The sequence below is a fragment of the Rhopalosiphum maidis genome, chromosome 1, assembly GCF_003676215.2.
Source record: "Rhopalosiphum maidis isolate BTI-1 chromosome 1, ASM367621v3, whole genome shotgun sequence".
NCBI lineage: Eukaryota > Metazoa > Arthropoda > Insecta > Hemiptera > Aphididae > Rhopalosiphum > Rhopalosiphum maidis.
The window spans coordinates 13,581,034-13,725,212 of NC_040877.1; the positions used below are offsets into that span (position 1 = coordinate 13,581,034).

A 144,179-nucleotide genomic window follows, 5' to 3' on the forward strand; every position below is an offset into this window, starting at 1 on the left:
ACTCTACATCATGGACGTGTACGCTAAAAAATACTTAAATGTGCCACTTTTTCGAATTTTTTGAAAGTTAATTGTATGAATTATGTATATGTATATTTTTTAATTATTTAATTCATTTGTATGCAGTATCATACTGAATATTTTACTAACATCTATCACTACAATATATTATATACACGTGGGCAGATGAAAAATGTTCAAGGTTATATTATATACTAGCAAACATATTGTATTAGTATTTAATTAGTCAAAATAATTTAATACACAAATAATTAAGTTTATTAATAAATAAAAGTACCTACAACCACTTATTTTTTGTTTAATATTGATAAATAATTTATACTAAGAATATTATTTTTCAAAAGTATTTATCTTCCTGACAAATTGTTTACAAATCATATAACTCAACATCAGTTGACCCATGTTAATATATTATAATTTATAACCTAACATGTTTTTAATTTATTTTATTTTATATAGTAATATTGGTAATATTTGTCTTGTTTCGTACAGGTTATACAATAGTACATTATATATTATAATAACATGTAATTATAATGTCATAAGAAGGACTACAAAAACAATAATCTACGGTTGTGTCCAAAGCTAGGTTTAAGTATTTATCGTGGAAATATTGAAAAAAATCGACACAAACATCAGTGAAAATATTACCCGCAGCGATAAACTATGTAATTGAAATTGGAAAATTCGCAAACAATCTGCGTCAGTTTTATAATTTATTAGATATTTATCATACAAAATGTACATTGTTAAATCAGATTGGGATTTATATTTTCTCTCAGAAATTTTGGTAATGTATATTATACGTTGTATGTGCCACATATATATGTTTATATAGTAGGAAAGACGCAACATAGGTACGCTAATAGATTACTGGCATATATTTATTTTTCACTATTTTATTGAACGCTGTGAAGGTTGGTACTTGGAATAGGGTAATGTGTACAGCGTTTGTGTAAACTCCATAAAACTTTATGCGATGGTAAATAATATGAAAAATAGAAGATCGCCATTGGGTCTTTTTCTTCATAATAATATTCTTCAAATATTACCGTGTACGCGTAAACATCACTAACGTCTAACACATTAACATAGCACGGGATTTGAATGATTTTCCGCACGAAAAGCGTACACTCTTTTAATAATATAATGTTGATATTATTTTTATGTTATGCGTTTTCTCTAAAGTTTAGTGGCTTTCGCAATGTTATTCCGGACCGGAGAAGAAAAAACACCACTCGTTTCCGGGTGGTCCGCGTAATTTTTGTCGCTGTTATTTTCAAATCAAATATTCAAACGGTACAACACGGTCAGGGAAATAAAATCGCCGCCTGTGAAAATAATAATATAAATCAAATTGAATTATTCACTAACGTATTTCGCGTGGTGCTGCTGTATAGCGACACGCGCACTATCCGCAGCCACGAGCCACCGCCACGTGCGTTGTTAATTTTTTTTTTTGAAAACTAGAGAGTAGAGTGAAAATAACATTAACGATATAATAATAAATAAATAAATACCATTCGTGAAATGCAACCAAGTATTCGTCTAAGTACATACGCTAGCAGCTGCGATATTTATATTTCATAATATAGTATGTACAATAATATAATACTGTGTATTATAACGATTATACCTAGATAGACATTCTCGATGTTCTATTCCACCCCGAAATAACGCTAATGCCCAATACTATGTTATACATTTTATAATATTATTTTTCGTTAATATATCTGGAAAGCGGTAGTCTATGTCATGCAGTATACACAGATAATTTATTTTATGCGATTGTGTGTGTGGAAGAGGGATAACCCTAGATATTTTTAACGATAAATGATTTCTACCAAAGCTTCAGTAAATTCAACGTTTAATTTAAAAAATATTTTTCCTCACCGATACTTTTCACAACATCTCAACTTACTTTATAATAATAATTAAAAAAAAAAAAAGTTTTAGTTGTAAAAGCCAAGTATTATACATAACATATAAAATATAGATATCATACCTCAGATACTCAAATTATATTTTTCTTATTATTAAATTAAAAGAAAATAATATACAGATAATAGTATGTGTAAAATAGTAAATCGAAAGGATACAAAGAAGATTTTTACGATTTATTTGTTTTAAAAAATTATTAAATAATGAAGACGACCATAATATAATTTATATTCAAAATATCCTTAATCTCAGTCAATTATTTATTCGTCGTAAAAAAACCAACATATTATCTTTCTTCTTTGATAAGATTACATGTTCCTCTCTTAGAATGTATTTTTTTCAATGTTCCTCAGTATTACTCACGAAGATGTTCTACTTTCTTTATCAAAACTCACCGCACTAATTATGGGTATAATAATCCTTTAGAAAGAATTTTGAGGATGGGAAATCAACCCAGACTTGATTTCTTTCATTTGTAAGTATCTACCGTATTTTTATGAGTTCACTGTTTTCGAAATTGTTATATATTAAAACATTTTAATTGTATTTTAACAAATCTTATTATTATCATTCAATACTATAAATATTATGTTATATGTTATTGTATTATGTTATGTTATTATATATGTATATAGTTCTGTACCGTATCTTTGGCGTTTATCTATCTAAATAAAAAATTAAAAAATAGTACAACAGACTAATATACTATAATATTTGACTATTGTTTTAATTAATAATTAAGTAAAAAAAAAAAATTACACAAAGTTGTAGGTAATTAGTTTATACATAGAAAAAAAATATTTACCTAGTTTTACGTAAATTATACCATTAAAGATATACAGTTAAAACTCTTTATAACGAAACTCTTTACAACGAAAAACTCTATATAACGTAAATATGACATACTATTGGTTAGTTTGCTTTATAATCCATTAGTCAATTCATTCTCTATAACGAAACAATATTTTATGTTTCATAACACCATTTACCTGTTAAGTATTATAAATTATAAAAATAATCGGTAAAAATTCCGAAATTTCCAAAAACGATTGCATTCTTTCCTTATCTACTTTTAATATCGTAATAATACCATTATTATCGATATCGATTATATTCATTTTATTATTAACGTAATTTCAAACAGCAACTTTGTTTTTTTTTAAACCTTCTTTATTACGAAAACTCTCTTGGTCCCTTCAGATTCGTTATAAAGAGTTTTCACTGTACATATTTTATTTTAGAATATGGGCTAAAGACTGGGGGATCAAAGTAAATAAATTTAAATCTATTTATTGCGCATTCACGCATAGACCAAAAATATGTACATACATTTTCTCAGCTCGATATCTATTTAAAATTTTAAAACTAATACATTTGTACAACCGTTTTTAAAATTTTGTATTTCATCGGTTTATCTAGAGAATGTCTAATTTACTATGACTAGGGTGGAAAAAATGTTTTTCCAACTCCATCTACGCATTAAAAACTTATTCAAATTCATGCGAATTGCGTGCGACGTGCTAAATATTTGCATTGAAAAATTTGTAAAAATATTTATTTTTTGCACGGATAAGTTGTTCTACCATCCTACTCGTATAAAAAATTGAATTTTACGGGTGAACTGATGCCGTAAAAGTTTTAGAAACTGTCATATAAATTCATGTGGATTGTGTACTAAATATTTGCATTTAACTTGAGAGTGACGTTAAATATACGTAAAACTTCTGCTATACCATCACAATGAATAATCTATTTCTCTCATGTGTACAACCCAAAACATGTATTACATCTTAGGCCTACATCTATGTATAAATCTACAATGTATATTAACGTGGCGACTCACATACATAGAAAATGACTTTCTAGGAATAACCGCTCTTGAAAATTACGACTTCGTCTTAATTACATCCAAACTATTAATTTTAAAAAAGAGCCTTCAGCGACCATACAAGTTTTCTTCCTTCCATTTTCCTCAAAAAACACATTTTAAAATTTTCTTTTTCTCAATAGGTAGGCACCATATCTTTTTGATACTATAAATACTATTTTATTATTTCTCCAAAAAAGATTACGTTCCATCACCCGTGGGTGGAAAACCTCGGTTCAAAATGTCGAACAATTAATTATTATAAATAAGAGAAACAAAGAAAACCTATTTTTTTTAACCAAATTACATTTTTTAATCCCGTATTAATTATGAACCAGTCAAATTATTATCATCATATTTCCATATTTATCCGTATTTATGTGTTATGCCATTTATATCATTGTTATACCTTAAATTATCTTATCATCAGTTATATTTTATTAAACAAAAATTATTATTATTATGTCTTTGCAAATGTAAAGTTTTCCTTATTGATCTTTTCAAAAATTAATCTAACATTTAATTTAACTATCTTATTTAATTATTATCAACTCATATTTCTTATAATGTTTTTGACTATTTTTTTTATAATATGTATCAAATCCGTGAGTACTGCAACGCAGGAAGTCTCACAGGTCACTGATTAAGTGTAATTCTTGCTTAAGTAGACACGTAATAAGCCCCTACCTAAAAAGACCCAAACGTCACCAACTTACTATTTAATTAAATTTTTTTTTACTTTTCGTTCAAACAAAAACCTATTTAAATATTTAATTATTAATTTTGTAAAGTATACACCATCATCCTGACATTTTTAGATTTTGAGCGAAGCGATGAATGCTACGGTGTTACAATAATTTGTATTTTATATTTAAAAATTTTTTTTTTCGTGTGTCAGATACCTTTTATATTAAAATATTCAACTTTAAGTGATTCATGTTGGACAATTTGGTTTAGTTGATATATTGAATTTTTAATCGACATTCATAAAAAAAAAAAAAATGGAAATTCATCATTACTATAAAAAGCTCAAAAATAGTCAAAATATTTTGAAAATTTTATCGTAAATAGAAAATAAATATTTAAACATTAAGTGAAAATTTAAAGTATTGACAGTTATTCGTTTTTGAGATACAAAAAAAAAAAAAAAATTATTGCAATTTTCAAAAATGTGTGTAGAAATTCCAGTTTTTACTTAATTTTTTTTCGTTTTTTCCTGATTTAAAAATAGTATCGGAAAATTTTTACCTTTGATAAACCACCTACATTCTTGAAAATTGAAGAATTTTATGATCTACTTTTCTTGTTCACTAATAATACAACTCATATTACTGTAAAATCAATACATACATCGCTCAGCTCAGAATTTAAAATAATTATAAAACCAGTTGATTGCGTTAGTAAAAATCACTGTATTTATTATATAACTTTATACAAAATTTATATTAAGTGCAATAATAATATGTCTATAAATATTCGTGTAAGACAATAAAAATGAGAGGCACCGAGACGTGGGTACGCCAGCTGTTAGAACATCCGCTACATAATTTGTTTCCACGCTGCAATACAAATACACCCAATGAAATTATACATTTTTAAAAACAAAAATTTTCCTCTTACTTTATATTCCCTACAGTCAAAATAAATATATTTCAAATATTATTTTATTTAAATTATTGAAGTATTTTGAAGAATAAATATTATTTTACTCTACTACACTACTACACGTGTACGTTTATAATACTTTATACATATAACATATAAGCAATTAAATACTATTAATTAATATGTTATTGTTCTTACCGGTGGTGAGGGAGCTATCAATAAATCAGGAAATTATTTAACAGATACAAATATTCATTCGTTACAATATAATTTATTAGTAAAAATTTGTATTACGGTTTGTTATTAACAAGTGACTCATATTATATAGAGAGATCTTCCAAATTCACAGGTAACTTTGATTATAGATGATCAAACACGCTGAATATTTTTTCTTCTCTACTTTTTTTCTTATTTTTTTCTGTTAAATTGTATATTTTTAAAGTGTCTACATCTTGTGAAAAGAAGTTATGAATACATTTACTCGGCTTCTTATTAATATCAGCTTTACGTTTCACTTGATTACTTATTATATAGTTTGTCTGTTTAATGTTTCATTACTATCTTTTTTGTGGTTATGATTTATAACTTTTTTAATAATTACATTATTTGTATTTAATTGAATATATGCTTTACAATTACAAGTCTTTTTAGTACAGCAATATCAATCAACATTATTTTTCAAATATTTATGGGAATGACATTAATATTCATTGATTATAAATAAATTATGATTTTTCTAAATACATATATAGTTTTCATTTCATTTGTCACAATAAAAAAAAAGTAAAACATCATATTTTTTGGGACTGATAATAGATAGGGATCTCATTTTATCAAAAAATATAGTCTTCAATATTCATCCTGTAAAATAAGATTCTTTTTTAATATTGGTCTCGATTTTTACAGTAACATTGAGTAATATTATTCTAAATAATATTAACCTAACTGATAGTATACCGGAACTGATTTATATCATACTAATTTTACGATTCTAGTAAATATCATTCCAAGAAAATACTATTCCTATAATCCTATATAGTACGATTTCTAAATTATTACATTCTTTAAAAATATTATTCCTCTTTAAGATATCCTTCTAGACAAATATTTTCTCGAAAAATATTAATCCTTTTATTTTATCTAACTCTTTCTTATTTTCAAAAAAAAAATAATTTGTTAACATATTTTTTGTTTGTATACCTAAATTAAAATGATATAAAAATGAAATTGTAATAATAGTACTTTGGGTTTGAAATAACTTGGTGTATAAATATCTTTAAGAATCGTGGTTTAGTCAGGGACACATTCGTCAGCACCACGTACCTGGAGTGTAGACATTGTGATATAGTGAATTTGACTAAGACCAAGATTCACTAATATAACTCCAAAATGTATGATTGTTAATTTTTTTCGCGAAAGAAATCAGATTGCGTATATATAGCTAGCTTAATTATAGAAACAAGAGATTTATATTAAATATAAATTATAAATTAAATATATATATATATATATATATATATATATATATATATATATATTAAATTAATTTAAACTCACCAATAATATCTTTATTACCATGTCTCAACGTCATAATCTTACGTATATTAAGATCAATAAGATCTCTAATATTGGTATTACAACGCGTAGGTATATTATTGTGGTCGGTATCACAAAAAGTGGCAGATGACTGCATCGCTTAGTGTCTAAAATGTTTACACAAGTCCTTATTTAACATAATTAAAAATATTTCTTGAGTTTTTTGAATAGGCATTAGGCAAATTATGGTTAATTATGCTATAATATTAGTTATATAATTTAAATAAAATAAATTGTAATAACACCGGGTGTGCTAGAATATTTTATCATCTTAAAATAAATAAATAAAATATATATATATATATATAAATTGCATGTATACATTGTTTTATTTTTAAATATTTTTAAAATAAAAAGCATGTTTAATAACAGAATAAACTTAGTTTAAACATATTAATTTAACAGAAGACAAAATTATAAAACTAAAATAATAATTTATTCTAACGAGTAAAAATCGTTTTATTCATCAATATAGTATCACTATCATCTGAGTTGATTATAATTATGATGGGTTCCAGCATAGCATCTCAGAGAATCTCTCCTTGTCTTGTATCGCTTCTGCATGTCGAATGCACTTCTCCTAATAGACTTGGTGATTGAATCCAGTGCTTCATTGGTAAAATGTTCAATATCCATCATTTTAAATGTGATATCTTTCTCGACAATCTGTCCTTTCGCCTAAGTCCATAATGACTTAAAATAATCATAGTATTGATAGTGATATGGAGGTAAGCAAATAACTTCATGTCACATTTACATACAACCCTTGCAGTTCATCAAGGCTATATATTTTATCAAACGACACCACTACTTTATCTCTGTTTGAGTTATACTAACGTTTTAACCGTAGAAAAGTTAATATTTTTCTTAGTTAACCAATCTTGTACATATTTTTTCCTGGCATTACTTTTGGGGAAGTACGTGATCGACAATAAGAGTTGAATGATACAACGCATTCCATTACTATTACTGACGATTCTTTACTTCTTTGAGTTTTTTAATATATCAGAAACCAAAATTTAAACATTCATCTGGCTCTGGTAATCTATTGAACTATTAGAGTTATTTTTAAACACAAGTTTGACTTCCTGAATGAATCAGTATTTTATACAATCAGCATGAGTAACAGCATAGGTAAAGGTGATCCGCCTTAAGGCCTTCACTTAGTACTTAAGCTATTCTACCAAATTTGCGATCGCGTGGATTTTGGTTAACCCAAGTCTTATCCTAGTATACCTCAGAGCGTGTATCTTTATTTTCACATAAATTACATATTTTTCATAAGAATATATACCGTGAAGTAATAATGTTACACTGTATAAGAAATTTTTTTTCGTTATTACATTTTTTTATATGAAAATTTAAAATGTTTTAATACGTGGTTAGGTTACTCACGATAATTAATATTTCGTTTCAATGAATTATGAACTAATTGTATAGTAGGATACTCACCTTTTTCGTAGAATTCGTGGATGTTCTCCTCACCACGTCTCTGCCAAAGTCGTCCAGCTCTATTGAATGCTTTTTACGTTTATACGTTCTGCGTAATAATTTAAAATTAATTCTTCTGAAGTTTAGACATAATTTTGTTTAACTTTTATACAAATGTGCTAAACATTACATAGATATATTTCATAGTCTTTAGTTGTTATGTCTTGACTACGAATAAAAAAAATCGGGTTTCAGTCTACCTGTTTTTGATAATTGTTAAAAAAAAATATTATCAACGTTGAAAATAATTTTTTTATCTTAATATGAATATCAGTATTTGTATAAATTATTTTTAAAATTTAATATACTAAACAATACAAAATAAATATAAAATACTCGCTCGTTAGAATTAGATGAAGAGTCAGAGACAAGTCAATACGTTTCCGTTATTTCATTTTACAATTTAGTTTACTACTCATACCTCTCCAAGAAGGAAAAGACTTGTCGTATCCACATTGGACGCAAGTTGCCTTAAAGGTTCTTTTCAAAAAATATACTTAATTGCAGATAACTGAACTTTTTACTATAATTTTGAATTCTAGTTTTAACTTTAACATATATGTATATTATATTTAATAATATTTATTACAAAATAATGAAAACTACTAGAAATAAATCAACCTTTAGAAACGCTGCTATCATCCGTCACTTTTCGTGAAACCGACTATAATAATTATCGGACACTGCTCTGTAATATATTTATTAAATTATTAATACCACTTGTTTAATCTGCGTGTTTTTAGGTGGCATGGAAGGGGGTAGATTATGTTCAGGGCATCTCGCGAGCATTTACTACTATTTAAATAGTGGCTGGAGTAATGAAAGTCCCATTACCGTACCACTTTAAATCAGCCATCTCTCGTGGGACACCCCGCGTTATCGCATACATATTATAGGATATAACGTGCGGTGCTCCTGTTTTCCCGTCTTTTTGCTCATTATCACCACTGGGAATCGTAAAATTATAATACATCATATATCATAACCGTGTTGCAGGGAAATTCGTGGCCAAGCGGATAGCAAGCTTACGGGAACCGGGAGGGCTTAATGATAATAATTACTACCCTCGTGGAGGAAAACCCGTTATAGTGGCGAGTAGAAGTTAACACAAAAAAACCTTGCATTGTCTTAGTACTAATTGCACAGATATTATAACAAATAAATATACATTATAATAATCTTCGACTTAAAAATATATTATAATTTATAACAAACAATTTTCAATATTTTAAACCAAGTTGAAAGTTTAGTAAATTAAAAATTAAAATTCTTTTAAATTTAAAAGCAGTAAAAATAGGCAAAACAATTTTTTATAAATATCTAATTAAATATTATTAAATTTATATTAAAAATATAACTTTTTGGTTTTATAAAGTTTTCTGTAGTTAATACTATTGAAATTTAGTTAGGTACTAATACTTTAATTTAAAATTACATGAAACTAGTTAAACTATAATGCTGTATTAATACTATATTATAATAGTTATACAATGTATCTAAACTAATTATTACCTTGAGTTATTACTTCATAAAAAGGGAACAAAACATTTGACTATAATTGATAAGAAAAAAAACGCGTGCATTTTTTTTTTTTAAATAATATTAGCATATACAACGAAAATTATCACGAAACATGTGAAAGAAGTCAATTGTAATATAATTTTTTGCTTCAGTCTCTAGTTTTTATACATATAGTTGGAAAACAAAATACAAAATAACTTGTCTGTTACCTATCTATATTAAGCATATATAGTAATAACTTGTGGTCTTTGAAGTATTGTACCAAACTTACAAACTTCGGTTCTTTGTCATTCATTATGCGATTGTTATAGTTACATAAAACGAGTCAATTAGGTATACAAGTAAACAAGTAAAGAATAAACAAATATACATAAATATTAATTTTTATAATATAATATTGCACTATAGGTACGTAAGCTATAACTTATAACCTTAAAAGTTTATGCGTTTCTAGTCTAGTTGAAGTTCCTTTTACATCGAGGAAATTATTAATATTTTTTGGGGTCATGTACAGAAGACAGAACTCTGTATTCGTACAGAGTATATGAACTAATTAAAGAATTTACCTCGACCCATTCGATTACAATGAATTTCGATATCTCTATAGTAGTGTAGTTTGTGGAAATTGGCCACTGGTAATAATAATATTATCAAAAAGTAAAAATAATTATTAAGATTAATTATTATTATATAGCAAAATGATTTTCAATGTCGTTGGTGTGGAATAGAACACGAACCGGCTGGTAATGAGCGATATCCTGCATTTAATAGTATGATTGGAAATTATGATACACTGTTTTATGCCTATTGCCCCTTTTAAAATATTGTGGCGAAAAGACTTGTTACTTATTGTATAGGTTAAACATGTATTATGTATATTCGGTATAGTTGATAGCTGGCACTAACGTAAATCAGGCACTGTTTCTGAAATGAAATGTTTTAAAAAATTTCACACAAATATGTTTGCAGATTATATTTTCACTCTGTTAATTGAGTAAGGGATTAAGTATTATCCTGTTGACTGATTTATCCTTTAGTACCCATAACAATACAATTTATGGGAACATTCTCCGTGTTTGAAAGTTTTGATTTTAAAATGATGTGTTTTTTGTATCTATATATACGATAGTACCTGATAGTACCTAGTTGAAAAAATGCTTTGATTCTCAATTTTGAGGATGGTTTCGAGTAGCAAATTCGATCTAGTTTGTACTTGAAAATTATCAGTATTCTATAAAATAAAACAAACAAGAAATTAAGAAAAAACGAGATTTTTTACAAAAATAATATATAATTTTAAATTTTAGAACAAAATCAGTTTTTTTTTTTTATTTATTTAACTCAACAACGAATTAAAAATTTGAAATATTCACAAAATTCAATATGATTATTTATTATACATATTAATATTTATTTATTCCAGACATTTTTGATTATTATTTTTTTTTTATAAATGTCAATGAAATTGATAACATTTATTATAAATAAGTAGTCACTCATAAAGTATTTGCTAAAAAAAAAATGGTAAATATATGAGCTAAATATTTTTTATAAATGATTAATTTTAAAATTTTAACGAAATTTGTAAGGTTTTGAAAATGTTTAAATAATTGTGTAGTAATTCAACTAAGCTACCAAATGTACTTATCGTATTATAGTAATATTACATATATTGTAAATAATATACTTTGTTTAAATAATAATAATAATAATAATAATAATAATAATAAATAATTGTTTGAAGCATTAATCTTTACGGCATTACATACTTAACCGTAAAATAATTATTTCTATATAAGTTGTTCTTGCAGATATATAAAAATATATAAGAAACATAAGAACAATTTAATTTTATAAGCATTTAAAGCACAAATTTTAACAACATTTCTCGAAGTCATGAAAAATTGCATAAAAATCTTTTCACAGGTGAAAATTTATAAAATGTGCAATTTTTATAGTTAAGGTTTGAAAATGTAGTAATATGTTCCTCGTAAGTAGTTCATAACTATACAATTTAAAAAATAAATAAGCATATAGACATTTTAATTTCAAATTTGGGTTAAAATTACATTATATTCATTGTTCTATTATAGTTCAAACACATTATTTGTGGCAACATTAAACTTTTACGTATATTCTTATACTATTAAATACACACAATGATATTTTCAAATGCAATGTTTTCAAAAAAAATTAATTCAGCCTGCTGCTGTATTAGTATAATAGTAAAATAAATTACTTTTTATATTACTTAATTTAAATGGTACACATCCATTACAGTTGTCCCAGTCAACACTTACCATACAGCAGCAAAACGATACCCGCACCTACCCATCTTTTTATTTTTCTGAACTCCGCTATTACAAAACAGCCACTGTAAGTCTAGAACGACCACAGATCACAATTCACAAACCCGTTCAATTACACATGTAATAATATTAAACGTATACCTACCGTATACAAACACTTGAATGCTTTTACTGGGTTTTGCGCGCGCATATTTTAAGTCCTTATCAAGCGACGATAAATAGCAAACACGACGCGACGCCGACATTCCGCACGATCGGTTTTTATCGTCTGAACAGCACAAATAGATATAGAAGTATAGAAAAGAACATGTACAGACGTACAGTGTACATGTATGCACGCACGACACGCATTTTTCGATTAAAATATTGAACGTTTTAACGTAATATATAATAAATTGTTAATATAATATAATACAAGTATACAACTACTGCTACAGTATCATATTATTATTGTGTGTATAACTCGATTAGCGGCGACGGCGCGGCGGTACGAGTTTCTAAAATAATAAAAAAAAAATCAAATAAAATCGTGTGTGCAGACGAAAAAAAAACAGTCAGTTGGCGGACGGAATTTTTCTTGTTACAATAATAGGTATATTGTTATTGTCATAATTGTTTGGTTTGAAAAAAAATTGACACGACATTCGTCTCCAGTTGATGTTGATGTATATGTCATACGTGTACATGAATATAATGATAATATCGCTATACTACACTGCCGCCGCAGCCACCGATGATTATTTTTATTATTATTGAATGTGAATAGGTTGTAACTTCGATATGGCGACCGATAGACGATGTTTTTATGTATTGGCCATTGTGTATGTAATGATATGATATCGCGTACAAATAAATAGGTAGCCGGTCGTCTGGTATATTACATATAAAATGGTTAACACGAAAAGTGTGGAGGGACATCTCGAAATTCAGATCGCTGTAATAATATAATAATAATGTAAGCATGCAAAACTTACATTTTTTTTTCGTAGAATAGTATAGTATTCATGTTTCTTCTAATATTCCACCTACATTGCAGCAGTAACTATATAATATATATGTATGTACACTCACACTATGACGTTAAAACAGCAACAACTTTTTACATTCAAATGGAATTATCCACACGCAGTGCAGTTTTCGAGATTTTTTTTATTCAAAACTTTAGTCCTGAATAAAACAACATCTATTCGTTTGAAAAAATAACGCAACTAAAAAACGAGATCTGGTATTTGCAGGTTGCAGACGTGTTCTTCGTATACACCCTCTCCCCCTCATCTGGAGTCTGTCACTGGTCGAATATGATAATATTTTCAGAATAAAGAGATTTTTTTTATTTTCTACAGTTCTGTAAAATTTTTTAGTGGTACAGCAAATCATCATAATACACAAAGCATTATGATATAAAGAGTAATGTTAGTATTCAAGATAGTTTTTCTGTTTTCCAGTTGGGCGGATGGGGGAGGGGGGTTCTGATTATAGTTCAAGCCAAACTTATATTTCCCAAAGGAGGATCTCCTCTCCCCCCCCCAAAAAAAAACAGAAAAATATTCAATCACTTTTATCATATAAACAAAATTATAGTTTAATGCATGTATAATATAAATAAACTATAAAGATATCACAATAAAAAAAATATGTATACAATTAAATTTATTTTCTCTGTAAATATTTTTATGTATTTATTTCAATAATTTAATATATCAACATATTACATTGTGGTCGTCGAACATACGTTTTTAGTGGTTTTAGTCACCAAAATAAGAATATTCCAGCCGGTCATTTTAAATTTTAATTGGATTGGTGTGAGTAGGTAGCCATTGATGATTATTCAATATTCACACAATCATCCCTTTATGGTTTTATCAAATAATTATACTTGGAGGTATACTAACCTAATAAACACTTCGAATGGCATCGAAAATGATTGTCTTATTTCACTTAAGTTCATGAATTCAAACAAAATATCAATCATTTGTCCTTTCCTTTTGAATAATCCAAAAAGTTGATGCATTTCCTACTGAGTTTATATTACCATTAAACATGTATTTTTTTTAATTCTGCATATACACTCAGAAAATAAAAAAATAATTAGCTTTCAGAATCGACAATTCGATCAATTAAGATCTCCATCACCAGGAAATTCAACTTTACTGTCAATTTAATATTTACTCAACAAATATATTATATCTCTTGACTTTCCATGAATCGTGTGTATCTTAGTTATACGTGTATTTGTTAACATAGTATCCACTTTTATGTAATATATTACATCTAAATAAATATATACGAATTTTTCACAATGGCCATTGCTCAGAGGTTCATTAAAAAATGTACCTATACATATAAAAAGATATATTATTATTATACGTTCCGATTTCGATGTTTACGGCGGCGGAAAACTTGTCGAGTCTCTACTTACTCCAACGTGTATTCGTAATTTGTATAGAAACCATTTCTTTTCTCTGTTACAAGACCGCAACGTCTGCGGCATTAATTCACTTTTTTTTTAACCATAAACCGTACCTATATTATACTGTTGTATGTTCCACGAGTAGAAGGTAGACTTTAATTTATTAGGATACTAGATTATGATTTTTTCAACTCACGCACTCAATGGTAGACGGTAGTACATTGCAAAAATGGTTAGTGTATATAAATAACTCAGCGGAATCCAACTATTATTACACATATAGTATAATATTGATCGATGAAATCAAATAAAAGTTGTTACTTTGATCTTTTTGTTGATCTTACTTGCTGTGCTTATTGTTATTATGGTGATTACTGATTAGAGTGCCGCTCTTTTAATTAATCATAATTCCGATTCTATTACATCATACCTTTCAATATATTGGGATTTCTGATTAATATTATGTTGCTCATATTTGCAGTAATATTAAAATAAAAGTTTTAGTTTTCAGATTTCAATTAATTTTATAAATGTAATTATAAGATTATATGAATTAATTTAATCATAACATTCCACAAAATATTCAAATAGGTTGTACAATAAAGGGTAAACGTTAATTTTAATAGAAGTTGCAAATGCCTTCTCTCTTCCTACAAAACGTCCATAGTATTACGCTATTACCATACTTATTGTTTGCAGTCAGCTGATATCTTTATAAATTAAATTAGTTGCTAGACATCAAGTTAATTCGATTTAAGTTATAATCAAAAAGTATACCTACTATACCTATACTTGTAAAGTTGTAACCTAGTATTGATTATTACTTATTAGGTATCCAGAACACACTATATCAATTTAATTTCAGATAAAGTATTCAATTTTTTTTTAAATTATGCAAAATATATTTTTTTTATGAATAGAAAGATAATAATAGATTTTTTTTTAAAATTAATATTAGGTTATATTTTATAATTTAAATTGTTTATATAAACATAGTAAATATCTTTTCAAGATACTTCAGTAATGACTTATTATGAATCATAACATGAATTATTAATGAACAGTTGCATAACAAATAACACTTACAGATTACACACCACAGAGTCTAGTACTTTCAGATCTTTTGCCTACCACTTGAAAGTTTTTAAATACCGTGGATAACTTGCGTGTAATATAAAAATACGAGTATTTGTATGTGAATGTTAGTAATATAAATATATATGTACATATATTTTTTTTAAACGTTTGAATCTTCTGGGAAACATAACAAGCACCTACGAATGAATTTGTTTTAAATTAATGCGTTATTATACGTTATAAAAATGTCATCGTCATTTATATATTATATTATATAATTAGATAAAATTAAAAACAATCGAAAAAATGTGTATAAATGTCTAATATTGAACTCAAAATACTTGGCATATTTTTTTTCATTTAAACGAAACAATAACCATGAATGCATCGCATTGGCCACTTTTAAGAACCATCAAAATGCATAACCAAGTGTAAATATAAAAAAGCAACAATGAGTGGGTTTCTTAAATTTGAAATCATTACATTCGTAAAATGAACTCGATTTTGCAAGGGTAACGGTCGAGATGTTAAAAAATGGCGTGCTGCAGCTTATTGTTTATTTATGCTCGTTATTTTTTTTAATTAACTATTTCAAGTACAAATTGTAATACAATTAAATTTTCAATCGAAACAGAAAACTTTTAACATCTAATAATTTTTTTTGTATTAATTCTATTAAATATATACAATTATATATTTAATGTTTATATCATAAGCGTCCGCACAGATGCAGCAGAAGGCCCGTGTGCTGCTTTGCAAATTTGTTAGGGTCAATTGATTGGCTTGTGGGTTGTGACAGTGTAAGTTAAAGCCGTTTAATCACAGTCAGCGGCAGGCCGGCCAAGGTAATTTATTTTTTAGTAGTTGTAGATAAAATGGATCCGATACAATTTTACTATTAGATAATTGATATTTTGAACAATTGTACCTAGTTTACAACAAATAGTAGGTATACCTAGTCAAAATTACAAACTGTAGTCTGTAGTAACAATAACACAGCCTCCCTATATAGTATATATCATACAATTAATAATTTTGGCTATTCGACACTTATTCGACTGATTGTAAAAAAGGGACTGCTTTATTCTGCAAGCTGCTCTGAAATTAAAGGTTGCACATTCCTATGATATACATAACGCATTTGACCTTAGACCAATACATATAATAGCTCTCTTTTTATTTCACTCAGAATCTAAAAAAAAAAATTTGTTCTATACATTGTTTAAACCTTACAGCAATTTAATGGAAAACTTTTAAAATTATGTTATAAGAATATTATAATATTATATATCATACAATTATTACTTATACTTCTGCAGTGAAAAAATAAATTAAAATTATTATTTCATGTTTGCTTTATCATTATGAGATTAGCATGTTACCCTATACATAATAAATGAAGTATATTAACTATAATTATTACACTTAAAATTAAAATAATATAAAAGAAATAACAAAATACTTTATAATATTGTAATATGCCTTGATAATAAACAATATCACTGCATGTTTTTCCGTGTATAAATGATTTAAATTGAGGTGTCGCATTACCTTAAAAATGTTGAATAAAAAATAGATGTCCTGCAAGGGATAATTAATTGTAATATTCTTCAGCGGCCATCAGGGAATATTTTAGAACGATGTAGATTATACATTTATAATAACACTAATTTAAATGAATATTGAAATAAATTTATTTCAGAACCTCTACGCATTTAGAAATATAGACAAATATAATTTTTCTAATGTATTGAGAGAATTAAAATCTATGATTGAAAATCTCAATATTTAATTATAGTTTTAGATCTGTTATTATACGTACAAGTTCCAACATCTAATAATCAACTGAAAGAGAATATCACTACATAAAAAAAAAACAATCGAAAAAAACTAAATAAATTTTTATTATACGAGTAGTATTACGCATTAAAATTTACATTTGAAAATCTGATAATCTAAAATGGATATCAATTTAAACTTTAAACTATACGTCTATACACATATAAGGTTTTTTGAAATATTAATTAATATAATCATGAAACGAAAAATGTAATTTTGCATTTCAAAGTTTTAATCTTTCAAAACAAGATAGTTGGTTTACTGTAATTATATTTAAGATGAAAATTAACTAATACTCGACTTAAACAAACTTGGTGAAAATTATGTACAAATATAGTTCAAAGTTACTGTGACTGGAAGTATAATCCAAAATTTAAATAACTTTTAATTTCTAAAGTTTCAATGTGAATATTTTCAGTTTAGATAAAAGTATTTTAATATTTAAGTGTAAGTATACAGCCTAAAGGTAAGTGTAATTTAATAATTGTAGACAAACTAAATAATAAAACATTAACATAGTAGTTCATATATATAGTTCTTACTTAGTTCCTATAAATCGAATGATTGGTTAGGTCGTTATAAAATGATCTTTTTCTTGTATGTTAATTAGATGTAAATAAAATTGTAATTCAAAGAATAGATTTCTTAATACTTCTGTTTTTATAAAATGAATATGTAATGACGTTTAATTAAATTATATGCAACGAATAATCTAATATTTTTCAATTTTTAAAATAAAAACGAAAATAAGAAAACTACCTAGAACACGCATTATTTGCGATACATAATACGATTGTTATTATAAATTAATAGCGTTTAGACAATAAAATAACAACCTAAAAACAAGACAACCTGCAAGTTTCAAAAAAATGTCATAATTTCTAAATCTTGTTTATCTTTGAATTAAATTTTATTTCCGTTATGCGTCCAATTTTAAAAAGAATCAAATCAGTCTATGAGACAGTAGATAAATATAGCTTGTATAATATTGATAATAAAGATTAATACATCAACATCGTAATGCAATTAATTCAATATTTTATTATGCATGAAATTGGCATATAATCAATAATGAGCTTTGTGTATGGTTTATAGCGTTTCTTGGTCAAAATAGGGAAATTAAAATACAGAAAGCCCAATAACCGATGTGGGACTTTATATTGTCTATCGATATGTATAATAATATAGATAGGTATTACCTATTTTAAATAATAAAAATGTGTTGTTTGGAAACATTAAAACATCCTTGTATATTATTTGTTTTTATTATGCATTTAAGATTAAATATAAATTCATTTATTGCGTATATAATATTATAAGGTAACCATTAAATAATTTTATATATTATATTGTTTAATGGTGTAATACTGACTGACTGGTATTCTAAGTCTAATATGCAATGGGTTCAAAATTTAAACTATTTTTATACATATATAAATTTGACATATCATTTATATCTCGACAAAACTATGTATTGTTTATTGTTTTTAATAATTTATGATGTTCTGCTTTTTTCACTGCTTTGTCCGTTTCCTATATTTGTGTATTGCCAATATATTAGTTATTTGGGCTTTTGATATATTGACCGGATACCACTGATCGATTAGCTGGTACTTGACATTAAAATAAATAAGCTCTATATAATTTGTTTGTTATGATTACGCCACAATAATATGCATGCTCAATCACAGAAGAAATTTAAAAATAAAATATTTTATATAACACAATAGTAGGACTGAAGGAGTTACAATATTTTCTATTATAGTAGATACTATCTATTGAGAATAGGTTATGAATATTAACATTTAAAATGAAATATATTGCACTCTTCAACTTTTGTACAATACAATTAATATTTATTAATGTTACCTACTAAGAAAAGTCGTTAAAAATGAAATCAAAATTATGTTTTTTCATTTATTAGTGTATACTACCTACCTTTATTTATAATGTTTATTATGGTACCAACTACTCGAATAAATTACCATATTCTTCTCAATTATATTTTGTACATTTTAATATATTATTTCACTATTTGCATTAATCCATTATGTCTTTAACATATAAAACGTGAAGTGAAACTTTAGTGTTCACCTTGACACCTCGAATTTCCACTTTCTGCCGTGGTAACCAATTTTAAAGTAATATAATGTAGAATCAACAAACAACAAATACTTAAAATAACTATTACAATGTGACGAATTTTAGGTGAGCAGTCAAGTATAGTGAAAATATCATATTATATACCTTCATAATATAGTATTTTTAAATTAATTAAACTATTTTTAAGTCAACTAAGACAAGAGCTCTCGTCCGCTAAATATATAGTATTATAGTAATCCTTTAACCTGATACACTCAATCTTTGAGTAAATTCATATGCATTATTTAAACCATTTTCATATATATATTATATAAATAATCACTTTAAACAGTTAGTAAATTTTTTTTTTTACATTTCTAAAATGGACAACAAAATAAATTTGTATTATAAGTGTTTACAATTTACTTAGTACCTGATAAATATTCAAGTACTTATCAACTAATAATACGTATTATTACATATTGTATAGTATTATATTCTATGTTCTTAATATTATAAGGCCTATTGAACTGTATTTTTCATTTTACGTTATTTCCATGTTAATAAACCGGATGCTTTTTCTAAAAAATTATTTATGAATCGTTTTAGAAACACAACAATGGCTTTTTCCGCACGCGTTTCTAATAGAAAAAAAAGTAATTTATATATTTCATTTTTCAGAACAAGTTGTTTATTTTATATACAAGACATTAATACTGGTGCACATAAAGATAAAATATTGTCGGTATGTAAATTATTTATTTATTTTTCCACGCGAAATAAACGCGTGATCGCATTTTTTTAAGTATTCACTTTTGGTTTAAAAATTTATAAATAATTTTCAAAAAATGATATTCGAGGAAAATTTAGTATATCACAGTGAAAAAATATTGTTGAATACAAGGATAATAAATAATAATCTATCGATTTGATTTTGTTTTATGACTACGCACGCATGTCTAGCAGTTTATAACGTTAACTCTGATAATTTTGAAGTATATTATATTATTTTATATACGTTATAGCACAATTTTGGCACCTCATGCAGTATCATCATCATCATCATCATCATCATAATCATTATTCATTACTTGTGTGTATATAACTATACCTATAAGTAGTATAAGTGTGTGTTAAGTGCATAATAATGTTATCCCAAATATTTTCTAAAAAAACATTCGGCCATAGAAAAAAAAATGATTCATTATATGATATAAGTCTTGTTCGTTTATTCTTTGAAAATAATATATAATATATTATAAGAATATTACATACGCGTATCTACAGTCGATGCAATATTATTATTTACTAGGGATTTGAGTGCTATATGGTGTCCCTTTCAACTTTTGAGTCAGTATGTAATATTATTTCATAAACTTATACGACGATAGTAATATTTCAAAATCAAAGACGCTTAAAGTCAACGTGTGTTTATCATCAGTAAAACTTTAACCACAACGACCATCCTCTTTCGTCGCGATCAAACAATAATCTGTATTAAAGAGGTAACATTATGTGCTCAAAAATTTGGTTATATAATGGTGCTTTTAAAACCGTTTGATCTCATATTACGTGGGACGGAGGTATATAGGTAATATTATAACCGATCGGAATGGCGTATATAGGCACCATAATAAATATGATACAGAATACAGGACGAGCGCAAACGAAATGGTGATGAGGCGAGAGAGGGGTGGTTGCCGCCCGGTGACTTGACCACGGCCTTTTATCGAGGGTGGGCGCGGTTTGGGGGTGTAGAAAAAAAGCGAAACCCTCAAAGGTAACAAAAAATAATAAAAATACATCATACACCACGTACGTATATCGCGAGCGGTTAGCGGAAAGGGGGGGAGGGTGGGGTGAAATGGAAAAAAGAGCGCCGCGGGTCTCGTTTGCGTGTGGTACGTCGGTCGCGTACGCACTCTCTCGGGTCAATACTTGTGATTCCGAAGGGAGCGACGGCGGCGGCTGGTCCGACACGAACACACACAGGCCCGCGCGCGCGCACACACAAACAGATATACACTACACACGACACCAGCCGCCGCCGCCGCGCTGTACGTCGGCGGCGCGGCGGTATCGGCCGCCGAGTGCCGACGATGACGACGACGACGGCTGCCGCCGCGGCAGTGTGTAATTCGCCCCGCGACGACTAGTGCGCGCGTTTCCCCCGCGTGACTGCGTATACAGTGCTCTTCGCGCGCACACCACTACCACGACTATCACTAATACTGCTACTACTACTACTACTACTACTACGACAACAATAACAACAACTGTTACTACCGCTGCTACCACTACCACATTATAACTATATAGTGCTGCCGGTAACCGGCCTGTAGCAGATCAGTCTACTACCGTAAGTCGGCCGGTGTGTGCGTACCCGCGCGCTTGCGATCCGTCGAGCGGCAAAATACAGGAAAAAAAAATAAAAAGGAAAAACGTTTTCAAAATCGAATTGACTTCGCTGATAACGGGAGACGCGCGACCCGCGTGTGGCGGCGATTGCGTCAGCGGTGCGTTTGATATCGCTCCGATCTCATCGTAAATTATATAGGTACGCGTATCGTCGTCGTCATAGTTATTACCTATACGCATTAATTATTATCGGTTTAATTATAACATCATAATCATAAACGGTCGTATAAAAATCAAAGGTGGTCGGTTTGAATTTTTTTGCCGCGTCTTATCGTTTCGCCGCCCGATTAAAACGCGTTATTAATATCATTATTATTATTATCAATATTATTGTTGTCGCCGTGGTCCGTCGATTGGTCTTTATTTCTTTTTGATCCCGATAAATCATCGGCGCAGTTGGTTATATTAACTGATCGTTTCATACAGTTCGATGATGGCCGTTCGGACGCCGGCGCCGAGCAAACCGCCGGCGTAAAGCTCAGACGGGAGTTTCACCAAAGTCGAGTAACTCTAACACTCACCCCCGCTTGACGAAGCCGGGCGAAAAGAAATCGCAACAGTCACCTGAACACGATGAACACGGCGGCAGCGGTGGCGATTTCGGTGCTGCTACTGCACTCGGCCACGATCGGTAAGTCTATTTGTCATTTTTATTGTATTACTGTAAGTAAGAGTAAGGTAAGGGTACACTGCCCTACGAATCAATGTGTTTTTTGAGTCTGAAATTCGCGGTAGCCTGTTGGCACGGGTGGGGCATGACTCGGAGTGAAAGAAATATGCTCGCGGCCGGAAAATATCGATTCCTCTCGTCGAACGGGATTTCTCGGAGATTTTCCAGTTTTTTTTCCCCCCATCCTACCAGATCCCTTCGCCGTCTAAGACCCACACACAACGTTTCAGACTAGTTGACAATAATTAATAACGTCATGTTTCACCCCTAGAAGCACGGAAAACACTATTTTTCTAAAAACTATCAACATATTACAGTCTATATTTTACTCTGGTTGTTTTTTTAGTTTTTCATTTTTGTGTTTCCGAAACCAAAGATTTACATTATTACATAATAATATACCGAACTCTATTTTTGACGTTCTTAAACCTATCCTTAATAAGTATATTATATAAATATTGGTTATAATCCTTGTTATAATAATTATAATAATATATATTATGCAAACCATAACAAAATATCATGTATAATATTATTATTGTTATAAAAACGCTTGTTATTGTAAATGGTAAAATTGTTTGAATTTTATAAATTAGTAAAATTCCGTTCTTTTCAAATTTCCGATGACGGCTAGATGTGAAAAACAGCTGTTTTATACCAACCCTTCTTGCATAGGGTGTATAATATGCGTACAATTTAAATTTGAAATCGAAACAACATCGAAAGTAATTACATCGCTAAAAGACACAACAGTGTGGGTACGTAATAAACAGGAGGTGCTATATTTTATAATAAAATATAAAAATGTAGAATAATATTGGTTGAATAAATAAAAATGTTAAAAGTATTGTAACCCACTTTTACGAAGTCTAGTGCCTCTGCATTTCGCTATTGTCTTTTTTTTTTAGAATTTATTTATTAGTGTTCACTTGTAAATTATTTAAAATTACAATATTTTGTCAATGTGGTCGATGTAATAGGAGTAAAATTAAAATTATATAAATAGTTTTTTTTTATCTTCAACCGTCCGATATCATGCATAAAACCAATTATCATATATATGTCATTATACCATACATTTCCGAGTATGGTAGGAGACTGGTTAATTCATCGATAATATTTGAGTAGGACTAACAAGGTCCAGAGGGTCGTCGTCACTGTATTTTTTTGTTAGAACCTCTTGTTGTTTGTTTAAAAAAAAAACCCCAATATTCGTCGGAATTTCGAATATCTCTCGCTGCATGCGTATGTATTTATGAGTTGTATTTCTGTTGGATTTCGCCCAATAGATCATATAGTCTACAATCTACATACCGATTGAATAGATGAGCAGAGTAGTAGTCGTCGTAATAGTAATAGTGTAAACACTCGACAGAAACGTTTTCACGGTTGTAAGCGGCGGCGTGTAATATTATTATTATTATTATTTTTATTAGAGTGGTTACCACTATATAATATAGTGTATACAATAATATATACGACTACAGTAATAATATTACTACTATATACCATGTTGACGTCCGGGACGCCACTCGTGGTCGAGGAGGCGCGGAAGCGTGTGTCAATCAACGGACCAAAGAGTATGGGCAGTATGGCCAATTATCCCGAGCACATAATGTCTCATATCTATATCTTTAACTTTTTTCCTTACTCCACAACTGACAACGATCCGTCGACCAAACCTTTGCGGCATTGTAAAACTAGATAAGCCATATTATCTATAATGTATGTACCTATATTATTATATTATAAAATATATATACTTAACGGCTAACGCCCTTTTCTAACGAACCACACCATGCGTACACACTTCGTCTTATTTCTGGACTTATTTCGAGTGTTTACCATACGGTGGCAAACTGTGCATCTGCGTGCGACATAGTTATACCATTTATGAAAACCAATTCCGAGATTACTTGGTGGCTAGGAGTAGTAGTCGTCATTGTAATATTATGGTTTAATAGTGTTTGGCTAAGGTTGCTATACGTCCCAGTTTAAACATAGTATCCATTATCCAGGTGTCCTAATAATATGTTTCAGTACGGTCAATTGTCTCGGAATAAATTAAACTCTAATAATTAATGTTAATATTCAGTCTTATTTTAGGTACACATTTCTAGTGTAAAAATAATATTATCTTGATAAATAATAAAATAATTAAGATGTCAAGATTGACAGAATATATTTTAAAATATTTTATAGCTTAGTAACGACAATCTTATTAATTATTACTGACGAATAAATTTAAATTTTTCCCGTTGGCTCACAGTTTTACGAAAATTCTCACTTATTCCTAATTGAAAATCTTTTCGGTTACTTATTCCGATTAATATTTTGTGTTGACCAATATATTGTTTACAATGTATGATGTTAAAACTAGTAGTTACCCGTTGAGGTGCGATATGAATTTTCCTATAAAAATTATGCCTAAAACGTAGATTTTAAGTAAAATAAAATAAAGCAATTCATGTTTGACGTGTTTGTCAAGCCAATGGGTGTTTGGTTTTTACCTGAAGCAGTCCTTGTTACAACATGTCTGTACAAATGCGATTAATTTAGATTTGGAGTATACCAATATTGTATGTCATCGGATTACTAATGTCAGTCATTATAATTATTAATGTGATAATAATATCATAGTGAGTACAATATATAAATTTATATACGTACTTATAGAATTATTTAACTTGATCTACCTATACCAAAACGTCTATGTAGTATTCTCGAATTTATATTATTAACAAATATTTTTAACTTTTATCTTAAGTTTTAATAGTTTTATTCCATTAACTACAGTAAAAATTATTTATCTGGTAAACTTATAACTCGATTGAAAAAATTACAAATTACATTTCAAATCAGTATTACCATGGAAACTAACATTTAAACTTTCAAGGATATCGTGTTAGTTTAATAGTATTTAACCACGGCTACTGTTTGATTGATAATAATATTATATTTAGTATGTCTTATGACGAAGCGATGAAGCCTACGCATATTGAATAAGTTTCTTCAAAAACCCACGTATTAATCTTTACGGATCTGATCTAATCAGGATATCGCGTATATCCTGCTTAAACTATTATGCTCTTTTGGTTTCGTCGGAAATAGTATTAAACTTTATATATCATTAGGTAATATCGTTTATAAAAAAAAGCCATTTTTTATATTTTCGTCATATTAATTTATATAATAAGGCGTGTATACCAGTTATTTTATAAAATAAAATCATTAATAAATGCGCAATTTTTGTTTTCAGTGTTATCCTAGTTAGTCTATTTCATATATAATAAATAACATTAAAATACATTAAACTCGAAGCCAATTATTTTTGTTGCCATTCTATGATAGGTATATTTATATTAGTAATTTATACTTAACATAATATTATTAATATTAAATTATGTAACCATAAATTAAATTTGTGTTTTAGTATAAACATGCATATTAATATAAATTATAATGATAGTATAAAATTTAGTTGATTTTTCAAATAATTATGTACATAAATGCGTAAGACTTTCTAATTAACAAAAGAGTCGTAATAATTAAAAAATAAAGAATTTTAGAATAGAACATGTAGTTCAAAAATTCAATTTCTTTTTTACTTTTATCGTTATTAATAATGTGTTTTTACTGCTATAGAATCAGTGTGTTATAACCTACTCAAGAAAAATATATACCTAGCCTTTTACCTATTGTTATTATTGTAATCTAATAGATATCAAATGCTTCAGAATTTAGTTATATTTACATCGAAAGATGGTAATGTAACTCAATGTAAGAGTGTTACGTGTGAGGTCCCAAAAGGATCTTAAAATATTTTACACGTTTTTAGTATAACCATTGAAAATATCATATTCTTCTATTTCAAATACCTTGGGTATTTGTTTTTATTGGTTATAAGTTCATTATGTGTTAATTATGTACAATGTTTATTTGTCGTTTGAATCCGATTATAACTATTGTATACTTTTACACTAGCTCAGGATTTTATATATCGATTGTTGTCTCCAAATATAATAAAAATATTTTAAAACTAATACTATTTTTTATTTAATTAATGTATACAATTACGAATATTACAATATAATGATAACGGCTATAATAGCATTACAAAATTATAATCATGGCCTATGTAGTTTAACTAAAAGTTGATAATAAAGTATAGCATTTCTAATAAATTAACCATAACCCGATAATTATTATACATTATGACTTGTGTTAAGTATAAAGTTCATAGTATATTAATGTTGACAAAAATTATAAATTAACTAAAAAAAATTATTGATCGGAGAACAAATTAGACATTATTATATCATGTATTTAACGCAACATATATATTTGAGTATTACAAAATGTATCGTACATATTATATACATAATTTTTGGTTTGTTACTCATACATGAAACTGATATAATTGGGATAGCCACGGCCCATGACTTTGAAAAATAACATCACGTGTTTTATAAGAACTCCGTACAGGCCAAAATGTCATCATCCAATTTGTTACCCGCTACGCAACACAGGGGGTAAAACACTGAATGAATTGAACGTATTCATATTATAGTACTTTCAAATGCAGGTATATATATGTATATGTGTGTGTAAATGTATCTCGTTCATATTCTATGGGAGTATAAACGAGCGAACAACCTAATAAAATGTGGCATCCTTGCGCCTAGAAGATGAAATTATTAATAGCCACTACTGCCTTACTAACACTTCGAAAACGTAATAATGTATAATATGAATGTATGTACCCCTATAATTTATATATTATAAATTTTTTTAGTATGTAGGTAGGTCATTTCGTCGTTTAAAAATATAATTTATCAGTAAATACTTAAATGCCTTATGAACCGCCCAGCTATTAAAGTTTCATACTTTACAAGTGTGATTGAAAAAAAACTCGATTTTCTTTTACAAATTAAATTACTTATAGCGTTGAAATATGATGCTTCCTTTTGTGCTTAAACTTCCTTGTATGTGTTAAAATGATGATTTTTTTATTTTTTAGTTATCCAAAATTTAGATCAAAATTTCCTAAATATTTTTTTTCTTTTTTTTTTTTGAAGTTCTAATGTCGTTACATAATTTGTTACACATTTTCAATTATATTTCCAATATTTAATAAGTTTTTTAAATCTCAAGTATCTATACGTTATTGTTATACATTTACAACATAGTGTTATATTATTAATTATAATCATAATTATTCTCTTCGTTGTTATAAATGGAACACAATTTTTTTTTAAGTTGTATTGTTCTATTAATGTTTTGTAATAAAATGCTGAATAATGCATTGTTAAAGAGAATTTTTGAATTTAGTAAGATTACAGAAACTAGTAATGAAATGACTTTTATTGTACTCTTTCTAACTTTTATACCAAAGTTTTTGTAAGACTACAAAAAAAAAATATTAACTTCATATTTGACATAGTTTTAATAATTTCATATTCTTTTTTTCAATTATACAAAGATTATATGTGATTTCACTTAATCGAGACACAAGTACTCGCAAAACACAAATAAATTATTACTAGTATTTAATTTACTAACTAGTACCTATTTGTTAATAATTATTTATTCTGTTATTGGAGTTTATTATCAAATTACGTTTTGCGAATCATTTGATAAAGTAATGGACCAACATTTCGTTAGTCATTAAGTTTCAATTGCAAAATCAACAAATATCATTCGGACATACAATGAAACAAATTACTAATGAAATCAAAGTACAAGAAAAAATTCATCACATATTATTAATTTAATGGTTTAACCGTCAACTTTATTGTGGAAATTATAAGTTTTAGAAATTACTATATACCTAATATATAGTTTGAAGTTTTTAATAGATTATTGTTTTATTATAGTTAGAATTTTTTTAACATCTATCCATGACTGCTTATATATTTTATACCGGCTAATGTCATTGTACAATGTAGAATATTATAAAATCAATGCTAATAACAATAAAATAAATAATTATACGTATGTTATAACATTTATATAGTATATACTTATCCAAGTCCGAAAATAATTAAAAATATTTAAATTATTCAAGTCATCTTACTTTTTATAGTATTTTTTTTAAAACGATATAATTACATCAGATTATGTTTATAACACTCTTATAGGCTACAAATACTGTTATTTTCAAAAATAATTTTTGTTTGAATGTATCGAATCATGTTTTTAATAATTAATAGTTGTTGTTAATCTGCTTATCTTAAAACAATAAATTAGTATTTTTATTATATTCGATTGCAATCAAGTGTTTTTATTAATACCTACTAAATTTTGAATTATGGCATCCGTTCTCAGTGGACTATACATTTTAAACTAAAAAAAAATGTTTTGTAATTAGCATTTAATTAACGATTTAATTAAACAATAATTTGCTACTTAGATGTCTTATATAAGACTTCTTTATTGCTGTTTCGTTTCTATATTTATCACCGTACATTATCGGTTAATTAGATGTAAATAAAATGCCGTTTGATAAAATATGTATAGTGTATACATATCATGCGTTCAACAGCTATAAACATCGCCGCAGAAACGGTGGTTTTTCAACCAATCCAAACATAGTCATTTTCAATTGTTGTAGACAACATTCATTGACAATACCATATAACATAATATAGCATGTGTTCCCGTGAGAAACTATTTTCCCTCTGAGTCTGAATAGTATTGAAACAGATTTTCTAATGAATTGAATTTTGGTTTTATAATATTTTGTTAGAAATAAAATAATTTTGTTTAATACTAACATTTATTAATTTCACTTGGATCATACTTATTACCTGAACTTAAACGAGTTAAACCTATGTAATATCTATTTCTAATATTGAATAGTTAAAATATTTAAACATAGTTATTTTTTTAATTTTTATTACCGTAAGTTATCTTTATTGAAAATGTCAAATTAATTATTAAAGTATATTTAGGTAATTTTTTTTATATATAATACATACACGTAATTTATGTACATATATTTTTATACATAAATTATGTACATTTAAATTAATATTAAATTGCTTTCAAGCAATCTTTAGACTAATATTTTAATTCCAACATTACTGAAAAAAAAACTAAAACTAAAAAATTTCGTGTGATTGCGTTTTGTCAATGCTGCTTGTGGGTCAGAGAGAAAACAAATGCGCAAGCATCATCCTCTTAACTATTTCTATTACTATAAAGCGAACAATTTTACAACGTTTAAATATATAATGTTTATCATTCAATTATGATTTTATATTTATTTATTATGATTGTATGTATACTTTAGACTATTCAGATAGGAGTTATCATAACATTACATTACAATGGACTGTTCTACTATTGAATGAGAAAACGATACAATCATTAGATACTCGATGGATAGTCATTGCCCATTGGTCAAGCACGTGTTTAATGTCTCTCAGTTTGACATATAAAAATAACGCATGTCTGATTCTTTTATCTTCAATTAACCTTTCACGAGTCGGATGAAATCACAATCGGTTGTTTTTAAATCGTCGCCGTCTCTAAAAAACATTAATAACTGTTAGTCCTCAATCCATTTTAATCTACAACTCTACTCGGTGCAGCTGCCGCGTCTAAAAGCAAACGCCTGTATTGCTGTAGACGAACATTTTTTGCTATAATCAATCAATGTGAAACATAGGGTCTGCTCAAAACAAAGATATCTAATTAAGTCTTAATCCGTCGAATTCTTTTAGACCCTATAGTTAAATATAATACATTATATATATGAAACGGGAATGGTCGAGGTATTATACACACTGCGTTACTATATAATATGACGTTGCATTCTCTCTAAATGTTTAGGGTGATATTTTATTACCTATGTTTAAATGTTTTCCATCTAAAGTATTCTCAACGAAACGAAACGCTTTTAATTGCGAACATTAAATTATTGTAATTGTTTATATCCATCGTCCGAATCCTGCCCAATCGGATTAATTCTTAGACGATTACAGTTTATTGATAATGTAAATTAATTTTCTCGGATTTATTTTCATTTGGACGTGGCCTTAATATGTGCGCAGAAGAATGCTACTAAAATATAATATTATATAATGTAGACCATGACTAAATAAACTATATGTCTATATATTTAGTAATGATGTAGATGCTGTTCCGAGACGAAAATATGTACGTCTTGTACGTTGCGTACTTGCGTCTATTTAAAAGTTGATATTTTGAATTATAGTGGTATTTATATCAAACGAGACTTGCCATAAGGCATAAACCAACGCACCGCATCCATTAGATTTAATGGCTGACCTTTGCCCGAGAGTTGTTATAACAGGAGTATTATAGGACATCATATTATTATGGTGTTGTTCGTTTAGAATCATATACACAGACACAGACACAGAGCCCAGAGTGTTCACAGAGGGATATTAATCATTGTGTTTTAAGTATATATCTAAATAAAACCCAGAGACTACATCTTTACACGTCCCGAATGTTCTGATTTAATTATACAGCCAATTAAATAAGTTAACGACACGAAACAGACTACTGAAATAAGCATTGAAATATGGTTAAAAATTATTACTATTATATTATTATCTTATTAACTATTGTTACAACGAGTCAACAAAATACATATCAGCTTAATAAAATCCTTATGAAAAATAAATTCTTTAAAAACAAATGTTTGATTGTTTTAAAAATATATTTGGGCACCATTTATTTTGCCATTTAATTAAATACTGTTGTGATGAAATAATGCATCTCATCAAAACCGACTGAAAATCACCGCATTTCCATTCAAATAATAATAAGACATTATACTGATATAAAAAATATAATTAGAAATTACATTGAAATTATCCGGTGTAGGAGTAGAAGTGGATTGCAGGATTAAATGAGCGTTTATGTCTCTTAACGTTCGGGTAAATAATAAGGGGTAACGTATCGTCTTAGTTTAGGTTTAGGAACTCATAATAATATAATATTAAATATTAATACAAAGTGCGGTCAAACATCCCGGAACAGAAGCGAAATCATAAATTTTCAGTCTTTATGTGTCGGTCTGCGTAAATTGTACCAGCTAGTGTCGTTTACGCGGAATTTCCGGAATTCTCGAAACCCTCGAATGGTGGTCGGAAATCCGTACTGTGTATGATTTCGACCATAATTTCGAAATAGGCGAGTGCGCTCACGTCGTCATACGACTACACCTATATTCTATCGCTACGACTCTACATATTAATTACAAAGCCTATACACACTCGCCTTATTATTATTATTTCTCTTCCTGTGCCGGGTTACTGCTGTGGTGAAAACATCTGTTTGTGTTGTTTTCGATATGAGGATTTCGATTTTCAGCAGGATACGTACATAATATAGGTGCATAATATCACTCAAGTGACAGGTGGTAACGTGCCCTAACGGTGGCCTAGCTAGTTCATAATATATAATATCGATATCCAGATTTAGTATGGAATTTATACTATATTTTTATATAAAGAATAAATAAAAATAAGAATTCATTGTTTATGCGTGCACCACTGTTGTAATGATGTCAAATAGCATTTCACTATTATATTATTTCGTCCCGCGCATAAGCCCAAACTATATTCCTATCCCCGCACCGCGTCGGTCAATTACAGAAAGTCTTCCATCGTGTGTCTGGAGAATAACCGTAATTTATCACGCCGGAGGCGGTTGCTGCGGGCCGCACATTAATATAGCCGACAAGGGCAGTTTTATAGAATGGATATTTTGTATACGGTATAGGTGTGTCTGTTTGCGTGAACCGTAGGGTTTTCGCTTATCACCCACGAGGTAGTACCGAAATAGGAAAACTTCATAATATGCTCACCCTGTACATCACGAGATGCATGCCCGTTATTCATACTATGTGATGAGAAACGCTTCTCGTGCCGCATCCCGTCAATCATAATAATAATGTATTTTATCCGGCAGCGGTCTCGTGTGTGCGATATATTATGAGGTACGATGAGTAGCATCCGAATGAAGATTACGGTCTAGCAATAATTTTGCGGGGATAGGTGGTTGGTTTAAAATTCGGTTAAAACGACAACTTTTTTTAATTATATTATTGTATTATATTTATTATTTTAAACTATTAGATATATTAATGTATAATATGGGTACAACAGAGTTGGGCGTGTAGTTGTATACATATGATATAATAATATGTATTTAGTATGGTTAGGATAGAGATATATGACGCGTTTATTGCTTACTAAAATTACGAAAATATGGACCAATATTGAGGATCATACTTGAATTCAATATCGGTGAAACACTGGTTAGTTTCGGAGTACCGTCATCCTAAACCGAATATTCTAGTACGGTATCAAATTCGTAATATATAAAATTGACATAATCTGATTATTGGTGATATGCCTTTACAAACGTCCATATTAAACGAAATAATAATATGTATATGTATACCCACTAATACTATTTAATTTTAGTGATACGTAATGCATAATCGCCATAATCAATAATCAATCGTTAATAGTGATGCATGCTTAACGCTATATCGAGGAAAGGGTTGTATTTCGCTAGTAAAGTGAGGGAGGGAATCGCACAATTGCAGTTGAATTTTAATTCGTGATAAATTACGTTCTTCGTTTCTAAGTATATATACTTAGTGGATATACCCACTTTATATATTATAAATTATAGTATATAACATCACACCCATTAATTTATACCTAATCAAATATAAAATATTCAACATACATTTTATCAATTTATTGTTTTATTTAAAAATTACTAAAATAAGAATAATATGCCCGAGTAAAATGCATATTAGCCAAATATTAGTCATGGTAGGCTATGAAAATGCTGAAAAAATTTAGATTAATTCTTGTATAAAAATAATATATATTTATGATAAAATGTTTAAATTTTAAGTAGTACACGCTACATTATTTTGTAGTTCGTACAAAGTTCAAAGTTACTAAATATATTATAATATATAATTAAAACCTTAGACGCCATAATCGAGTCTCACCGAACCACCATAGTTTCCGTCCCTATGTAGCTACTAAATACTTACATGTACGTAAAATATTCAAATTTAATCAACTTATTGATATTTTATTTTATTATTGATAAAGAACAACATATATTTACGTATATATTATACTATATAGGCGCTTTTATTTCAAACGATATTTACTGTTTACTAGTATTTTACACCATTTATAATACTGTTATCTCATAATATAATTACTTGTTACAATGTTTTAATAGTTTAATTATATGTACCTATTTCATTAGTTTAGTGTATTAAACCATGAAAAATGGACATCATTTATTGAAACTTCCTTATTTTATTGCAGATATATATTTTATTCTACATACATTACCTACTATGTACTAGATATTACTGATATAATATAGGTAGGTATAGTTATGCCTTAGATCGATAAGATCGTATATTATATACTTATATACAATTTGTTATTTATATTAGGTCGATAAGGTCTTCAAAAAATAGAATAAATACAAACAAATAACTATAATATGCTGCGTATGGTCATGTATGGACGTATCTTGTATAGTTGTATCTTTAATATACAGTTACAGTATACACCATTAATAATTTGTAGCCTCACCTCAGTTGTATATAGGTACAATAGGTACATACAACTTAATGATTCATTAAATATGATATAACAATATATTTAATTCAATAATGAATTATTATATTTTATTATTGAAGTTAGTAAATTATTTTTAATGTTTAATTTTTCTTTATAGTCTAATGATTAATAATATACTTTATTCCTATGTATTATATTATAAATACCGATGTCACTGGAACTGTTCATACTTGTAATACGTGTTTACTAAATTCCTACCAATTTTATTAACATTTAAAATAGTTTAATAATTATTCAATTGTATTTTTAGTTGATATATCTGTTTTATTGTAATTTATATTAAAATAAAAAGTAAATTATTTCTTGTTTTGGATTCCATTGAGAATAAATTTAAATTCTAGAAAATAATTAAACAATATTTTTAAATTACCTACCTATGGTGTAATTATGTTTTGATTCACCGGCATTAGTTTCAGATACTTATAGTCAGTATATACTATAATATAGGACATAGGTAATATACTATGCATATAATTTTTAATTACAAACTGCATATATTTTGTATTTCCATATTTTTAATTAAGTAGGAAATAAAAAAAGTAGTCTCGCCATTTGTACTCTTATTTCATTTTTATGAAAAAATCATAAATTCATAAAAATGTTATTATTAAGTTAAATAGATGCGTTCAAACATACGGTATACTTTTTCTATTGTGAATTATTTTTTATTATTAACTCGAAAATAAGAACACAATCGTAAAAATTAATCAACATTTCAGTTGAGAAGTACAGATTATGTTGTATCATTAAACATTATTATTTATTATTATTTTAATATAAGTTTTTAAACATTTAAGGTTTAATATTATATCTATTTCTCTTACTTATTGTATTTTTATGTTTGAAAAGAGAAGATAAAATGGTATAAGAATAAGAATTTGAAATGTAAATGAATTTGAGTGCAACTCAATACTATAAAGGTGGCCAAAATTATTAATGTTTAAAATCAATTTCGTAATGATTGTTATTTTTTTTATCTCCCTTGTAGCTTCGTTTAATCTTGACACTTTTATCGTTCCAAGAACAATTCCCACTTTATATACTATATAGTTGTCTTCATCGTGTCGATTGTTGTTGATTTATTTATTACTTGACATGTTTTATAAAAAATTTCTTCGTCTCTAGTTGATAGAGTAGTATAGGTGTAATTGTTACGAAAAATTAAATTAATATTGATTTTAAACATGACTTATAACTTATAAGTTATAATTTCTTACATGAAAATGTAACTGAAAACTAAAAATAACAACATTTTACTAGTGAGCTTCTTAGACACTTATTTGGTACCACCATGTAATTATAATATTCAAAATAAACGCTTAAATAAGCCAACTAAAGGCAAATATATGAACTTTGCGTTAATAATTGAAATGCTATTGATATATTTACATATTTAATTGTGTCACCTTAATATTTTACAATGTATTACATATTCATGGACCATATTCATCTTATAATTTAAACATTATATATTGAAAAATTAAACAGTACAAGTAAGCAATAAGTTTGTAAGTTGTATGGATAGTTTTCGTTATCTTCTAGGAAAATGTCTTATTTAGGTACTTACTATTATTATACCTTTCTGCAACATTTTTGTTACCATATATTTCAGACTCTTAAAACGACAACTTATTGAACTCCGATATTTTTATCACAACTCAAATGTCATTTTAGTATACTAGAAACACTATATTTAATAAATTATCCAAGATTCAATAAAATGAAGTACAAATAGTAACGGGTTTATAAAAATGGCACCCGGTAAATAACATAAATTTAGCACATCTGTAAATTACCAATAAATTCATAAAATGTAAGTTATAATACATATTATTTTAGAAAATTTAATATATTTATAGGTATATAATAATATTCACACCATAAATATATATAAGATTTAAATATTGGAATTATATAATATAATATATGTTAATGAAATGTTTATTTTCAATGATATATAATATTATAGTTATATATATATATTTTTTTTTTATTTTATTAAAAAGGATTTAGTTTGATTATTTATTTTTTTATTTCATATAATTTGAAATTGTGCTCATTTATGACTCGCACGTGCCCGGAATCGTGTTCTCCTAGATTTTGCGTTATGATAATACGAATATGTATATTGTATAGTGTGAGGAACTATAGTTTATTATTAAATTCATAAAATGTGTAACATTAACATAATCACACAAACAAAAGTTATGAGCCAGACATATAATATACTTATGTTATCGATAAAACTTTACTTTTGTAGTAATATTCATGCCAACGTACAGGTTTGTGATCGGATTAATTTTTATACAATACAGTTTGACATATGTGGTCTTTTTTTTCTATATGCTGTATGAACTTGAAATTTTATATTGATCAGTTATAAACGTCGAAGTAATTTTCAGTTCTATATTTGTTTATTGTGTTGTAGAATTATTTACTATTATCTATATTGTAGAATAAAATATAATCTAATATTGAATAAATTATAATAGCATATTATATCTAATATATAAACGAGTAGGTTTGATAGACCAGACTGTATATTTTATATGCTACTATTGCTACCCACGTAGTGTAGGTAACTATACTTAATTATGTCAACAGGGATTCGTTTTTTTATTATAATCGTTGTCCGTTGGTGCGATTTTATTTTTAATTTGAAAATTGTTTTGTTAATTAATAATTAATTTAGTTGCACGTTATGTTCTATAGAATTGTAGAGGATATATTTTATTATACGTGACAAAACTCGGCATACTATGTACCGTCATAATATTTTATGTGGCGCCGACTTGATATCCGATTGAATAAAACTCGTTTTTGGCATGTCATAAATCCGTTCTTACTCAACTGACTTTTCCCTGAAGTTTATGAACGTCTTTTTTTTATCAATATGATGAGAAAAAAATTACTATAAAACTTATTTTTAATTCAATGTCTAGAGATCGTTTATATTTTTTTGGACATTATGAATTGCGTTATTGAGACAAAAACTCAAGGTTAAAATGTTATATTAAATCTAATTTTTACTAGTTATTTTTTTCATATTTGTATCATCGTTATATTTGCATTGAAGTTATTTTTCGTTATTATAATTTAGTTATATATTTATTAAAGATTTGTGCAAGTTATTTATGTACAACTAATGTTGATAGAATCCATAACAATTCAAAATTATTGTAAAATACTTTAAATTCATTTATAATTAATGATATTTTTAAACCTCAGTTAGAATACAATATCAATGAGAAATTATCTGGAGGATATTAATATCTATATTAAATTATTCATCATCGTTTTCGCAGGTTTTCTATATAAATGTTTTTAAATAATAAAAAAAAATGTATTTCATAATATTGATATTTTTGTTTTTATTTTATTTTATGGAAAACGTATTTTTAGTTTATCAATTTTTCTTATAAAATAATATAGCATAAAAATGAAACTAAAAATTCAATCTATAATGGAAAAACTATCAATTGTTAGGTAGGTATTTTTTTATCATCGGTTATAGTAATTATTAATTTTGTTTGAACTCTTACCTGCAAGTATTAAGTATTCATTTAAGTACCGAAAGTTTTTAGTCGTAAAGTAGTTTGCTCGAAATCGGTTTGTTTCAAACTTGAATGAATTATTTGACTATTATAAAGAGCCTGTAATATTATGAGAAAAAATACTTCACTCGAAATGGTTCTTCTCAAAACCTTCGGTTTCAAAATACTTTACCTATAATTATCATGAGATAAAATTAAAAGTTGTTTAAATTAATTTTATCAACACTTAGGTAAAAAATGTTTACCTGAAATTTATTTCATACCTTGTTATAGTCTCCAAATTTCAATAATCGACATATTATGTCGATTTTTAGTGCTTTAAAAGCCTGCTCGAACATTCCGTTGTTGTAATTCGAATCCAATAATATTTCAAGGCCCTAATATGTTTTCTTTCATTTGTCAGCCAGTCTTTTAACGATCTTAGCAGAAAATATCTTGACTGCGACGCCTGTAGCTCAAAAAAATATAACAAGTGAATTCATTATACTGATGGTTCGGTGTTACAATACCACTTGTAAGTACATAGTAAATATCCGTATTTATTAGTTCACGAATAATTAGGCACTAGAAACGTTATTAGAACTTATAAAACTTATCGGTGTTTTATTTACTGCTGAATATATTGAATAATCTGTTGAGGCTTGTATTTATAAATATATCTCTTAACGTATTAATAAAAATATAATAAGGGTCAATGTTATATTGTTCTAAAAATTTTTAAAAATACTTAGTTCACTGTGATCCTGAATAATACTTACATTTATAATGTTTGTTTGTGTTTAAAATTTAAATATTTTTAGGAATTCTGTAATATCATATCTATAGTTAATTTTAAAATATTTTAATTTTTAATAGACATTGAATTATTAATGATATGTTTACATTTTTAAGACTTCTTTCCAGTGGTCTTACTGCATGCGATAAAAAACTTACTGTTTTTATAATTTATTACTAATATATGTGTATCTACTTTTGTGTGTCTTTTATATAAAGATAATTAAAAAAAAAACCTATAAGATTTTCTATTAGTGAGTTATTTATCATTCCTGGTCTGTATAATTATACCGACAGAACGTGACAAGAATGATGTTTCCTAAAAATCAACAATAGTTATCGTTAAATTGATTTAAAGAACAAAAGAATATTACGAAATAAAGAATAGAACAAAGGTGTAGGCTACGATATTGATGTTAGATGAAACAATTCAAATATTATAACGGTTGACGTTGATTGACCCGTTTAACAATGAATACCTTTTTTTCAAGTGCTCCGGTATATAGTAATATATTAAAAACTATGAGAAGGGCTGATTTGGTTCAATGAGTGAACTATGTAGTTATCAACAAATTACCTCAAAAACAACATTCCGTTTTCCACTTTTTATTGACAATTGGCACTCAATAATTTTTGGAGTATCTTTAAATGTAATAACCATGTCAACACGATTATTTTTCATACCGTTAATGTTTCACACGTTCTTCAATCTGTTTATGAAAAGTTATTTTTGTATAACCCTAGCCTATATTATTGATTTTTGTTCAAAAACCAATAATGTCTATGTTAATTATATCAATAAATCCGTAAGATATTATTTAGCACCGATACATTTGAATATACATATTAAACTGAAAAACCAAGAATCTAACAATTACATTTTATACGTAAATTAACAATATTATTACGTTCGTGTCACTAAACAAAAAGTGCTTAACGTTTGACGTTATCTCGCTTCATTGGACCAAACACTCGGAGAAAGTAAATTTATGAAAACTGAAGTTTTATTAAAATATACTTTTATACGGCTTGAAGCATGAAGCTATTTGCTTAAAAGTTTTTTTATCTCAGTCGGTTTCTAGAATTTCTCAATGCTTTTGAATAATTATTGCTTTGTTGTGCATAATAATATAGTGTCTATACCTAATCTAATTTTGATTGACAATTGGAATGTATGTAAATATTAGTATTGCAACCAAATACTAAACATGAGCATGCTCACCTGCGGTCTAATATCTGAAATAATTAAATTGCGTAGTCGATGCTACGAATCGGATATCCTCCTATAGCCGAAAAAAGTTAGATAGTTTAATAAACTCAATTATCTCGAATGCGGAGCAGAAACACTACACACAATATCATCTAGACTTCGAACTGGTCGAAGTACAACGAATGTGTGAACATCTTGTAGTAATTATATTCTGTGTTTCGCTTTCAGACGTGTACCGTTTCCGTGTACGCTGAAACGAGCTTTGAACACCGGAAGAATAATTAAAATAAGATTTCCGAAAATCAGAAACGTGTATGATAAACTATGCCGTCTGAATATCGAGTGCCGATGTCGTCGTCCGTATAGACGAAAAACTCGTTTGAGAATTTCAGGCTTACTGTAATCCGTCGACGAACTGTTTATTCTCGGGACGGTCGTTTCGAATTGAAAAAAAAATGCACTGCTATATATTTTTATTTTTTTTTTGGTCGTTGCACCGTTCTCGTAAGGATTAAAATTTCCATTAAACACGTGATTACGCGACTGTACGGAAATACTCGCTGTCGGGGAAACTTCGGCACTGTGAACCTATAAATATAATATGCATACGTAAACACTTCACGACAACGGCACGATTTCGCTCTGGAAACTGTTTTTGCTCTAACCTGACGCTGAAAATATAACGTGCAAAAGTCTCGTCCACGCGAACCGCTGGTCCGTGACACCTATGTGTATATTATATGCACACGAGGTTGATAAAGTGATAAAGGAAAAAGAATATAGTGTTCCGCAGACACCGTCGTCGTCGACGCCCAAGTACGGCGAGTGCGATAAACGAGCGTATAGATTTTAATCGTTGGCCCGGAACATAGTCATCAATGGGCATGCGTTTCTCTCTTCCCGTTCGCATCGATACAAGACCGTAATAGTTTTTCGATAAAGAGCTTCTCTTCTTCGTGGTGCGTGTACGCGTATGGAAGGAGAGAGAGAGAGAGAGAGAGGGAGGGATATAGAAAGAGCGAGAAAGACGCACAAAGATAACTGGCCGGGAAATAAAAAAAGAGACAAAACGCCCGTGGGCCATTAAGAGCTGCATTGTATTTTTAACGATTTCTCCGGACCGCATTATTGTGTTATACGACGTGGGACCTCACCGAAGACAGTCTCTGCGTATATGTGTACACAACAAAACGTTTAGAAGAGTATATACATGAACATATATATATATATTGTATATTACGCGCATCTTCCTATAATATTATAATATCTCCGACGATTTTCTTATCCACATAATCGTCCCGGGGAGAATTAATTACACTCGCGCGCGCGCACACACACACACCGAGGAGGGATGCTGCGCTAATTAAAATTAAATTATCAACGGGGTACTACGCGCACGCACAGGCGGATATACATCGTCTTCTAAATAGAATCCACTCCCGACGACGGTGGTGGGGGTTGTGGCGGTGGTTTGCTATAATATATATACAATATTATAATGTGCGTACAGACGTTTATTATTATAATAATTCATCAAATCGCGTTATGTGGGGTTCGAGTCACTTGACAGACATCATTATATTATGCGTGGGCATGCATTGTTAAACAGAGAGAAACTCGAACCACCGCCGTCGCAGATGATGACGATGATGATGATCACACGAACCGACCAGCCGCGCGTCGTACAAACATAAATACTCGACGAGCACACACAGTTTATGTACATCGTTTCTCTGCCAAGTCAAAAATAATAATGAAAAATCTTTACTGTCCATCGAGTTGCCGCCGCGCGTTCGCCCGTATGTTACGCGTGTGTGTTCTATTCTTGAACGTTTTATCCGATTACATGTGTACAGTTACGAACACGCGGCAGCCGTGTGCAAGAGGGGAAAATGTATAATGACTGAGAGAGATTAATTGAAAGGCGGGAGACAAGTGTCCGCGTGTCGGTCAATATACAATCGCCTTGCCCTTTTATTGCATTTTTCTCCGGTCACGTTCGGAGCCGTTCAAAATTTCGTATTTTTCGCACAGTGCTCACGGTTGTAACCTGCTCTTGCAGAGAACACCCTCGTTATCATTGTATTTGTGGTGCAATTGCGTTGCAATAACATGACAGATTTACGTTCAGGAATAATTCACGTCATTTGTTTTGGTGTGAATCAAATCTATTATCTATCCAACCTTAAGTGACCATATTGTCCATATTCCCTATGTTATGCTAGCTTTAATGTTAGCGAGTACAAAATAGCTCCAATAAAACAGACAATGTTTAGTTACTTTTTATTAAACGTTTCGCCAAGATGTATATTATTATGCATTATATTTACGAGCCACTGTATCCTCGAATTTGGTGTTGTCGTTAGTTACATATAATAGGGTAGTCACTAGTCAGAAAGTCATGATGTAACAAAAAGAGCGATCGAGCAGTATTCTTCGCAGGGTACGATTCTGGGTGAAATGCATACGCGAGTTTGCTTATATTTTGAAGTGTATACTTCGCGTTTTATCGTCTGAGTATATATAGTGTATACGTATATAAGTAATTGAAAAATGAACCATGGTAGTGGTTTATTTTGTGAATATAGATGGTAATCGTGTTTTCCAACGGTTAATGCGTGTATTGAAAACATACTGTATATGCTTGGAGTACAGCGCGCATATAACAAAATGTTCCTTTTTCGTTTCTCAGTAATCCAAACCGACTTATATAGAACCCTTAGATCACTGTATGTTTTCCAAACCTAAGTTTCTATTTCATCTTTAACTGTATAATTTTAAAACGTTTTTGATTTTTCAAATATTGGGAACAGGTATATCTAATAGTTAGAACCTACTTTGAGATATGAATCAATAAATCTGAAGTGGGGAGGGGGGCTACATTTTTTCTAGGAAGACGACAAACTTAATTTATTACATATTAGGTATTAGATAAATATTTTTCGACTTAATAATGAATTCGACAGTTCTGTTAGGTAACAATACTAGCAATTAAAATTATATTTTTAATTTATGAATATTATTAATTACCTACCTATTCCATTAAAAGTATTTAATATATTGAAAGTACAAAGGAAAGGAGCTATAATAACCCCAATGCCTCAATGCTTCTTTATTCTGAGTCTGTCTACTTAAGATTTCTCATTATTTGTTCTTATAAAATAATATGTATACCTATTAAAGTAATGCACTGCGTTGTACTACATAATATGTAGAAAATTATTTAAATTTTACCTGTGGTCTTGTATTTGTGAAATTGATCGAACCTCAACTATTTTATATATGTAGAGTAAGTAAACGTAGTATATGGTACAACAAATGAACATGTCAAAAGAATACGCTGTACGCTATTTGCAGATTATTGTCCGTATATACATATACACAAATTGATTAAAAGATTATTTATCGAGAAGTCGTCTCGTTGTAAATTGCTTTTTGATCACTGTCGCACCGAATAAATGAAACGGATAAGACATATTCGTTTATATTATGTACTATACATGGCCAACTGTAAAAAACGGGCCAAGCAATTTTTTTGTCATTTTAAAAAAATCGTTTTTCGTTCTACATAACAGGCGGCGTAAAAACGACCTGATCATTTGGTCGCATAAACGATTCATATGTCTTGTGTCGTGTTCCCGTAGAGCTTATATATATATATATATATATATATATATAGGTACGTTATTATGTGTCAGAACTACATATATACATACGTATATTATTCTACGGTCGCCCGGGGCCAAAAAGGTATAGTGTTTTTTTATATATATATTTTTTTAAGTATCGGCAATCGATTACAATTTTTTTCCTGCACAATCACAAACGTATCTACTCCTGCAGAACCATTTATTACCAATATTTCGGTATTTGACAAGGACTATTTCCTTTATATATATATATAATATAGATGCATTATAAACGAGGTCAGATATTCAGCGTTTGCGTTTGTTGTTTATCGACGACTCTTTCGCTTCAATATTGTCACATGAGTTTCTGCATTACACTTATAATATAATTAATATTATGCAATGCAGAAACACGAGCGACAAAGTTTAATAGGTAGGAATTTTACTGTTTGACCGGTTCTGTAATTATCGAGTATATATTTTGAATCATTCTTTAAACGGGCATATTTTATTTGATAACCGAGTAAATTTGGCTAAGTATACTGTAATTTAATATTCAGGGCGTATTTTTTACACTGATGTCGTGTTGCCACAAAGGTGGTCGACTCGAGGAAATGAGTTCGTTAATGATGACCAGTCACAATTGGGCATGTGTGCATAAGTATATAAAGAAAAATAAATAGGGAAGAGAGTATAAGAGTACTATAAAAGGGTGTTTGCTCAGGTTTTTTCATTAAAAATTAAAACGATACGTCGGTGAATTCCCTAGTGAAAACGTATACACAATAATGCCCAATTGACAACTGTGGTCCCATCGGGTGTCCTCCGGCGTGTATTTGGCGTTTGAAAATTATCCGATCGTTGTATTACAATATTAAATTATAGGCTGACGATAAATTTTGATTTTAAGAATTTCATTGGCGACGATAATTAGGGATATTGCTCTCGGACCGGCGCGACAGATGTGACCGGGCCACAGACGTTTTTATTCGCGGATTTAATGTACAATATGTATAATTTCATTTGGGTTGTATTTATCGAACCCTTCGAAAAGACCTTCTTATTGGTAACGAAAATTTTCGAGTTGTTTTTAATCGTTATTATAAATAATATATTATATATACCATGTAATACATACGAGTTATAATATGTAGTATGTACGGCTTATGTTATAATATAAATGTCTACATCATAAATCCGCTTATGAGATATTTGTTTAGATAGTCGAGGCAAACCGATCTACCAAATTTATGTGTGTGTGTATTTATGTATTTATATGTTTATTGTATGCGATACCGTGGGGATGACAACGAAAGGGAAAGCTTGAAAATCACATTTGATAGAAATTTAAATGAAGATTCGACGCTGCTTGTGGGGCCTGTTGTGCGGAATGCTGCAGTAGCTTAGTGCGAGCGAATATGATTATTAAACGCTGCGGGGAATTGTGTGCATATAACCAAAACGATTTTGCCGTTATTTCACTTAATTGTTTATATTTATAAAATTGTGACTGGCACAATGCCCAGAGAAATTAATTTTGTATTGTTCGTTGAAACTTTTATATATATATACCCTTGCACTACCGGTAATTAACAAAACGTATAATAATCCCACATGGCATTTTGACTTTTTCATCTTGCCATTTAAACTTTAAAATTAGAAATAGACACTGGAATTTTTTGTTTTACCATTATGATAAATGATGAGGTACCAAATGATAATGATAATATATTTATACATTTTATTATTTTTTAAGGAAATTTAATTTATTTTTACATAAAGTAATTTATTTTAAGTTTATTAGTATTTGTAATTTTTCAATGAACACTTATTACTTAATATTACCATTAGTATTTCGAACATATTTAAAGTTTCGATATTGTATAAGAAATATATATATATATAAATACGTATATTGTTATTTACTGTTAACCAAAGACTAACGATCGCCATTATACATCAAGTACCTAATGGCGTTTTACGAAAAATTATTTATAATGGGGCCAGTCCGAACGACAATTTTTCATTTTTTTATTTGTAAAAATATGATATTTATGAAAATTATTATTCCTATTTTTTTTTTATCACGCAAAACAGAAATATTAGAATTTTGTGAGTTATTACTTTTTAAACGATACCTATAATAATTTATTATTGAACATTTCAAACGCAATCCTCGAATGACATATTTATATTTTATGATATATAGTGTAATATAAAATAATATCCAATTAGTTCTGTAGAAAACAAAAAATCGTTTGAAAATTATTAAAACATAAAATATATTATCTATTCATGTCATATAATAATATTATGTATCTATACCCTTCAAAATAAATAGTAGTTTATACGTCGTGTTAAGACACTTAATTTAATAAGCCATCATTTATGTGTGATGTGCGATCCGTATACGCATATTATTTTAACAACGTTATAATATTATTAGTCATTAGATACTGTATAGGTAAATGACATAGATTATGCATTGGTTCGCTATTTTTTTTATTTCATGACTCTTAAATAATATACAACACCAATAAATATTAAATTAAGTCATTATTAAGTATTGATTAGATAACAACTTAAATCAGTTGGTTTTTTTAACAAACGAAATAGCGCTATGTATATACTATGATTAAAATAGGTTCTGTGTAAATTTATAAATATTTGGTTAGGTTAGATAATCAATATTTATTTAAATGATAAAGTGTATTTAAATGTATTTTTATAGTTGTTATATGTATACGAACAGTACAAGTAGCAACTAGGAATTGTATATTTTGAAATTCCGTTTTTTTTATCCCTTAAATTACACGTCAAGTATTAAACAATTTGCATACGCCATCATGTTTTTAGTCATTAATAATGCGTTTGTAATTTTATGCCTGGAACGGTTTATTTTCGTTATTTAAAATATTTTCGTTCATAGAGAAATATCCATCCCCTCTGTAAGTGGTATTGTAACGAAGGGGCGTGTGATCATTAGGTAACAAAATAATTAAAATATAAATTAGATTACTACAACATTGTTGTGTGATGCTTGGTACAAAATAATTATTAATTATTGTATATTCAAACAATAATATAACGACCAAAATGTATAATTCAATTTAAAATGATATATTATCAAAGAGAGAAAACCAGGAATTTAAACCCAAATTCAAATTATTCGACGCTACGTCCTCGTCAAACAGATGTATGCAATGACAGTGATTGGTCAATACTTCATGTTTCTTAATAGAATTTAGTGAATATTCTGTTTGAAAATCATTTATTCATAATTGCGACAGGTATAAATATTCTGTAGGATTAAATTAAAATTAAGTTGGAAAATTATTTGTCATAGTTTTGTGTTTTCTTGTGGATCTTAAACAATTAAAATTCTTCTATAAAAATATAATTGAATGTAGATATTTTAAACATCATGATTTTAAAAACACAAATTACTATTATTACTGCTTTGCAATATTATTATATATTGTACAGCGCTATTATTATATCGTATTCTCATAGAACCGCTTACATTTAGCTCTCAGCATTCTAGAAATAATTTTCTTGCATTGTAGACTATAACACAAAAATGTTTCAATAACAAATTATATTTATTAATAATTAAAATTAAAATCTATTAAGTTAAATCCTTGGTTAAATTTTCCTTAATTGTCTACCATGTACAATTACTAAAGTATACTATATTATACCTTTAAAAACCTTTGAACCTTTTAAAATGTTGAAGTTAACTAAAATATGACCCTTTAAGTGCTACTGTATAGTAATTATATGCTATACACAACAATGTTCTTTAGAGAATAAATAAATTGTCTTCAGACCTATATCGTCTTACTCTCCGTACCCGAGACAATCCGCTCGAGATTATTTATTTTACTTGTTTATTACAAAATGGGATCATGCTCCAACAAACGTGTTTTCTTTTCATAGAAAAAAAAATATGTACCTATATAATATATATATAAACACACAAGTGTATATAAACCCGTATAGATTTATGAGCTTAATAAAATAGCATCTTTCTGTTTTCGTACTAAAACCTAGAAAATATTTTTAAACGAATAAGCAGTACTTCTATAGTTTTAGTATAGCTCTCGAGTATTAAATATATTCCTTGGTAACCATTAACCAGCTAATGGTCTTAAATATGGTTATATATTTTTCTAGATAAAATAAAATATGATTGGGTACGATATATCTATTATAAACACAGATATAATAAAAATTAATAATATATCTAGATAAAGATCAATATTAATTGATAAAACAATATTGTTAAGATCTATTCAGGCGGGACATTGACACAAGTTAAGTCTTTGTTGGCTTTGTTTCTCACTTAATAGTAAATACCTACTTATTATTATTATTATTTTTTTCTAAACGGTATCGATAGTATGTGTGTGTACGGGGTGGGGAGACTACGGGACATTACTTCCACTTCATAGAAAATAAATAATATCTATTATTATTTGTGTGTGTAGTATTGTAATAATAATAGTATTCCGATAAATATATTACTATGCCATATAAAATTGGTTTATTTTATTATCTGTTATTTATTATCAAATAGTTCAGTATATATTCTATACAAAAATGAATTCCTTTAAAACATATCAAACCTATTTTAAAGATTTAATAATTAGTTAATACAAATATACAATAAATTAGTGCGTGATTATCATAAAATTTCCAATGTAATATAGTATTATCAGTTTCCAGACTTTCTACTGCAGCCTGTAAACCGCAATTATTATTGTAATAAAATAATTACGTTTAGAATTATTCAAGAATATTATTAAATATATAATTGTAAGTACAACGATGAAATTATTATAATAGTATTGTCTTTCGGCATTCAAATATATTGATATAGCTGGTCCATAGTATTATAAAATATATCATAATATATTACTATGTTTATCATGGATGTACAGTAATTGCTATATGTGTAGATATATATAATTATATAGTAAGTATGTAGTACACAAGAAACTTCTTTATAACATCATGTTTAATATTTTTGTTATAATTGTATTTATTTGTAACTTTGAAAATTGTATTTTTTTACAAGTACAGTATACACAATTAAGTATATGTTTCATATTACAACTAATAACGAGAAGTTATAAGATATTAAAAATTTGTTTGTACTGTAAGAACAAAGCATACATTTCATTCACCCTTTTGTGTATAAATTGATCGAGTTTGTCTTACACGAATTGGTACTCAGTGCCCGGCAGAGTTGTAAATCTATCTTGAAGCCCATTAAACTTATTAAAATTAAGTTAAACAATGGACTATAAAAAAAAAAAAAAAAATGTTAACTTCCTAATTGTATCGGTTCGAGAGTGACATTTACGACAATTCAGTATTAGCATAAAATATGTGCAGTCGGGTTTTATACCATGTTTATTATAAAAAGAAGTTCCGGTTGAATTATCTCTAAAATAAACTTGTAAGTAGCTATATATAGGTATAAATTATAAACGTAAATTAAGTTTATAATACACTACAATATTATTATTTTATCTGTTCAACGCTAACGCACTTATGTAATATTTGTAGTGAAGTCAAAATCATTAAATAGTTTTCCATTGATATAGAGTGAAACTTCCAATTAACGGTCACCGAAGGGACCATAAATAATGACCAATATTTAGAGGTGACCGTTAACGGAAAATTTTACTATATTATTAATTAAGTATAATTATTATAACGTCCGTGCGAATTGAAAAGGAAAAAAATCACGTATAGGTTATTAATTTATTATAGAGTTTTATACTTTTTATGTACATGTATTACCAATATATATTTATATATATTTTCATACCTACTTATATGCATCGGCTTAGAAGTTTAGATTATCTGGACAAATGTAAAGAAAAAAAACCATATGAACTTAAACAAATACACACACTTTATAAAAGTTTTCTCAATAATGGATATCTCCATGTTTAGATAGTTGACATTATTAAATCACTATCACTGTTCGCTATTTAAACTATAGGAGTTTCACGGCAATATAATTTTATATTTAAATAATAAAATTGCTATACTACTGCCACTATTAGAATTCGTGCCTGTTATCCAAGACTATCGAATATCGTAGCTCATCGTTTGCGCCACGTATCTATGTCAAAATATCGTAGGTACATAATTTATTGCATACATTTAATATATTACCATTAAACTATCGATTATCTCGTAACTTAAATTAAATACATAATACGTAATACACTTGCAATATTTTTTCCTTCATTTTAGTTTTGAAGTCGTGTTAAGTTTTAAAATAATCTTATTTTGATTTATAGATAATAATATGCATATAATATATATTATGTTTATGTGTATGTTTAAACACACAGATAATCTGTGACAGATTTATCTTATTTTTAAACATTATCAATTATAATTATATCATCATTTGTATGGTAAAATATTCATAACATTTTTTTATTTTATAGTTTTTACTTGATAGACCAAACATGTTAATTAAAGTCATAAAAAATATAAATCTAAACTAATTAGTTTTTTTTTATTTAAGTTAGAAAAAAACAAAACTTTTAATATGATCACAATTCATATAATATAGTTATTTTAATTATTTGGGCAATAAAGTATGGCGTACATGATTCAGTGAAAATAGTTAAACCGAATAAAACGAATTTCATTATTATACCTATATATTGCGAGTACTATGTATAATGTACAGGCTTTTAGTGTCAGCCGTTCGATTCATATTGTTGTGCTGCATTGCGACGGAATTTCGTCCACAAATCTCGATCAATAATCAACCGTTATAGCATTACCGTTTATAAGTGTGTATTTCATATTATTGTATATAGTAGTATTGCGCGGTGATGAACTGATAATCTTGATCACCTCCATCCGTGCTGTTCATTTCCCGCAGATTAGGCACCGAGTGACTTCGAGGGACACGAAGTCAACGTATTTTATTATTCACAGGCTCTTTGTAGAGACAGGCAATTTACTTAACTCTTTACGATCGTTATGTAGAAATTAAAATTCAATGTATACATTATACGTATTACACATAATATAAATATATTTAATTTATTTATAATTTTCAATATAATATAGATTTATAGATAATATATGGGTTAGTTTGGAAAAACATGTGCGTTTGGGTGTAATATAACACCATGATGTAACGGTGATTCGTAAAATGTGCTCGATATTAATTATCGGAACGTTACCCGTATTTTAACGAACATTAAACGATTTTTGTGTACATACTAACATATATACATACTGTGATAGTTTCGCACAGACTAGCGGGCCCGTGCCCCAAATAACCTCACAATACACTGCGTCAAAAATATAAACAAATATTTGTACCTACATATTACTTACTGATTACCAGATAGCCGCTACCTATATCACTTTATTATATATATCTATGGTATATAGGTACCAAATACTATTAATCATTTTAAAATTATTACAAAATATGAAATATGACTCGGAATGGTAACAACACATAACGTCTAAAATTACATACATATATTATGTACGTTATGTTATCTACAATCTACTGTTGGTGTAAATTATTATAAATTTACTGACAAGTTCGGTTATAACGAAGGAAATATCGCGTAATTTTATTTGAACTAAATGGATCCCCAAAATTAATCTTAAAAAGTTCAATATTTTCATTTTTTTGACTGGTCTGCAGGGATTCTCTTGTGGAATCTGTGTCGGTAAAAATTACCATTTATACAATGTTATATTATTTTAAAAATATGAATTTATAGCTATATATATATACATTTTTTTTTATTTATTGTCTATTGGTGTATTTTATTTCCATAATATGTAATAAAATAAATGTTATTACGTTAGAACACTCAGAACTAGTCAGAAAAAAATAATACACGATTAAATTAATCTAGTACATGATGTTTTTTTAAAAAGTAACTCCATAAACGGAGTTTGTTGTATTACGTAGAATGGTCGGTTTGATCAAAGCCTTAATATAACTGTTGTAATCCTCCATATAGTGTCTATATAGTGTAAATTACTGCAAGACAATCAAAATATTTAAAGCGTAGTAGATCTCTCTGTGTATAAAATAATATTATTGAAACATAATATATTATATATACGTTTCGACTATTCCGAGTTCTTTTAATTGTTCTCAACCGCGCGTGCATATCTAAACTAAAGTAATAATCATAGCATTTAATAAAAAACAAATAAATAATACTGATCATGTCCGAGTTAAATTCCGAGTGATATCTCTGTGTGATCTTCTATGCAGCCGCGGTACATCCGTTTGTTCGCATAATTCCGTTTACCATTGTCGGTGTCATGCGTGGCTAAAATTACGTGCATAAAAAAATTGCACGCGTACGTATTTTAATAATAAATAATAATGTATTGTTATCTGTAAACGATAGAAGACGACGCTATATTAACGATTACGAGTGTTGTAATTTGAATATTATGTGTTGTTATAATGGAGGTACTCAGCAAGTTAGAAATTGTAATCTAAAACGTAGGTACATACTTGTATATATATATATATATATATCGTGATTATGAGAAAATAATATGTGTATGTAACTGTGAAATCTGACATCTTGCGATAGTTAGGTACTTAAAACCAATTACTATACATACGTTATACAGAAACAGAAAGTAATTGTCTGACATATTATTATTTTGTTTGAAGTGAATATCATCCTGTCGTCGTAGATATATATATTAGTCGTATTTATACCTATAGTCTTTTATATTGTATAAAATACTGTTCATATAATATAATACACAGTCATACAGATAATTTGTTATGAACGGGAATATTAGTCGACGTGACTCGTGTCTATGACACATTTCGAGATATTTCACGTTACATGCATACATCTATTATAAAGGCACTAGGCAGAGAGTATTTCAGCTGACGCTTAACTGCAAAGAAACGTCAGAAACAAAAACGGCGTGCAATACAGTTTATACAGTTGTTTCCACCCTCAAAATTTTGACACGTCTCAACTACGTTGTTAAAAATGTATTATCTTGGACACTGTAGCAATTGAACGCGCATTACTTACGTCTTATATAATATTATATATATCTTCAAATCTCAAAACGCTTTAAAATTATCAGTTTCAACTAATGGTTCTATTTTATTACATGGAGACATATTATATGTACGTAAATAAATTATTTTAGCATCGATTCTCTAACGGCAAAACGTATAATAATCTCAAAATAGCTTTAAAATATTATTTAGAATTTCGTTGTTCAGAAAATATTAACTGCTTTCCTTTGCATACTTATGTGACTTATATAATACTATGTTAAAGTTTTTCCGTATAGTCTTAGAAACAACCATGTTAGTACTATATTATTATAATGATCCATGCCTTTTCTATATTGGAGAATGTAAATTATAAGTATTTCATAATATTATAATGTCGCGTTAGCATGAAATAATGTGAAGTATAAAAAGAGCTTGGAACGTGAAAACTATGCCAAAAACATTTGTTAGTAGACGATGGGACTGAATTATTTCGGGAAGGGTCTCTGCTAACAATGTTTATTTATTTCTTATAAATATATATATATATATGTATACGTCATGTAGGCATGTAAATCATGTACACACACGTACCTTATGGATCCTCTTAAAAACTCGAACCATTGCCGATTTGTACAGCCAAAATGACCTAAGTGCAATACCTTGTATGGGGGAGGGGTGCGTTACTAGGCAACGTTCATGTGACTCTAAGCCGTATTGCACGCACGCCGACCATACGAAATCGGCTAAACACTATATAAAACATTGTTTGAGCCAACTTTTCGTGCCCACTCTAACGTAAAGTTTAAAATTGTGCAACAATAATGGCCTATACCCGTAGACGGTTAATTATATCGTTAAAAACATTTTTACAGTCAGTTGAATCCACATACGTTATACACATCATGGTTTATCGCTTAGGTTAAGGTAAGTACGAATAATAAGCTTGGATTAAGATCCCGTGACTTAAATTATTCAAAAACCTACATTTTTGGAAGTATTCTCTTGAAATTATTATGATCCTAAATCTAAAGTATAATACTTAAAAATTCAACAAAAAAATCAGAATTTAATAAATTCTTATAAAAGGAAAAAATGGATGCAAGTACGCTTGGTAAATCAGCAATTATCTCATATATTATATTTATAAATATGCATCCAAGTATTTTGTTCAATATTGTGCTGTACCAAATAGATGATATCTACAATTATTATAATTTTATGTTTGTTATTTTTACCGTCAAATATTTTTTTCAAATTCGTGTTCCTATATGTATAGGATACAAATAATTTGGGACATCTGATATCTTCACAAAAATTTCATGTTGTTAAAAAAATAAAATAATAATAAAACTAGTTAAAAAAACTAGTTTATTTTCTTTATAACGAATATTCTGTTTCTTATCAGTAAAAGAAATCGTATTTTTATACAGTCGTTATATTAGAAGATAATCGTAGAACTGCCTTGAAATTATATATGTTATAAAAAAATTTAAATGCGGCACCAAAGCCGCCCTGGATTTTCTAAGTGACGAAACAAATATCAGAGATCTTACAGATAAGAACGTGTTTAAGAAAAAAAACTAACCAATAGTGGTAGATTACATGCTGGCAAATTAAATGACCGTTGAAATAAAACGAACTGTCACTTCGTCGGCTGCTGTAGCGAAAAGTAATAGTGTCAGGTAGTCTGCGGGTTATTTTTTATAGCACAACCACACCGACTACTAATATTTTGTGATGTCTTGAAAGCCGTTTTGCGAGATATGACCGAGATGCAATAAAAAAAAAAATGAATAATATTCCATACATTGTGTGAAAAAAAAATGAAAAAAACAATCGCGATGTAGTGTTGGTCCTTTATTTTAATTCTTTCGGATGAGAAACTATTACGATCATAATATAATACACAATAAGTGCGACATATTTATTTATTATTATTTTTGGCCGTTTGTCATCGAATTACATTTTTGTCACTCGCACATTATTAATAATATATTATTCTTATAATTAAAAAAAAAAAAATACACAACGCAATTGCGTATACAATCCGGGAAGTTGGAAGTCTGCCTTAAGGTTTTTGACGTATACATGTTCTACAAGAAAGATCACATATATATATATACATCTCTAAACGACTTTGTATACGTCATTTACGAATAACTTTGTTTCTCTATAGGTACTATATAATACGGATGATGCAATATTAAGCGGTCGATGGTAAACAGTTGTCTTTTTTTTTGTGTATATTATATGTACTATAGGTAAAATCGATCTATACCTATAGGTATCTATAGGGGTCTATCTATACATTAAATACTATACTCGTATGGACTGTTGGAGTTGGTGCATCCTGATCCATTTTTCATCTCTACTCACGGGGGTAGGTTTTACTTTATTGCTGAAGTAGCGGGGGAGGAGGTTCCTGGCGGTGGCAAGGTTAAAAAAAGGTAAATGTGTATACTTTTGGCCACGCACAGAACGTCTACCGTCTACGAGATTTGTGTGCCACATTGTGTGCACTGTGTATGGTGCGTGTACTTAAATATATATACGTCGGCGTATTGATTTTTCGCCGAGGGTAGACGCCAGCGGCGGCGCCGACGGTCTCCGAACCACCATCGTCGTCGTCGTCGTCGTTACACGCTCTGCACGTCGTCATCTTCATAGGCGGCGTTTTCGGGACGTAAAAAAAATATAATAAAGGTGAAATACTGAAAGCGATGTAAAATATCGCTGAACGTAAAAACGTGGTTTAATACCTACCTACCTGTAGTAAATATATATATATATATATATATTATATATGTACTTACACTACACACACTTGTACTATATTTCACTGGACACTGACTCGTATTGTCTAATTAGATTTATATATATTATATATAATATAACATAAAGTCATACTCACGTGAATATAAAGTTTAGTATACTATGCAAGTATTTAATGTAATTACAGAATTATTTATAAAATTAATCATTCGATTGCTTTGCATGTTGCACCTGGTTTCCTAGATTACCTGATCTTACGCCGTGTAATTAGGACCTTATTTTGGGAATATTTTAAAGATACTGTTTAAGGTGTGTACCACCATCATTATCAACTACAAAAGAACTAAAAAAATTGTGAAGTCAATTACAACGGACTTGCGTGCAATAAATTTGAGTTCTGATTAGATATCGTACGTGTAACTTAGTGAAGTAACATATAACATTTATAGGTATCATTCAATACATTTAAAATATTATTATCTTATTAATGCATAAGTATTTATCATATTATATTATTCCTACATGGAAACATTTTGAATATTCCTGTATTAGTACGCATCGTGTTTAAACTTCAATATTATACAACTTACGGTGGCGCGTAATAATTATTAACAACATGAAGCGTGTAAGTTTTTTGTTATTTTTTTTTCAAAACTAAGTACCTATTATATATATTTAATATTTATTTGTATTTGCTCGGTCGTGCGCATCGTCGTATCGCCGGTAAATCCGAAGTGATAAAGAGGTTAGGAGGTACTTCCTACGTACCTGTTATTATATAATATAATATAATATATTAATATACGTATGTATATTATTGTTATTATTATTATTGCATTTTCCAGTCATGTTTTTTACTTGTACTTTTTACACGTACTGTCGAATTCGTTTTGCGGATTGAGACTAATATCCAACCTAGCGACTTTCGTCTTCTTTTGCAGTGTAATATTATATATTCTATCGTTTAAAGAGCGTCCAAAAATATTTATATAATGTATACTATAGCTATATTATTATATCCCAGTCTTACGCTCACTACGCCACGTTTATTGCTGGTGTTCCCAAGTCAGTAATTATTACACGAAACAAACAGTTTAATTAATGAATATCACTCTAAATTATATTCCTTTAAAAAATTACACCTATTATAATAAAACTCATTACTAATAATGAGATCATGTTCTGCTGAACTATAAAGAAAAATAAGCTTTACGACCCCGAAATAAGGAGACTATATAATATGCGCGTATATTATAGATAAGTATTACTTATGTTTTATTTTGTTAATATTATTCCACTGTATCGTTTATCAGAGTGTATACTGTGTATTAATAGTATTTTACTTACTGAGCAATAAATGTTTAGTCACTATAATTCATTAAACCTCTCTTTATGATTTGAGTTGTACGTATAAGGTCACAATATGTCAATATATGGCATTATGAGTCTATAAATGTATTTACCTTGCTGACAATTATTATAAAACAATATGAGTTATTTTTTTTTATTAAAAATTATATAATAAAGTGAGAGCAGAGTTCATTGTAAAGAACCCGAGAGACTATTTCAAAAAATAAATATACTAGCAGACAATTTGATATTATTTTGCCGAAAATGTAGAATACACACGGCGTACCGCCGTGTGTCGCGTTATAAATTATTCCGAATAAATGTTTACGTTATCAGAGTCTTTTGGTTGAAGGTCATAGTATCTCTTAGTGAATTTTGTCTTCACAAAATACATTTTTTATTTTAAATCTGTTATAGGCACATTAAAATTATTACTTCTGATATACCAATTCTGGGAGTTTAATAATATTTTTTCAAGCTTTTTGTGTACTATAAATGAACCACCGCGGTGTATTAAATTTAACGAAAAGCAACTAACTTACAAACAGCTAATAATATATGATTTGAGTGGACGGGTGCGGCAATATTCGGGGCAGTATCGTGATATGTTACTATTTGGTATTTATAATTTATAATAAATCAAAAACCGTTCGTTTCACTCGGTGGTCTCGTTATATCTCGGCTACGGCCTCTTCGCAATGGGGGATGATTCGTCAAAATAAAATCGGGATCATAAAATGCACCCCCGTTAAACCTTAACAACCGTGGCACACTGCATCTCAACGGCGTCCTACACTTGCAGTACATACTACACTGTACGCCTCGTATAATAATAATATACACGGTCGATGTGTATGCGTACTGCGTATATATATATTATACATATATAATAAAATATTATTATATATATTCACTGTATGCGTGCCATTGTACTCTCCGCAGGGTAGTCCATAATATTCCAAAACAGAACTGCACGGTCTACGTACGTTTATGTATATAATACGCATAATATATAATATTATATATATATTCGTGTACGAGCTGCCTTCGGTGGAATGCGTGTCGTTTTTATTTCTTTTTTCGTCCTCGCCACTATTGTTGTGCGTTCTATTCATTTTTTTTTTTAGTCTATTTTTCGTCCCCTCGTAGTGTATATTATTATTGTAGTCGTCGTTATTATCGTCATGTGTGCAACGTATGTATACCATATATGGTATAATACCGCGACGTCTCTGTTTGAAAATGTTCAACTCCGAATATTATGAATTTTGGCTTCCTTCGACGAGCCTCTATATAGTGCAGGCGCCACCGGACCCCGGGTGAGGTTTTGCGTCCACGACATAATATACAAAGATCATGTCTGTATGTTACAATGTATACTGTGGTTATGCATTACGTCGTGTTAACTGATGCGATTTTAATATATTATAAGTACCTATACAATTTGGCCGTGGCTCAGTGACGTGTAGCGCCCTACGTATTACCTATATAGGTACCGAATAATATTATATCGATTTACTGTATCTTATCGTATCCGCCGCCACTGTCGCGGTTATCGATTAATTAAATCCTGAAATAGGAAACCGGTGTTTAATACGCGCTCCACAATCTTCGTCGGACAACACCTGTTTGCGCCACCGCCTCTGGCAGGTGTATAACCCTTCCGCCCTACCTGCGCGCAGACAGTGTTATATAGTGCATTTCTTTATTTTTCGACCATATATTATACTCATATAGGAGGTGTATAGATTATAGATATATTTTTTTTGTATGACCCAATGTTATATTTATTTATACGTTCGTTTTTTCCCTAATATTTTTTTAATGCAATATGCAAATGTTATTTTATTTTTGTCTTACCGCCCTCACGGCATCGAAAATTTTTAAAACGAAAAACAATCGTGAAGAGCAGACATAACGTAATAACGCTAATCGGCCCTGCGGCTGTTTGTTCTTCATCGTTCGTATTTGTACCCATCTTCTCTCGCTGTCTCTCTTGCGGTGTGTATAATATTATACGTACCAATATTCAACGAATTTTCTATACACACACAATATGTAACATCACAAAGCTGTGGCATGTACCTTTAGGTTTATATATTAATATTTTGTGCGTGTATACGTGGTATTCGATTTTATTCAGTGGAGATGGGATTTGCGGACGATAATACGTTCTGTTTCATGTTTACGTTTTCTTTCTGCCAAAACCCTTTTTTTTGCATGCATGCATGCATGCATTCATTATCATCTCATTTTCCACACATACAAGGTGGGAGGTGCAGTGGTCTCCAGTATACAATATACATATTATACGGCACGATCACGTTTTCACCGGTATATATACATGGAAATCTCGCCGGACAAGAGAGGCTTGAATTTAAATTTTCGTAAGTAGATAGTATATCTACTATTATACGTCCGACGGGACTTCGGGTGCATAAATAAATACTTTTCATATTTTGTTTTTTGTTTCGTGACAACGTTTTTCTTCTCTCCAATAGACATAAACGTGTTATTAAAAAAGTTTCAACGGTATAAATTACAACTTTTTTCTCGTAACGTTGTTTTATCAAGACAGTGTTATATTTTTTCTCTAAAATCCGTCGAAATAGAAACGACGCCACCACAAATTTTCGCCTTCGCGGACGTCGCGGGATTTACTATACAACGATGATAACTGTGTCCCGACGGCGGTATTGCGGTAGGATTGTATGCGCGTGCAGAAATTGATAAAAATCACCCGAGGTTATTTTTTTCTCGCATCGCCAGTCTCCCTAACGCGTATTGATGTACAAACGCGTTCCGAACATCTATCTCACAAATACACGAAAACTCCATCAGATCGAACAAATCGTATTCGTCGCACGTACTATTATCGTACGTTTTTGTGCCGAGTGGAGGTGTATAATATACTATATACCAGGGTAATTTCAAACAAAATCCACAGCGTATTAAACCCGTATAATTTGGTAATCTCGAAAACCGTCCTGTGTGTCGTCAGCTGCTGCATACGCGAGAATCGGAATAAAAATCTAGTTTCATAAAAATCCGTTCGTGTTCTCACTCGGCTCGCATAACACACACACACATAGAACATGATAGGTATAAATTATGTCTATCTATAATATATATTTTTTACAGATATATATGAGTAGGTGCGTACAGTGCAGCTGGTGCTAGTGCGTCTGACCAAATAGCGTATTCTCCGTATAGAGTTCGATTCGAGTGCTTAATGCATTTATTATACACACGTGAATATGTATTATATATATATATATATATATATATATATATATATATATATATATATATATATTACATGCAGTATAGCAGTGATCTCAGCAGAGATACAAATGACTGTACAGCATTATTTGTGTTTCAATGTTAATAATAATTTATACACGATAGAACGCGGCGCGTGGTTGAAACATTAGTGCGCGAAAAACATAAAACAAAATCTCAGGGCCTATATTATAGTTTAATAATATGTAATATGCATACAATTTTTTTTTCGAAACCAGTTTTCACATAGCGTAAATCATGTTTTCACGAAAACCTGATTTTTAACGTATTAACATTGATGTTAAATTAATTACATAACATTAAACTATTATGAATATAACTTGTTTGAAAATTGTATAATAATTATGTTGTACGTTTAAATGATTTAAACAACAAAACATTATATAGGACATAACGCAAATAACGCAATTAGTTCCTCGGAGTTAAGTTTAGTCGTGTTCATTTACAAATACATAATATTATTGTACTATATACAGATGACATACAGTATTAATTTAAAGACAATAAATCGATTTGTATAATATAGTACAATGAAATACGTCGTATTCGTATAATATATAATAATATTATGTAGGTACCTATTTGTTTATGTATTTTTATAATATATTTAATATTATTGCTAAGTATTATTATAATATTATGTTACGTGGTTATTGTTAATAAATAAGCCGAAACGTACAAGCACCGATGGCCGTAGGAAGTGATGTATTATGTATGAAGCAAAAACTAAACTATAAACTGTTTACCTATACGCCGTTCCCCTAAGTAAAAACAATGAGCGACAAATGTGACGCTCTAAGTGAGTGCAATCGTCAAAAAAATGTATTAATAACAAGTGTTCATGTACAGACAGATTAAACATTAAACTGTACGTTTGTATTATAATATAACAATGTTTGATTCAAAATTGTTATCTGGAACACACGTGGTGGATTTAAATTCGATATTAATTACAGCATGCATTAATTGTATAAATAACATGATGTATATGAAACATACATACTTTAGGCACTACCACATTTCGCATTATAAATTATAATAGATCCGTACTCACTAAATATATGTTTCATTTGGTTCTATTATTATAAATAGTTTTTGCGGTTGTACTGACAAACTCGAATGGGGTATATATTTATATGGTATTATATATGGCGATTGAAATTTTAATTAGTCATCGCAATAGGTCGTGTCCCGAACATAGCGTTACATACACTCGCGCGCACACGTACTACACGTGCGTTGCGTATATAAACCTATAGAAATAAATTAAACGGCACAGCAAAAGTTTTCCATAATTTCAATTTAAAATCTGTTTGTAGTTTGTACGATATCATTATTAACCGAATGTACCTACGATATCATTACATTACATCGGATTTAATCTACGCGGCGTTCTGAAATAAATTAACGGTTTGACGGTTTCGCAAATGCATACTAAAAACAAACTTAAATAATAATTATTTAACCGGCCAGCGTCTAGCGAGGGATGGCTACCTGCTCTACACCACAACTATGTAGCTAGGTTTATTGCGTTACGGTACAATATTATATAGTACATGACTAGGTATCCACGTAAAGTGTGATTAATAACAACCGACCGATATAATAAATGTACCACATTTCTCCGTGTATATTTTATGTCAGTGGTAGTGACAAGTAATTCGGACAAAAACTTTATTACATCTTCATTCGTATATAATATATCGGGTGATCCATTTAACTTATATGACACTTATAATTACAAAACTATTAACATTTTTGTAAATATTGTTTTTTCTATATTCAGTCGTGAAAACCCCATTTTTTTTTTTATATTTATTTATTTACTATTTTCTCTATCATTTTTTAATCGTTTTACTTTTTTTATTCCAATATACATTTTTAATTTAATATTTCAAAGTAGAATATTGTTTTGAGTACTTTGGTACATAAATATCAAGTTTTGAAATAATAATTCATGATATATAATTGGTATAAGTATTTAAAGTTTTGTTGAACAGAATGAAGTGGTACATATGTAATCCATAAAATGTTGGTTCACTACTCCGCTTGTCTAAACTTTAAATATTAAATTTATATCTCTATAACAATTATTACGAATATAAACTTCTTATCCAAAATTTTATATTTATGTATACCAAAGTATCTACTATAAAATATATTTTGTTTTGAAATAAGAAATTATCGAAATACTGTGAATAATATTCTGCTTCGGAATATGAAATTAAAAATGTATTGTTATCATTCAAAGAAGTAATTAAAAAAATTTATAACGATAAAAAATATATTTTTTTTCTAAACATTTTGTTTTGTAATGTGACTTAATATTATGTAAAAGAAATATTTTCAAAAACGTTAGTGTTTTCTCTATTGTTTTTTGAAATAATGAGTCTTTTACGATAAATGTTTCACCCAATGCTTGTAATAAGTAAATAAATATATAAATGTATATTTTTGAGTTCAAACGTTTTGGAGTAACACGAGATCTTCCATATTTGATGTCTTGTGGCTACAACCGTATAGGTTATTTTGCTGTGTGAGATATAGTTTTTCGAATAACAGTAATGTTCAGCTGTATAACTCAGTGGAGCGTACGAACGATTTTATTTTACGTAGAGGTTGATTTTGTTGTTTTTTTTTTTATATCAAAGCCTGTATTCGAAAATACCCAAATCAATACAGTTTTAGACAAAAAAAAATATATATAGTGTCATTGCTAGTTAGGGATGCCATAACTTAAGCACATGCACCGTTCCTTCGAGTGACACTATGTGAACTATATATCAGGTGATCCGTTTAACGCAAGTTACTCATTATTTTAAAAACTATCAACGCTTTTTAAAATATTTCTATTAATAAACCACTTTTCTAAAATTTGTTTTTTACAGATCGAAATACATTGAATAATAATACTCGTATTGAATAATAAATCTATGTAGGTATACATTTATTTTGTAATAATAATTCAAAATAGTAAAAAACTTTGAAAAAATATATTTACAAAAACGTTTAATGTTTTCTGTAATACTAAATATCTTACGAGTGATCTATCCACACCCTATATTTTACATAATATCTATATAGTACTCACAGTCCCCGCGTGAATTAAATTGCAACAATTTATGTTTTGAAACTTAATCCGCAACAAATTTTCGCTGTTTTATTAATATATCCTCTCACGTATATATGTTTAGAAGGGACGTACTCTCGTAGGTTTATAAGGTACTACTTGTATATTATATAATATATATGTTATGTATGGATACTTTTTTGTTTGTTTCGTTTCCAATATATTATATCGAATGTTTATTAACAGTACGAATATATAGTTTCGTCTGTATTATGTACATAATATACATCCGGACGTGCTTTCCGTTTTAAATATATCTTCTATCGATGTATATATTATGTAGTATATAGTTAATAAACCCAACATATATTTATATATAGTCAACTCATATATATGTACATATGTGTATAGGTTGCGTAGTATATACTGTAAAGTGGAGAGGGCGATTTGTGTCAGAACTTTTCGGGCCTCAAAACTTTATTGAATTCTGCGTAACGCACGCTTTCAACGTTGGCGGGGTAATACGGTAGATGACGGACGTGCATAGTTTTCAAATTTTAGCAACACCCTATTTTTCCAACGACGGTACTACACCAGTAGAAATTTATTATTCGTATCGTATGAAAACGTTTATTTCATTTATTTGTTGTGACGAAAGATGATAGACGTCATAGTACACGAATCGCGAAAATAAAAAAAATATTAAATAAAGCCGCAAGTTCAGACTTTTGTCGTAGTCATGAGTCTTTCGAATGTAATGTGACACACGCCGCTCACTTCAATATGTTCATTTTATTTTATAGAAGTTTTTGTAAAACTGTCCGATAGTTTGGTTTATTATAGTTTCGTTGTTAAATGTATTTTCAAATTTTTTTTAGATGGCGCTAAACGAGCTCAATTGAAGTGTTTCAATATGTTGATTGTTTACGTAATAAAATGATAATAGAACAGTCAATTCTTTTTTATTTTGAAAAGATCTGAACTTTATATTTTTATTTGTGTTTGAAAGTACATAACTTTTTCCTTTATAAAATATGCAACAGGTGTAGGTAGGTATAAACAAGAAAGAATCTTCACTGTTGAGTGTTCTTTATTTGAAGAGACTAATTGTTGATCTACAATTAATTTACCTGGCAATCAAAAACAATGAAACACATAAAAACTTGTTTTTTTAATTAATTTCGTGCGGTATTCCAACAATCAAAACTGTAACCGTTATAATGTTATGGGGCCACTTATGAATTTCATCAAAAATTCAATACATGGAATAACTTTTATATCGGTACCATTGCGCGTGCCGAGTTTAAATATTAAACGCGCATATAATAGTATTTCGCAAAATATTGATTCTTTGAGTTTTATGTTACTCATTAAATCGGATCAATACGGTGGATATAAATTTCGCAAGACTAAAGTCGTTTGACGACCACATTATGACGAGACTATAAGACAAAACGCTCATAGAATATAATAAACTTATACTCTTATATATAAATGTGTGTGCAAATTTTATGTGTATTGGGTTATGTGTATTTTACAACAATTCGAGTCTCTGCTGTGTCAAGCTATTTGGCGCCTTCGAGACATAAAACGCCTTTATTGAACGTTTAGCTAACTATTACTTTGTTTTATTTATATTTGATGGATTAAAAATAGTCATGTAATGGATTTAGTCGAAAAATTCGTATATACAAATTATTAACACCATTGGAGACGTTATGCGTATAAAATATCCCGGGGGAGTGGCTAAGGTGTTATCTCATTCTAACTTTCTAATCAAATCAAAGAACCTTACTTCACTCAAGTATTTTATGCTTTATCCGTCTCCTCAATCCGCTTAACTCTTCATAATGTACAAAACGTTTTGGGATTTTGTATAGTTTGTTTATAATTGATAAATTATTGTTGGCAGGTTTTGTGACTCCGGTCGAGGTACATTTTGACAACCCGGACGGAGGGTTCTTCGTCCGACATCCTATCGGAGGTGGTCCCGGCAATAACCGTCAACAACAACAATTGGGCGGCGGTGACAATGACGACAATGACGACGACGCCGGCGGTGGGGCCGTGCTCAGCGTGGACAGGTTCACCGTATTGCAGGACGTACCGCAGACATCGATCAGGGCCAGTTACGGACCGTTCTCCACCAAGCAAACGGTACCGTCGCGTTACCTGATACCGGATCCAAACTCGTCCGGAATGTCCGGTGGCGTTAACGGTTCCGGTTTATCGACGGGCTACTCGTCGACCGTGGACATATCATCGATGGACGTGTCCGCGCACTTGGTCCAGAGGCGCGTGTACCGCGAAAACCCGGTGGTCCGGACGTTGTTCCACGTCGGTTACAGCGTGGTCAGATCGCAGTCCGGTTCCGGTCCGCCTCCTTCGATTTCGCTGTCCGCCGCGGACGCGACCGCCGGCGGTTCCGTGCGGTCGGCTTCCAGCTCGTCTTCGTACGGAAAACTGTGCGCGGTGGCCAAGGCCACGTTCGAGGGAGCCGAGCGGCCGGTCACTGCCGCGTGCAAGCCTGACCCCAAGGACGGCGTGTGCACCGCTCGGCTGGTGTTGCCGGCCAAGTGGTGGCCGCCGCTGAACCCGCCGGACGCCAAGCCGGTTAAGACGCCACAGCGGTACGTGCAGATATCGTACGCGCTGCTCGAGTCCGACCACCGGTGCAGCCAGTCGGACGTGCAGCTGCAACCGTTCACGTACATCGGACAGGCGTCCCTAGAGCACGCACAGCGCCCGTACAAGGAGCTCAAGACGGACGCGTACCTGTTGACACTCGTCCCGTCTGTGCCACTGTATCCCAAGTCGTTTACGTACGTGCCCGTGTTCTTCGACGCCGGGCCCAAGGAGCAGAACATCAAAGGGTTTATACTCAGAGCCAAAGTGAAGAACGGGTTGCGCGTGTTGAACGCCGAAAACAGCGACCCGGAACGATGGACCATCAACTACACGTCGAACCCTAGGGGCACTCAGATCACGGTAACGGCCGTGCACAAGGGGCTGCCCGCCGCCGCCGGCACCGCGTGGCCGAACTCCCGGTACGAGGAGGTGTTGCAGTGGCTGCTGCAGGTAGACTCTGAGGCCGAGGACGTGTGGGAGGAAGGCCGAGTGGTCTGGACAGTGCAGTACGTCATGGAGGCGGCGAGCAACGTGACCAACTGGACGTCGGCCGCTGCCGTCCAGGGAAGCCAGCCCAAGGCCGACCGCCACCGCGCCGCTTACAAACATCATCGGCGGCAAGCGGCCGTGCTAGCTGGACGGCGGAGGACGGCTCGGCTGTCTAGAGCCGCCACCAAGATGCTCTACCTGGACGGCGTCAACGGCGTGTTGGACGGCGTCAAGCGCAAGATATCCGCCCGGTTCGAGATACACAAGGACGACACCGAAGCCGTGCTGCCCATATCCAAGGTTAGTCCTTCAGATACGGTTTGTCGTGTATCGAATATTGTGCATTATTGCGTATATTATGTATTCGTTGTCGCTCGTTAACATCGCGACCGGTGTAGTAGGCTATATTGGTGAGCTGCTGAAATGAAAACCCCGCGGCGTAAATCGCACATTCCCACGCGACATCCTGCAGCCATCGAGGCCGGTCCCACTATGGCAGGGTATCGCCGACTGAGAATGCGCAAAGGTTAAGTTAAATCCATAGACTTTATACTAATAGACTGGTCTTGCCTATAGAATAGCCGTGGTAGTAACCGGTCAGATATACCACATTGCAATGATGTACAGTATAATAACATCAATGTTGTCATTGTATGTTAAGTATAATGTACAATTGTACAATAATATGATACTATTATCATTTTTCCTCGTGGCATAATATTATAATGACATAATGGTACGATACTTTTACAGTCACTCAGTCACCGAAAAGCACCCTCTATATATTATGACCGTTCTTCGTGTACAAAAGGCCAGTCTATTAGTAAAAGGTCTATGGTAAAGTCCTAACCTCACTGGACAGACTATATATAGGTATTGGAGTCGCTGAAGTATAATATTAAACTTATATGATAAATGATTTGCGTTTCAAATTGATTGGACGGTTGACTAATTATTATTTGTATATAAGCGAAATGCGTCGGAATTTAATTGTTTTTGTACATTTCGGGATAATTGAGCGAGTTAATAATCTTATAGGTTCACTTGATTTTAATTTATTGTCGTAACGCGCTAATGTTTTTTACGTAAATAACTTAGTTGTGTATTCCGAATTCGCCTGATAAAAAATAAATAATTATAAAATACAGTGATATATTGATTTAATTCAGTTTTAATGTACTTACCTCTGCAGTTCACTGGAAAATCGTTATAATTCGCTTTGTGGACTATTTCGATCGAGATAGGCAACCACTCGTATTTGGATATAACACACTGTATGTTTCCGAACACGGTTCAAATTATGCCATTAACCTTCTTAATAATTCTAAGTACAATCTGATATTTTTTTTCGATTTTTTGGGTTAAAAATATTCTATCTATTGTTTTCCATTTTTTCGTTTTATAATACATGAAAATCACGACAAAATTAGTTCATCTATTTTTCTAGCCTTCCGTGGATTAATAGATTGACAATTATCCATGTATAATATCTGTGCGTGTTTCATGCAATATTGTACTGGTCGGTAGCCCGCGCCATTGATTAAATATACAGTATATTTAATCAATGCCCGCACACTAAATGCTTTGCACCATCAACACCTAGAACATAAAAATAAAGATTGAATAGCAGTGGTCGGGATTGTCGGAAAAATACTGTCGAACTATATGACGATTGTTCTGCAAAAATGTGTATTAGTGTACGAGAATGTACAAGATGGTAACAAGTTTTTCGGAAATTTTGAGTTTCTGTATAATAAAATAGTTTTGATAATAGCATATCATAACACAACAATGGAAAAAACCACAGCAACATTTAAAAAGAATTCGCAAATTATTTGATATATAGTCCTTCTGGCTTTTAATCTTTAATGTACAATATGATAAATTTACGACCCTTCTGACCTAACAGAATAAAAATAATAAAAATTAGTCTTTCTGGCTCAACAAATAGTAATAATATAAATAACTCGCAATTTTGTTGAACGCAGTCTGGCTATAGCTGGTCATATATAACTATAATAGTATAGAAAAAAAATGCATGACAAAGATACGAATAACAATTTAAGTTTATACAATGTACGCCTCTTATGGCTCACACTGGTAATGATAATATAATATTTGGTGATTAGCACTGAAAAATATAGTATAATACAATATGATATTAGTGGCTATTTGCGCCCACAGTTTAACTTTATTATAGTGACGATTAGCGCGCGCATAAACAAAGTATATAATAACTAGCCCATATATGGCTCACAATGCTAAAAAATAATAATTTTACCAATTCAGTAAAGGAAAAATAAAAATAAAACAATAGTGATTACTTATATAGTTATATGAGTGTTTGTCCAACTGTTTTTATCGCGTATTTTATTTTGATGATATTAGTTATGGTGAGGGAGTAAAAATTTACTGATGTAATCGGGGGCAACAAATATATTTTATTTTAATTTGATATATTAATTTATTATATAATTTGAATACTTTGTATTTACGATAAGTTATATAAATAAATAAGATGAAAATAAGACTGTATAAGTAATTTCAAAAGAGTCAATTTTTGAAAACTTTGCGGTGAACAACGTTTCTTGTCGTGTTGTGAGATCGTGTCGAATGTACGTACTAATTTACTCAAAAACAGGTGATTTATAACATGTTGTGAGAAAAGCAAATATTTTCCAAATAAATTCTCACCGTGGTGGCACTTTTATTTAAATCAAGTTCTCGTGAAAAAATAATATGTACAAACATAAAAATTATTTGATTTTATTAATTTTTATAACTATTCAAAAATCTTCCAACAATGTTTAAATAGGCTTGTGGGACATTGTTGAATACTGGATGGAATGTTTTGGAATCTCCCTTTTCAATTATAATTTTCAACATCTATAATTTTCATTTATCTTACAAAATGTCTCAAAATGTGTAAACCTACTTATTTCTTGGTATCTTATTTTTTACTTAATCGAACTTTAAATGTGTTCTATACCAATTCATTGTATAATTTATCTGTTATCATTATTGATTACCTAATATATTTTATTAATTTTGGAATAATAACATGATCCAAAAAATTGCATACATAATTATATATCTTTATTATTACCAAACTAATAATCATGGTTTTAAATTATTTTTGTTATAATATTTCTAGTCTACGATATAAACAACATATAAGATATAATAATTGTTTATTATATGTTGATACTTGTTTTTATAATGACTATCATATATTTTAATAACACTGATAGAGGTAAATATGTTGCAGACCCGTCCTTATGTAATATATATATATATACAAAGATAATTGTGTAATTATTTAGATAATTTGTATAATCTTTATCATTGTTTAAAATTTTAAAACAACGAAAAATGTCTACAGTTAAAAATACGATTTCTACTTACTCTAAGTTTTTCTCTATATGTAAGCACATAAAGGATAACATCGAAAAATGATTCCTTTAAAGTAGTAAATAAATTTAGTATTAAGTACTAAATGTAATTTACCTAAACAATACTTCTTACTTCACTCTTTTGCTTTGAAAAATAAGAACGCGTAATCATATAATATGTTTTGTAAGCTTAAAATCGAATTATATATGTCCTATTCCTATAACGTCTTCGCAACGTATTTTTTTTGTAATTGACAGCAGCTGCAGTTGTATGTGGTGTTGTCAGCGAGTTTCCCACGACTACACGTGCGAATGGAAACACAAAGGACGACCCGTACCGCCGAACGCGGTTATAAAAACCAAACGAAAACCTGGCGTGTTCGAGTGGGTTAATTATTTCAAAATACCTCGTAAATCCAACGATTATGACGTTTTTGCAAGAGTTCGGAACAAAGGCCGCTTGATAACAGCGGTAAAGAAATTGAATTTTCGCGTATACCATTAGGATACCTATATAACAACAGTAGTGTTATTTTTAAACACACACGAATGTTGTACATTTCGATTTTCTCCCGGTGTATGTACAACACATGCGGCGAGTCAATTAATAGGGATTTCGTGTTTTATCGCGGTCTGAGGTCCCGACCGTTTTGCAAGCGCGTGGTATGTAACTACTATACTCTTCGAATCCCCAGCGAGTATGTATACAGAAACACCGCCTGTTTACAGCATCATGAATCACCGTACAAAGGGTTAGTTGGTTGGTGTTTGGTGTATGATATACCTACTACATCTACCTATATGAAATATGTGTGCCATATATTTTGATATCGTATAATAATATACCACGTGCACACACACACACACATATATACACGCGCGTGCGCGCGTGTAGTGCATGGCAATGACAGATCGATTTGCTTCCGGGGACGTATAGAAAAGCAAAATTTGTCATCGTCGAGCCGTCTCGTTGTCGGGGCGGGGTGTAGGTGCTGTGTTGCATCCGTGAAACGTGCATCTAATATTTAAGGTGTGTCTATGTGTTTGTGTATAATGTATATATATATACGTATAAGTTGCTGCGCTATAAAATTATTTAGATCCCTTGAGTAATTCGCGGGGTAACTGATTTGCGCCGGGAATTACGTATTCGAGTGAAATAATTCACGAAACGCACCGCGCGATGTCGTTATGGAAAATTAATATTTCAATGGCCTTGAGTTTCCACCGTGGCGCCTGTTTTATTACCTCGAAACGTTTATTATAGGTAATTGATACAATAACAATATACTACAACTAGAACTAGTTTGCAGTACTTATACTACTTATACGTTTTAAGTTTTTAGAGTAGATAGAATTTATGTATTATAATTATACGTATGCATATTATATTTATACAGAACTGGGAAATAATCAACACGGCCGTATTGACTGGAAAGCAGATATCACACGCGATGAAAGTGTTTGTTGTCAGCTATGCGGGCAAAATATCCGACGTCACCCGACAGTCCGTGTGTCAGATAGAGGACGACAGCGTACTTAAGGTAGGTGTCATTACAATAAATGTATAATATATTATTATTGTCGTGGTTGTTAGCTTACCAGCCGGTCCCCTTGTGTTTAAATGTTTATGCATTTCGTTTTCGTACAGGTAACATCGTCATGCAGTTCGGTGTACGTGGACGGATCAGAAATTCGGGGCTCGTCCAATGCTACGGTGATCGTCAAATACGAATCGTATACAGGTACGGCGCATTTCATTGTGTGGGTTCCAGAAATCAACGAAATGGACCTAACCATTGCTGACCAGAAACTGAACCAGATCAAAGGCTGGCGAGTGCCGGTAAGCCTAGAAGCTGATGACGACATGGACGAGTGAGTATTGATTTTGATTTCTATTTCTTATTGTCAAATTATATAATATAGTTACAGTCGTAATTAGTAACACCTAACTATATGATAATTCGTGTTTGAGGAAGTACATAACATTTTATGAATAAACTATATTACGTTCGCGGTGTTTTACAGTTACGTCAACAAATTGAAAAGATCTGCCGAAGGCAAGGGTGGCGGTCACATGAAATCTCCGATGCCGGATGGCGATTTCCGATTAAACGAAATGATCACCGAGGATATGGTGGCCGATGCATATGACAGGAAGACCAGCTGCCAGTTGAGATTTCAACAGACGTCGGTCGAGGTAAGACATAAAATTATTATCCGAGTATACGTATTCTACGTATTCTGCAGTATAATAACTATAGGTACACGTCGTTTAAAGCACTGGAAGTTGCATATAATAATGTAATAGGTATATTAAAATACTATAATGGCAAAATAAATTGGTTAAAATTATCATTTGTCGCCTATAGAAAGAAATATTTTTAATTATTAAAAATGTATTTAATGTATTAAAAAATTAATAAAATAACACACACTTTTAATTTTTCGTATCTATTTAAATATTCAAAAATTGTTAAAAAGTCCAAAACAATAGATTCATCATCATAGTTTTAGGTAGGTATATATGAAACGAATTTTGTGCTAAGAAAACAATGTTTTTTAGCACACAAAAAATATACCTATTGAAATTAAATCACAGCCCCTTAATTATTTTACTATTTTAGTATGATATTAAACCTAGACTAATATTTCAATTATTCACATTATATACAATAATGTTTGAGCTAAAAGAAAAAACACACAATACAAAATTATTCACCACCTATAATTTTTTTTTTTGTCAAATAAACGATTACTTAGAAAATAAAATATTTGATTCTTTACAAAATAAAAATTACAATAATTGTTCATTAAGCCATAATATAATTTTATTAGCTTGTATTATCTTCGGTTAATGAAAACTCCAAACTCGTAAAAAGTTTGGGAAAAAAAACTTAAACAACAGTACTAAATAATCAAGAACAGTAGAAAAGAATAATAGTCTTTTGTAAAACGACTTTTTAGTGCTTTCATTTTATGAACACAATGTTCGATAAAAGTGAAAGTTTTTTTTATTTTTTCTGTTCCGTTCATTAGCCAACTTATACAACGGCTAATTGACCTTTATTATTGAATTACAAGAATTTATTACATTATCTAAGACACTCTAATCTCCATCGCCAGGAAGATACGAAAATATATTAATTATAGTCTGTAATAATAAATATAATCAGGTATAGTTATACAATAGTTTTGTTTTTATACGAATAATGATAAAATATATACCTCACAAAATACGAATAAGTACCTCCTATATGTGACTATTATTATATTAATTTTTAAATAATAATTAAAAACGATTTATCAAAAAATCCTTAATGCAGTATTAAAATGTGGATTATATAAAAACAGGGATTTTAATGAATTAAATCCTAACTCAGGATTAACTGGACAATGACCATCGTAAATATAGTCGTCGAGGGAAACATCGCATAATATGTAGTTATTTAATCTTGGAAAGAGATGTATTATACTATATGATTTTATCTCTGAAAACATCCTAATTAAACATTTCAAACCACACACGTATACTGAAGAAAAAAAAGAAATAATCATAATAAAAACTAATGAACAGTTACAATAGGCACTCGAATCGGATTGAAACGAGGTAGAATCACTGCGCGGTATTTCCCTCTTACACCCTCCGTCGTATATATACTATATAGGTACGTTTTCTGAGCTCTCGATTCACGTTTATAATATACATTCGCTCCTATATCGGGTTACGTCTTACGTACATTAATTTGTAACAATATCATACCATTGAGTATCTACAGCATTATCTATACTCAATGGTAATACGAATGATTCGATATAATATAATTTTCGAAAATCACGTGCTTCAAGTTAATGGTCAGGTGTATATTCTAAATCAACGATAACCGCATTTAATAGACTTATTGTATCGACTGACCTTCACATGCACCAGAGATTTTCTTAAATATTAAACATATATGATCAAGTAACATTTTTTAATTTCAAAATATAACAATTTTACTGAGTATGTATAAATTGACAATAAATTCAGAATTTCATTATTATTGTAGGAATAACATTTTTATTTAAATTTTTACTTTTGATTCAAAAATTTAAAATTCAAAATAATAATATCACGTATTTATTTTGTAAACAAACGATGATACCGTTTTATTCAGATATATCAAAAATTTAAAATTCAAAATAATAATATCACGTATTTATTTTGTAAACAAACGATGATACCGTTTTATTCAGATATATTAAATAATATAATGCGTAAACCGTTTAATTTCACCAAAAGCTTAAATTAGAGGTAATACATTTTTAAATTAGAACAAAAATATATATATTATTAATAATATATATTAGCAATTAAATTAGTGAACTAAATAATAGTAATAACATATAATAATAACAAAACTGTATAAATCCGTAACCCATGATATCCTGCAGTGATTTGAGCAGTGTTCAATTAAATGTTAATGTTTATATTATATGTCCATATTTCTACAAGATTAAATTACAAATGTGAGTACATATACAATATAATTCATAAAAGAGCTAAAGTTACGCCTTTTTTAAATTAACAACAACTATTAAAAAAATAATCAAAATTATACAATTTATTCATTGTAATGATATACTATTGATAGATGAATTTTATATTAATAAAGCAGTAGATAAATACAATAAGTAAATCAAATTAAAATTTCTTTAACTTTTTTATAGGTACTTTCAAATTAATCATAGAAAATAATTCCGGAAATTAAATTAAATTGTTGAGTAACTCAAACAAAAATAATAATATTTCAAAAAATGTTTGTTTTTTTGCTTTATTTAATTTAAGGTATTTCAATTTAAAAAATTTAATAATAGCCTAACCTAAGATGAGTGCGTAATTTTTCAATAGATATATTTTAAAATGTATAGACAAAAATGTTAAAAATTCAAATCGTATATACGTCTTTTAGTTCTTCGATTTAACCCGACGTTCGTCGTTTGCAGATATACGCCAGGTTCAAGGCGACGGACCATGATTCGGGCCGGGTGAGCTACTTCGTGAACCGTCGGACGTGGTTAAAGGTGACCGATCTGCTGCTGCATTACCTGCGGTCGTCGGATCCGCGGGTCGCGTCCATCACTGGGCAAATCGTGCGTGGACATAACGCTGGCCGGACCGAGGTGCAGGTGATCTCAGCGTTATCCGGTCACGTGCTCGTGTCGAAGGAGATCCGAGTGGTCAGCGACAAGGTGAGCGTGGCCCGGCTGGCGGTTAACGTCGTGTCCGGGCTGCAGCTGAACATCCGGCCGGACGCGGCTGTGGATAACAACTACATAGCCGAGACGTCCGTGACCAGGAAGCTGACGGCCAAGTACCAGGAGGGCCTGCTGGACATCGACTTGTGGTTCACAGACGACACGCGCACACCACTGCGGTCGGTGGCCATGTCCGACTACGCGCTCCGCGTCGAGTCCACCAACCCCGACGTGGTGGCGTTTGCCCCCATGGCCGCCTCGCCGCATCCGCGAGTCATAGCCGTCGGTTCTGGTAAGGGGCAGCTGCTGCGCGTGTCGTTCGGCCCGCCCGACGTCTGCGGCAAACACGAGGCAGTTAGCGGAGGCCGAAAGACCGTCCTACCGACCACGCTCAGCGAAACGGCGGCCGAAGTCCAAGTGGACTTTTCGTCGTCTCCATACTCAGTCGAACAGTTCGTGCAGAACGACGGTGGCGGTGGCGGCGGCAGTGGCGTGCTGAACGTAGGACCACCCCGCGACAAAAAGGATCACAACAAAGACTCGGCGGGTAAGTGTCGGTCTATATATGCATATTATAATATAACACTATACAAATTATAATATATATTATTATAGTGCATGTGAACATACGGTGAATAATAATATATGTAATTAGACTTTTGTAGAATAATTGTATTGTGCGTCGTCCTGCGTGCAAGCGAACGCGAATCCATTATTTTCTATGATAAACTTAAACCGAGTGCGCGCTGTAAAAGCGAGTTTGCGACGACATTTCTAAGAAAATGGATTTGTTGACGCGCATTTATATAATATAGAGTTGTCTCCGCCGCATAGTTTTCGTTTTTACTTTTATCATCCACTTCTTCATTTTGCAATGATGATATAGTTACAGTGTGCGCGTCGTTTTTATCTCCCTGTCCGTTATTACTATTACAGTATTACAACCACAAAGAACTCCGCCAAATCACCATTCTTATTTCGCCCACGTTTTTATTATTTTTTGCTTAACCTCACGAGGAACATTTTGTCTGGCGAATTTCGCGTCACGTCGGAAGTATTAAATTAAATTTGATTGCTACTGTACGCAATACCGTTAGTGCCTACTGATTTATAATGTCCACAAAAATATGAAATCGGGTCGCATAAAATATAAATAATTTAATGTACATAATTTGATTCTCGACACGCGATCCGATTTTAATTTATTTCTAGTATTTGTTCACGAAGATGACATTTTTTCATATTGCAATCGATTTTTATGTTTTACATTAAAATATTAAACAGGTAAATCAACCATGACGTGCTGCTGTAAATTCTAAACTATTTTTGCTCATTAGGCGTTTCCATCAATTATCCGATAGACGGTGCGATATTATTTTTTGTTACGTTAATTTATTATGGCGTTTTCTCACTTTTATATAGCAAAATCTTTAGTAATATTTTTAATTTTATGGTGGATTGCTCTTTTGTTACATATTTGATTATTGTTCACGATTATTATTGTCATAATAAATCCATTAAAAGCACTCTAAATTACTTTATCGTCAAACCGTGACTACTTTTCAAATTACTAACTTTCACATTAGAACACAATATAAGTGGTACTAAATTGAATTTAACGCCGTGCGCACACGCTGGAATTGGATTAATACAGTTTATTGTTTTAGACCGTATACGTTCGCTAGCTATTTCGCTTGTAGAATAGTTATTCAAATTCCATAATACATTTACAGTTTTAATTAAAAGATGTTTTGTCAACAACTTAACATAGTATTCGTAGCAATTTAAAGGAAATAATAAAATTCAAGAAGAGCTTTTAAAATGCAAATTTCCAAATTGTACGTTTCTCGATTAAATTTTATGACAATGGGATTAAAATAAATTGTAATCATTTTACAATGCTGCTGACGTAACTGTTTGACCGACCAGCTGATAATACGAAATTTTTAATTCGACATTAGGAATGTCTGGCATCAAAGACGAAAACAACGATGAACCCACAGTGCAAGCTCGACAACACAACAATAACAACAATAATCAAAACAATATTATCAACCACGGCGGCAACGGTATTGGGAGCACAACCGTGCACGCCCACAAAGTACCCGCTCACGTGAGTCCATTTGAACTCGGCTTGTATACCCTTTTGGCAGCTCTTTGCTTCGCCATCGTAGCGTTCGTCATATCGTGCGTCGTCTACGCGTCCAAATACAAACAGAACTCGTTGGAAATGCCCACTACTACGTTGATGAGTAAGAACCACCTATATTCGGTGATATTATACTTCGAATGCACTGATACGAATTGTGATAATAATTTACCATGAAATCTACTTGAGAACGACGTTTATAAAATTGAAAAGTATAGAAGTCATTCTCAAATGTAGACTTAGTGGTTAATTTTAATTTGTTTTCACATTGCAATATTTTATTTTATAATCATACTTTAACTTTATAAATAATAGTATTATTATTATGTTTTTTTAGCAAAATCGTTCATGGGTAACATGAACGGGGCTAAGGACGGTGGTGGAGGTATTAGTGGAGGTGTCGGTAGTGCCAAACCTTTGTCAGATGAACCGACTATGAACGCCCATGATTGGGTGTGGCTAGGCAGATCTACGTTAGAACGTTCGTCCGGCATGCTTGTACCGTCCATGGGCAACAAATCACACAACAACAACAATAATAACAACCAAATCAACGAGCACAATATGAGAATTATGTCAAATCCCATTTACGGCGTGGACAATAACAGTAGTGGTAACAGTGGCAACCAGCAGCAGCAACAGCAAGTTTGCAGCAGAAATCCTCCTCCGCAAATCAATACTTCCACGTACAGCGTTAAAGACCGGCTGTCCAACGGCAATATTGTTTTCAATAAACTATGGAAAGTGTAAGTAGCAGTTTTAACGGCATAGAGATTATATTTTAGTGATTCTTACACTTCTATTTTACAACGTCAACGGTTCGGGAAGGGATGGTCGGGAAGTAGTACGAAAACATTTGGACCACTTGCTGCTACCCATTATGTTTTTGATCGAAACGTGACATGTTCTCGGTCAAACGCATTAGATATTGCGTGGTTTGCTCTTGTTATTATATGATGCATCTCGTTAACACGACAACGTCTACATTCCCAGTGCGTCAGAACTTGATCCCGATCGATTACTAAAGTTTCCTTCTGATCACGTTCAAAGCCAGATTAAGTATCAGAGCCGCCCTAAAGCAATTCATGTTTGGTACCTCTTATCAATAAAGAGTTATTGAAACAACAAAATATATTATATTTCATAATATATAATACTATATGAATACGTGAAAGATACCGCCCCGAAGCAAAAATCCCTTTTACACCTATGTTAATCCTACTCTGATCGCGTCTGACAGACATAATAAACTATAAATAAAATATTTACAGTATTGCTGATAAACAAGGAGTTGAATATGTGATGTAGAAACTTTGTCGATATAGATATTACATTATATTTTGGACTTAAACAATTTCGTTGTTATTTCTTAGAATATTATGTTACAATGAAATGTATTAATACGTCAATCCCCAATTTGCATAATCATTACACGTAACTACGTTTAACACAAGCAGCTGAAGTTCTCGATAATATTGGCTCCCCTCCTCTCTACAACCCACGGAAATATTATTTGTAAACAATTCCGTTATGACATGAGTTATCTGAAATATCGGACTACTCCGTTTTTGGTAGTATTTTGGCAATGCTGTTTCATCGTTCTTATTTACAAGTCCATATTTAGTATCTGAATTCTACTCCTTACTATTTTAGCTGCGTAAATAGCCAGCCTCTACAAACTCGTCTGATTGTTGCCGTACCTCTCCTCATCTAATCAGTTCAAATATATTTTATTTTTACTACTTACGTAGTTTTCCACTGTATCCAACAGTGCTCTATCATCATTATTATGCAATGACCTTTTTTTGTTACGTTACACTTAATACGTATTATAGTGAAGGTTGAGAAAATTATCGATTTATTATATTTCTTAAGTAGCTCAATAATAATAAGTATCCATTAAACTTAAAATAAGATGAATTTAGTGAAATATGTAACTCAATTTAATTAAACGTTTTAAGTACTATTATTTTAAGTTAAATATTATACACTACACATAATATTATAATACCTATCGCCTAAAATTTTTCTAGATTTTATAAATTTAAATGTAAAATAATATATTTAAAACTAGCGTTTTTGTGTTTATAATGATGATCAAAAATTCTCTTAGAAAATATTATAAAAAATTATTACTTTTGTTCTGTAAAATTCTGTTTATCTTATATGACACTTGCATTATGTTTCTAAGAAGGTACTATTAGTTATCGTTGTTTTGTAGTACGACGTACATGTGTTTTATAACTGTCGGTTAAAATAGTTGAAGTATAAATATATATTAAATGCGTATTGAATATTGATATTAATGACTTGAGAGAAATAATTGTATGGTTTTCGTTTCAAAGTTTAATTGAAGTATATTTCCAATAGCTACTATCTTCAGTTTAAGTAATTTATGTATTTTATATTAAAGAGTCTTAACTTTTAACTGAGCGAGAAATGTTTATTTGTATTTCCTTCATTTAACGTTTTACTGTGTTTATTTAAATTTAAGTATGATGTTAAATAAATAATATTCATCGTTCAGTGCGTTCCTATTGACTAATACAATATTTTATTTATAAAACATTTTCAATTTCTATTCGTACAACTTGAAAGTTGAAATTTTCTTAAGTACTTTAGTAAAAACAATAAAAAAAAAACTGTAATAATAAAATATTGATGTACTTACAACTGACGCCCCAGAATTTAATGGCATAGAAGATTGGCAATAAAAATACATTCTAAGTACCTTTGTATGAAATTATAATGTACATGATGGTAAACTTCACAATTTAATTTTTTAATTTTGTGTTTTTACCTTAGTTTTATTTATTTATTTATTCAAGTATATACATATTATGTAGCTAAGCACTTCCAAAATATTAATGGTTTTATTATTATATCTACGAAAACCATATATTACATTTCTTAATCCTTTTACGAATGTAGAACGTATTTCTCCCTACCTACTTTATTAACGATTACTTTTGCTCTAAATAAAATAGTACGTATATGAGTATTTTTATAACATTGCAGTAATACAGTTGATGATATAAACATTATAAACTAATAACTATAGATTATAAAAAAAAGTCACTTTATTATTTTTAAATATACAACAAATTATATTTTTTCATAAAAAACACTCGCTATATTAGAATCCCAGTAGTGTTTTTAAACCATAGTGCGGGATACTAACTGTATTTTATTTATTTATTTGATTTAATTCCCTGCCAGACTTCCAACACCGAACGACCAAAACCTGGAGAAACCCGCTGATTACAGGCCACCGGTGCCGCCGCATAGGACGCAATTGAATAACGTGGACAACATAATGATTGGTGACGATGACAATGACGAACAAGCGCCACCACCTCCAAAACGGCAACACCATCACCACCATCACCATCACCGTAACCGCAGTCAAGGTGTGTAAATGTTTAATGACTAAGTAACTATTCTGGTCTACATAGATGTCTCTTAATTTTGTATATGTATTTTTTCACTCAGGTGGTGGCAGATCCTCATCGGTTGCTGGTAACCCTAAACTGCCGGAGAGGAACTCCGACCCACTATTCGTCGAAACCTGTAACCGGAGATCAATGGATGTAAAACGGGCGGCAATCATTGGGAACCCGATGTTTGCCTTCGATCCTGCGTCCGCAGATCAGAAGCATCAGAACGCCGGTAACAGTGACACTATCAAACTCGATGACCTCAACCTTGGCATGGATTATAAACAGCTGATGGAGTATTTTGACAACCTGAAAGAGTCAAACGCTTAATTTGTCGTGGCCAATCACATACCTATGTCGTTTTGCACACCCTTCCCTATTATCAGTAACCATACATGCACTCACACCACTGCAATGAACCTACACGTGGGCCATTTACCTAACTCCCGTCCTCGCTCGCGCCGCTCCCGGTTCCCTCACTACTTCTGTTAATGATCTTATTGTCGCACATAAAAAGTCAATTAATTCAAAGGTTGTCGTTGTATGAACTATATACGCTATAAATAACTATGATATTAAAAATACGCTCTATATTAGTTTACGTCAAAAAGTATAAATCGTAAACTTCAGTATTTCATTGAAAAATGCGATGAAAATAATGTTAACTATTTTCACGTTTACGGTTGTGAGGTGAATTTTGACCCAAATTTCTAGAATAAAGATTTAAGCTTAGGTTGTTTCCGGTTGTTGAAAACACAACGATACCTAATGACCCAATTATTATAATTATTATATAAACACGATATCTATAGTCGATACATTATTAGCCTTTGCTACTAATTGTATCTTCTAAAATTTCTTTCTAAAATAAACCTAATCTATCTAAATTTATATACAAAATATAATTATATATTGATGTTTTGAACTATCTACTTAAGATTTATTTCTCGGACTTACATTATGAAGAAAAAAAATTAACTTCTAGACTATAATACTATATTATATGTATTCAAACAAGCTTGTATAGTCTCTCTCTATAATAGTAAATTTATACAAAAATATTAGTTCCTTAACCCAAATCATTGTTATAAATATTATTATCACAATGATATAACAGATAGAAAAATAATAAAAATAAGAATAGATAATTCGTGTTACATCTGTGCTAAATGATACCTTCGTTATTTCCTATTTTTTATAATATGTACGACAATTATTGCCACTGTTAATAATAATTAAGTTTCCAATTTCGCTCTACACGTGTTTATCTGAATGTTCCTAATTTATTGTATCACTATTTTGATAATATTATTTAAGCGATTTCCCTTTTAAATCAATATTATCATTAATCTAAACATTTTTGTTAAATTTAATTGTTGATTATTTTTAATTTTTTAGTCTGAACCTATTATCGCTTGCAACTTTATTTTATATACTTTTGTACATAATATTCAAATTTAAAAATGTTTTTCAATACCTTTTAATATCAAATACTACATTTAATATTTTAATGAATAGTTCAACAAATTGTAACTTGTACATTTATATGTTATGTAATGTAGTTTTTGTTTTTATAAACAATAATGGTATTCCACGATGAATTGTCCCCTTAAACTAAACAGTTACCACAAATATTATAATATATTTAAACAATGCCTAATCACAAATAATTATATAAGATATAATATTAAACAAAAGTCACACATTAATGGTGAACATTTATACGCACACATTCTACAATAGGTATTCTAATTTATTTAAATATGTATTTAGTCAAAAGTACATTATTTTTAATTTTTCAGTGCCATTAAAAAAAAACATTTGTGACAGTACAACGGTATTATTTTTTTTAGTTTTATTTTTCTGTGATAATGTAAATAATATAATTTTGTTGGACAGACTTGTATTTCAGATTTTCGATTATAACCTCATCACACGATTCTAAACTATTATGATTTATGACATATTTGAAAAATTGAATATTTGAATACCTATTATTTCAGTAGGTATTGCCCAGTGCGTATGTATGTACATTGTGCAAATAGTATTAATACCAAAATTAGGTACGTTATTAGTTCTACTTACAAAAATAATTGGGGAAAAAACAGTTTCTCAAAGCTAATCAAAAATCATACAGCCGTCCATATATTATATATGTTATGCAATACTTAATAAACAATATCACGACATTCGAGGACTACCCGTTTGGACCGTATTAGTTAAAAAATAAATACAGTATATTAATAAGTTTGAAAATAAACACTAATCATTTAAATGTTTTGAACTTAAATAGTGCAAACGAACTACCTATATATAAAAAAATACCTATTATTTCTAGTCAAAGTATATATTGATATTATATTATAAATTATATTATATTATATATGTATATTATGTTTAAGTCGTAGATCAAGTAGGTTGTATAAAAAAAACTATATATATATTGTTTGCCTCCTTTTTTTTTTTTTTTTGGACGCAGAAGCTTCCACTAATAAATTTTTACCCATGTTTCATTTGTTTTGTGTATAAGTATTTTTGCGATAATGATGAAGCGCAGAAACGTCGTACGCGACCCAATGAGACTGTTTTTTTTTTTTATAGAATTATTTTACTTTTTAGTATTTTCTTTACCTGTTTCAATATTATTATTATTATGATTTTTTTTAAAGTATATTTTATTGCTTTGTAGAATACGTATTGAGTTCCGATAATTTGACTTTTTTTCCTTCCTACTTTTCAGTCCGTTTCTTTGTTTTTATTTTTTCAATTTCATTTTCTCCTTTCATAATTCGGTCAATAATTTATTCAATAAATATCAATGTTTTTGAATGTTTTACCTTCGTATGTACCGGGTTGTGATCTGTATTGTCCAATTATCTCACCAAAATGATAATTTTTATTAGATTTTAAAGTAGAAGTAGTAGTTGACACACTACAATTTAAGTATTGTTATGTTGATGTGAGCAGATATTAATTTTAAATAAACAATTTATTAAACTTACTATTGGTTTTATTTATTGGCTTGTTAAAAATAATAACCATAATAATGTGTTATACTGTTATGATTGTTATGAGTATATAGATGTGTAGATCATACAAACTTGGGCAATTTTAGGTTTTAAATATAATTATTAATTATACTTATTGTTATATAATTATTATAGCATTAAGATTGATTTCATTATAACATTATTAATTAGTTATTACTATTGTAAGTTGTGTTTAAATGTTGTTGACTATATTTGACTATTTGACGAAGTACAATGAATTCTATGTATACGAAATGAGAACTGCATTTGTACATTTTCTTTTCGCGGCAGTAATAGCACCTAATTTAAAGGACCGTGCTTATTATGTTTATATTATATCGTTTATTCATATTTATGGATTACAGATTTATTTATACATAACACTGATTTATGTGTCACATATTTAATAATTGTTTGATTTGATTCTATGGCATTAGAATTGTGTAATGTAACTTAATAATTTTACCTAGTTATATTTCATGACTAAATTATATAGGCACTTAAAAATTAAAACATCAAAGGAACTATAATATTATTATCCATTGAATATGATGGAAAATCAAGAATATGCGTTGCTATAAAATCAACAAAGCAGTAAGAGTAAACTAATTATATTAAAAATAAATGGCAGAAATTAATCTAAATACATACATCATAATTTATATTTTATACATTAACTGTAAATTTTTATTACATTTATCTGCTAAAATTAGGGATTTTTAGAAATACAAGCTATGGACTCGTTTGAAGCAATGAAAATCGATAAGGACTACCTACGCAATTTCGTCAAGTTTATTTTCAGTGTTTAAGTTAGCAAATATTCAGCCATGTATCTACTTTTGCCGGATAGCCATCGTAACAGCATATTATTGTTACAAGTATATTGGATAAACTTAAATTGTTATAATCTAATAAAGTATTTCTTTATCAAAGTCAGTAGTGTCACCAGAAAATTTAAAATGTGTCACTGGGTACTTATATTATATAACACACTAGGCACGCAAAAAAAGTTAACATGACTTGCAAAAATTAATAGGTATTTGATTTAATTTCAAATTTGTATGACGAATAAGTTATATCTTATTGATATTTATCATTATTTCTGTTTTATTTTTAATTTATTTTTAGTTATTTTTGAGTTTACATTAGCAATTTAAATTAAGTATGAAATATTTTATTAGTGTATCGCCATACAAATATTGAGAAACACCAATGAGATTATAATATTAGCTAAATTCTAAAATATTAAAAAGTCATGTTATCGGCCGACAGTTATAATCGTTTCTTGTGTCCACAATGCTGGGTAATAGAAACATTTGGAACTATTACTCATTAGTTATTAGGCAGCCTCTTACAAGGAATAAGTAGATTTCTACTGCTGTTAAATAAAATAGCTATTATTTTATTACTAATAAATAGGGTAGAGGACTTGTAGCATTTGCATATTTGTTTTGCACAGTCATAAGAATAGCAGAGTACAAAACGAATACGCTTCATGCTTTCACGCATTTTCAACGCAGACATTTTTATTTATACAATACAGTCAAAATGTTTGGATAAAAACGTATTTATTTTTGTCGTATAATATGGTTTTTGACTGTCCGTGGACACACGTTTTTCCTAGAAGTGCTTGCAGAGGATCGCCGATAAGCCAATAATATTAATTTTCCGTAATTAATTGTATTAACAGATAGTTAACAATCTAACGTCAAACACCATACCTACGACATCATCACCACAGTGAGCCGTGTGCGCACTATGCGGACTTTTATTCGATTAGGATTTATTTATTATTTTTTTTTTTTTTAGTGCTAGAAGAAGACTCATAAAACTAAGAAAAATGTATTTTGTTTATTTGGATACGGTATAAAATATGTTTAAATTATGGAATTGTTTTAAATTGTTTTACATGCTATTTATTTTTTAATAATTTAAAAAAAATTTTAAGTGCATATTTTAAATGCATATTATGGGGTTTTTAAGTGCATAAGTGCTTGCACATTTCCCTCTGTCCTATTAATAAAGTAATAACTTATTAGTAAGTTATTAGTTTATTATCGTTAAAATAATATACCTGCACACTAAAATACGTAATATCATTAAAATTGTTTCCACGAATCCGCAATTCTTAAAGTACGCATCGTCACTTTTAGACTTAATTAGCGTATTAAAAGTCAATAATAATACTATAAATATCTGTGATGTGACCAAAGTGAGTTTTTGACAAACACGCCACAGCCTACAGTTCGATTTTCAACGGTTTGAATCATATCAATTACAAGAAAAGTAAATTATATTTTTAATTGTTTACAATAGAACAGCCGATTATATAGTAAACAGATAAGCCATAGTACCTATAAGGATTTTCAGCTACAAAAATTATGTTTACTATATTATCAATGATAGATCATTTCCTAGAAACGTGTCGGGTGGACTAGCTTTATATTTTTGTTTTTATTGCACACATTACAACTATTAATAGTTTAACAATTTTTGTTTGACATTGTTTATTATTTTTTAAATTTTTCTAACCGTAAATATTTATAGTATTTATACGTTGCTTTTCAAATGACGTTCGTTAAAAGAAATTGGAGAAATATAATATGTTCTGTTTTTTTTTTTCTTGTAACGTAGTAGTACCTTTATACATTTAAAAGTAAAGTTATTTCATTACAACAATTATTCTATTTGATTTCGATAATGAGAAGGGTTCGGATTTAAAGGCAATATAATTAATAAAAAAGCATTTATTATTTAATAAAAGCAATAACAAAATATATTAAAAATTAAATAGTTTGTATATTTTAGAAAGTATGTATAAAAAAACGAATGCGGACTGACGAAACATTTTGAATCTATAGACAGGTAGTATGGGTACTTTTATAAACGTTATTTCATCATGCCAAATACTCGATAAAGTATTAAGTGATATTGATAATTAATATCGCCGATAATAAAATTCATTAAAAATAATTATTGACAAACGACAATGCGCCGTCTTCAGAAGATCTTATTGATTTGTACCGTTGAGTGTTAAGACGCATGTCGTGTATAAAACTATCAAATCAATTGAAAATTACACACAAAAAAGGCATTTATATAAATCAAAAATGTATTTATAAGTAAAAAAGACAAAAATAAATACATTTATTTTCTTCAATATTAAATAATACTTAATATTAAAAATTATTTTTTTATTATTATTTAAAAAAAAAAGCTTTTGCCTTCAAATCCGAACCCTATAGTAATGAATAAATAGTAATTTACCTAACAATTATTATAGTAAAACATAGCGTATATCGCGAAACCTTTTCGTCTCCGGGGCGGCTGCAGGTCGCTTTCAAATTATTGAACATTATTTCCGCTAGTTAATTAATTACATACATTATAATATTTATAAATATTATATAAATACAGAGAGAAACGTATTGTGTGCGAGTGTGCCGCGTACACGTGCGGACGTGAAGGACCACCGCCATCGGGCGCGGATAACAAAAAATCTAGCCCTTTTGAAGTTGTTGGCCCTTAAGCATGTTTGAATAACAATAATAATAAGCTATCCTTTGCGGTGTGCGAGCCGGACAAAAGAACAACGGTTTGGAAACGGTCGTGTTGAATACGCGGGCTTATTGTTTTTTATTGTTGTCGTGACTTCGCCCGGCGGCGACAATATTAGCGACGGCTAACGGGAGCGTTTAGTGACTAGTGAAGTGGGCGGCTCCTCCCTTGAAAATAGTACTGTGCGGTTTTAAATGCTAACATTTCGAATTATTTTCGATCATAACATTTTTTCGAAGTATGTTTACATAATATTTTAAATATTATGATTTATAGCGAATTAGCGAAATAAATAAAATACCAATATTATCAACTGAATGGTTATGATGGTGAGGGGGGGGGGCTATGGAGTGTACCGTGCGTGACTGACGAACGCGAATGCGACAAAGCAGACTGATATTATTGTTTATGAGCCTAATGTTATAGCTGTGGTATGTTTTCTAAATTTAGCTGTTCTTTGATTCGGCGGCGACCCCCTCCGCGGTCTTGCGAATAACGACAGCGGACGCACTCGGAAAAAAGTTAAAACGCTTATTAACAATTGGCTGCGGAAGAAATCGGTTCTTCTGAGTGGCAAAAACTATCGCAGTCACAGTTTGTCGTTTGTCGTATGCCAATCGGTCACCACTTCGGCCGTTTTCACTGCGGCAACGTTGTTCGTCGTGTCGTGTCCAGGAGTTAAGATCGTACAAAGGCCAATCAGAATAGGTACTGCGATAAAACGCGCGAGATAAAAATAAAATTGAGTGAAAAAATTATGTTTAGGAGGTCTACCGCTACTACTAGTTGTTACTAATTATTTCATCAAAGTTACGTCTTATTATATGTAATCGTATTAACGTAATGTATAGATTGTAAATAATCAATAAACGCCATTGTATATATAATATATTTTTTATATATATAATATCTATATTTTATATATATTATACATATATTTTATATATATTATATATATATAAAAAAAAGTCTACTACACGTATGATTCGTGCTATTAGGGTGGTTGTCATTAACTCGATTAAACACAGCTGTAACCCACAATATACTTATTTCAAATGGGCCAAGGACATTTCACAGTTAAATTTTCACCATAAGACTAATTTTTAGCCTCTCCTTCTTATCCTAATTTTGAAATTGTATTCATAATAATTTGCTTAGTTTTTTTTTAAAAACGTAATAAACATTTTCCCATGACCATTCATCTTATTTATTCATTTATTCCATCGATTAGTTAGTCGAATTGTGTGGGAGGTAGAATAGTCCCTTAAGGTACACCGCATAATATTCTACTCAGTAGTGTCGATCAATAAATGTTCAGATATTACAGTCATAATATAATAATATCGTATAAATTCAATTTATTTTCAGATGCAAGGACCAGAATTAATAATTATTATTCATAAGTTGATTAGACCTCGGAGACTATTCTAAGTACACACAAAAGCATACAATATAGGCTCTAATATTTATAATAATATATTATAGGAATTCAAAAAAATATTTTTTTTTAATACTACAATTATACTTTAGAGTTTGAGACCATATTATAAATAATATACTCGTATAGTTTACTTTGTTTTTTTCAAAAATCCATCAATAGACAACATGTGATCTTGGGCTAGGTATAAGAAAAAATTAAAAGTGACTTTTTTCGTTTATAAATGATTATATTGGTTCGACAACACATCTAATCGTCGACGTAAAACTTCGAAATTCAAAACTTTCTCCTTCTCCCAAATAATGCACGTAATGCAGTTTTTTCAAAAACATAGTTTTTCGAGACTTTATTTTGATAAAAACTGTTTTTGAGTAAACCAATTAGACCTTCTATCAGAAACCACCACAAAATTTGAAAATCGAAGCATTTTTACTTTTACGTTTATTACACAAACTAAAAATTAAAAAAAATTAAAACATATAATTTTAATATATATTGCTATTTGCTCTACTCAAAATTTAAAATCTATAATAAACGAATTATGAATACGTTTTTACAATTTGGAAGGATGGACGTCGGGCGAAGTTATTTGGATCTATTTCAAATAAAATAAGCCCTAAGGTAGTGGTAACTCTAAAATTAAAAATTGAAGTTGAGACGAGTACAAATCGAATACTTAATTAAAATAAGTTTTATATTTAATATTTAATCGTTTTTAAATGTTAAACCGACAAAACATTACGTGTGTCGGGAAAACGACTTCCAGTTTCAAAGTAATAATATTATTCTTTTCTGTGTTCGCAGGTATCAGGTCACTAGAACAGAATTATTCGATCAGAAGACCTATTTCGTAGTTATCGTATTTTTACATATTAATACATAATTTTTTTTTATTAATTTGGAAATAATCAATATTTGTCAAAATAGGTGTCGTCATGGGTCTCTAAACCAACTCTTCTAAACTCCAAACAAACCTCTACTAATTTATCATACTTGCAGTTTTGTGATAATCCGGGTTTTTTAAAAGGATGATAATTTTTAAATATCATAATAAATAATAATACATAGAAATATTGAAATGCAATCATACTATAATGATAAACAATTTGCAAATAACAAAAATGTAGGTATCTAACCATCAATATGTTCTAGTGCTGTGTATAGTAGTTGTAATTGTCGAGTATGAATCATTGCATACAAAAAACGATTTTGAACAAAGACGCTCGATATGTATTACCCTATCTACATATTATTAAGTAGTTACACTTCGTGATACAGTTCTTAGAGTAATTTATTTTAGTATTTTACAGTATAAGTAGTATTACAGACTTGCAATAAGTTGATTTAACTTTAATTATTATTATTTTTTTTTATTGTACACATAATATTATGGTCAAATTACCTATATATTTGATATTATCTATATGCATGTAGAGTCATTACTCATTAGTCATATACTCATATAACTCATATAGATAAAACCTATTCATCAAAGAAAAAATCTGAAAAATTTGGTTCAATATAAACTATTATTTGATAAAAATTAATTCCTTACGATTAGAAAATAAGATTAGACCGTAATAGGTAATGATTAAAATAATAATTATATTGCATATTATATATATGTATTAAACACACCACTATTAATAATATTTATCTGTATAAAAGATTAACGCCCAAACAAAAGTGCTTCCCTGGGCGATCTGGCCATATATAACCCAAAAAAATGTGACCGTGTGTGTGTGTGTGTGTATGTGTATGTGTGCTAGACAGAGACAACAGTTTAAACGATCGCGTGTTCAGCATGCTCCTAAGTACTTACGCGTAGACACGGTTCGCAACACCGAACGCGCAGGCGAGACCGAGTCGTCCGACTATTATTATATTCGATGCGAATTAGTGGTACATTATTGTATATTTTTATAATTATAAACGTCTAGCACGTTTTTCGTGCGGCCTGAGCGATTATTATTATAATGTACATAATACATAGAAACATATTATATACACAGAGTTACACAGAACGTTGAATACGACTATAATACAAGTACAATATAATGCTTATGCGGCTATACAGTGTATTGTATTTGTATATACCAGTATTATAAAATATTGGAATTGTTCCGCACTCACCCCGACGTTTTCGCTCCAAACATGTGGGCCAGCGCGGGTCGTATGTTTGAGATCGTGCTTATTTCTCATCAATACGACCATCATATTATTCGGGTTTATTTTTTTCCGTCGTATTTCGCTGTCCGTTCTTTCTTTGCGGGGATGACATTTATTTTCTCGATTTTCCGGGATAGTATTCAGCTTTTAAAATGTATCCTCCTGCTCCATTCAGCATCATAATACACGAACCTTGGTCGATCGGATTAAAATGAACAGAACTCGAACAGTCTGCAGTGTGTATTGTGTATTACTACAATATAGTCAATAAATCCTATACGTAAATCAAAAAATTGACCAAGAGTACCTGCCTAACTGCCTATATGTACTCATATAGGTATCACGTACTAAATACGCGTCTTATATACGTCGAAAACTACTCGTGGTCTTGTATCCTACGCCCGATTTGTTATTTTTTCGTTTTTATAATTAGGTGTGTTTATAATATATAACGATTAACAAACGCCTATTTAAGTGAGATGCGGTAGAGAACGCATCATCACTGAGTTGGTGTTTTTAAAAAAAAAAAAAATAATGTATACATATATAGGGTGATTGTTTTAATAGAAAAACAATACGGTTTAAGAAAAGTTTTTTTTACTTTTTTGAAAAACAACATAAGTACATTTTTTAATTTGAATCAGATTAAAAGTATTTCAATGTGCTGAAATCGAATTTCAAATGAGCAGCTAACTAGTCACCTGATGTTATAACTTATAGGTATATTTATAATTAAATGAGGTAGAAAATGTAGGTAGGTATAATAATATATAAATATAAACTAACACTGGGAAAAAATATTCTGCTTCTGTGAAATAAAAAATATATAATATTGTCTTTCAAAAGAAGAATATAAAGATGATAATATAATATCTAAAATATTTATTCTATTTATTATAAAAATTATGTGTGTCTTACTATTGAAAAAAAAAAATTACCTATATCCTATACATACAGCATATATTATGCATCACGTATAATATGTGTGTGTGTGTGTGTGTGTGTGTGTACGAGTTGTGCGAGAGGACGGCGGTGCACTCGGGTCATCTATAACACGTTCCCACGGTCGGCCCGGGCCGGGCACGCTGCGGAGCTTGGGTCAAGTCACGCCCCTTCGCCTGCCGGTCCGTATGGGGAACTCGACGTCGTCGGGCCTCGCGCACGCGTTTGTGTGTGTGCGTGTGTGCACGAGCGCCTGACCAAAGACGCCCCCAAACAATTAAAGCCGCGTCGATAGCACACAACGACGATGGAAACGGCGTATTTTTTTATGCGTTAAAAAAATATACATATTATATAATAATAATAATTATCGTGATGATAATATTACGGTCGCGCGTGCAATACCGTCGGACGCAAACGAGGAAACTCGGTCCGTCCAATAGGTTATTTTTTTTTTTTTTATTATTATTATTATAATACCTTTACCATATATTACACCGGTGACGTGCCGATGTAGACGATCTTCTCGTCCGCCGGTTGCCGCTTCGCGTCGTGCTCGTGTCCGTATAGGTATTTGAATCTTCGTCGGCGTGGGATGTGTCGGGTAAGGTTTTATTTTTCGTTTTTACGTGATACCTACGTTTTTCGGGTGACGATCTACAATTGCTTCAAAAATCAATCTGAATCTAGCTCCACCGTCGAATGAGCTTAAAATTGGTTTTTCATTTTCATTGTGACGTTCATGGTGGTTATTTTAATTCATGACTTTATTACAAAACCGAAACGCTTTATAAGCGTTTGTTAATTATTTTTTGTCTTGTTTAATGCATTACAGTGTGCTGTATATTCGTATTTTGTAGTTCGTCTAATCGAGTCTATATATACCTACGGTTTCCCTATACGTAATAAATATTGCAGGAATTTAAGAACTAAAGTGGCCCTCGATGGGAAACAAAACTGATGGGACTTCGAAGTTCATCGTTGGCCAAGAAAAACGACGATACACTGACATGGGTGTTGCACAGAAGGGACTTTTGTCAACAAGAGCCCGGCCAGAAGCCTCGTGAAACGTGAGTATCTATTATATAATATATGTTATCACAATTCATAATACGCAATACCCCATACAAATTAAAATAATAAATACTATGATAGCATTTTTTTTTTTTTTTTTTGAAATCAAAAACACATTTTAGCGAAATTGTTTCAAATTTTGTCTTTGGAACTTTTTTTTTTTTTTTGTCAGTTGAAAGTGATTTGAAACAAACATAAGCGTTTTTTGAATTTTAAAAATAACAAATAGCTAGTATATGGAAATATTAGATTATATTAAATTAATATTGCTGTTGTTGTGCGTAAATTTATGTTTAATCATATTAATATATTTCTTCACACAACAAACACATACATCTTATATACACTTCCAAACGTCTATATTTTCCAATAATAAATAATTATAAAATGTATTAATCATTATTATAACAAAAATAATTTCACAGTAGTATCTATATATTTACCCTACCCGCCCAGTCATTATATTTTAGCAAATTTATAAAAATTAGTGATGCTTTTTCACCCACAATCGGCCAATTGGTTTGTTTTTAAAAACAGATGAATTCAAATGCTCACCACACTTCTCTACCCCCCGCCCCACAAAAAAAAAAATAAGACTACTACATCCATTTATTTTGATATTATTCTATATGATTGTTTATTTAAAACGTACGGTGACTTAACAAAATAATAATAAATACGTGTTTTGAAGCGTTTGTCAATACGTTTTTCAATTTTTCAAGTGAAAACGATGCTCTATAATAATAAACTGTTGTAATATTTATGTTAAACGTACCCGTCAGGAAATCGTACGGCGGTTCAACATCGTCCGAGTACCGCGGAAGAAGGCACAATAACCATGTTCAAAGGAAAAGGAGAAACCACGTGCATTCAAACATATTGGACTATGGCAAGCCCGAGCAGACATACGGCTACGGAATATCTGATTTGGACGAATTCCTTTCAAAAGTAAGATGACCTAAAATAATAGTTTATTATACAATATTATAATATTGTCCTGAATATATAATATTGTATATTATCTAAAAATTATAGTCTATAATACGTAAATCCGTTGAATTTTTAACGAATCCAACCCATCGAGAAATATTCGCGAAAATAAACTAAATCCGGAATATAGTATAATAATATTATATTAATATATACATTAATATATTAATACATAATTAATACCGGAAATTAAATTTTCGTTATTCGAACAATCTCTTCCCGAAATTATTACACCATCATTATAATTATTATTTATTTTAATATATTTTAATTGAAACAAATTATTTTTATTCATAGATAACTGTCACGTTTAAATATTTGTAAATTGTCAATATGTTTACTTTGTATTTGGTTTTTTTATCATAAAGTAATTTATTATGATATATCTTAATCTTATAGTTAAACCTGTCATAAAATTTCATTTGTTTAAAAAAAAATGTTAATTACTTTTTATAGAAATTTTACTTTAAGAATAACTATATTGTAATATTTCTTTTTGTTTAAATGGTTTAAATTGTTAAACTTTTATTTTTCATTAACTTTTTTTTAAGTCCATTGAAAAGTGGGTGGTTGACGACTTGAATTTTACGTAATTATAACTTTATAATATTCACTTTTGTATTGGCCAAATAATAACTATAATGTAGTGTCGGTCGTTCACACTCAACAATTTTGGCAACAAAAAATTCATAAATAATACTTTCATTAAACTAATTTAATATAGTCAATCCTCATTCATCATTGCATGTAACTCTTATATTTTTATGTCGAATTTTCGACCATCATAAACTAATAAAATATTAAAACAATAATATTGATTTTCTTTACAAAAATATTTGTTCGATTTTTTTGATTTTTTGTTTTTATATATAGAAAACCTTTATACATTTTGTTAATATCTGTTGACTAAAAATACGTAAACGTACATTGTTATTAATATTACTTATACTTACGTCTTTGAGTTAAATTTACTTTATTATCCAGGCTACTCGTAAAAAATTTGAATATTTTATCGTATTGTTTTTGAATTTAAATACAAAATATTATTATGTTCCGTATTCGACGTTATACCTATTTCCAAACGACGATAGCCGATAGTTTAGATAACTATACTTGTCCAATCATTAGTTAAATTTCCTCAATCGTTTCTAATTATTTTTTAAAGTCTTTTACGCAATACGTGCACCGTGCACGTACTATAATCTATAGATTATTGTTGAATATATATTATTATAGTTACTGTAACCATTAGCCTGTCTGCAGGGGATGTGTTTTTCATGTCTCACATCAGAAAAGATTCGCGATGAAATTAATTATTTGAGATATTTTTGTGTTATTTATGCGATGACGGCTAATTGTATATTACATTCGAGTATACATTCTATTTAGTATTTAGTATTTAGATAGTCGTTAACGTTCGAGAAAAAACGATTAGCCCGACTGATGGACCGCGTAACGCACGTGGTTATACCGACATTTAATAACGTGTATCGTATAATTTTAGTCTATAAAAATACTTTTAAAACGAAGTATACAGTACAAAAAATATTCGATTACAAAACAAGTTTAGTTTTTCATTAGTTTTAAATTCGTAAAAATACATAGGTACATAGTTAATATTTTCACTTCATTTAGATTATATGTAATTTTTAAAAAAATCGAATAAGCATTAAATATTATTAATATTATGATATTTTTATCGTGATAAGTGATTTACATTGTAGATTTTTAAAGTTTTGATTTTTAATTAACATTTGTTTTTATTGCTGGACAGGATTGAACTTACACGCGCATAAATGTATAATTGTGATTTTGTTTGATTGTCCAAAAATAAAGCTATTCATTTTTAAAATTTTACCTGAGCGAAGTTTACATTGTGATTTTGTATTTACGTATACCTTGGTTACAGTTTACAATCTCCACGATTATCCAGTTTGAGCCCTAAATTCATTATTATTTAGAACGTTTACCTACCCTTCTCTCTTAACCCAAATTAATTGGACTTGGACCCCCCCCCTTAATAAGTACAAAATATATCTGATTTAATTAAAATTTCGTAAACCGAAATACCTACACAAACTGTATATTTATTAATATATTTTTACTTTATATAACTTGTAATCCAAACTAACCTAAGCTAATAAACATATATAAACCATAATACTTAAATAAGTGTGAATATCTATACGATATACAATAACTTGCGGTTTGTAAATAATTTTAAATATCATTAATATTGGAATTTCAATCTAGCTATAGTTCAAAATTCTAAATTAATATTATTTCTTACCCTTCTAATAAATAACTCATTTTATCCATAATTTAGTTTATTCAGTGAGTCATCCACATTTTTTTGTTGTTGGCGTATTTGATATACAGTGTCAATTATAATATAATACGCATACGCAATGTATACATAAATTAACATAAATCAATTAAAAATAAATTTACATTTGCTTGGTAAAAAATTTCTTTCTTAGTACAGTCAACTGTTGCCATTCAAACCTGGGATTCAAAAAACCATAAAGACAACACCGGATCTAGGGGGTGGGGGCAATCCGGGGCCCATGCCCCGGGCGCTAATCATAGAGAGGCACAAATTTCAAATTTTAAACTTATAATTTTTATTACATTTTAATCTTTTTTTAATACAAATTGAATCTTTTATTTGGATTTACACAAGTATTTCAAATTAAAAAGTTTTAATTCAATAAAGTCACACTGGTAATGATTAAGAAAAGACATTCGTCAAGAAATTATCTGGTTGTGAGTTCCGGAAAAAAGCTCTCGAAAAAAAAAAGAAAACGATCGCACTTCGGCATATTTTCATAATTGGCAGGGTAATACTAATACACAATGTTACAGAGGTTAAAAATTATTTATAATTATTATTCTATATTATAATTATTAGATCTGTATAGTATTATAATAATTAATGACGTGATTTAATATTATTATTATTTATTAGTTTATTACTATCGATATTATAATACGTATTATTTTAGAATTTAATACCTAACCGCGAATTTGAAACAGGTATAACTTCTAAAATAATAGTTTTCGGAAAATTTTGTGAATTAATTTTAATAATATATTACTATATTTTATTGAATTAATACTGTTGCCGCAGTAGCATAATATAATATAATATAATATAATAATATAAAATACTATCGGTTACGGAGGAACAGCCGATCGACACACACACACACACACACACAAACACTCGCGCGCATCAGCCGTTTTTTTATATTTATTTTTGTTTTAATTATATTTTGTGTCTTGTGAATTATATAATATGCAAATCAGGTATCGGCGCGTTATCTGCTGCCGCCGGCTCGCCGGTGCGCGTAGCTTAACACGGCCCACTGCAATTTTTGTCTTTCTCCGTACGTCGCCGTGAGATAGTCCATTGCGTCGTGCTAACAATATTATTTTATTTATCAAAAAAGTGCTGCATATTGTATTATGTTTCGTTAGTTTACAAGGTGCCAATTTGTAACTTTTCTTTTATATTTTTATACCCTTCATATTTTATTGCGTGGGCGCTAATTGCCATATCTTTATTATTATTTTATATTTTATATACGACGTGTGCACGAATCGCCACGCTCTTATCTTTGTAATATTACATTTATTATACTCAATCATAATTATACATCTATTTTTTTGTAATTGTGTATTTTATTTAGTGTGAGTTTGATTTAGTGGATTATAGGCATAGGTTGCAGCTGGCCAGCAGTGCACCGACAAGCCGTGAGTTATTTTTTATTGTTATTTATTATTATTATATTATTAGGTATTGTTAACATTTATTCTATTGAGCTAAAAGGGCTATATATTTTTTTATATCAATTATCAGAACGTTCAGCTCTAATAGCTGTTTTTATATATTATAATTGTGTCATTGAGCAAGAAGGGCCTTAACTACCTTTTATTATTTATCTTATATCTTATACCTATATACTTATATTTTATTCTGTTCGACCATAAGGGCCTTACAGTTATCACGTTTGTTTTTTATACCTTTTAGTATGATTTTTTTTATATATTTGCACTTTTTCATACCTATATACACCTTTTATTATATCTGGAACCGGCATGCCGGTTTATTATACATATTTTTTACTTGTTGGGCCAAAAAGGGCCGTAATTTATTTATTATATTATTGTTTATTATATCATATTTTATACCATATTTACATTTGAGTTACCATTATTTATTATTACCTATTCGTCCTAGATTTAAGTATACACACAAACACATATACACACTTACACACCACTACATTACATAGCTCACTAGTATTTGCGCGGCGAACTCAACCAATTCTAGTTGAGCTATACACAATTTACTCAAATTTACGAAGGTCGGTCGGTGTATTAGTATTTGCGAAGTATTTTGGTAACCGGGCGCACGGACTATTATTGTCCGTTCCTGGCCCATACAAATACAGTACAACAAATATCTAATATTTTATATAAAATTAAGAGAATGGGACAGATAATGAAGAGGATGAGAATATTGAGAAATTTAGTTCTGGGGTAATTGTCGAGGAAATTAATTCTGATCATAATAAAGATAAAAATCTAAATGTGTCCGAATTTATGTCATTGAAATTAAGTGAAATTGAAACTTTGGATTTCAAAGATTGTGATACATGGTCTGAAAAAATAATAGATTCTCAAAAAACTCATATTGTTAGAATGAGAATGAACTATATTAAAAAGTTGGATTTTAAAGAGAAGAATCTATTAATGTTTCTTGGTTTTTTATAAATCTTTTTAATGGAAATCAATGTCATCAAACTTGGCTTGGCTACTCCTAATCAAAAAATGCATTATTTTGTATACCATGCAAATTGTTTTTAAATTCAAATGACAAAAATATTTCAAAATAAACATTAGATTGGTTTATTAATTGGAGAAAAGTGTCAAAAATAATACCAGAACATGAAAATTCTAATATTCATAAAAAGTATTTTTGTTCATGGAAAATGCTTGAAATTTCAATTTGTGAAGGTAATGGAATTGATATAATTACGAAATGAAATAAAATTAAAAGAAAATCATTGGAGAAATTTAATTAATTATTAATTATTATTTAATTTAATCATTAATTAAATCGCCTATAATAATCCGTATTTTGACACACTTTAGGTCACATGCATTTTTTATTGTTGACTTTTAGGGGCGCTAATATTATGTTGTGCCCCCGGTTTACACAATTTGTAGATCCGGTACTGCATATAGAAAATTTCTTAAACAAGTAATATTACATCATTTTTCCGCTATTCTCTTAATATATATTTATCAAGCCATTTTGTACCGATTGTATATTTTTCTTAAAAATAAAAAATAAGTCCTAAAAATAACCACGATAAAATAGTTTAAAATGGACTATGATACGTTTTACGGAGTACTATAAAGATATTAAAAACCAGACTTCATACGGAACCAAATACAAATCTCCAAAAAAATTTCGTTTGTATAAAAAATAGTCATTTTTAACAATAAAGTAACCACTCGTAAACCCATATACTCGGTATGCGCAAACGAGTTTTTAAAGGGATTCTTTTGTGTAGTGCACGTTTTGATGCGCCCTCTCACGCGCTCGTCGAATATGTAGCCGCAGTGTTTTGTATTTAGGTAGGTACGTTAAATACAAGGGCTTCCGCAGGAAAGGCAAATAGTGGAAATTGCCCCTCCCTAGCTTTTATTCAAGTCAATTGTAATAATCATTATAAAGTCTAAGATATCACAAAATAATTTTTTTAAGTTAAAAACAAAATTTATTATTTATAAAATGTTATTATTTTATTTTCGTTTTATACAGTATAGTATGCGAGGATACATAATATTTTAATAATACGTTCTGAACGAGGTTGTTTACTGTATAATTATGTTACAGTTAGGTATGTTTATTTTTAAGTAAAACAATAAATAAGTTATTTCCAAATGGCTTTGTAGCTCTTTATTTATTTTATAAAAGATAGAAACTTTTCATTTTATAAACGACCTAAAATTATTAAATCAATTGTGACATTTTATTAACTAAAGAAAAATGCATTTGTTAAATAAAATTACACATTAATTAATTTTAAATTAACGATATAAGTTTAAGTTCTGGCTATCTGAACATAATATTAATAATTTAATTTGTACGTTCCCTATACGTATTATTTATGAGAGAAAACACGTTACGAACAATACCTATTACTGATCAGTTAATGAATAAAAATTAATGTTTTGGAATGTTCCCCCCCCCCCGCCAACTATCTTGACAAATTCCTGCGAACGTCCTCCATTAAATATATCAATTAAGGAGTGGAATATCATAAAAAATCAATCGTTGTAATACTATACGCTGTTCGTATTAAATATTATTATATCATATTTCAACTGAAGCAAAACGGAAAACCATAATATCTCATCTATATGATTAGATTAATTATAATACTTTAAACCGGGCGAAGTCGGGCTATATTCGCGGATGTGATATGATGATATTATTATATTATTTATTTTATAAAGTTGTCGTATCATAATACAGGGCGATTCTTTTATCATTACACACTCATTATTTTGTCAAGTATTGACTTTTTTTCATTTTTTTTATTTCAAAATATTTTGTATCATGCTTTTCTTAAGCTTTATGAAATTTTTATTTTTTTCACCCTTTTATTGAATAGTGACTCAGCAACTTTTGATTTTCAAATGGTAACTTATATTTAAAATTTCATAAAATAATAGGGCTATATTGTTTATAAATTTTAACGTTAAAAATCATTATTTTTCATTCAACCGCTAATGAGTTATAGCTGTTCAAAGTTGGGTGGTTTGAGGTTTTTAGGTGTTCATCCTACAGTTTATTAAGGCTGTGAGGCATTGGTACAACTACATGTATACAAAGTTCATCGTTACGTCGATAGTCGATAATGAATTTATTACATATGAAAATAATATGTATCTTAGTATCTTTTATTATCTATTACCCACGTGTCTACTCGTCTTCGGAAACAAGAAGTGTTATAAAAATCTAATACCGCCCAACATGGAAAAGCTATATCGCCTGTATCTCGTTAAAAGATTAACGAGAAACAATAATTTGAAAGTTAAAATTCATAAAAAAAAACAGCACTATTAATTTAGTAAATTATAAATGTATGTTGCCGTTTGAAAATTAGAAGTTGACAGTGGTTTCAATATTGAATAAAATAAAAATTGCACACAGTTTGAGAAAAGCATGCGATACAAAATACTTTGAAATGAAAAAAAATTCAATATTTGACGAAATTACGAGTGTATAATGATAATAGAATCACCCTGTGTATTATTATTGTATAGTAATCGCTTTGACACGATTATCACATTATTATTATTGTTATTGTTATTGTTATTGTTATTGTTGTTGTTGTTGTTCACGCAGTCGTCGATCGGCCGGCCGGGCAACATACCGATGGTGCTGTGCACGGGCTGTCTGCTGTACCAGACGCAGCTCGACGACCACTACCAGACGGAGGTGGCGCTGCCGCTCGGCATGGTGGTGAACGCGGTTTTCAAGAACGAGCAGTGGCTGTACGTGCAGACGCCGCACGCCGAAGAGGGATACATACCGTACGGCAGCTGCTTGCCGCTCGGTATCGTGCCGCCGCCGGACGCGGCCCGGGCGCCGTGCTGGGAGACCCAGTCCGACGTGTTCCCGCGGCCGGTAGGCGACCGGCGCCGTCGCGGCCGCGGTCACCGGGGCGGCAGCGTCGTCGCCGGCAGAGGCGGCGGCGGCGATTACGATCACGATAACGACGACGGTGACGGTGACGACGACGACGACGACGACGACGACGACTACGACTACGACTACGACGAAGACAACGACCACGACTACCAGGACGACCGAGACGTGGCCACGTTGCTGTTCCGGCGTCGCCGCTGTGGACGGCACCCGCCGCCGACGATCCGGCGAACCTCTGCCGCCACTAGGTCCGTCACCGGCTACGGATACTTGTGACGGCGTCGTCGTCACGCTGTGCAATATTCGTTGGTATAATCGCGTGTACAGTCTGCGGCGCCGTTCGATAAATATAATGTGTCATGATAATATTGTGTTACACTGTCCGCCGTCGAAATCGCAGGGGCGTGCCGGACTGCAGCGTTTCGGCGCCGCGGAGGTTTTAAGCGCTGCAGACGGTACGGCCGTAATACGTCCGTTCTACAATGTCCGGGCGGTACCACTACAATAGTTATACAGAATTTGTTGTGTACATCGTAACGGTTATGACTTTGGCTATTGGCGGCAGTTGTACACCTATTACGCGACCATAATATTGTAATATATAATAATAATAATAATAAGACGATCATTGTCCGTTGAAATATATTATATTACGTTATTTATGTAATTCATGTATAACTATAAATTATAATGTTTAAAACCGAATTTCTTATACTTCTGTACCACCTATACACCTTATGTCTGTACGTTGGTCTTGTCGGCCGATTAAAACGTAAAAACGCATTATCCCGGTACGGTAGTTATCCGCAATATTTTAAATTTTTCAAAGGACCAATTCGTTTTAATATTAAATATATATCAGTCATATCGACACGACATTTTGTTATTCTGCTAACATCCTATGCGGATGAGACGTATTCCTGATGAGAAACTCAAAGTACTTACTTATTATCAATTTACAACTGTATTTTATGTATAGACTACAGATTTTTGTCTTATCTAAGGATTATGTTTAAGACAGAAATCTCTCGGGTCACACGATCTCCATCGTTACTAACAGGGCTTGAAACCGTTTTTAAAACCGAAACCGAAAAAAAATTGAATACCGGTACTAAATTCGAAACTGAAAAAAAAATGGAAACCGTTATTTTTTTTTTATTTTACGTGTTTTTAAAATTTTAAATACGTAAATTCCATTTATATTCCCGTGAGATCGTGATTAAAATGTTGATAACCATTTCATTATTTTCAAAATTATTAGTTGTTTTATTAATAGTAATGAATATATTTCTTTTAATTGGTAAGTATAATTTAATTTTTATCGCTAAAGTTAGGTAACCTAACTTTTTCAACTTAAATTTTATCTAAATCGAAACTGAAACCAAAACCTAAACCTAAATTTTTAATACCGGTATTAAAAAATTAAAACCGAAACTAACAATTTTAGAAACCTATACACAAATTCGAAACCGAAACCGAAATTATTTCAATCAGTTTCAAGTCCTGGTTATTAAATAAATAACTAATTCTTCAAAGGTATAATTTCTGCAATAAGAAAAAACAATAAAACAAAATATAAAATAAAACCGTGACGATTTCAGTCAATAGATAAAAAAACACAAACACAATTACAACATTTAGAAATAATCCGCCTAAATTATTAAATAAAAGTATTACTATGATTAAAGTCAGTAAAAGATACAATATAATTTTAAATGTAAGTTAAATTAGGCACTAAAACGTGAATACCAAAAAATAACAGTCTCTGAAACAGTTGTTAGAAAACATTTCTGACATTAACTAAGAAATAGCATTAAAATTAAAAAAGAAATTAACTGATATCATCATACGCGATCACAGAATAAAAACGTGTCACCAAAAATTAATAATTAAAAATATAGGTAATTACCAATTAATTTAACAATCAATATTTCTCGTACATAATTGTGATTTATATCTATGTAAAAACCGTCATTATAATATATATACCTATCAATTTTAAGTTATGTGAACTCATCGCAACGATCAAATTAAAAAAACTACAATTATTAAAATTAGATTAGAGGGATAATTCAAGCCTTAATAAAACACTAATTAGATAAAAACACAATAATGATTTATAAGAACGATTTAAAGCAAATAGCAAATTTATCCGCTTTTATAAATCAATCAATAAATAGTAAATAAAGAAAACGAAAATAGTAAACTATTAAAAAAAATGCGATAAAATTATTTTATTTAAATCATTATAAAAATAATAAATCGCTATTTGAAATCTGATTTTGATATGGATGACTTGAGTGACTCGAACGACATGTTACTTTCCAGATTGGGCAATATAAAATCTATAAAGAGAGCATCCGGCGGAGGTATGAATTCCGGCAAGTTTGGCGGCCATGGAGCCACAGTTTTTTTGGCAGGTCTTAGTCTTCGAACTAAAAATCGAAATAAAATGTAATGCAAATCACCATATAATATTATTTACACACACGTGTATATTATATACTCACAGTAATAATTATTAATATTTGAATTTAACGAATTATTCTTGTCCATTGTCAATCTATAATAAAAAATTTAAAATATGAATACGCCCAGGACACAGTTAAACAGGACACTAAAATAATATTATTTATAAAAATTACAAATGTACTAATCAAAAAGATTTATCCTGTTACTCTCTCACTCTAAATCAGTAATTTACATACAACCCGTCTTCACTAATGTTGTGCTATTGTTCTTAAAGGCCGCTTTAATACCATTCATAAACAAATCACTCTTTACGGTACAACATCACACCAATCAAATAAAAAACAAACTCAATTGAATTCATTCTAATGCCTATTTATATTATAGCGAGCCGAACGCAACGTTCAGATGAAACGTCAGACTCATCTTCTAGAAGTTGCGTTTAGACACACATAGGAACCAAATTCAACCTGCTGTACACTTATTATTATTTTTGTTAATATTAATAATAATATTATAGGTATTTCATTTTACTTGAGTTACACAATTTGTATAAAATTAGCATAGTATTACACAGTTACTATAGTACTAAATTTAAATATATTGAACTTAAAGGCTTTTGATTTTGATTTTAAAAATATTTAATAATTATTAATTGTTTAATACTTTTAGGTTGTATCATTCATTTTACTGTTTTTTAATTTTTGTTTTAAATAGTATTATTTCGTTTTCATTTTCTAAAAAACTAGTATATGAATAGAACATTTAATTTTTAACAGTAGATGATTATTAAATATTGTTAACAACTACTTGTAAATCTAAAAAAAGTTTCTATATTATAATATAACCAATACATTTATTGAATTATAAAATAAATTTATACAAAAATAATTGGTATAATAATAATTGACAATTGGTTATCTTCCAGCGTACACAATATTATAATTACTTACAATATATTATAAGAATTCGTTTAAATATTCTTGTGCGATGACGATAATAATATAGGTGTATATAATATAAAGTTAACAAAAATGTATTTCTAAGTTAAAAATGAAATTAATGATAATTACTGTTATATAAAAAAAAAAAAAAATAAAAAATAATAACTTCACAAGCAATACTACAATATCTTTCAGTACAATTACACAATATTATAATTATTATTTAAATATCCGTTTACAATATTAATATTATAATTGTTCGTTATTGTGGTGCACATATAAAAAATGCAATTATTGTATAATAATATCGAATTCATTTGCTGAATAAAGTAAAGCGATTAATTAAAACTTAAAAATATAATGTAAAAAAATTAAAAAATTAAAAAAAAACCAAAACACCAAAGTGGAAACTTCAAGTACGTCGTCTACGACCAAACCTGCTGGTCATGTGTTGCCTGTTCTGCATCAAATAAAAGTGTTCGAAAGTGAGCCGGTGGATATCGTAACCGGACTGCAGGCACGAGAACACTGCATTGCAGTGTTCGCAGTAAAACTTGTTGTCCGGATCGTTGCAAACGTTGCACGGTTTCCGCACGTTACAGGGGTCCGTGCTGAAGTGTTTGCACAACAGGCACACGTACAGCAGGTCTCGGCGGCCGTCCTTCAGGTAATCCAGGATCATCCAACGCATGACGACCATCACCGTCGGCTTGCACATCTTCTGCTTGTCCAGAAAGCTGTCTCCGTTGATCTTGCCGTGCAGCTTGCGACGGTGTTCGACGAACACGCTCCACGGCGAGTACATGATCGTGTTGCATTCCACGCACAGGCACGACAAATTCGGTTCTATGAGCTCGTCAATGTCCACGTAGTGGTACACTCTGGACACGTGGTCGCCGATGTCGTCCAGCCGGTGACGGATGTTGCAGTTGTTGCACTCGAACCGCGGTGTACAGTTCTCCGGGAACATTTTCGTCACCGCACATCCGCCGGACAGGTGCGTGTCCGGCACGCCGGTGGACGGCCACAGAGCGTTGCACGTGGAGCAGAAGCGGATGCGCACCCTTCCCCGCACGCACTCCAGCACCATCGGCGTGCCGCGAACCGGCCTCATCCGCTCGAACAGGCTCAGCTTGCCGCGTCGTTCGGTCAGCAGCGACGGCATCGGTGGCGGCATCATGTCGCGCGAAATCACCTGCGACGACGACGCGTTGTTATTGTAACTATTGCGATTGTCCGGCGTCGCGGTCCACGAGTACTGCATCGTCTGCGTGAAATAAAAACCGTTCGTAATCTGTTCGGTCGAAATCGACGGCGGCGGTATCAGAGGATGATAGTTCATCATGTTATCGTAAAGCGACCGAGGCGTCCCGGAATTGGGAGGTCCGTTGGGTCCATACGTCGTTACGGACAACGTGGACGGCGTTCGCGGTGATGGACCGTAGTAGTCAGTCGCCGCCATCGTCTGCAGATTGGGTCGAGTCGTTCGCGGAACAACCGCCGACGTTCCGCTAACAGTGGCGGCTGACGACCGTTTTTCTTTTGCGTTTTCCGGCTTTTTAACGTTGTTAATGCTCATGCTTGCAATCGCCGTTTCCAATGATGATATTGTACGTCGTCGATCGTTACCGGAACTTCGATCTGTAAATCGGACAATCAAACACGTGTTATTATATATTGATTGGTATACCTAGGCAGTGGCGTGCCCAGGAATTTTCGACGGTGGATATATGTACACAAAAACTGTATAATTAAACCAAAAACTAAATAGGAATTGCATAATAAATTGCCCTGTAAACATACAAGTCACATAAAAAAACTTTAAATTCTTAATTATAATTAAATTAATTTAAAAAAAAAATTGATGAATGTATTACTTTTTTGAATTAAAATTAATAATTAAATATATTTCCAAATTATGTTTATTAAAATTAAATCTTTTATTACTTAAAATACGTTTGTACAAAGAAAAAATACATTCTACTTCTACTATACTATAGTTATTAGTGCATATTAAAAAAACTCAATAATTTAGGCGTTATATCGAAATAAACATCCGCTTTACCCGACATGACTTCATAGTAAGATTTAATAGTTTTATATGTTATATCCTTTATTTTTTTCAATTATGTATATATTATACATACATTTATCTATAGTTTTTTTCACTGTTTGGACCAGGAATATTTGTTAAAATATCTTCAGCTTTTCTAAACCTATTCATACTTTAAGTAGCTCACTATTCGATTCTTCCAAATTTGTAAGATCAATGGATAACTCAGATAAGTGTAATTGTATGAATACTATAAACCACATTTGACTGCATTATATTGTACAAGTTGTTTCAGCTTTTTCACACTGATGGAGGTTAACATCGTTTTTTAAACTTTTAATCACAATTAAAAAAATTTCAAAATTATTTGCATAGAAAATTGTAGCAATAACCATGCTTTCCGACTTTGTAATAGTAGGTTCGAGAATCGAGAAGTAAAGGTATACCCGGCATTTCTTTTCTGTATTTATTTATTCTCGATGGTATTACTTTTAAGAAAGCTTTTTTTTCTAAAATAAACGAAATAAGTTAATATGTATTTAGATTTTATATATTAAATTAATTACTATCGTTAAATAATCTATTTATGTAATAATGAATTTAGTTTAGTTGAATATTTTGTACATTAAAACACCATATTTAAAAAAAAAAATTCGAACACGTGAAAAATTGCAAAAAACTGCATTATAAAATTAAATAGGCAGAGAATGAGAGAACGTAAAGTATATAATTATAATAAAATGTATGTATTATAATAAATATAATTTATAAGCAATAACTTATTACTAATAATCAAAATCAATGACTTTGTAACAAATAACAACTGTATAATATCTAATAATTTGTTTTCCGAAAGTCAGCAAAAAAAAAAAAAAAATGTCAATGGAGGGAGGTATTAAACCCCTAACCTGCCCCCCTGGGCATGCCATTGTACCTAGGTAAATTTCAATTGATATTGCTGCGATTATGGTATACTATACCCAAAGCTGCTGTCATGTAGGGCGAAATGAACGAAATCTTCAAAATGTTTTGTTTGCGTTTTTCAGATTATAAAAATAAGAATTGCTAATTTTTAAGTTTGACCTGTTTGAAGTACAAATTAGATCTAATTTGATATACAAAACCTCCCCTATTTTTTAAAATCTAAGCATTGTATTGACATGCGACTTATCGTGTAATCGTTAAAAAAAAAACACGTCATTTTAAAATTAATAAACATTCATCATTTATCACTTCGCTCCGAACCTAAAATTGTACCAAGGATTAAAGGATTAAGGATACTCTATCCACACAAACGTATTTTGTCTCAAAACATAGACATCAAGTCTATAGCACAATAGGTTATTCATACAGTATTCCTCATTAGTCAATTGTAAGTATACTATAGTCTATAGCAATATCGGTCAAACGGGGTGATGAGGGGTGATAAGTCCCCATCATGACTTTTTTCTTTAATATTTATAACAATTAAATTTATAAATATTGTACTATAATATTTATTGTCAATATATTAAATTTTGTTTTATTTTTTTTTTTCATACATATGCTTTATACATTATTATTTTATATATTATGTAATTAGTATTCGACATTTCATATTCATAGAATATTCGCACCATGATGTACATTGTACATTCTATTAGGTACCTACCTGTATCGTATATTAAGTCCACATACCATATCGGATGCCAAAATAATTGATTGAAAACGATGTAAACTATAATTTTTACGCAACTATTCGTCTATGATGTTCTATGCAAATATATACTGATTGTATATTTGAGTCATAATTATATTATTATAATATAATATATATGTATTACAAAAGACATAAAGTAATACAACATAGGTATTTGGTATTTTAGTATTTAAAATCTAAATATTTCTTTAATAATATAATGTAAGGTTTAATAAAAATAAAATTAAATATAGTTTTTACCGAGCTTATAAATTCAACATTTATGTACCGTGGCTCCTATAACAGTCAATAGGTGCATCAATAGTTAATAATAACCTGGGGCAGGCTGGCTTTAAAAGGTCTATCGTGACACCGTGTATTTTAGCATAAATTGTTATTTTGCAACAATTACTAAAATCTTGGAACAGTTGGAACCTAACAAAATATTTTTTTCCTGAAATGTTTTTGTTTTTATACTCGTAATCGATTCACAACAGTCAACAGGTTACCGTCGCGACGGATGGTTATCACAATGATAAAAATAGACATTTCCAATAATCAGACTTTGATAAACACTATACATTTATTATGATACACCTCGACGGCTCGACATTGTGTTTACTACTTTACTACTGTACTAGGCGTCGCCGCGCCGACACGTTCCATACATTGACGAAGTGATGACAGATTGCACTATTAACCATTTATAATAATGTTTAATAATTAATACTATACGTTATAATATTCGTTATATGTTATTTTATAATTATTTAACATTTATACAACAAACAGTAGTCCTCTTCATCAGTCACTCACAACTCACAAGTGACAAGTCACAAACTCATAACAAATTAATGAAACAACAATATGAACGTTAAAAATATTTCATAATAATCAATTTGGTAAGAAGTTTTATTAATAAATTATTCAGTAGGTAATATAGGATAGATACTAAATTATAATTACTATTATACGTATAAACTATAAGTTACAAGTTATACAACCTTATTCACAATAAATTCACATATTAGTGTGCTTTTAATTTTATTTAGAAAACTAGTAACTATAAGAATTAAATTAACCTTTCTTGTTGAATCGATGAATAGTCAACACTCAAGGGTTAATGGTTAACTAACAAACCATCAATAATATGACTGGTAAAAATATTAATACATCATCAAATAATATCACTTCAAAATAATTCAGAAATATCAATACATAATTATAAAAAAATATAAATAATGACTTTTTATTTGATGACTGTTGTTAATATTCAGAAGGATAATATATGTATGTCTATTTCAACTCCATCTTGCGATAAAGGAATTATTAGTAATGTTTTGGCTAATAGTCTTCAAAAAAGTGTTGACAGTAATGAAAATATTTTTCATAAATAGATCATTGAAACTAAAATTAATCATAATGCTCCGAAAGTCTTTTTACTATTCTAGGGAAAAACATCTACATTTATAACTACTAAATGATCTTAGAACATTTTGAATAGCACTCAAAATTACAAAAGCGAACTATAACTCTAGGGTTGTATAATTATTTAGGTATTTTAAATAAACTAAGTCTTCCTAGCAGTTAGCTTAGGAATTATTAAAAATTTTAAACCATTAGATAATATAATTTTTCAGATTAGTATTTACCATGAAAATGAAAAACCATCTTTTTTCAAAAACTTTTTTTTGACTAAAGCTATTGGTTTATATGACAAATATGTTACTATAACTGGAAAAACTTCTGTTTTGAAATACAAAATATGTATTGATGCAGTTTCAAAACCAAGTGTGTAGCAGATTAAAAGCCACTCAAGTTACTATTCATGTTCAAAGTGTACTACTGAAGGAGAATATAAAAAATAATAATAATTATAATTATAAACTTGTGATGATTTTAATAATCAAACTGATGAAAATCACCATGTTGAATAAATTATTTTTTCTTAAATTCCTAGTTTAAATTTAGTATTGGCTGTTCCCTTATACTAATTCCCTATATTATATCATAATTTGTTAGAAGTTTTAAAAACAATTGTTAGTTAGAACTTGTAACCTGGATTTCCGAAAAACTTCTTCATAAATTACCTTCAAGTATTATTGATGAAATATTTACTCAATTAATATCATTAATATCGTATATTCCTTGTGAAGTTTTTAGATTTTAACTAGATCATTAAAAGGAGCAAAATGTTTCAAAACAACCGAATTTATATTATTATTTTTTTATATTTGGAACCTATACTTATAGTTTTTAAAAGTATACTTAATTTAATTAAATATGACCATTTTATTACACTTAATTATGTTTAGAATTTGAATATCAATATGTTGATTATGCAGAAAAGTTATTAAAACATTTTGTTGTTAGTTTTCTTTTAATTTATTATGAAGAGTTTATGATACACAATATCCATAAACAGAACTTTTACATGTTAGTAATGATGTTAGAAAATTTGGGTTATTGGACGTGCTTTGTAATTTCTCTGTTGAAAATTTTGTTAGACAATTGAAAAAACTAATAAGAAAGTCTTCTGATGTACCTACTACCACAAATAGTACACAGATAACATATCGTAAATATAACATTTGTTATATGAACATTTCAATAAAATTAACATACTTCATATTTTAACAACATTTGAATTTGAACTATTAAAAATAAAACAAACTAACAACATTTTGGCTAAATACTGTTTTTGGTAGAGCTGATATTTCCTATGAACATATTAACACTAGCAATTAATAATCTTTGTTGTAAATTAAAATGCAATACAATCATAGAAATCATCAGTTTTTGTTACAAATCTTAAAATAGATAACCTGTTGTTATTAGGCAAAAATACCAGTCACAGACTTTTAAAAAACCAAATCTTTTACCTTTAATTGAAATAATTTTTGTGTCTAAATTGAACTTAGATAATGTATTTTGGCATTTTGCTAAGATTATAACTCATTAAGATTACCATTAAAAATATAAAGGATAATTTGTTGTATTCCCTTTGCTACATATTTAAATTATTTAATTGAATTAACCATCTTTTGTAAATATTTTATAAAATTCTTGTTAACTGTTGACAGCTGTTATTTAGATTGTATATACCTATTAGCTATTTCAATTGTTTTATGAATGGTTTAATTGGTATGTAGTTAATTTGTTGGAAGAAAACAGCGTAGAAGCAGTTTCATGTAATTGGCTTAAAGATAACAACAATTGTATTTATTCATATTATAATATAAGAATTAATGTATATATTCTATTGTTAATGAATAACGATTAACATAAAGTTTCAATGTTAGTTATGTTACTATTATTTTTTTAATTATTTTTTAGGTCATTTTTTGCCTTTTTAAGTATTTTTAATTAAATTCCGCCAATTAAAATCATTAAAAACCATTTTAAAAAATGTAACAGGAGAATAATATTATTAAAGACTCAATCAATTTCGAAATAAATTCAAATTAAATCAACTTTTTTATTTATATATTTTTTTATTATTAAATAAATAAATTTGTATGCATATAATAATATAATAATATTAATATTAATATAAAAATTAAATTAAAAACTATTTAATGTGAATTTTAAATTTAAATGCATTTTTTTGCATTTTAAGGTTTTTTAGTGCATTAAATTCACAGCTCTTTTCATAGTACATCTGATATGAGACATATGGATATAATAATTATATTATATTAATATATTTAGCCTATTGTTTGATATACATAGAAATTATATAAATTCTAAAAAGTATATTTATAGCATTTGAAAAGAAAAAGAAAAAGAATATAGAATGCTATATTCGCGCATTAGGCGCCACATTATTGTGAATGACACCTGATAGTTGATACACATAATATGACTAATCAAAATTTCAGATTGGCCCTCTTTATTAACTTATATAGAGGTCAAATGGCGTATTATGTTGTTCGACAACACATTTGTTGCATTAAAACATTCAAATTGTAAAGAGACCCGTGTAATGGCCGTAATGTTGTCTCTCCGCGTACAACAAATCATACACACACACACACACACACACACACACTAGCACAAACACCTGCAGTCCTGCCGATCACTACGACATCAGCGGGACTCTCCTCATACTCACAGCAGCATCGGCACTAAGTAACAATAATATGTTATTGCATCATCAGCACTCGGCAGTAAGCACAATTATTTTGCCTCTCGACTTTACCTATGTTAGTGACTACTGATTACGCTAAACATTAATTATATATATCTTAAATCTATATTTTAATACTATTTAACCATTGTAACCCTACATAGGTATATCATATTAGCATGTTTCATGTATAATATATTATAATATTAATAATAATAATAATAATTCATTTTAAAATTTGGAATTTCTTTTTAAATTAAATTAGTTCAGGTAAAAATTATAAGAGCACAGGCGGAGTTCTCTTATATTTATAACAATAATATTGTATTTTTTCGATTAGAAATCGCAAATTATTTTTCATACATTTTGGAAATTACGTAAAACGAACATTTTTAATATATTGTCCATGAAACATATTAAAAGTTAACTCTACAGCGGTAAAAATCAACCAATCAAGAAATCTTCCAAGTAGTCAGATCTATCATAATAAAACGACACATGCGTTATTATAATTACCTTTTATCTCCGAAACTGGATAGAGATGATAACAATACGTTTACTTCGTGTCTACGTACAACGTAATATAGACTGCCCACGTGTATGCGCTATTAAATTTCTCGTTCTTTGGTGTGAACGCTTGCCGACTGCTCTGCTAAAATATCGAATGAATACTGAATCCCGATGTGATTCTTATACCGACCGTGTATCGAACATTTGAGTGACCAAGTGTTTCACAAACTATTATACGAACGAAAGAATGTATAGACACTATCTACCTGCTACTGACAAGAAACATATAAAATAATATATTTTATGTATACCCCTACGGGGTGTGTTGTTAAATGAAACCGGTCGAGAATAACATCGACGGGGGTTGATAAATTGTAAACGTGTACATGTGTGTGTAGTCCCGACCGAGCATAGTGTCGAACAATAAGATTTAAGTAGAAAGCATTAACCAATATATTGTTGTGCGTGACATAGTGTGTAAAAAGATAAATCTTTATTATAATTTATGTACTCATCCACTCGAATTTTATGGAGAAAAATAATTCAAATTCAACTTCTTTTATAAACGTAACTAAGAGAATATGATAATTTTATGACGAATACATAGGAATAATCGACATGAAAATTGTTTCGCGTGTCACAATGTTAAATGCTTTGAACACAATGTTCGTATGTGATACGACCACTTTCTTAAAAGGAATTATATTTGTATTAATATGTGTATAGGTATTCTACGAATTATAGTATGGCTTCATCAATTGATGTGATATTCAGTGTTCAGGTTACATTAAAACAATTGTTTTTAATATTTATTAAGGAGTAGAAGATATAGAAGGTATAGAATGTTAACGTTAGTCATTTCAGTGAAAACTAGAAGGGTCCATCTTATAATATATTTACCATATTAATACGTATTATTATTTTTAAGCATAATATCGCTCTTAAAAACATGTTATTCATTTACGAATTGACGGTGTACTATATTATTTTAATCTCGTAGTCATAATATACGTATATAATGTGTATGGTATTTGATAGTATCGTCGATAGTGGCAATGACGAGTTCTTTGGATCGAGGGCCGTGCTATTGTTTTAGTCGCACATATTTTGTGGTACACAGCGTCTAATCAGGTAACGAGAAAAAATGAACGTGATCAATAAGTCGTATGTCATGCCCTGTGTTACAAATTCACATTAAAAAAAAAAAAAAACTAATAATGAATACTGATGACGATTTTTATAGCTTAAAATAAAACACGATGGATTTTGTACATTATAATAATTCATAATATATACACAAATATAGTGTTTAAGTACGAATGCATAATATAATTTTTATTTTTATTTGTAATCCTTTAGCGTAAAAACATAACTTATGTTATAGCAACAAAGAATGATAGGTACGTCGACACGGTACGCAACGGTCGCCGGTACAAAGTAAAGGCACCGCAGCGACCACCGGTCTACGCCTTATCGACGGCCACCACGGGCAGCGACGACACGATACCGTCGACTTTCCCCACACGCTGCAAAAGCACAGGGTGGGACGGGAAGACAAGTCGGTCTCTTGCGTGAACCGTTTTACCGGGACAACGGCGACGTTGTCGGTAAGACCGCGCAAATCGTTATTGTGTATTCTCTGTATGCCGTCAACAGGTCAACACCTGACATAGTGACATTCAGGGCCGCATTTAGGGGGGTACGACGGGTACAATTAGACCGGGCGGCTATAGTTTTTAGGAGCAGTAACAAAGAGGTACAAAATGTTAAATAAATTCTAATAATCATGATGGAAATTAAAACAAATAATTGAATCATTTAAAACCTTTTTAACATTTAACACATTCGGGACGAAACACAATAATAAAAAAATACGTTGATCACGCGCTGAGCGCGTTACAGTATTTTATAGAAATAGTAATAGGAACAGTATTTTAATTAGAAAATTAAAATGTATAGGTAAATGGTTGGCTCCACGTGGACTGCGGAGCACTGTTTTATTTATTTTCAAGTGATGGCAACAATTGCGTTTTCCCTAGAAATATATTCTATTGACTTCCAATTTTGTTTCAAATATTTTGGATATTTCTCGTGAATTATATCTAATTATATCTTTATAAGTATAAATCTACTAAGTATATTTTTAAATACACATATAACATAGAATTAGTTTATACATACACATAATAATATATGATATATATTTAGTAGGTACTAAAGTTATTTTATTATTATTATTATTGTTATTATTATGAGATGTCAAGATAAATACATTGTTTTGTTTCAATAAATTATTCCTGTTTTATAAAATTGGAAAGTAATTCTATTAAAGCGTATATTTTATATTTTCATGGGGGGGGGGCAAATACCCAAACATATCTCCCTAAAATACGACCTTGAGGGAGGGGCGGTGTACGATTTAATTTGTACCGGGCGCCAAAATCTTAAATGCGGCCCTGGTGACATTTAACAACTAGCTATTGTGTACCGTTGTTTGTCATCAATAAAAAATACATCGTACTAATAGTCAAATGCGTGTTGTTCTTTTATACTGACCGGCTCACCGCGGACTCACCGAGCACCTACCACCGTAGCCTTGCCAAAATGGCTACCCGACGGGGATACTTACCACTATACTACCGTTTGTTTAATAAAATATTCATAGTAGGTAGCTGATCATTAAAACCGTTAAAATTGTACACCTTTAGTAATTGACCATTTTGTATAACATAATATGTATATATATATAATTTATATCATACAATTCATAGTAGGTATAGTTAATAAATTATATTATAATCTATTATGTTGAAAATATAAATTACTTAGTATGCTTTCCAAGCAAATCGTTCTGAGACACTTAACTATAACATTTATTCCTAATGAAATATATACAAATCACGTGGCTGTATACGAATCGAGCCCGTGGTAACAATTCCTTCCTAATTGCGTCCCGTTAATTGTCGTGGGTTATATTAGATGTGCCCAATTTTTTTGTAAACATAATACGCCGATTGCATATTGTAAATTTTAAAAACCAAAGAATATTTCCCTTCACATTTTTATACAGTTTTAGGACTGTCTGTAGTAATAATTACTACATAAAGTAAGTTTAAAACATTTTTTTTTGTGGTAGTACGAAATAGTCGACTTAAAAACCTAAACCCTAATACGGCTACACCCTATTCCTCAGTCCTCCGCCGACCCAACTCCCTACTCCACAGTCCTCCGCCGACCCTTCTCACTACTCCATAGCCTGCCACAGTACTCTGCGCCCTCTATAAATATTATTTTACCGCCACACAAAACATATAGAATTCGTGAAAACACAGAAAATGCATAAAAAACCCCCATCAACCATTCTCGCCGCACCCGCAACAATTGATGGTATCGACCGTCAACCATTATCCTGTTAATAAAATGATCCGTTTTACGTTTATTATTATTGTAATAATAACCCGGCATGTTACTAAAAATGTAATATAATATAACGTTACCTGTACACATTACTTAATCGTACGATCCTTCTGTTGGATACTACTCAATATCATGTATAATTTTTTAAAGAAATAAAATCTTCTTTAGCAACAATAAATTTAATAGAATGCACGCTAACCCGAAAATGTATAGAAAATCCGACCATTGATCCTAACGGCAAATCATATATGTATATGTTGTTACATATGGCAGACATCCGCTAACTCAAAAATGTTTTGTCATTCTGTAGGTATTATACTGCAGGGCCATTCGTAGGTATACACACTGGAAGTAACACTGAAGGTTGTGACTGTAAGTAATATTTATGTATTAGAACTATATGTTTTAGTTTTCTTTGTAATTGCTATTTTTAACGACCAGTCAAATAAACATTCAAGCTTTTCCAAATTGCATATTACACTTATAATATGTGCTCGTGCGATTATGATTCCTATAAATATAGTATTCTATATTTCTATTTATACATGTAGGCGGTCCACTGTTATTATTTTAAGAAAAGTAGTAGAAGTATTTTCTTAAGTAATAAATATTTAATTTGAAATTTTTCAGTAAAATTAACATTTAAACATAAAAAATCTGTTGGTTTATTGAAAATACGATGTTTATAATTATATTTTGTTAAATTCATATCCTATTAGTTTTGTTCTTATAGCATTTAATACGTGTGATTCTGAATTAATTTTTTAAAGACCTGCTAAATTTTTGTGATCTGTTCAAACTACATTTTTTACTATACAGATACTGTCTGAAATGAGTACCCACATCAAAAAAACAAAGACGATACCTTAAGTTCTAACGCTAAACTTATAAGTTATAACTAAACCTAATTAACTATTGAGACGCGTCTATACACGGCTACGGCGGTAGGTGCTCGGTGAGTCCGCAGTGAGTCGGTCAGGATAAAAGAACAACACGAATTTCACTATTTGTAAGATGTATTTTTATTGATGATAAAAAACGGTATTCAATAGCTGGTTGTCAAATGTCACTATTTCAGGTGTTGACGACATAAAAGAGAAAATACAATTATTATGCTTTACGCAGTCCTAGTATTCGGGGACTTGTCGCAGTTGACCGGTAAGACGATTCACACAAAAGGGTGAGATGGCCGGCGGCCGGTACTCGTCCGGACCAACCTAGGCGACTTATCTTTCCGTCCCACCCTCTGCCTTTGTGGCATTGGGGGGGGGAGTCGACGGTGTCGCGTCGTCGTTTGCCTGTGGTGGCGGTCGATAAGGCGCAAACCGGTCGCTGCGATGCCTGAACTTTGTATCGACAACCGTTGCATACTGTGTCAGTCTGATTCCTAAAATAGTTTCGATTTCTTCGTTAATAGTACCTATATTATTAGTGAAATTTTTAATTCTTTAAATTAATTTTCATGGTATTTTTCCGTTTTATTTGATATTTGATTGGTTTAAATTTATCTTTTGTTAACTCAATTAAAGGGGAGTGATTTTACTGAAATTTAAAATTTACTTGTGAAAAAAAATTGTCTTTCCAAAAAAAAGGCAATTGATTGATGTTAGTCGGAGAAGTTACCTACGTGTAATTACATCGATTAGCTTATAATACAGAGTGTACCATGCTGATCTTACTTACTAGTCCTGGCGCATCCCAAACGGCATTTTCCCATTGTTTGCTTAACCCAAAATATGTCTATTTGGGCGAATAGATATGCTAAATATATAATTAATGAGTCCTACTTCAAAATATTGGTATTAGTAATATTATTATATAAGTAGTAATCTACAGTCAAAAAATAATAAATGAAATTACATAATTAGTAAAATTTAAAATAGTTTATTGGATTTGTATGAAATGCTTACAATATATACTCAACAATTATTTAAACAAAATCATGTAAAATCGTAATCTGTTATCATAATTGTTTTCAATAATAGTGATTATAAAGATTATCAACTATATCATCCAAATCTATGTTACCAGGTTTTTACCTCGTACCTATAGGTAAAAATACTTTCACTCACCCAAACAGACTATTATTTTTTATGGTCAAAATTATTACCTTCATCCAAACGACCGCCCTCCCAAACGGCTCTGGTCGAAAAAGGTTTTGCGAGCAGGTAAACTCCCAAACTGCTGACGGTAATTTTTTGATTTGAAGTCGATATACAGGTGTTATCGTATTTTTAACTTTAAAATCTATAAAACAGAATACCCAAAATATTGAACATGATTTCTATATAAAAATGAGTTATGTATTGTAGGCATAAAAAAAACCGGCAGCTCACTGGAAACATCATTGACCGGTTTTCAACGAATAAAATGATGTAGATATGGTTTAAAAAATTGTGCCAATAATATTTACCCAACATGTATGATTTTTTATATTTTTATTTATACATACATTTTTTAATATTTTTTAACACTAAAAATTCAATAAAATTTAATTCACAATAATATATAAATTTTTATAATTTACTTAGTGTACACCAGCACATTTTTAATCACACCTCTTTTGAGAAAATCCTAAGTCTATAATATGTAATTGGGATGAATTTGTGTTGTAAAAAACCAGAGCCGTTTGGGAATTGACATTTTTGTGAAAAGGGAATATAATGGGCAACATCCAATTAAGTTTAAAAAAAAAATGTAATAAAAACATTTTTCATACCGTTTTACAAATTACGTCAACCAATTAAAGTTTAAATATCAATCGCTAAAAATATTGTATTAAATTATTAGGCTTATTATCGGCAGATTTTAGCCATAGATACCTATAATCCAAACGATATAACTCCACACTACAAATTATTAAAAGTGTAGCTGTACGGTTATGCCTACGTTACTAGTTATATAATTGATTACGAACCGGACGTGCATATGATGGCAAAATACGTTGTATACGGCGCTGTACCTAAAATATTATAATATTCACATTGTATTATGTCACGTGCTTTATAAATATTTCGAACGTAGGTCAGTGCGTAGAAATTTGATTTTCGATTGTAGCTGTCCTTTGTATTCGTACCCCTAATTATTTTAGGTAGGGTAGGCAAGGACACCATTTGAGAGGAGGCGCAGGGTATACTTTGGCTCCCCTTTTTTTTCCGAGTTTTATTGGCCTGGATTAAAATTTACAATGCACCGACGGCGCACGGGCGATGGCCTATGGCCCCATGAGTAAAAATTAAAATATATTATTAATTGTTATGAATACTATATATAATGAATAGGTATAATGTATAAAATATAAATGCATAATATTTATTATTTTTAGATTCCTATTAGATTATAGCATGAACTATACGTCTATGATCATTGATCAAAGCTATTTCCAACTTTCCAGATAATGTTTTTTTCGTTAGTAGGTATAATTGCGGTATAACAAAATATAGTATAAATATAAGTGTATATAAATATATAATAGGTACGTATCGGCGTATGTGGGTATTCCATTATACAATATTATGCTTGTAATTCAGAATAATTCTATATTTCTAACACATCTATGATATCGTTATAGACTACCTGCGGTTACACTTAGTACAATATTGTATGTTCAATGGGTGACAAACGATTAAGTGATTTAATGATCATAGCGATAGAAATAGAAGATGCTAACAAAAAAAATTTAGACGAAGCAGTAGATAGATTTTCTAAAATAATAACTAGAAGGTATAAGCTAGAATAGCATAATTAATTTAAAAATCTAATGTATTTTGTATGAAATACTGTATTATTGTTTATTATAATTATAGTATATTATTAAATAAATATAATACATTAATTTTATTAGGAATAAATTGCATTGATTAAATATAAGTATATATTATTTATATTATTGATATTTCGTCTATCTATTGAAATACAAGAAAAGATTGTTTATTATAAAAATATATATACATTATTGTGTTTGTTCAATTTACTTATTAAATAAAATGTATTGTACTATACCTTTATTTTCTTAACGTTGACTCAACTTAAGTAGACAATTACAACTCGCAAGTTAATTTATTTCTTTAAAATTAAACTTCTTCGCTTTCGATTTTTTGTAAGCACATTTGGCATACAGAATAATGTTGTTTATATGGGCGGAGCTAGAATTTCAATCAGAGGGATTATAGTGTCGTAGCCAAGTTTAAATCATAAAAACACAATTATTTTTTTAAAATTATTTATATATAATATTATTTTTAAATTATAACAATGGTAATCGTTTAGTTTTTGCAAAATTTGTTTAGAATTTTCGGTTGCATTATAACGTGTGGTATAAGAAATATAATTTAGTTTGAAGGTGCAAGGGGAGGGCACTTTACCTATTCCCTCTCCACACTCGTTGCGACAATGGTTGTTAAAGTACATTATTCATAAACTGATGTATAATAACTAATTCATATAAATGTAAAACTATAATAATTATTTCGGTATAACCCAACCCGTCAAAATGAGTAAGAGCAATTGCATTTAATACTTAATCTATAGTAACTAATAGTTTGACTCATCGTGTTATGCTTATAGTATTTAGCTGGTGCTGTCCGGTCCTATTAAAATATATAAATAATTTCGTATTCAAATATTTAATCATATCACGGATAACAGCATACATGATACGAAATCAAAAACACTATATTTTCTGTAAATCGCAATTCAATAAATATTTTACTTATTCTAAAATATATAATTTTATGTCCATATTGAAAACTGTATTGAAAGAAATGTTTTGTGTCTCTTCTATAGATAATATTCGACCTGCACACTGACCACCCCCGTTGACTGTTATATTGTATCTTTAAATATATTGTACCGGATAAAATCGAATGGCACTGAATATTTCTAATTGTTCGTTTATGAAAATCGGGTCGTTAAAATGTAGAATACAGAAAATAATACATAAATATAGTGTTTAGATAAGGGTCAACACTGACGCCCGATTTCTTTGGAATCAAAAATAATGGTGTCTACTGCGTAGTCGTTCCTTTTCTTTGTTAGAAATTCGTGTTGTATGGAACATATAATGATAAAAAAAAAAGGTTTATCGATGTAATTTATCATGAATGTCATGTGGACGCCATAAGGGATCAGGGATTGTGTGAAACGGAGCATAGTTCGAGTGTTATAATGGGTAGGTCGAGACGACTCCTACGACATATTGTTCAGACCATATAAGACTACGGTGACTGTATATTGTCACGTATTTTAGAGTGAATATTTTTTTTTTAAATGTATATTTTTCTATAAGCTAACAGCTACAGTTGATGTATACTGTACACAATATACTAAAATAGAATTGTAATACACACGTATACGATGTACACCACAAAAATATCATAATGGCCCTGTACAATATATTGATCGTGTTCTTAGAATACTCTTTTAGTATGGGTACATTCATCTAACACTATACATCCTGGTTTAGTAGGTACCAATTATTTATACAGGAAAAACTTGATTTCTTTTAATTTGTATACTTGATTATTAGTCATACACTTTAGTGGGTGATTATAATTTAGTTTTAATTGTAATACTGAAACTAATTAACGGCTTTTACTAGTATTTACTATTTAGTATGTAAATGTAATTTTTCACTTTAATTTCACCAATTGAATAGTAAAAATGCCTTGAATACGAACAAAATGCAAAATTAAAATTAGATATATAGATTCACGTGTAATTAAAACACATTTTCAGCTAAAAATATATGATGTCTACTGTGTTTTCGGAAAAAAATGCATGACAAAGTCATCAATATCCGGCCCTAGTACAGGCAATGGATAAGAAAAAAAGTTCAAAATAAAATTAGACTGTTGTATATGCATGCCTGTGTGTATGTATATATGTATGTATGTATGTATGTATATATGTATGTATGTATGTATGTACTGCGTATATATTTATGTATGTGTGTATGTATGTATGTGCCGATGGAGCTTGCATATATATAACGCTCAAATGCGTTGACTCAGGATAAAATACCTGTGTGACCGATTCGGTTCTCACGATGGTCTACGTGACCAAAAAGGCTGGGTCAGCACATACTGAAGACCTCGGACGGACCGTTGCAACGCGCCCCGTCTGTTGGTAATTAGTCGAGTCTGGTCTAAAGAGGGAGTGACACCTACGTTACTCAGCAGAGCATCTTATAATTTTTATAGCAGAACCTCGTATAGTTTTAATCAGATCCTCTCGTAATATTAGTATTTAATATTCATTTCTTTAGTGTGTAATTCATTTAAATATTCATTTCTTTAGTGTTTAATTCATATCAATATTGATGTATTCAGTGTTAAGTTCATAAACCAGTAATTATAATATAATATATATACCTATAACCAACACCTGTGTTACTTCATTTGACACTAACAACCAAGATAAACCTCACACGACGGTACTCCACACTTCATTGGTGGCAGCGGTGGGATCTCTGAAAGCGAAGAATTGTCGTAATTCACTTTACGACAGTGCAATTTTAGAGATCAGTAACCTACGTGGATTTACCGCCGTCCAAGTGTAATCGGTTTTTGTGTCAATACACCAGCACAGATTTCGTTCAAAAATCAGTAACACGGTGATTGAAGTGCCGCCGCGATATAATTCGCGCCGTCAGGGAGGGGAGCTGCACACGTCTTCGTTCCAGTACGAACCGCCGCCGCCGCACCAGTGGGACAGTTCTACAGCACTATCAGCGGACGTCGTATCAACACCGCCACACTATCAACGGAAATCTTATCAACCAGTAAACAATAACAATCAACATAATCATAATGCAGCGGTATTTATTATGCATCATCGCGTAAGTTTTATTTAATGTATTCGTTAATCGGGATTTATTTATGCTAGTGCGTGTCGAATTCAGGGTCTAATGGTAGCACCAATTTAGATTTAATATATTTCAGTATTTATAATACTGTTCACAACTAGTTTACGTCAATCTATTTAATTTATTCAATAATTGGGATTTATTCATTTATTTATTTTTGGCTAATGCATGTCGAACTCAGGGTCAAATGATAGCATCAATTCAGATTTAATAGATTTAAGTAGCTCTAGTAGTGATCCCTCTAGTGGAGAATTGTATGAACCAAGTAGTTGGTTACGTAGTGCAAGAGAGACGATAGAACAAGCGGACGAGCTTTTAGGTTCAACCAGGTATTTTCTAAGAAAGCAAGTGACCAACGCACATCCAGAACATCAACAAAATTCAGAACATCAGCAGCACGTACAGCATACAGAACATCAAAAAGACAAGACAAACTCAGAACGTCCAGAAACTCAATCGAATCAAGAAAATCAAAAATATTCGGAAAATACAGTACGTCAAAACAACTCAGAGCTACAAATAGGAAAAATGGAAGACCAACAGAAGCTAGAAACCTCTAATCTTAAGACAGAAACACACAAATCTGGAGTAAGCATCGACGCAGCAATGCACGTAGTACCGAACTTCGATGGAACAAGCTCCGACCAAGCATATCATTTCCTAAGGGCGTGTGATTTCGCAGTCAGGATTGTCGATCCGGATCAGGTCGATTTGTTAGTACAGGGACTGATAATTAAGCTATCAGGAAGAGCATTGCGGTCGATAAGATATAAGGACATAACAACGTACAAGGAATTCCGGAAAAATATTGTGGAAATATCGGAAACCAAAAAGTTACTACCCCAGCTGCACATGAAATTGCTCACGTGCAAGAAGAGTCCTGATGAAGGAGTGCAAGAATATTATAATAAAATGGAGCAATTATTACACGACTTAATTAGTGCAACAATGGAGGGGGGGATTACGCGAATGGAACGGACATTGAAAGGTTGTTACACAATCAGGTGCTCAACGCATTTATAAGCGGCTTACCCGAATCTTATCGGATATTATTAAAAGCGCGAGGCCCTAAGAAGCTGAGCGATGCGTTAGTATTCGCTTTATAGAGGAAACAGGGGATCTATTTGACGCTCCATCAGATTACAGCTTAGCGCATTGTGTATCACAAGACTTGAAAATGAACCAAGGCACAGCTCTCATGTTTCGTAGAAAATTTGGCAACGTAGAAATATTAAAGAGCCAAAATCCAAAAATCCACGAAGTTGTATATATTCGACAAGAGGATCGGTATATCTTGTACATGATTACTAAATGCAAATATTGGCAAAAATCATCTTTAGAGGACATGTTTCTGGCAATACAGAACCTCAGAGCTATCTGCATCGAACTCAAAATTGAAAAGCTGGCGCTTCCTCCGATTGGTAGCGGAAGTGATCAACTAGATTGGTCTGCGATTAGGACCATGTTCCGGTTTATATTCAAGGAAACAAACATAGAGATCCATGTGTATCCTCAAACTGAGTTGAAGGACTCAGAAAAACAACAAGTTTTGGCAGAGTACCATGCCAGCCCGCTAGGAGGTCATCGCGGAATAAACCAAACATTGAAGCGTATTCAGATGCAATTCAACTGGAAGGGATTGGCGGATGACGTAAAAGAGTACGTCTCCAAATGTCCGTCATGTCAAATACACAAAACAAGTAACAAGAATATCAGGCAGCCTATGATTATAAGTACTACAGCGACGGAACCTTTCGAAAAGGTGTTTATCGATGTGGTCGGTCCTCTACCGAAAACAGACAGCAATAATGCATATATCCTGACAATGCAGGATGACCTAACCAAATTCTCAATGGCCGTCCCTATGTTCAACCATGAGGCTAATACAGTGGCGTATCACTTTGTGACGTCATGCGTATGTCTTCATGGAATTCCGAGAGCATTGGTCAGTGATCAGGGGACAGAGTTTCTGAGCCGAGTATTAGCTGAAACATGCAAGCTGCTGAAAATAAAAAAATGCAACACCTCGCCGTATCACCCACAGGCTAACGGAGCCTTGGAAAGGAGTCATCGGACTCTGGGGGAATACCTTCGGCATTTCATAGACCAGGATCAAATGAACTGGGATACATTCATACCGTATGCTATGTTCGTTTTCAATTCATCAGAACATCGTTCCACTGGAAAGCAGCCATACGAGTTAATGTATGGGCGCACCATAAACATGCCAAATTCGTTCATGAAACCCCCAGAACCTCGGTACAATTATGAGGATTATCATTTGGAGTTAAAGCAGAAACTCCAACTGTCACATCAAATAGCCAGGGATCGCCTGGTGGAACAAAAACTAAAGACGAAAGAGTATTATGACCAAAAGCAAAATCAAATCACTGTACATGTAGGTGATCGTGTATTGCTCAAGAATAGTGCAAGAAAAGGGAAACTCAGCCCCAAGTGGCTGGGACCTTATGAAGTAATCGAGCTTAAAGCCAACGAAAATGTAACCTTACAAAAAGAGCGTAAAAGGGTGACAGTACACAAGAATCTTATTCGTGTTTTTGCGGACTGAACATTGTGAATAGCTTGATAAATCTGGGAATGTAAATACTAACATAATCTTAAGTGAAAAAAAAAAATCATTTTCTGCTTAACTACAATTAAGGATCAAAGCACTGTATATAAGCTTTATTGGGAACTGGAATTAATTATGAAAAGAAAACGTAAATCTTGTTTCAGAATTTTATCTCAATCAATCATAATCACCTCTGATGCCTCAGAACATAAAGCGGAACATCCTGTAGAGTTATCCACGTATGCCTATAACATCACGTCATACCAAGATCATCAGGGTTTATATTTCGAGCACCATGGGTCAATGAAGATATCAGATCTCAATTGGGACTTAGTAGCATACATCGACCTCGCAGATCCGGGTTATAAATACCAGGATATAATGTCGCTGTATGAAGCTACCGCAAAAATTTGCGGACAAATGACAGAGCGGTTCGGAAGTACGGAAATATCAAATGCATGCGAACAATTCGTACAGGTATTTTCAAGAGCAACATTGCCCTACCTGTATGAAATCGAAACCAGTCATCGTAATATGCTGCTTTCCATTGGAGATAAATACACGGGGGAAGCTAGGATACGACGAGGATTGGTCCACACAGTACAACGGATGGTGAAAGTCTTGTATGGCATGTATTCAAATATTGACACCGATTTCATATTCAAACAAATAATAGCTCTCAGTCTAAGCAGAAATCAGAACATCACCTTAAGCTCGGAGAGGATAAGAATCATGCAGGTGGATACAGACAAACAGATAAAGAAGATCACAGAGCATCAGGAAAAACTGGAGGAAAATCTCCAGTATTTACAAGAGCAAACTAGAGTAGTCATACAAAAGCTTGACAAAATAGAATTTAAAACAAGGCTACTGGAACAGGCGTTTCTTTTCGAAATTTTACTTAATCAGTATTCATACGAAACCCAAAATTTAATGGCCGTAATTAACTCAGCAATGAATGGCGAAATACATACAAGCGTGTTTTCATCGGAGAAATTTCTCATGGAATTGAGGGAAATTAAGATGAACTTACCGGTAGGAACAGCATTGCCACTAGAACTTAAAGCAGAATCTCTAACAGAATTTCTACAAATCTCTGATCTAACAATCCTGCATAGAGAACACTACTTGGTCTTTCTTATAGGAATACCTTTAACGTCTGTTGAGGAATATACCATGTATCACCCTATTTCACTACCCATCCAATATGGCGAAAATACCATAGCCCTAATTCCCCCTGAAATCGACTACCTAGCATTAAGTAACGATAACGAAAATTTTATCTCATTAGGGGTAAGTCAATGGGAATCATGTAGTAAGTTAGAGTCATATACACTTTGTAAGGGTGAGCAACCGATCCATTACCGAACGGGATCCAACTTATGCGAGTTATCTCAATTAACTAAATTTAACACCCATTCGAAAGACTGTAGAGTCAAACTAGTCACATTAGAGACACCCATTTGGCATCGATTATCGAAGACAAACTCTTGGTTGTACTATACTCAACCAGATTTATGTACGATTAAGTGCACAGATCCTCCGCATACATTCAGAGTTGAGATCTCGGGTGTGGGTAGGTTGACCACCTCCTCATCTTGTGAAATTCATACAAAAAGTTCTATACTCGTACCATTCTCTAAATCCAATAGAAATATTAAGCTTGATATAATACCGGAAAATCGTAAATCCAATATAAAATCAATGTTAACAGAAACTTTTTGCTCAGTTATGCCACAGAACCTCACTAATGTAAAAATATTTAAGGATTTTAATTCATTAGCTCATAGAGCAATGGAATCGAGTGAACTTAAGCCTAAACCCACAGAACCATTGTTTATTTTTAAAATAGAATTCCATATTACCATGCTTTATATATCCATAACCTTTTCTATATTATTTATAAGTGCAGTAGCTATAAGGTTTAAGAATAAAATCATAAAAATGTATAATCCGGAAATTGCGGACAATCTTTCAAATAACAATCAAGATAACCTTTAAGTTTGTAATTTAAAAAAAAAAAAAAAAAAAACCCTTTTTGTATTGTCTTTAAGTTAGAAGTAAAATTAAGTTAGTTTAAGTATAAAAGACACCATGTGGCGGTATTGTAACTAGGTGTACCCGTAGTTTAAGAAATTTGTAAAAGTAGTAACTTAGGTCGCAGGGACTGCTCCAGTTTAACGCTGGGGGTATGTTGTATATGCATGCCTGTGTGTATGTATATATGTATGTATGTATGTATGTATATATGTATGTATGTATGTATGTACTGCGTATATATTTATGTATGTGTGTATGTATGTATGTGCCGATGGAGCTTGCATATATATAACGCTCAAATGCGTTGACTCAGGATAAAATACCTGTGTGACCGATTCGGTTCTCACGATGGTCTACGTGACCAAAAAGGCTGGGTCAGCACATACTGAAGACCTCGGACGGACCGTTGCAAACGCGCCCCGTCTGTTGGTAATTAGTCGAGTCTGGTCTAAAGAGGGAGTGACACCTACGTTACTCAGCAGAGCATCTTATAATTTTTATAGCAGAACCTCGTATAGTTTTAATCAGATCCTCTCGTAATATTAGTATTTAATATTCATTTCTTTAGTGTGTAATTCATTTAAATATTCATTTCTTTAGTGTTTAATTCATATCAATATTGATGTATTCAGTGTTAAGTTCATAAACCAGTAATTATAATATAATATATATACCTATAACCAACACCTGTGTTACTTCATTTGACACTAACAACCAAGATAAACCTCACACGACGGTACTCCACACTTCAAGACGCATTATACTTATATAATATAGTTCAAATTTAAAAATAAATATTTAGGAGTCAAATTAAGAAGGTATAACGTAACAAACAATTTGTATAACACAAAGGATTTAATATATTATTATATAGGTATCATTTTGGCATATATTATATAAGGTGTAACATAATTATTTAACAAACTTCCATAACAAATGTTACTACATATATTCATTAAATAGTCCTGTTACACCCTGTATAGTAAACTATTAATGTCTTGAAATATTGATTAAAAAACCAATAATTATTAATTTCATGTTTGTGTATTTCAACATCAATTATTTTGATAAATCCGTAATATAATAATAAATAAATAATAATATACTAGAACCTATGCGTTACCATTACTTTAGTAACTAAATTAAATGAAATATTAAGTCAGCAACAATAATAACTACACCCTGTTGTGTCACCGATCAGATAAATGTTCAAGGTCCAATGCATTGACGTTCCACAACCAAACGTAGGACCCATGATGCCATTCTTCTCCCCCAATGTGGGGCAGAAAAATGGCACCATTATTATAAGTTTTAAGTCTTAACACATGTCTTTACAACAATATAATTTTGGAATGCAGAATCATCGTGTGTGTTCGATCCAATGCATGTGTATATACATTTGTTTTCCTTCGCCCGACTGTATAATAAATATTCGAACATAATATGTTTATGTTGAACCGTCTTTTCGCTATTCATAATATTGTTCCTAGTTACCTATTTAATTCATTTAAAGTTTTTTTATTTTCGTTCTCCTCCTTGATTTAATATAATATAGGTCATAAGATATTTTTGTTAATAATACTATTCTATTTTGTTACAATTGGGCACCAGCTTTTATTTTAAATAATAATGAATATATTATATTATAAACCTCCAATGTTTAGATTAAAATCCTATATAACCTATATAGAGTTTCAGTATCATTTAAATAATATATAAAATATAAATTGAACGGTACATATTGTCATTGATATAGGTAAAAATGTTCACGGTTTTGATGATCAGTTACTAGAAATATTTTATTAAAATGTATTATTCTTTGTTGCTATAATATTAGTTTGTGCTATATTATGTTTTTGGTTTCCAAGCCACGTAATTGTCATAATTTTATAGCCAAATAAGCTAGATAATTCCGAATTATTGTCTTTATAAGATATGTTATGAATGTATGTTGTTAGCAGAAAAATGTTTGAAATTCTACATAATATATTATAATATACTTATATAATATGTAATAACTAACGTTAGCATTTGTACCTGTAACCTGTTTAATCCTTTATAAATATTAAAACAATTTTTTCATTGTAACGTGAACACCGAATATCACATCACTTAATGATAATTCGTAGAATACCTATATATACATATATATATATTAATTAAAATATAATTTCTTTTAAGAAGGTCATTGTATTATAGGTATACGAACGCTATTTCCAAAGCATTTTTCACTGTGACACATGATGCAATTACCATGTTGGTTATTCATACTATAAATAATCATACAATTATCATGTTCTCTTAGTTAGAAACATTTACGAAATACGTTGAATTTCAATTATTTTTCTCCAAAAACTTCGAGTGGATGAGTATATAATAAAGATTTAGATACACACTGCAGGGTGGGTCAGGCATAAGAATATAATATATGGGTTTCTACTTAAATCGTATTGTTCGACATTATGCGTGGTCGAGACTACACACACATACACGTACATCATCCCCCGCTGACGATATTCTTGACCGGTTTCTTTTAACATCACACACGACACACCCCGTAGGGGTATACATTAAATATATCATTTTATGTCTCCTGTCAATAGCAGGTAGTTGATATATACAATCTTTCTTTCGTATAATAGTTTCTAAAACACCATTGCGGGGCCTCTTAAATTTTCGATACACGGTCGGTCTAAGAATCTCATGGGGGAATCAGTATTCATTTGAACCTTTGGCAGAGCAGTCGACAAGCGTCCCACACCAACGAACAAGAAAATTAATAGCGTATACACGTGGAAAGCATACATTACGCAGTACGCAATAGACACGTTTTAAAACGATTCGTATCATTTCTATCCAGTTCCAAAAATAAAAGGTAATTATAACGTCCGTTTAATTTTATTATTATATATCTGATTAATCCGAAGATTTCTTGATTGACTGATTTTCACCGTTGCCGTGTTAACGCTCATCGTTTCATGGTTGATATGTCAAAAATTATTATTTTACATAATTTCCAAATATTTGAAAAACAATTTCCGATCTCTAATAGAAAAATTAAAATATTATTTTTATAAATATAAGAAAACTTAACCTGTGCTCTTATAATTTTAATCCCAACTAATTTAATTTAAAAACAAACATAAAATTTTCAAATAGTTATTTTAAATCATATAAGTTCTCTCTCAGAATAAAGCGGTCATTCTAGTTATGCATCTGTGGTGAGTGATGACATTAGTTGATAACTATGTAGAATTTTAATAGAATTACGTGAGTAGTGAGTGAGGAATTGTCTCTTAAAAAATTATTTTTATTTATAACCTATATAACTGTGTAACTTGCCGCGTATACTATTCATGGCCAATAATATAATAAAATAATATATTATATAAATGAAGCATATCATGCTATACCTATATAGGGATATAATACAATAGCATTAAAATATAGATTTAAGTTATACCTACCTATAATATAATAAACGTTTTAGCGTGTAAGTCAGTAGTAACATAACATAGGAAGGGTCGTGAAGCAAAATAATTGTTTGCTGATTGCTGACGCAATAACATATAATATTCGCTCGTACCTATTGGCGCCGTCGTGCAATTGAGTAGTAGTCATCCGGAGTGTGTATCGTGTATGTATGTGTGTGTGTGTGCCATCACACGGACCTCTTTACGATATTGTATGTTTGTTTTAATGTAATAAATATGTTGTTGAACAAAATATTATGCCGTTAGGTTAACTACGTATGTATATACTCGTAAGTTAATAATGCTGCTCATTTTGAATTTTTGATTTATCATAGACAATAGCTGATATCAATGACTGATACATTGTTAACTCACTGCAGTCTAGTAAAGTACCTATATTTGAGTACATGCATTTAAATATTTTTATAGTGTTTAGATTACTCTTTAAATACTTTTTAATATAAGCATTTGTAGAGTATTTCAAATACTGACTAGGACTTATTTGTGTTTGAAACTCCAATACTATTATATAAATATATTAGTCGTCACAAATTTTTTTTTTTTGAAATTATTATACAATATCTATTTTATTTATATTTTTCATTCATAAATGTCGAGAACCTCTGTTCCCTAATGCTGATGTTTCGTTAATTTGTGAATGTGATTATTACAAAATATTAATTAAAAATATACTTAAATACAAAAACAATTTTTGGGAATGATTTTTTTTTTTTTTTTTATTGCTTTTTATATCCTCTTATTTATATTTCATTAAAAACCTACTATCTAATATTAAAAACTTGCTATAATATAGCAAATTTTATTTATTTTCATTTTTAAGTATACAATTAAGTTGGTGGTACGAAAAGTTCTAATAAAACCTAGTTGAATGTAACATGACAATTTTAAATTAGTAATTACAACATTAAATTGGAAAGCTAACTAGTAGAAAAGTAAAATAAAAAAGTATTTAAATACATGGCAAGTATTTGTTCTTAAATACTTTTCTTAAAAGTATTTGAAATGTATTTGAAATACTTTCTGAATGGATGTACTTGTATCTGTATTTAAATACAATTTTAAAAGTTTCTTTTACAAGACTTTAGTTAAGAAAGTATTAGCATACAATGTAAATCCAATACGTTTAAGTAATGACGAGTATGTCAAGTAATGTGTATGGAATATCGAAAATTATATATATATAATGTTATGTTATAATATGATAGATACAAAACATTTTTACAATATATATATATTTATGACCTTATTTTCATTTCAGCTCTTCTATATTTTATTATTTATTAGTATATTGGTGGCTCTTGAGTCATGAGTCTCTTCTTGCTGGTCACCCCTGTAAAATTGTAACAATAAGTCATTGTATATTTACACATAATTTTATATTTTAAACTATTTTACAATATTTTTTTTATGGTAAAAACATTTTTATTTATAAGATTGAAACAGACAAGAGTCTCATTTACTATTAAATGAGTATTGTGAATATATTTTACAGAACAACAGATGACATTTATTTAAACAGTAAACATAGATTGAAATACATAAAAAAAAAAAAAAAAAATAATTACAAATTAATAATTTTATTTGCAAAGAATGGTGTAAAAACATAATAATTGGTTTATTAACCGCTATTTGGATGACATACATTTATATTTTATTTCATTTAAATTAAACAAAAAATTATTTGATAATAATGTTGTATCCAATATAAAAGAATCAATTATTATTTATTATAGACTCATTAGATTAAAAAAAAAAGTTGATTTTAAAAATGTCGGACAACCAAATTTATTTCTAATTTGTTATTATGTTTTACAATATCATTAATAACGACAAGCATTCCATTTTTAAATCATATATAGAATTTTTTTTTTTTTTTTTTTGATATGTTAATAAATGAATATTTAAATCATGTAAAATTATATTTTGTATAGTTTATAGATCATTTAAATTATAGTATAAAGAAAAGTTTTATTTTCTATTTCTGTAAATGTTAATGGTTAATACGGTAATATTGCCAATACTGGAGGAGAAAGAAATACTTTTTGTTTTCATAATATTCTAATTTACTTACGTTTTGAATAGAATATTTTCCCTTTTTATTATATTTTTAATATTTTTTAAATAATTCTCATATTGAAACAATTAAAATTGCCCAAAGCACCATGAATTTCTACATATAAGATAAATGTTTCAAACTATGCATGTTGTATGAAATAAAATGTTCTCCGTACAAAGATCTATAAGAAACAACTAATTGTTTTAAGAATTCTTCAGCAAAATTACTTGAGTTTGACAAAGAATTAAGCATACTTAAATTTTATTGCACAAAATAGCAACATAAAATGTGAATAAATTGTTTGTTTAATTTACCTTTCAAAACAATAGAGTTAAAATATAATAGAAAAAATTTCATTTCAGTGATCAATGTTTCCTATTTTCCTTGTTAAATGAATAAACTCAATTGGTAAATACACTTTAAGATTTAATAAATCAGTTGAAATTTGTTCTCTGGAAGTTCCAGTTAAACGTATATATTTTTTTAAAGTATTTTATCAGTAATATTTATTGGTTATAATTATAATGGACTATCTCCTTTAAAATATACTTCATTAATTCTGTTCCATAATGACTCATTAGTTTTGAGAGTGTAGACAATGTCCAAAGAACAGTATACTACCATACCCTTTCCTTTATAGGAGCCGTTTTTTAATTAAACTGTCTTTGATATATAAAGTTGAATTAATATATTTAATTTAGAAATATTTTTGGATATATCAAACGGATTATTTTGATGTAACTGTTTAATTGTTTATACTTATTTTGTTTGAGGTCAATGATTTCTTTTAAATGGCGTTATGATATTTTTCCAATGCTTTTCTTTCTTTTTTCTTTTTCTAAAACAATGAAAAACAAAGCCAATAAGTGATAAAAATATTACTCTATTATTCAGATAGTTAGTGCATTGCAAATACTGCAATATAATAAAAAATAATAACAATTGTTTAAAAATAAATGTTTTTACTTTTAACGATGTAGTTAAAAAAAAATCTAAATCTTTAACTTAAAGATAATTATATGAATTGATTATTGATATTTATTAATTAGTAATATTTTGGCAATGGAAAACAATCAATTTTACTTTTTACTTTTGATAACTTGTAATAATTGTGTATTGCCAATTTTATGATTTATCTTTATCATGTCCCGTCCAGTACATTCAACATTGTGCGTTTAGTAGCATACTCATTGTTAAATAACTGTGAAAGAGTTCTTGTTATATGATCTTTAGGATCATACCTCCAAAAATATAATAAAAAATTCCTAAAATTTTTAAAAATATGCTTAAAGATATGATAATATATCAACAAGTTTAATCATAGGGCTCAGACAAAATATTTTTTTTCTATCAATTCTCACTGTCAAAAAGTATTTAGTTTTGATCATATCACTATAGCTAGAGACTAGACGACACTTCTAATTATTATCATAGTTTCTACAGTGAAATTATTTTATCTTGGCACTTCAAAGGTAAATTTATCAGTTTCTATAAATTATATATAGTTAAAATTCACTAAAATTCACGCTTGGAATATTTTTCAGAATATTTTATCAATTTTAGCTGCATATAGACATCATATTTCACAAATAAAACAGAGTATAAATCCTGACTTTAGTTATAACCTAAAAAATGTATAGTTTTTAATTTTTACTTGCATATTATTTTAGTGTAACATCAAATAAATAGATCTATAGATAATAGATATATTATACATAATTGAGTATTTACCTTCTTCTTTAGGTTCTGAATCATTAGGTACGTATGATCCATATTAAAGTTAATAGTTTCTCGAGGCACATCAACTTCAGTAGCACACTAGCATCTGCAGACAAGTCTCCAGTTAGAAGAAATTTATGGTGCCATGTTTTATTAAAATTACCTATATTTTAGATTTGAATCAATTAGGTAATAGTTATATTATAAAGTTAAAACTACATTTGATTTTATGTTAGACTTGTAAGTATGTAAATTATTATGGATAATAATTATACTTACTAAATCCTTTGTCATTAACTGCCAACTGAATTTTATATTACTGGCCAATACATTCCGTTCGATTGCCGAATATACAAAATCAATCGAAACTCTAGTCGTGATCACTTACAGTTTATAATCGGGATTTATCGTCTCAACCATATAGGTACCTAACCGATTAATTGGTGTAACACTGAACTCGTTTGTATCTGAGCGAGAAACTTCCTATTATCTATATTTTAGACCTATGTTTAAACTTTAGATAAATATGCATATTTATGTCGGCTTTAAAGAAAAACTATGTAATTATTGTATTTTTTTATAGTATAGGACGTATAGGTATTAGCTATATTATAGACTATAAATAGTATAATATCTACAACTAGAGTAGTAGCGGCCAAACCACGATTATCATTAATATACGATATCTTTAATCGTGGGCCAAACGTATGTGCGGTTGGTGACTCCGTTTATCTCGAGGCGATATTAAATATGATAGATTTCAAACACAGACAGTGTTGGCGGGATATTTGACGGACGCAACTGGCATGTACGATGTACATAGTCTAAAAAAATCAGGACGCAACTAGTATGACCCATAACAGCCATAACGCCCATAACAATATAGGCGGAACCACAATTCGGAAAGAACTATTGTTACTGCAGGCACCAATTCGTATGCAGCAACGTAATTTGTGCGTTCTCAGAACGATTTGCTTAGAACGCATATTAACATTATTAACTATTAAATAATTTATATTTTCAATGTTATTATAAAATAATTTATTAATTATACTATAAATTGTATGATATAAATTATGTATGTTATAAATGGCCAATTACGGAAGGTGTACAGTGTTAACGGTTTTGATGATAAGCTACTATAAATATTTTTTTTAAATGTATCATTCTTTGTTGCTATAATATTAGTTTGGGCGATATTATGTTTTTGGTTTCCAAGCCACGTAATTGTCATAATTTTATATTAAGCTAGATAATTCTGAATTATTGTCTTTATAAAATATGTTATGAATGTATGTTGTTAGCAGAAAAATTGAAATTCTACATAATATATTATAATATACTTATATAATATGTAATAACTAACGTTAGCATTTGTACCTGTAACCTGTTTAATCCTTTATAAATATTAAAACAATTTTTTTATTGTAACGTGAACACCGAATATCACATCACTTAATGATAATTCGTAGAATACCTATATATACATATATATATATTAATTAAAATATAATTTCTTTTAATAAGGTCATTGTATTATAGGTATACGAACGCTATTTCCAAAGCATTTTTCACTGTGACACATGATACAATTACCATGTTGGTTATTCATACTATAAATAATCATACAATTATCATGTTCTCTTAGTTAGAAACATTTACGAAATACGTTGAATTTCAATTATTTTTCTCCAAAAACTTCGAGTGGATGAGTATATAATAAAGATTTAGATACACACTGCAGGGTGGGTCAGGCATAAGAATATAATATATGGGTTTCTACTTATATCGTATTGTTCGACATTATGCGTGGTCGAGACTACACACACATACACGTACATCATCCCCCGCTGACGATATTCTTGACCGGTTTCTTTTAACATCACACACGACACACCCCGTAGGGGTATACATTAAATATATCATTTTATGTCTCCTGTCAATAGCAGGTAGTTGATATATACAATCTTTCTTTTGTATAATAGTTTCTAAAACACCATTGCGGGGCCTCTTAAATTTTCGATACACAGTCGGTCTAAGAATCTCATGGGGGAATCAGTATTCATTTGAACCTTTGGCAGAGCAGTCGACAAGCGTCCCACACCAAAGAACCAGAAATTTAATAGCGCATACACGTGGAAAGCATACATTACGCAGTACGTAATAGACACGTTTTAAAACGATTCGTATCATTTCTATCCAGTTCCAAAAATAAAAGGTAATTATAACGTCCGTTTAATTTTATTATTATATATCTGATTAATCCGAAGATTTCTTGATTGACTGATTTTCACCGTTGCCGTGTTAACGCTCATCGTTTCATGGTTGATATGTCAAAAATTAGTATTTTACATAATTTCCAAATATTTGAATAACAATTTTCGATCTCTAATCGAAAAATTAAAATACTATTTTTATAAATATAAGAAAACTTAACCTGTGCTCTTATAATTTTTATCCCAACTTTTTTAATTTAAAAACAAATATTAAATTTTTAAATAATTATTTTAAATCATATAAGTTCTCTCTCAGAATAAAGCGGTCATTCTAGTTATGCATCTGTGGTGAGTGATGACATTAGTTGATAACTATGTAGAATTTTAATAGAATTACGTGAGTAGTGAGTGAGGAATTGTCTCTTAAAAAATTATTTTTATTTATAACCTATATAACTGTGTAACTTGCCGCGTATACTATTCACGGCCAATAATATAATAAAATAATATATTATATAAATGAAGCATATCATGCTATACCTATATAGGGATATAATACAATAGCATTAAAATATAGATTTAAGTTATACCTACCTATAATATAATAAACGTTTTAGCGTGTAAGTCAGTAGTAACATAACATAGGAAGGGTCGTGAAGCAAAATAATTGTTTGCTGATTGCTGACGCAATAACATATAATATTCGCTCGTACCTATTGGCGCCGTCGTGCAATTGAGTAGTAGTCATCCGGAGTGTGTATCGTGTATGTATGTGTGTGTGTGTGCCATCACACGGACCTCTTTACGATATTGTATGTTTGTTTTAATGTAATAAATATGTTGTTGAACAAAATATTATGCCGTTAGGTTAACTACGTATGTATATACTCGTAAGTTAATAATGCTGCTCATTTTGAATTTTTGATTTATCATAGACAATAGCTGATATCAATGACTGATACATTGTTAACTCACTGCAGTCTAGTAAAGTACCTATATTTGAGTACATGCATTTAAATATTTTTATAGTGTTTAGATTACTCTTTAAATACTTTTTAATATAAGCATTTGTAGAGTATTTCAAATACTGACTAGGACTTATTTGTGTTTGAAACTCCAATACTATTATATAAATATATTAGTCGTCACAAATTTTTTTTTTTTGAAAATTATTATACAATATCTATTTTATTTATATTTTTCATTCATAAATGTCGAGAACCTCTGTTCCCTAATGCTGATGTTTCGTTAATTTGTGAATGTGATTATTACAAAATATTAATTAAAAATATACTTAAATACAAAAACAATTTTTGGGAATGATTTTTTTTTTTTTTTTTTATTGCTTTTTATATCCTCTTATTTATATTTCATTAAAAACCTACTATCTAATATTAAAAACTTGCTATAATATAGCAAATTTTATTTATTTTCATTTTTAAGTATACAATTAAGTTGGTGGTACGAAAAGTTCTAATAAAACCTAGTTGAATGTAACATGACAATTTTAAATTAGTAATTACAACATTAAATTGGAAAGCTAACTAGTAGAAAAGTAAAATAAAAAAGTATTTAAATACATGGCAAGTATTTGTTCTTAAATACTTTTTCTTAAAAGTATTTGAAATGTATTTGAAATACTTTCTGAATGGATGTACTTGTATCTGTATTTAAATACAATTTTAAAAGTTTCTTTTACAAGACTTTAGTTAAGAAAGTATTAGCATACAATGTAAATCCAATACGTTTAAGTAATGACGAGTATGTCAAGTAATGTGTATGGAATATCGAAAATTATATATATATAATGTTATGTTATAATATGATAGATACAAAACATTTTTACAATATATATATATTTATGACCTTATTTTCATTTCAGCTCTTCTATATTTATTATTTATTAGTATATTGGTGGCTCTTGAGTCATGAGTCTCTTCTTGCTGGTCACCCCTGTAAAATTGTAACAATAAGTCATTGTATATTTACACATAATTTTATATTTTAAACTATTTTACAATATTTTTTTTATGGTAAAAACATTTTTATTTATAAGATTGAAACAGACAAGAGTCTCATTTACTATTAAATGAGTATTGTGAATATATTTTACAGAACAACAGATGACATTTATTTAAACAGTAAACATAGATTGAAATACATAAAAAAAAAAAAAAAAATAATTACAAATTAATAATTTTATTTGCAAAGAATGGTGTAAAAACATAATAATTGGTTTATTAACCGCTATTTGGATGACATACATTTATATTTTATTTCATTTAAATTAAACAAAAATTATTTGATAATAATGTTGTATCCAATATAAAAGAATCAATTATTATTTATTATAGACTCATTAGATTAAAAAAAAAAGTTGATTTTAAAAATGTCGGACAACCAAATTTATTTCTAATTTGTTATTATGTTTTACAATATCATTAATAACGACAAGCATTCCATTTTTTAAATCATATATAGAATTTTTTTTTTTTTTTTTTGATATGTTAATAAATGAATATTTAAATCATGTAAAATTATATTTTTGTATAGTTTATAGATCATTTAAATTATAGTATAAAGAAAAGTTTTATTTTCTATTTCTGTAAATGTTAATGGTTAATACGGTAATATTGCCAATACTGGAGGAGAAAGAAATACTTTTTGTTTTCATAATATTCTAATTTACTTACGTTTTGAATAGAATATTTTCCCTTTTTATTATATTTTTAATATTTTTTAAATAATTCTCATATTGAAACAATTAAAATTGCCCAAAGCACCATGAATTTCTACATATAAGATAAATGTTTCAAACTATGCATGTTGTATGAAATAAAATGTTCTCCGTACAAAGATCTATAAGAAACAACTAATTGTTTTAAGAATTCTTCAGCAAAATTAACTTGAGTTTGACAAAGAATTAAGCATACTTAAATTTTTATTGCACAAAATAGCAACATAAAATGTGAATAAAATTGTTTGTTTAATTTACCTTTCAAAACAATAGAGTTAAAATATAATAGAAAAAATTTCATTTCAGTGATCAATGTTTCCTATTTTCCTTGTTAAATGAATAAACTCAATTGGTAAATACACTTTAAGATTTAATAAATCAGTTGAAATTTGTTCTCTGGAAGTTCCAGTTAAACGTATATATTTTTTTAAAGTATTTTATCAGTAATATTTATTGGTTATAATTATAATGGACTATCTCCTTTAAAATATACTTCATTAATTCTGTTCCATAATGACTCATTAGTTTTGAGAGTGTAGACAATGTCCAAAGAACAGTATACTACCATACCCTTTCCTTTATAGGAGCCGTTTTTTAATTAAACTGTCTTTGATATATAAAGTTGAATTAATATTATTTAATTTAGAAATATTTTTGGATATATCAAACGGATTATTTTGATGTAACTGTTTAATTGTTTATACTTATTTTGTTTGAGGTCAATGATTTCTTTTAAATGGCGTTATGATATTTTTCCAATGCTTTTCTTTCTTTTTTCTTTTTTCTAAAACAATGAAAAACAAAGCCAATAAGTGATAAAAATATTACTCTATTATTCAGATAGTTAGTGCATTGCAAATACTGCAATATAATAAAAAATAATAACAATTGTTTAAAAATAAATGTTTTTACTTTTAACGATGTAGTTAAAAAAAAATCTAAATCTTTAACTTAAAGATAATTATATGAATTGATTATTGATATTTATTAATTAGTAATATTTTGGCAATGGAAAACAATCAATTTTACTTTTTACTTTTGATAACTTGTAATAATTGTGTATTGCCAATTTTATGATTTATCTTTATCATGTCCCGTCCAGTACATTCAACATTGTGCGTTTAGTAGCATACTCATTGTTAAATAACTTTGAAAGAGTTCTTGTTATATGATCTTTAGGATCATACCCTCCAAAAAATATAATAAAAAATTCCTAAAATTTTTAAAAATATGCTTAAAGATATGATAATATATCAACAAGTTTAATCATAGGGCTCAGACAAAAATATTTTTTTTCTATCAATTCTCACTGTCAAAAAGTATTTAGTTTTGATCATATCACTATAGCTAGAGACTAGACGACACTTCTAATTATTATCATAGTTTCTACAGTGAAATTATTTTATCTTGGCACTTCAAAGGTAAATTTATCAGTTTCTATAAATTATATATAGTTAAAATTCACTAAAATTCACGCTTGGAATATTTTTCAGAATATTTTATCAATTTTAGCTGCATATAGACATCATATTTCACAAATAAAACAGAGTATAAATCCTGACTTTAGTTATAACCTAAAAAATGTATAGTTTTTAATTTTTACTTGCATATTATTTTAGTGTAACATCAAATAAATAGATCTATAGATAATAGATATATTATACATAATTGAGTATTTACCTTCTTCTTTAGGTTCTGAATCATTAGGTACGTATGATCCATATTAAAGTTAATAGTTTCTCGAGGCACATCAACTTCAGTAGCACACTAGCATCTGCAGACAAGTCTCCAGTTAGAAGAAATTTATGGTGCCATGTTTTATTAAAATTACCTATATTTTAGATTTGAATCATTAGAGTTAATAAGTTATAGATATAAAGTTAAAACTACATTTGATTTTATGTTAGACTTGTAAGTATGTAAATTATATGGATAATAATTATACTTACTAAATCCTTTGTCATTAACTGCCAACTGAATTTTATATACTGGCCAATAAATTCCGTTCGATTGCCGAATATACAAAATCAATCGAAACTCTAGTCGTGATCACTTACAGTTTATAATCGGGATTTATCGTCTCAACCATATAGGTACCTAACCGATTAATTGGTGTAACACTGAACTCGTTTGTATCTGAGAAACTTCCTATTATCTATATTTTAGACCTATGTTTAACTATTAGAATAAATATGCATATTTATGTCGGCTTTAAAGAAAAACTATGTAATTATTGTATTTTTTTATAGTATAGGACGTATAGGTATTAGCTATATTATAGACTATAAATAGTATAATATCTACAACTAGAGTAGTAGCGGCCAAACCACGATTATCATTAATATTACGATATCTTTAATCGTGGGCCAAACGTATGTGCGGTTGGTGACTCCGTTTATCTCGAGGCGATATTAAATATGATAGATTTCAAACACAGACAGTTGTTGGCGGGATATTTGAAAACAAATCTTTTTCAACCATTTTACCGCCTTTTTTCAATTCCACATGGTGGTAATGTGGTATTCAATCATGGAGTCCCCGGAGTCAGCAAAAGATTATTTTATGTAATCATATACATCTGAAATGCACGTGCCTTTGTTGTGTGAACGTTATCTGAAATATCAGGTTTAAATTTACCGCGGACGACAGGAGCCAGGAAGTGGAGTCACCAACCGCACATACGTTTAGCCACTGCCCACTACTATAAAATTAATGAGTGTTAATAATTACCTATACCTACAAACAATATAATATTAGATTTTAACATTACTATAGTTATACATTTTACCTATTTTGTATAAAATCATATATATTTATATTATCTTTCTACTAGAAGTTTTAATATTAAATTATGTATTGTATTGTATTAAATTTGTGTATATTGTGTAAATAGCCAAATAGGTATTAAATTAATGAAATGAAAATGAATATTAGTAATATTATACGTATGATTGTGTGAACCGTTTTAATGAGGTAAATATTCAACATAAATCATAATGATTCTAAATTTACAAGTTACAATAGTTAGGTACAAATAATAATTTATAATGTTTTATTTATTATTACATAAATCTAATATAATCTATTTCGATTGACAATTATTAAAGCAAACCCACTAATACATATAAATAGTCAAACGTTGTGTTAAATAAAATTTAACGTAAATAATGTTTATTTTTTGTTCAAAATTAAACCACTATTTATATTTAATATAAAATATCGATTAATAAACATAAAATATAACTGTAGTATAAGATTATTGGGGTTAACAAAATATAAAAGTCGTGGGTCTAAATGCGTGTCATTCATATGAGTGATACAACACAGTACCTATTACTAAGTATGTAATATTCGAATTTTATATTATTATAATATAAATTATAATTTATATAGTTATTAATTATTATATTATAATATTTCATTAATTGTATATAATATCTAGTGTGTCCACAAACCGATTTTTCTAATTACATATTGATATTTCGCGCTCGAGGTTCTTCAACACTTTGAAGATACATCTAAAGCTTTCATTTCGTCCTTCGAAGATAGCTTTGGGTGGTACCATAATCGCATCAATATCAATTTGGAATGTATACCAATCAATAATAACACGTGTTTGATTGTCCGATTTACAGATCGAAGTTCCGGTAGCAATTAACGTACAATATTATTCCGGAAACGGTGATAAAAATATTAAAAATAATAACGATATGTCGAAAAACTCAGAAGAAAACATATCATCTGCTACAAATAGTGAAACGTTGCCGACGACTGCGGATCGTGAA

The 144,179-nt window shown here is 29.9% G+C and overlaps 3 protein-coding genes and 1 long non-coding RNA gene across 7 annotated transcripts in view; 3 read left to right on the plus strand and 1 right to left on the minus strand.

Annotated features, from left to right (window-relative positions):
- The first annotated feature begins 21,890 nt into the window (after positions 1-21,890).
- LOC113558837 (transmembrane protein 132E) lies at positions 21,891-81,899 on the plus strand. Its single transcript, XM_026964411.1, has 10 exons — positions 21,891-22,808; positions 65,143-66,647; positions 71,140-71,283; positions 71,391-71,614; positions 71,768-71,939; positions 74,726-75,524; positions 76,939-77,229; positions 77,464-77,872; positions 80,346-80,536; positions 80,619-81,899. Exons 1-10 carry the CDS (start codon positions 22,751-22,753, stop codon positions 80,891-80,893), a joined length of 4,068 nt encoding a protein of 1,355 aa, XP_026820212.1. The 5' UTR covers positions 21,891-22,750; the 3' UTR covers positions 80,894-81,899.
- A 5,855-nt stretch (positions 81,900-87,754) lies between these two features.
- LOC113561366 lies at positions 87,755-102,367 on the plus strand. 4 transcript variants are annotated; one of them, XM_026967731.1, is made up of 4 exons: positions 87,755-87,858; positions 92,618-92,769; positions 93,556-93,721; positions 101,193-102,367. In XM_026967731.1, the coding sequence occupies exons 2-4, from the start codon at positions 92,660-92,662 to the stop codon at positions 101,769-101,771; spliced, it is 855 nt and encodes a 284-aa protein (XP_026823532.1). In that variant the 5' UTR covers positions 87,755-87,858; positions 92,618-92,659; the 3' UTR covers positions 101,772-102,367. The 4 variants fall into 4 exon arrangements, with proteins under 4 accessions (XP_026823532.1, XP_026823529.1, XP_026823531.1 ...); XM_026967728.1 differs by lacking the exon at positions 87,755-87,858 and adding an exon at positions 92,123-92,303 and having other exon boundaries at positions 101,193-102,366; XM_026967730.1 differs by lacking the exon at positions 87,755-87,858 and adding an exon at positions 92,304-92,444 and having other exon boundaries at positions 92,535-92,769.
- Positions 102,368-140,767: 38,400 nt separating this feature from the next.
- Positions 140,768-142,640, minus strand: LOC113547761. Its single transcript, XR_003404859.1, has 3 exons — positions 142,344-142,640; positions 142,075-142,225; positions 140,768-141,178 (listed from the first exon to the last, which is right to left on the minus strand). It is a non-coding gene; the product is annotated as an uncharacterized LOC113547761 (long non-coding RNA).
- A 1,464-nt stretch (positions 142,641-144,104) lies between these two features.
- Positions 144,105-144,179, plus strand: part of LOC113557445 (proline-rich extensin-like protein EPR1) — a 2,520-nt gene continuing 2,445 nt past the window's right edge. The window contains exon 1 of the mRNA XM_026963010.1: positions 144,105-144,179. This exon is cut by the window's right edge and continues 2,445 nt beyond it. Within this exon, the coding sequence (XP_026818811.1) occupies positions 144,105-144,179 (75 nt within the window).

Coding starts and splice junctions, on each gene's coding strand:
- LOC113558837 (XM_026964411.1), top strand. CDS start 22,751: ATGAACACGGCGGCAGCGGTGGCGATTTCGGTGCTGCTACTGCACTCG. Junction 22,809..65,142: donor ACTGCACTCGGCCACGATCG/GTAAGTCTATTT, acceptor TATTGTTGGCAG/GTTTTGTGACTCCGGTCGAG. Junction 75,525..76,938: donor TCACAACAAAGACTCGGCGG/GTAAGTGTCGGT, acceptor ATTCGACATTAG/GAATGTCTGGCATCAAAGAC.
- LOC113561366 (XM_026967731.1), top strand. CDS start 92,660: ATGGGACTTCGAAGTTCATCGTTGGCCAAGAAAAACGACGATACACTG. Junction 92,770..93,555: donor GGCCAGAAGCCTCGTGAAAC/GTGAGTATCTAT, acceptor CGTACCCGTCAG/GAAATCGTACGGCGGTTCAA. Junction 93,722..101,192: donor TGGACGAATTCCTTTCAAAA/GTAAGATGACCT, acceptor TTGTTCACGCAG/TCGTCGATCGGCCGGCCGGG.